This window comes from Stigmatopora nigra, chromosome 2 (assembly GCF_051989575.1).
Source record: "Stigmatopora nigra isolate UIUO_SnigA chromosome 2, RoL_Snig_1.1, whole genome shotgun sequence".
Taxonomy (NCBI): domain Eukaryota; kingdom Metazoa; phylum Chordata; class Actinopteri; order Syngnathiformes; family Syngnathidae; genus Stigmatopora; species Stigmatopora nigra.
Genome location: NC_135509.1, coordinates 14,370,031 through 14,514,209, shown reverse-complemented (window position 1 = coordinate 14,514,209; position 144,179 = coordinate 14,370,031). Strand labels below are relative to the sequence as shown.

Genomic DNA, 144,179 nt, shown 5'->3' with positions numbered 1-144,179 from the left:
CATTTTCATTGAGACATCCTGTATTTTGTTATGTCACATAACCAGTATTGGGTGTAATGCCTTACAAAGTGATATGTTCTAACATTAGAATTATGTCTAATCTAATTATAAAAACCCCACAGGAGGTCTGATTTCTTTCTGCAGAGGTTCTTACTCCAAGTAAACCTCTGAGGCACTCTAACTGAAACAACCTTGTTTATTTGGTCATATAATGAAGTAGCTGCGATTGGCAGGCCATCAATTTGGCCTAAAAAAACATTCATACATGTACTTTCAAGGACCATAAATATATGCATGATTTACACGTGTATTCTTAAGCACGTTGTTGCCAACAAAGATCAGCAGCTGCTATGTATGTTGATGTACTTTTCATCATTGCATAAACCGATAAAGTGATCCCTTTCTACTGCGCAATTCATATTTCACTGATTTGATGCATTGTAAGGTTTTAAAAAATATCTATAGAAAAAATGCTTCATGTTGAAGCGATGCTGAGTATGTCTCGCAGCATGGCAAACATGATTCATAGGCATGAGGCATGATTGGTTCCACTTTCTCACCCTACTGAATGATTAATCATAAAAAATGTCTCCACCGGTGTAGAACAAAAGCCACCCAGCCATCTTACCACCAAGCCTGAGATTTAAAAAGTGACGCCCGTCACCAAGTGTACTCGCACAGCTGTCAATGCGTTGACGCGACGGCAACAATTCTGTGTGCCGTTGATTTAATATGTACTCCTCCATCTTCTTGTCTTCCTGATCTTGATGTCAGCCGGTTTTGGCACAAGACTTTCTACTTCTGGTCTTAGTCTACCAAGTCTGGTTGGTAAGCTTGGAAATGTCTATCAGTCTGGAATTCCCTCAAAACATTGGCCTTGGTATTCTCACTCTGGCACAGTCTATTGACAAGCTGCCCCTGGTCGGTAAATGTTTGGAATTCCAATAGAATGATAGAAATGTCCATGACACTGTTTATATATATGTATACATTTGCAATGATGGCAATGAAGACCTCCCTTAAGCATCATATAAAAGAAGCCAATTCATAGAGGGAAGCAGTTGTTCCTCGTGTGTCAGCAGCTCTTCATTGAATAGGTAAAGAGAGCAGAGTAAAAGAAAAATGTCAAGCCTCTCTTCCAACATAGCATGATAATGGAGAATGGGGGAGGAGAAAAAAAAGAGGATGAGGTGTTTTATCCTCGACTCGTTGATGGAAAAAGCAGGCAGGCGAGTCCAGCAGTCAGAAATGAAGGAAGCTTCTTTTTTTAATCACATTCCCTTACAATCTCCCAAATGAGACAGTGTAGATGTTAGAGTTAAAGCTGCCGCGATAGGTAACCTCTTTTTAACACTGGGGTAAGGGTTAAACTTGGATTTAGGGGGCTGAGGGAATACATGCTTGATATGTGAGCGATGGTGCGCTGAGGTGCCTTTGTCAGTGCTATATGTGAAGTATTAATCAATATGATTCATCCGTGTCTGCATGTCATCAAGAAAAGAATCAGATAGCCCTTTATTGGGTCTCTGTAGCTCACGTTAGTTGGGGATAAACATTGAACTGTCGCATCAAGGCCACATTGACAGAAACGCGTCACAATACATACTGGAGTTTCCTGTATAATTATAAAGTGGGTTCAACACAGTTGCTACCACAGTTTGAACTTTAAATATTGTAACCTTCTGCTAAAGAAAAGAAAACAGTTTTTGTCGACTCTAGGGAGCCACTTTGTTTTAAATGTATCCATAAAGACTTTTTTGGGTGGCTTGTTTAGAACAATATTTCCACAACTGAATCAGGTTGAATGCAAACCAACAATTGAAGTATAAGTTAAGTGTGATATTTTTTTAAATTACTGTTGTTTTTTGCTATGGTACCAACTACTATTCAGGTATACATACATATTTCTATTTCAGATCTGCATAGAAATTATTTTGTGGAACTTATTTCAGTGTAATCATAAAAGAGATACATAAATGTAAAAGTTTGCAATTGTTTGTAGCTACACGAAATACATAGAAGCAATGTCCTGTGCCTTCCCTCCTATCTCCACTCTGCCATCTCCCCATTATGTTGTGAAGCTTCTGCCAGCCTTCCTTTCCATCCCTTATCACCTGTGGTGAAAATCTAGCAGGCTAATCCCATTGCCTGTGGAATTCCCAACTCCTCAATAACGATGTATATCCGAGGGATAGCATCAGAGCTGAGTCCTATCAGCCCACACACTCCCAATCCCATCAGTTTTGGCGTCCAAACACAAGGCAGGAAACATTTTGTATGTTGTACTCTGGCTTGTAGCCTGAGTTACGAAGCATACCGATAGGAATGATGTATAGCATTGTGGGATCTGATAAGGATTGGGTTTTTCTTATGAATTGGAAATGGTGGCAACGGTGAAGAGATGCTGACTGTTGACGTAGCCTGTCTCTTTCACATCATTGGTGTTTAACAGTTTGTTCCTGGGAGAGATGTTCTAAATATTTAAATATCCTGACAAAAAAATGCAGATTCTTGTGTTTTTCATCAATATTCCAAAAGGATCATGCACCAGTGATGGGCTGCTTTACTCCAGTGAACATTTTGCATTGTTGATGTGATTATTCAGCAAATTCATTTTGGTGCATCATTCTTATGTGACACCAGGACAAAGAAAGGAAAAATTAGGTATCCCAAATCACTCTTGTTTATTTAAGTTAAATGTTTTATGAGTGCTTTTAATGTGCCATAGCCTGTTTTAAGACCTGTTCTGCAGCACTCTATAAATCCTTTGGTCCTGTTATACCGACTTTATATCTTATTTCACTTGTGAGTTACTGACATGAAGGTAGAGTAATCCAATTCCTTGAGATACTGAATTCATAGCTGTACGAACATGAGGGAGTTGAGCAGGAAAATTATTTATTTTTTTGGGTACATCTATTATTTAGCTGTCAGCAAGGAGGAATATTGTGCTTCTTCAGAAGGTAGAGGCAACCATGTTCATCTGCGTATTAAAAAAAAAAGCAGACCCTCCCATGCATGTCACGTAAAAATTAGATGTTTTGTCGATTTTTGCATCTCCCACAGAACCCAAAGGATATGGTGCTGTACTGACAGTGTCGGGCATTATCACCTTGCCGTTTTCTTGTCCAACTCACTTTAAACTTGATATGAACTGATGCATAATAAAGGTAACTGACAAGGTTTTCATTCTCTTACACATGAGATCATGGTCATTAAAACAATGTAACTGAGTGAGTGAATTACCTTTAGAACTGAAGGAGAGCTCAAGGTGGCAGCCGACGAAGGTCAAAGAGAAAACACAGCCCTTCCAGCAACCTTGTGTCATCTAATTTCACAGAGGAAAGGACACTTAAACTATGTCTAAATCCATGGCTTTTCCAGTATCCAAACAGAATGATCTAGTTTGTGGTTGTATCACTGTTGTTCTCCTAAGGACTCTATGTACTCTTGAAGTAGATCTTACTAAGTTTACTGGTACGCTGGCGAATGAGCGCAGGACCCAATTGCTGTGAAGTGAAAAGCAAGGCACAGTAGTGGTTAACTAATTTAATTCACTTAGATGTATTAGGTTGGACATATTTCACTGTTTTTTTGCAGAGAACACATTTGAAATAGCAGTAGATAGGAGTTTAAGTAAAAATGCATGGAACATTATCTGTGGTTTTTCCTACACACAGGTTAAAAAAGGCTGAGTAGACATTTTTTGGGGTAGCCTTTGAATATTGATGTACTGGGACAAGCTGTGGTGCTGTGTTGTAACTTAACTGGCTTTCAACTCCAGGCTGCAGACCCTGAAACGAAAAACAGTGTCAGTGTGCTACTCAGTCAAACCAATGGCATATTCATTGCAAATAGAAATGAAAGTTACCACATGAAAAGCACCTAAGTGTGCCTCCATTACCCCAAACGACCATAGAAAGACTAGAGTGCATAAAAAATCCATATCAATAAATAATCATTTGAATTGACAAAATTTCAGACTATAATATGGGAACACAGAGAGCTCTAAATCACACCCTTTTAGAAAATTATAGAGGACAGACAACCAAAAATACAAAAACAATATAATTTGTGATTCATTCTGAAACATGATCCCAATTGTTAAGCGTAACTGCACAGAATGAAATTTTACCTCAGCAGGTGTCGTGGCAAGCACCTGACTAACCACACACCTGTTACAAAAAATAATGGCCAATTAGGAGATGGATTAGAAGATAACGCAGTAATGTCAGTATAATATCCTGCTTGGAATGTTAATGAACAAGAAATCATTCAATTATTCTTCAGTAACACCTTTATTATGCCAATTGTCTTACTTAGCATTCACTTCATTGTTTTTAATGTTGATTCAGTACTCCTAAAACAAGTTGGTGTTTCACTAGATATATATACATCCAATATTACTGCTTTCACCTGAATTTATTTCCTGGTATTTACTTCATTCTGGACAGTGTTGGAAACCAGAGGACAGAATAAAAAAGAAAAGAAATAGGATGCAATTTCCTGATTAGGATTTACATTACATTACATTTTAATCCGTGTTAAATTAGCACAACATGGTAAAATCAAAAGCATGGTGAGGGAAAAATAGCGCAATTTAATCGCCATGGTTACACCCGACTTGATGACCTTGACATGATTATGTCAGTTAATAGGAAAGATCTCCTCATTCACGGTCAGTCGGCATGCACAGTAGAGGACATTGGACATTTAATAGGGAATTTCCTGTTGTCCAACATGATGAGATGCAAGACAAGGAGGAATGATGAATTAGACTAATCACATGGAGGAAAAAAATAGTGGTTCTGAAATGAATCGGTTTCATCGCCATATTTATTCACATAGAAACACTGACGCCGTGTGTGCTTACTTATTTGATTCTAATCAGTCGATGATGCAAAATGACTAATCTACTAATGAAATTAGCTGCATTGCGGTCGTCTCATTGTGATTTCAAAGCCGAATCAAACTGCTGCTTGACAAAATGGACTTTTTAATGAGTTAAGCATGGCACATTTAATAGGGTGGTACCTTACAGTCGAGCGACTTCAATATCTCGTTAGATTTTACTAATCAGATGAAGAGAATAGCGGCAGGCTTTCTGTTATATTATTTCCATTTGCTTTTATTGCAAATGTTCAAATCGTTTGCCCTTTGGAAAATACAGGACAGCAACAATTCTAACGTTATACACTGAATATTGAAGCACACATATAGGCAGTGGTTAAATCAGGATTTGAGGTGAAAGTGATCAGATATTAACTGTAAGATTTGGTTTTTCAGCAGTTACATAAATATAAATGCTCGACTCTGATTTGTTGTACAGCGCTCACATATGAACCATGCAAACTGTGCAGGCGAAAATAATATGCAAGCAATAGCGGAACTTTCTATCCAGTCTATGGGTATCACTGCCAGTTTGAATTGAATTATTTGTTTATCTGAATAAGGAGGCAGAGCTCGGCTATGGGATGAAAAACTCGACTCTGAGGTGTCAGAGGTCGGCCCCAGGGGGGATTCGGCTCACTTTAACCTTTACAAGTATCTAGTTCCTTTAGGAACACCAGTTTCTCTACATTTTGTCCTTTGCTTAATTGTTACATAGTGTTTTTTTTCCGTAGCTTTGAGAGCAATTCCATTTTTCCCGTATTCAGCCAAACATCCACGTCTGTATAATGATAATTGACAAGAAAATAGCTACAAGCTTGAGAACAGAAGTATGTTTAGCTTTTGATAGTCAAGTATAAACACCAATTTAATTGATAGGATTGTAATGGGAAAAAAAACAACAACATACAAGCGTTTTAGTCCTCACTCATGGGCTATGATCATGGCACCAATGATTGCTCTTGCTCCTTTATTTTTTTTCCTCCCCACAATCCCATCAAATAAATGGATCTTGAATTTTAAGACTTTGGTCTAATTATATGTTTTGTGTGGGAGTCCTTAATTGCTTTTGTGACGTCTTTATAATGAGCCACTGAGAAATGCAGACTACTTCCTTCCTGTAGTGGGAAGTCTTGTAAATATATGTAAAGTTGCTTTTTTGGGTTTTTTTTTGCGCCGACTTGATTGCAACGAGCTTTTGTTTAGTTGGAATTATTATGGTACTGTAATATACAGCTGGGTTTTTATTTGACTTTTCAGATATGAAGCATTTGAGCAAGATTAACAACAATTTGGATCACAACAGATCTTTGCGCTGTTCTACACTTGAGGCACATTTAGAGAAAAAGCAGGTTTCATTCTCTTGCCAATTCCGAAACATCTAAAGAACTAATTTGTCTACGGCATGCGTAGTGTAATGAAGCTAACGGACAAGATCAGGAGGGTTTTTTTTTTTTACGTGTTGTTTTTTTTTTTTTTTTACAACTGGCCTCAGTCCCAGCTCAAGAATTTAATTATATCTCAAGTCTGAACATAGAGATGCACCCTGTCTCTAAAAGAAGGCATAAACAAATGACGTATATGTACAGTCAGATAGCCCCCCCGCCCCCACTCTTGCCTTTTGCTTCCCACTAACCAGATGGCAGTCAGATTTCAGACACAGGTTTCTGGAAGACAATCAAGTAACAAATTTGCGTTTTTAGGAATGAGGGTTTGGTTTAACTAGATATCAAATTACTGGTCTTTTAATGTACACACACACACACACACACACACACACACACACACACACACACACACATGCTACCACACGTGTATGTATTCAGGGTTGTCCCCTGAAAAAAAAGGAGAATATTAATACAGTAGTACATTGCTTTCCAAGACAATCAAAATCATTTTAAGGTTTTGAACTGGCCGTTGAGAAAAGCACTGATCTGATTTTAAATCCTTTCATCAATTCATTCATTTAATTTATTTTTAATTGGGCAGTAAACAACAATCAATAGCTACAGTTTAGTAAGTAAATGAAGCAAATACGGCACCACATTTTCAACCATTGCCAAGATGATTATTCCATAATTTTGTCATGAGTATTGCGTTTGTATTAGTCTGTTGTCCAGGTTGTAAAAAATCTTAGTTTATCTCCTCCGTGCTTTTGAATGTTTTGAGGAACTTTCTAAGGGCCTTCTAATGGATTGGAACGGGCACGATACCTCGTCATCCAGACACACCTCGCCTTCCACTGTGGGATAGATAACGGTCTGGCCATCTATCTTTTTGTGCCTCACCTTGGTGTCATGGCATTGCTGTGAATGTAGGCACCTGCTAGCCAGGAGACAACAGGAACAAAGCTCCAACATGGCTATAATCTCTCCCTGTTGTTAATTTCTGCCTGCTGCCGCCGTGGTGGAGGATGAAGCGATGGTGTAACTAAGCCCTCTTCACCTTATAAACGATCCATCACTGCTTGTGCAAGCGCTTTCTTTTTTTCCCCCCACAGCACCTCGAGAGTTGCATTGCTTTCTATTCCACAGTAGACTGCTTGTTTTTTTCCATTTTCGGCAACATCTTTGAAATCTCCCATTTAGTGTGGCAAACGCATGGGGATTTCTAACATCTGAAACAATCTTTACTATGTGAGAGAAGACAAATAATTAAAACAAAAGGCTCTTATAGTATCTGGAGTCGCACAACTGACCAAAACACACCATGATCAACAAAGTCAGACATCTCACGTAGAATGACAGACCTCTGTGTGGCATAAAGGTGATGAATAAAAGAGAATAGTTGAAATAGTTGTAAAAGAATTGAAACCCAGGCACTTTTATCTTATTTGGTACCTTGACTGCATGTCATATTATTTGTAGTAAATGATAATACTGATCCAAAATATTTTAGGGGTTTGTCCATTAGGATTGTAAGCATTCAACTACCAATTGAGGAAGAATAATATTTATGACCCCTGCTTACACAACAGGTTAAACATTTCGGCATGTCCAAATGGTGAGCCTTTGTTTGCTTGGATCAGATGTGCAATTAGCAGTGTTGACAGTTTAAACGAGGATTTTGGCAGGCCCTTTTTTTCATTCAACATCATGCAGGTCTGAGTTTTTGTTATGGCAACACCTTGAGGGAATAAAGCAATAGTCAGTAAGTATTACTACTCTCTGTGTGAAATTACCACGAGGTTCAGGATTGCCTCATAATTGGCTATTGTTGATGCCAAAATTTAATAATTTGTAGGGGTGCTGGAGTAGTAGGCAGGATAGACTGTGAATTAATTGCCAGCCAATCACAGGGCACAATGAGACGAATAATGCTCACGCTCAGACCTAAGGACAATTTAGAGTGTTCAGCCAAAGTACAGTGCTTGTTTTGTGGAGATGTGGGAGGAAACCACAATACTAGGAAACAATCCACACAGGCATGGGAAAAACAGAACAATTCTACACAGGAGGTTGGAAGCCATTGAGGATTAATTGATCACAGATCTGTGAAGTGGACACATCCACTGTACCACCCTGACGTCAAAAGTATGAAATAAAATTGTAAATATTGAACATTTCACACGTACAATTGTTGGTCTGTACCATTTCTGATCCAACTAAGAATTAAAAGTCAGTTTTAACAACTGAAGACAATTTTAATGGATGTTTGGCCAGGAGTGACATGAAAGGAGGGAGGGTAACTACTCTAATTTAGCAAGAGCTAGGATAGGTCAGTAATACGGAAGTGCTTCTGCTTAACAGCCTCACTCTTGTCCATAATTGACACCTGCTTCCCAGATCTTTCTGTGATTATATGGGAAAATGTCTCGACCTGTAATGAACTATAAAACTAATGACATCTGTGAGATTACTCAGTTTGAAAAAAAAAAAACTGTCATACATAAAAATCACTTCAAGCGTGATATTAAAATGTACACATTTACCTCTTTATGCTCAAGCTCTGTAAAAGTTGAGCTCTGCATTGATGGACACCCAAGCCCTAATGGTTCAAGAAGCAGACGGTTGCCGGCATTAGACATTAGTTCGTTTATGCAAGAGTTAACCTCCCGTGTAGCCCTGCGTTCAGATTTGCCTTCCTCACTTCAGAAACACGCCGCTTTCATGGCAATGCTCATGTCCTCCTCCCTTGGAATCTGTCTTCCTCTCAGTTGGTAATGCTTTTCTCAGGTCATTTACACTTTTGGGTCCCAATCATTCATCCCAAGACACCTACATTTTGTTGCAGGGCAGTGGTGCACATATTTAGGGGGAAAACACACCATCCTAATCAGTCATTCAGCTCCCTTTCCAACCGAGATGTTGCCTGCCAGGGGCCTTGTCTGTAGAGAGCTATTCCACAACATGCATCTTACGTGCCAATGATGTGTAGTCATTATCAGCAAGGTCGGCCAGGCCTGCTGCTGTCAATTCCGATGGAGAAATCAAACCTTGCTCCCTAATTGCGTCATGATGGTGAATGGTAATCGCCTCTCTGTGTAGCAGTACACGTGTTTGCTTTGCCACTTACTACTTACTTGCTTTCACTATCTGAAAAGACCCACTGGAGACATGAAGAGCATGATTATAAAGATAGATTTAATTGAAATTGGAACGTTACCTTGGAATGAACTGATAATGAACACACTGTGGCATCATGTTGCAGTCATTCTGATTTGAAGTTTACTAATAGCACATTTGATGACCAAACATCAACTCAACTGTAAAATTTAAAACAAATATTTCCTTGTTCCCAGTTGAGATCATGTTCAATCATTTCTTATTGGTCCTATTCACCTGCTAAGACATTAAGAATGGTAAAGCTGAGTGTCTTTAACAGCCGAAACAGTGTAAATGTGCCACATGGGAGTTTGATGAACTCTTGTTTTGGATGCTTTTTTTGAGTCATTTATAAAGAGATTGTAGCTGAAGAGAACAATGTGGCTTAGCGTTGTGTTAACAGTGATTCAACAGACAATTGTTCTTACTATGTACACATTTTTCAGCACTTACTGTCAAGCATATTTCATGAATTTAGAAGCAAATCATCAGGATGACTGCAGTGTCCTTTTAACTGACATCCCTATTTTCCACAATCATTCACACATCTCAACCAATCAATCAAGATGTCAACCCCCAGTAAATTCCTTCTTATTGCAGAATGAGATGCAACTAACACAATGCATTTCAAAAGTGCAAACAAATATGCAGTGTGCTAATATAGATTATGAGTGTGATCACAGAACAAAACTCACCAGGCAAGATGTCACTGAACACAATCAAAAAAGCAAAAGCCACCCAAAAAAATGACAGGTGTTCATGTAACAAATCATATTGTACATTGTTACTTGTTTACCACCACTGAAAATAGTTGCTGCATGTACTACACTCGTGACTGCATGTGTAGATGTTTATTGAAAGGAGGCAACATCAGTGTGAAAGGTTCTGCCCACATGCCAATAAAATGGCTGTTCTTAATGGAACACTCTCGATTGCTTCTAGGCATACATTCACAGCCTTCTTAATGTATATGTTAAGAGATAAATAGGTTGCCTGACTGACCTTTGCAGAGGGTGCTTAGATAGAAAAGGGAGCTTGGATATACTCCAAAGCAACCTTGTTCTCTACACACAACCACATTTAAAATGTAACATCTGCTTTGATGCACGAGTAAGAACAAAAACAACAGGCGCTCCCAACTTAAAAGATTTCTCTTGGGTTCAGCAACTCTGTTTCATCTCCCCACTATATGTTATGAATCGCTATATCTTTTGCAAGGTTGTTTTAGCTTACATGTGTCATGAGGGATGCTTGGTCACGACATGAAGGAATTAGCCCAAGCCAGCAGGTGCATGCATGATTACATATGAAAAGGGTTTTAAGCAGAACACATGGAAAGTAGGTCATAAAGATGAGACTTCACACAAGTCCTATTTATTCCTCACCCACTTCAAATGTCTAAATTCATTTTTCTCAAGTAATACTCTTAGGTCATTGCAACTATTTCAAGACTATCAAAAAATAAAACATGAAACAAAGACTGCAAAACCTCAATGTTAGTTTATTTCAAGGAGACATATTTTGCATTTTGAGCACAATTTAAAACAGTTGCCAGCCATGATAAAAAGCTATCTGAAATTTATTAGGAAAAATTTGAAAAGTATTTCAAAGAACTAATTTACTGTTTTCAAAGCAGTTTAATTTTTGCCATCTGAAGATGTTGTCTTAGAGCAGAATTACCCAAACTTTTTTTGCTCAAGATCTACTTTTCAGGGACCCAACCTCCAGGAATCTACCATTTTTTTTCCAAGCCACCAACAAAGCTTAGCAATTAGTCATGTTACTATACTTTTATCACTGCATGAACCAATACAATGACCCCTTGCTACTTCGCGCCTCACATTTTGCAGATTCAGTGCATTGGAGGAATTAAAAAAAAAGTATTCAGTAAGAAAAAGGAAAAAATATGCGTTGTTTCTTATTGAAGAGGTGCTAGAGAGTATGTGTCACGGCATGGCAAACATGACTCATAAGCATAAGGCGTGTGATTAGTTCTCTCACACCCCACTGAATGAATAACTGTTTCGAATTTTTCTCCATGGGTATGGATAAGAACCCACCGCTACCATTACAACACCAAGCCCAATATTTCAAATGTCAGACCCACTCAGTCCACTCGCACGCCTCTATCAATGAGTGGACGTCATTCCGTCATTCAGTAGGGGAGAAAGTGTCTCAAAAGCTTTGATTCCATACCCATTTTGAATTTTTAAAGTCTATTTCAAATATCTTCAGTTCATGTCAATGATAAAAATTTAAATTTGCAAGCAATTAGAATAATTAATTTGTCAAATAATCCTTTCAATTTAATCTGGAAGAGCTTCTGCATATAATGAAACCACCATCATTATTTAAATGTGTGCCTCTTCAAATCAGCTTCACCAAACAAATAAAATAATTTACAAAGTTCAAATTGCTCATACGTCATCTCCTTCCACTCTCTTTTTTCATTACAGGGTACATAAACTGACTTGCAATATTTTGGCATTTCTTTTTCCATAATCAACATAACAAGCCAAGATCATTTGCCTAATCGTTTCTCCAGCAAAAAAAAGAAATGCTGATCTGAAATCCAAAGCATGATACAGCAATCACCTCATATTTATTCTTTATTTTGGTTATGTTGATGTATCAATTTCCCCAAACAAGATGGGTGAGGCCTTTTATCATGCCTACCCCTTGAAATGTACTTGACAAATATTATTTGGTAGCAGTAATGAATTGGATTCCAGTCACAGCGTTAAATGTGTTTATCTTCACTTGTCACATTGTTTTCCAATTCAAAACAATTCTGTCTCATTTTAATGCAGAATATCTCTTTGGTTACTGTTTACCACTTTCCCACCTCTTTCTAAAATGGTAGATGTATAAACGGATTGATGAAAAAATCTACTACTGGCTTATTTCACCAAATGAAACAAATCACCCCTCTTGTCCCTATAAAGTATGTACAACAACAGATTCCATTTCATTTGTGCAGTGATACATGTGGCAATTTTGCAGCACTAGAAACGTATTTCCTCATATAAAGCTTTCCTAAACGTGACAATAAACCAGAAGAGTACATTTGGGAAAACCTTATAATAATTAACCCATTAGTCAGACTAAGATCTTCAGTGCATTTTTTGACAGCAGAATTGACTCTGGCCTTGTCCATGTCTCTTTTTGTCCTGATCAGGCATTCAAAACAACAACACTTGCATATTTGTACTCTGTGACACATCTGAAAACACAGTCATCAAAATAAATGCCAAGTTTGATGTTGTGCCTGAGGACACATCTGCCTTCATTACAATACATACAGTTTTTTTCTTTTTCTCCTGGATATAATACTTATGGACATATTTATGCCACATAGATTCAAAAAGCCCCTCCTGGCTTTTTGCGTGTTCAGAGAAAAAACATGATCACCAGTATAATATGCTCTTTGTCCGAACAAATAAGACACACTTCAATGAATCACTGTCTTACTAGTAATGTCTTTTTAGCCCCATTATTACCTGCAATACATTTTCTGCACACTTGCTTGTTAGTTACTGCATTCACTCATTCATTTTCCGTACCGCACATCTTGTATGGGTTGCAGACTACACCCTTAACTGGTCGCCAGTCATTCGTTGGGCACATAAAGACAGACAACCATTCGCACTCACAAACATTCACAACACCCAAAAGGAGAAGAAACAAGAAAAATCAAAGTCTGGCAGACTCCTGCCAACAATACAATTTTCTACATGTTACTTTTCCATCCTTGACCGCTAGTGTGCTAAACAAGGAACTCAATTAAAATCAACAATTCCCTCTTGTCGCATTGACGACAGAAAGTGACTCATCTTTAGCAACGGTGCCCACAAGTTAAAGGCATATTAGACGTTAAGTAAAACAGCACTTTCCTAAGTGCTTACAATTTCCTGCTTGTGGCAGTTCTTAATGCAGCAAGCATTCCCTAACATAGTGTGTTGCGTTCATTTATTATTGTGTGTCCTTGCTTTCTACTCAATATTTGGTTGGTTTTCCAATGTTTTTCAGGTACGGCGACATGGTCCCAAAAACAATTGTGGGGAAGATTTTCGGCTCCATATGCTCATTGAGTGGGGTGTTGGTCATCGCCTTGCCTGTGCCTGTCATCGTGTCCAACTTCAGCCGCATCTACCACCAAAGCCAAAGGGCGGAAAAACGGCGAGCTCAGAGGGTACTAAATCCCTGTCCACTCTCTTATCTCCTTGTGACTTTTCTGCTTTCTGTTCTTTCCTTAACCCCATGGAGCAGTGACACAAACAAAAGCTATCTTTTCGAATGTATATCTTGTTTTGTGTTCCTGTGCATATTGACTAAGAGTACATTTCAGTTGGGGCAAGGATGATCTTAAGAGCAATAATGTCAGCAGCTTTCCAATAAGAAATTTGTTAGGTATTTTTTTACCGAACCTGAAAGTGTTTCTCTAAGGCAGAGTATGTAGATCTCAATTATAGCCGTTCCTGGCTAAATTACGGGGTTGTCACTGGGATTCAGAGGCAATTAGTCAGACAGCAAAGGCTAAAACCGAGATCTGTTTGTTCAAACAGAAAACTCGACTCGCTAGAATCCGTGCGGCGAAGATTCGAGGCACTAATGCCTATATGCGCTACAAACAAAATGGGCTCCTGATCGACTCACTGGAGGAGGTAACGCGGGAGGGGGGGCAAGCGGCGGCTCAGGGGCTGACTGGCCGGGGGCCTCGCTGACGCTTGCATGCCGCTCGGCTCTGGGAAGGGGCAACGTCGGGTCGGGGATGGGGTGGTTTGGCGGGAGATCATACCACCACACTCACAGGGAAATGGGGAGGGGGCTGCTATCATCTCAGTGCTTTCGTTGTCCTCTCTTCTCTTGCATTGCAACTCTCGGCATTGACATGCTTGGTCAACAGTCTATCTCTGTCCATACATGAAGCGGGCCCGGCAGGCACACTCCTTGCCTTACAGTCACACTGACTCATGACCCAGCTCTGCATGTCTGTCCAACAGCGTTTGGAGGGGAAAGTGGGGGGAAGAACAAAATGGGCTTCCTGGATAGTGGGTCCCTTCTGGAGGCTGTCTGCTCAGCCTTACATCTCCTCTAAACTCTGTTTTTGATCCAATTTGTGTTATTTCTAGAACATTCCCTAGCTATAAGTGCAGACTAACACCTTCCATCCCAGAGCTGTGCAGAGCTTCATCCAAAGCGTGTGGTGTCGTTGTGCTAGTTTTCTGGTTCTGTGCTGTGTTTGATGCGGTGTGTTCGATCTGTGTCTCGGACGTGCCACTGCTGTTGCACGGAATCGCCCATTTGGATTTCTCCATGGTCTCTATTGATTTAAAAAAAAAAACTATAATAATTTTTAAAAAACGGTTGTGTCATGCATCTCTCGAACATCCTCATACTCGCCGGGTCGCAGTAGATTGGCTGCCGTGCTACAGATCAGCATTTGTGTACTCTCCACTACATTACTGAGCTAGCCGTTGCCTGACAGTCATTGCACCCAACAATTAGGCTCCAAATACTGCTCTTATGTTCCAACTCTTGTTTTGTTTTGTTTTATTTTGTTTGTTCCAAGGCCTCCAAGGAGGCAGGACAAGCCCTGGTTGGGAAATCGACCAACCCTCCATTTGAGAGCCAACACCATCACCTTCTGCACTGCTTGGAGAAGACTACGGTAAGTTTCCATTTTGTCCTGACTTCAAGAACAGTAAATAAAAATGGTTAGCTCTCTAGCTTTGGTTGATGGCAAAATATGAACTCAAAATGTTTTTTAAAAAAAGGCAGTTTAGCAATTTCGGCAAATTAAAACCTTTGTTCATTCAACTAGTGAACTGATTATGTTTGATAGGGCTGCAGGGGTGCTGGAACCTATTGTAGCTACTTACAGGAAGAAGGTGGACTACAATCTCGATGGGTTGCCAGCCAATCAGAGCAAATTATAACTTCTTAAAACTTCAAAATCCTTACTGTTCTAATAGCTTTAAAGTAATAAATACGAGCAAGTTTAAATGACTCTGAGAGATAAATTGTTCATGTAGAATGCAGTACTATTTTTCTTTAAAATGAAAAAATAATTCATATTTTTGGGCTAGAATAGATTAAATTGGCAGCTCACTTTAATGGGTTTGATTTAAAGTTGAATTTAGTTACAAAGATAAGTCAAGTTACCACCAAATTTCAACATTCCTGATTTTGTTTACAGAGTTTAATATAGATGACTAAAAAGCAGGTCGGCAACACAAGGCCGCATCACTCATGCAGACTGGATTAACAGTAGCGCACGCTTGTGATATGACTCGTCACACAAATAGAACTAAAGTGAGTTTTTTCATCCGTGTGCTAAATGTGGAATCTATTCATATGCGGCAGATAAAAATAGCCTGCAAAAGAGACCGGGGAATAGTGGTTCCTCCCCTCCTCCTCATCTTATCCCACCCCCTGACGTCAGCGACATGCCATGATAACATGGCTCCAGTCAGCCAGAAACATTATTCCCGGTAAACAAACCAGCACGCTTGATTTTACGCAATGTATAATTTAAAGGCTTAAGAGCCTTCTAAATGCGAGGATGCGACAAGTTTTACACTGGCGCAGCCCTGCGAGGCCATGCAGACAAGGCCCAGGCGGTAAATCACTGTTCTTCCTTATTAATGACCTCCACCAGCCCATTCCTCTGTGGCACTTCATGTAGGAACAGCTCTATAAAGGGTTCATGCCATTGTGATGCACACATATTGGCCTCAAGCGTCTGGTGGTGGCTTTTTAAGGCAGAATTTACACTGCTGCTCATTCCTATATACAGTAATGCCTATATCCTATTTTCCTGTCTGTCGGGTACCATTAGTGATGGGAAGTAACCAATGTATGTACAAATATACTTTTACTGGGCTAAAGTTCTGCCTAATCACCCTCTTGCTACTGCCACAATGTAATTTTCCAAATACGGGATGAATAAAATTATCCAATCCAATCCAATCCAAGCCTATTTAATGGCAGATTTTTTTTTTCAAAGCAGACTTTCACATTTTTCATGTTGGACTGATTTTCCGACTTGCGAAATTCTGTCTTCTCTGGCAATAGTAACACAAAATAGGCCCAAAAAAAAGAAACCAGAGATTGGTTCCTTCCAATAGAAAAATATTTTCTCGATTTTTTTCCCTTTGTTGTAACAGAAGGATACTTCTTTCACACCAGAAGAAAATAAAACAATTCCTTCTGGTTTAGGTCAAGGGTAGAGCTTGATGTAGGAATGTGCATCTTTTTTTCATATCTTGTAAATTAAAGTTAACAGCTATGTAACTATGCACCTCTTCTTTCCAAGAAAAAAAGGTTGTAAAAAAATTATAGAATAAGCCCAAGTGCTTACAGAGATTGAATATCTAACTGCTAGTGACCTGAAATTACAGGGAGGTTCCATTCGGCTTTATTTTATTATAATAAAGAAATTTCCCGTTATATCGTAATAGTCAACTTTCTCTTTATGGTGCAGTAGCAATACGCTTTTCTAATTTATAGTGTAGAACTAAAGGTTGCTTCTGTAGGAACCTTAGTTTCAAAGTTGAGAAAATACAGTTTTGGAAAATAGTTATTTAGATGCAAACCATATCGCATTAAATGCTACTCAGCACTATTTTTGTTTTTCATATCTGCGTGAACAAACAATTATGTTGCAAATCTTCATATTCAAAGTACATGCATATTGCATACATAAAAATCTGAATCGAGACAATCAAATATACATTTTCCTATTTACATAAGAATTTGAAAGAATAAATGGATGAGAAGACATTTTTTTTTCCAAAAATCATTTGCATCTTTTTATGACATGTGAAAGACGGCTGAAAAACAGTATACAACCTAATTGGCAAGGAGAAAAGGTTTTGTCAAAAGGTTGATTTTGCATTTTTTTGTCAGTTACACTTTTTCTTTTTCCTAACATTTCAAAAACTAAACTCAGCTATTTTCTGCAAAAGACCTATCCACCTTATTTTGTGCCCACTCAGAAAAACATTCAAGTTCAACAAGATAGTGCCAAACACTACTTTAGTGTGATATTGGATCATCTCAGAGTCGACAAACAACATTTTGTGCAAATAAAATGTCAAGCCCTCCAAAAAGTGTGAATTTGCAAATCAAAAACAGACTAAGTTTGATTTTGTACATGTTTAGTAAACATTTTTCAATCACACCAAAAGTCTGATTACACCCCCCACACCTCCATTAGTTCTCATATTTGAGATATGTACAATAGTGTGGTTTCTCATTAAAAAAAAAAAAAAAAAGGTTATTTGCAGGTGTCTCTGGCATCAAACAGCCGGGCCTGGTGGTGCCACACTGGTGCCCCCTGCTGACAATGTCTGCAACCTCGAGGCGAGCGTGACCTTCAAGTCATGCTCATTTGTCACAGACATGATGCTGTTGAAGGTTTGCGCAGATGGCGCTTAATGTGGACATCTGGCCCAATACATTTCTGCTACAGCAATGAATCATATTCCAATTATTAAACTATATGGCGTTAAATGCTGTTCACCTGTGGTGGGAGGTGCTGACAAATAGGCCTCTTTGGTTTTTGAACTTAAGCCGATTGTTCAGGTTGTCTGTACATTATATATTTATTTCCAAAAGCACTTATTCTTTGCTGTTGCAGGGTACTTGAGCATGTCCCTGCTGACTTAGAGCCAAAGGCAGAGTATACTATTTACTAGTGGCAGGTTATTTGAAGGTCATATACTGACAGACAGACTACCACACATATTCATTGACTGGGAATTAACCCCTCACTTTCAGAAATACCACTAATCTATCAGTAGCTATCTGCAGTGTCAGTATTAACTTAGCTTGGCCTCCTCAACAATTACATGTTCTCCCCACTCCTGTGTGGATTTTCTCTGGGTACTCTGGTTTCACCCGACACCTCCCTTAGTAATATATTTGAGAGATCTACAACAGTGAGGCATTACCAATACCAAACAATTCAAAACTGTGACCAGCTCCCATGGTTATTATTTGTACTATTTCATTTTATGTGTCTCAAACAAGTGTCTACTTCCATTTAAGTGCAGAGTTTGAGTACTTACTGAGTATGCCTCCGGTCACATGTTCATAAAGCAAAGGTATGAAAACCATGTCCTCAAAAGCTGCAGTCAGTCATGCTCTTTGTTCTGACCAATCAAGAACAAACTATCTAATCAATGAGGTTCCTGTTGAAACAAGATGCACCTGACTACAATCCACTGATTGCTCTTACAAAATACCAGATTGGGAAAAAGTGTCTTCCTGATGGGTTGGAACTAAAAGCCACGCCCGCTGATTTTAGTGGAATATTTGTAGAGGTACCCCTGATATTACTATTAGTGTTGTACTGGTAACTAGACAACTATCAAATAAGGCCACGAGATTGCACAAAAATTCTATTATCGGTGTCGACACGTACTAACAAACAACACAGAAATAGCATTCATCAAAACTGATATGGAACTGGATTTTGTGGCCCGCCTTGCACGCACTTATGTGTGATCAAGTGTCAGTACATGCCAAATCTAATAAATGTTTTCTTCATGAGCTGTCGTATCATTACATAATCGTCAATGGTATACGAATTACCGAAAGGTAACACAAAGTTGCATCGGAATTCAGAACAACATGAATTATGATTCTATTTCCATTAATTCATATTCTGCACACGGGTCGTGGGGGTGCTGGAGCCCCAATCGCATTGCTTCTTATTTTTAAAGCTCAAATGTGATGCAATTAAAATATTACTAAGAACAGAATATAAGCACATTCATCCTGTTAAGTCTTTGTCGTCTGAATTGATCACAGTGATTCCATTTTTTCCAGAATCACGAGTTTGTGGATGAACAGACATTCCAGGCTAACTGCATGGAGATTTCAGTGATCAAAAAGTCAGGCTCCCGCTCCTCCTCGCTGTCGTCCTCGCCGCATGGCCTGGGCTCGTGCTGTTCTCGGCGCCACAGGAAGAAGAACAGCTTCAGCTTGCCAAGCACAAACAACCAGGAGCTTAGCACCATCCAAATCCGAGAAAGGCCCATAGCCAACAGGTAGGGCCCGCTCATCATTATTTTCCTCATCCTTATTCATCAGGCTGCACAGTTGTGTTGGTGGACCATCGGGGTGAGATTGTCAAGTAGGCCCAACGGTTTTTGTTTTGTACGCAAAAATATAGTGGGAGGTCCATAGAAGTTTACTGTTGTTGATTTCTTACGTTCTTTTCTTACATACAAAGTGTTTTAAATCACATGGGCATTTTCTCTGAGTACAAAATCAGTTGCCGTTAATTGTCTAACAAAAAATCATTTGGTGGTTGATAACAACAAAATATGATTTTTAAAAATATAATAAAGAAAGAATTGTGTATAGAGTTTTCCTGCCTAACACTTAAAAGCGGTTTAATTAATTTAAGCACATTTTTCATCCTGCTATATTCGGAAATCTGAATATTGCTTGTTGTCATTGACTGTAACTCACAGCAAAGATTTGTAAAATGGCTTCTTTATATATGAAATGTATTCTGACACAGATTTTTTTCTTTCTGCATTGAAGTCTTGCCACCCAGTATATCACATTTGCTCCAGAGATCAATAGATTGTAATTCAATGCAACACCTTAAAAATAAATAATCTATATATAATTCAATTTCAACTCCACTGATAACAACATAAAGCAGATAACTCAATGTGTAAGAAATTAAAAAAAAGTCTTGCATGTCCTGATAACACATGAAGTTGGTAAGATAATTGGCTTTCACAGACGGCTTCTACTGATCCATTAGTTGTGCTGTGTGAACTCATTCATTAATGCCAGCATGTGAAGATAGCAAAGTAGATGTGAGAAGTTCCATTTTCACATGCAGGCAAAACCACACTCTGTGAATGACAAGTACTCTGTTCTCTGTACTCATCTTTTTTTGTACTTTTATTTATGCACCATTTGTCACATAAGTGTTCCCTCTTTACAGAATTAACCTGATTGGTACTAGAAATAGTGGTACATTCTTCAAAAGAGTGGAACATGTAGTATATATTTATATATATATTTATATATATAAAACACTTTTCACTCTTTAAAAATTACATTTTTATTTCATGGGTGGGTTTGTTGGCACACAATGCTTTGAGTCATGAAATATCGCAAATTAAGTTCCAGTTTTAGAATCAGCTAATGGAATAATGTCAAATTTAAGTAATATATTTAAGTAAGTTAATCCTTGAATTGATAAGGATTAAAACCACCAAATATCCCAGTTATGACAAATACATTAAACAAAAGGAGTTTTTGTCAAAAGCTGTAATGCCAAAAGACCATGACGTCATTTGTGAACTGTAACAGTTCTTCTTTTAGTCCACTTATGTCTATTTTCTGTTTTTCTTTTTTGGTCATTATGCAGCCGCTCCAGCCTGAACGCCAAATTGGACGAGACGGTGCCCTTGAAATGTGACGAGGCTTACGTCAGCCCTTGCATGGTTAGCCTCGCTGCCCCGGTGGCGACCTCGCCCGATGACGATGGCTTGTCCGGCACTGCCTCGGTGTACTCTCAGAGCAACATTGTGCGAGTGTCAGCCTTGTAGACGCCTGCCGGGACACCTCGCTCCCCACCGTCCTGCCATGCTCAAGGAGATGGGACCAGCGAGCATGAACCTGCCAACCCGGGAGGGATTATGAGATGATTTGTTTCTGGGCGATGATCTCATCTGATGTCAAACTCTCTCTGCATGTTTTTTTTAATTATTTTTTTTAAGCGTCAACGTGAATGACGTAAGCGAGACGTGACCAGCACATCTTGTCCCATTAAGCACAGCCGAGGGAATGCGTGGTGATCATCATTGCCTAAACAAATTGAAAAAATACTTTATTTTGGGATGTCTGTGAACGTTTTTTTTGTGTGTGTGTGTGTGTGTTTTGGCGGGCCTCTAATGACAAAGCACACCAGTTCATTGCCCTCCTTGCAAAAGCCACTTTTTTTGTGACGACAGTGGCACCATGACTAACGGGCACTCCAATCTTTGATTTTTAACGCTTCACATATGCTGTCTGTGAATGGACAGAAGACCGCTTTGGCTCCATACTCAGTTTTCTACATAGTGGAGTCATGTCTTGTTTATTTTGTTTAACTAAAAACAATACCACACTACAAATGAGGTTTTGCTAAAACATGTCATGCAGCACTAAGCTCTACTGACAAACAGCAGAAGAACAGAGCATATGTTTCTATAGTAATGCTTATTGCAGCATTTCCATACCGTAAACTCTAATCATTTGCCCCCAAAACAAATGCCGCAAAGTTTTGAAGTTTATAAACTCAAACGTATTGGGTTTTGAAAAGCTTCCAAGTTTTAATTACTACATGTACCTTTTGATTTCAGTGAAACAAGTTTATTTAGTCAACTGAAAGATTTGAAAATTTAAAAAAAATAATAAATGACAGCCAGAAGGGTCTTAGCAAACTTCTAAAGGGGGGATAACATGCTCTTTGGGGCATATTCCTAACCTGTACGCTATGTATACTCGTCAAGCAGAGGACCCAAACTCTGCAAATATTGATTAGCACCGCCTCTGTTGCAAGCACTTAATGAGGTTTCTTGAGGTTGATTAGAAGTTAGACAATCTAAAAGGTGTGGGATTATTATGAAATGTGCATAGAACCTATGCAATTGGTGTGGATATTTTTCCAACAAATTAGATGGTTTGCAGGTCGATACCTATTTTCTTGATGGAGGACTAGAATATTTGTTTTCAAAATCACTGCAATGTGTGCACGACTGCTGAAGTCTAATCTATATTGGTTCTCATTGCCATGTATTCATTTGTGAACAATGTTGGTACAATATGTAATAACATAGGCTTCTTATCTTGACCTTGCTCATCCAAAAATGATTACATGGTTTTGTAACATTCATCACCAGACTATAACCTTAATAAGATAAGGCACATGCAGTGATTTTGAAGTCATGGAAATATATTAATAATGGACATATGCAAGTAGGTATATTAGGTTGTGCTAAAATGATGCTGTTAAATTTAATTTAATTAACAAACAAACTAAAAAATTGATAATCAAAAAGTCATTATTTAAATTAATAGATCATTTTGTAAATCTGAGTTTACACTATTCAATCTTGTTTATTCTTTTTCCATCATGTGCACAAAAAGCGATTAAATATACACCTACGAGTATTTTTGGCTGCCATGTTTGTATGGGTTATTGCTCCATATGTTTTAAATTGATAGCAGTTGAAAGTTTAAATTAGGAAAACATGTAAAGGTTTGTTGATCAATTTGGCTTCAATAGCCTTCTATGGCCTTTTTCCTTAGATTTTTCTCTTCTAACATACAGTGAATTGTATCTGATTTAGTGGCCCAATATAAGATATTGAAAACAAATATACAGAACAAAAATTAAACAAGGGGTCAGGTCTAAGAAATGGAAATGCAATCATGAAGCATAAAGTCCCAAAGAATAAAACAAATTAAAAGCGCACAGCAAGCACAATTTGCTTTTTATTCAATAAACTATGCGAGCAAGTGACCTTTTTTTTGGCATTAAATCTTTAATCTCTCTATAGAATGACAAATTGGTACTGTTTTATGAATTTGAGTTTGCATGACTTGTGGTTACAGAACAAATAACATTTATAGCTCAAGGTACTGCAGTACTCTAAAAGTCTGATTTACTAATGTTAAGTGCTTTTCAATGACTTTAAATGTTGTTAGAGTTATGGTCTTACAGTGCGACTTGAACCAAGGATGCATTTTAAAAGATTTGTTCAAATCAAAACACAGGCAAAATGCGGAGATGAAAAGAAAGTAACAAAAAGCGCCAGTGACAAAAAGGTCAACAGGGATCTAATAAAAAGCTGAAAGTAACTGTGACAAAGAGCAAGGCACTACAAGAGAAGGGTTTAACTATAATAACAACACAAAAAACACTCAATATCTGCACAAGGCAAAGAATACTAGACACCGTAGAACAGGGGTCGGGAACCTTTTTAAAAGAGAGAGCCATAAACTACTCTTATTTTCTAATGTTATTTCTAAAGAGCCATTCTCAGAATTTAAAAGTAAAAATATATTAAAATGTGCACTTTAGTTTTTATTTTTTGGTCATTTCACCAATTTTTAATCACAAAAAGTCTCTGATTTCTTTTGACAACTTTGTTATGCTGTTGGTACTCTATCAGTATTACTGAAATGATGCATTCAGAAAAGTAATAAAAATTAAAATTATGATTAAAGTGCTGCTAAAGCTAGTCTCAACGCCACAATGTCAATGTGACAATCCTATTGGTGCATTCAGGACTCGACTCCCTCACTAGTGATTTCCATATTTTACCTCACAGATTAGTGGAAACCCATATGCACCCATGGAAAGAGCCAAATATGGCTCTCGAGCCATAGGTTCCCTACCCCTGCCGTAGAACAATCACTGAATCAAATACAAAACAAACTTTTATCTAGTCAGGAATATCAAGGACAAAGGCACGACATGACAAACTGGACTTACATTTATGCTACTGTTATTTTTTTTTCATGTGGTTTTCATATCGCAATGGTTCTGCTACTCCCCCTACTCCCTTAAAAAGGGATTATACTGTAACCTGGCACTGGCAAGTTATAGCACTACTGCATTCCATCCTTCCTGCTTCCACATTGGAGCGCCATTCCTCAGCACCACTCTTGTAAATTCACAGAAAGCCCATCCTGGAATGGAAATAAACAACACAGACTTGTGGATGTCCAGTTCCGATAGGCATCCCGATATCTTTTTTGTGGAAAATGTGCAAGTGAACTTGGGAAATCAATCCTCTTCACTGAATAAGGACACACATTGTAAAAAAATAAGCGACATTTACCTCTCGTGCGGTGACTTTGCAACCAGCTGGAATAAGTTGGTAAAAGTATCTTTTATGACTTGTCATGACTGGGTAGATTTCACTGTGTTTAAGGCCCATTTTGTACAGTTTTCATATTGTAAATATCTCCAGGACTTGATGGATTGGGACATTGAGTCCCTTTATTTCTAGCTTTAGTTTGGTTTGGACAGTGGTTGGCGTTCTATTTTTTGACTGTTGGCTGGTTGAAATAAGGATTTTTGCATGCTGTCATTGCAAAATTCTGTTCTATTAAAGTTTGTCTCTGCTTCCTGTAAGGTGGCTTGTCTGTAAAAGGGAACAACGCAACGAGGCCTGTGTGCGTGAATATTTGTGTGTGAACGTGCACGCACGTGTCTGTGTTCGGATGTAAAATTCTTCTAAAACACTTTTTGCTTTGAAAGAAAAACAAGACTATTGTCAATGATCAACTGTACGGAGTGTCCCCATTTGCCCCTGAAAAAAATTGACGTAATTTGAAATGTGAATATTTGTGAATGAACTGCACATAAAAGTTAAATAAAAATTGTTCCTACTTATATTTTTGGAAACAAAATTCAAAATGGTTATGTATTGTACTTTAACAATAAAAACTGAACTGTACGTCACAAATGCACCGTACTGGATTTGCGGGGGTTGAAATATTTAGAAATATTTCTATTAGTGGCACATTATAAAGATGCATATCGGGTATTTTTGACTCAAAGTTTCTGGAAAACATGTTAAATTAAAATACTTTATTCATTAAAAAACTCAAAAACACCAAAAAATATAGGTTTATGGACTCCTATTTTAAGCAATAAAAGAGCCCCCTGCTTTTTGTAGAAACATTGTAAAAATATTTATTGTCAACTAAAAAGGATGTACACTCCCCAGGAAAAATATACATGCATGAATATTTAATAGTAGTTAAAAATATTTGATTAAAAGTGGTGTTGATGATAAAGTTTATGCATGAAAAGTATTTTTTTTAATTATTTTTAAAAACACATCCAAAACCAAGCTGAGAGACGAAAATAAAAGAAGTCAATGAAGGTTAATGCATGCAAAAGCACATTATTATAACCAGTTATGGCAATAATGGCTCAAGTACTGAAGGACATGTCTGAACCTGAAGAGCCTAGCGGGTGGTCCCAACCAAGGGCTCTCTGGAGGTATATACTCCTGCAGAGCTTATTATCTGGCTCTTGGTAGTTTCAATTCCCCCATCCACCCGCATACACACACTCTCACACACACACATACACATACAATGCAACGTGCCGCATATTAGATCACATTTAATGGGCCTCCTACTCCAGAATGCTCCGGAACTAATTGAACTGGCATTTGATGGATGGCAAGGCAAACATTAACGGCAGAGTGCAGAGAATGTGAGCATGGTTTTAAGCTGATAAAACCCGGTGCGGAAGTGAGGGTTGACTGCGGCATACATTATTGGGTTACTCAATGATGTGATGCAGGCGATGGACACTGACATGATCTCCATTTCTTGCATTGTAGCACTCTGAAACATACAAGAAATACAAAAGTCTCAACAATGCATCTTTTATTTTTAAGGGAAAATATGAGTACTATCTGCAAAAAAATGATATAAATAAAAAAAAATAACTCAAACACATGAAAGTGTGAGCTGACATACTTCTGGTAAAAATATGTACTAATTCTATGATAAACTCAAATTTAATTTTTGAATAGAGAATTTGAGAGAAAAAGGAAGAAATAAAATGAATTACATCAAATGAAGCAAAATAGACTAATCATAATTGGTCAACATGTTAACAATTAAAAATAAAATATATAAGTCACCACTTAGTATTAGCCTTGTGTTAATAGCCCAGATGGAGGGAGGGGCGCACTAAGTAGAGTGTATCCTTTTTGTTTACTAGCTGGGTTAACAGTTAGACAAAGACCCAAAGGAAAGAAGCTTGTCTTCCTAATTTGAGGGAAAAGTCTCATCTCTTCAAATGGTTGGCAATTTTTTTAAGCATCTGGGTATTAAAAACATGAACGAGGCCATTAGAATTCTCCCCAGCTGCCTTGGTAGCAGTACACACTCTCTTAGGGAGTTCTTGTCCTTTATAGCAATATTTCCATCGAAACAAAGCATGGAGAAGGAGATGAATGAACACTAAAACATTCTCATTGCATGTTTACTTACCTGGAACTTAGCAACCATATCAATTTCATGTCAAGTTTCTGTCTTTCGTCGATTATAATGCCAAAAAACTTGAATTTGGAGTGCATCATCAAAGAACATAGAAGTTCATTTTTGAATGCCCCTTGTATTTCATCAGAAATGTGATTTGCACCCTAGTGACACATGATGGATGAACAGAAAGATGGATATGAATGAATGGATTGATAGATGGGTGGATGGATGAACAAAAGAAAAAATGGATGGAAAACAAATTGGTGGAAGGACAAATAGAAGCATGATTCCATTTTTAGATCTTTTTGTAGTCATCATGCATTTCTCCTGCCTGACAGTTCTTACAAAGGCAGGAAAGAAAACCTGACCCCCAAACACACACACACAGAAAAACAATACCGTCTGAACTAAAGAAATTTGAAATCCTAGTTTAAAAAAAAAGAAGGCAGGATGAATGCTACTGAGCGATTAAGGAAATAATGACTTGATAAACAAAGGTATGAAAGAAAAGACAGTGAAGAAAAGTTTAGGTGGATGAAAGAAATAAAGATAGAGATAGACAGATAGAAGGGAGACAGATGACCTGGGTCCTCCTGTTCCTGTGTACAATCCCATTGATGAGTATGGTGGTAACTAGTGGCAGCCATACCACGAGGAAGGGGATTATGATGTAACCTGCCCGTTTAGCCATTTTGCTCTCCTTTTTATGACTTTTTCTTTCCCTGCTGGCATTGGATGGCAGAATGCAAACCGCACCTTGTATGTTTGGCCTTTCCATTGCCAGTGGCGAGCCTTTTACCACTGGCGAAACAGGATTGGTCACATGCATCGAGGCGAAAACATGAAGACTTGCTACTTTCACTTCACAAGGTACTTTGTCATGTGTCACCCGCCAGGCGAATGGCTTTTCCATGTCGCGTTTGACCAACTGCTTACCTGGCTTTGGGGTTAGGTTTTTAACAGAGGCCCTTTTGTATCCATTAGGTAGTAATATTTGCTAGTTTTATCAGCTTTCTGAGTAGATAGCACCACAATAGATTCATGTGCGGCATCAGGATTGTTTTCGTTCAAGCTTTTTTCCATCCATGAGGAAAAAGACAATCATTGAATCATTTTCTGTACATTGCCATACAATGTCAGCTAAGAGAGTTAAATACTTTCCACAATTTGGTATATAAATACAATTATCGCAAGGTTCTGCGTGGTCCACATCAAAAACTGGCGCATAACATGCACGATGTGCATAAAAAGCAGTGTGTACCAATCGATATCAACTCATTAGAATGTTGGGTGTGTTTGTTATCAGGGCATGCATAGATTCTGATTGATAAAATCTAAGGGTGACAAAGTCAGACAGGACCACCATTCTGAGTTAAGAGAAATCAATTGTCATCAGATGGACGACAAGCTTTGTCTAGATTTGGATTAAATGGGCTGTTCATGATTATCAGTTTATTTATTTTCCATATCACTTATCTTCACACAGATGACAGGGGTGCTGGAGTCGAGCCCAATTCAACCATAGGCAATTGATTGCCAGCCTATTGTAGGGCACAATGAGATGAACAATGATTCCTACTCATCATCTAGAGACAATTTGGGGTGTTCAGTCAGCTTAGCATGCATGTTTTGGGGAGTAGAGAAGAAGGAAGGAAAGAAAACTACCTCCAAAACATGGGAGAGGCCAATTTTTCAAAAGGCAAACACATATAACATAGTGCTGTGTAACAAAAAAAAGCCTCAACGCATACCTTGTCAATGTTGTTGGGGCCAGTGGAACCGAATTTGAGTAGTCTTCCCTGCTGGATTTGGCTTCACTTTGTTGTACGTGGGCAGAATAAGACTTCTGGGATTGATATGGTGATTTGCCACCTTTTCGCATTTCTATGGAAGGGCCGAGCTACACCCAGATATCTCTCAGCACTAATGCGTGCCAATGTGGAGAGCTCCACGCTGCAGGCTAAGGAAAATGAGGCCACTTGAACTGGACAGAAGGAAAAATGTATCAGAGCTGGATGAATGGACAAGACAAAAAGCTACGTAGTAGAATAATTTTCAATTGTGCAATATTTTAGAATTCACTTAGTGAATTTGACTTTTTATACTTTAATATTAATATTTATGTTTGTTTTTTTTACTGGGAAAACGCACTTTGTGGAGTAGCACCAACAATTCCTTTATACGCATCTGTGTATGATGACAATAAAAACTTTGTATTTGATTTGATTTGAATGTGTGAATGGATGACCAAAAGGCTCAACCGATTATAAGAATGATGGTGGATAGATAAAATAACGAATAGTTTGATGAATAGAATAGAAGAAGGGAAGGATGGGTCAATTGATGATGGAGTTAGACTGATGAATGGATAGACAAATGGATAGGTTGATGGATGCTGAATAGGTAAATGAATGAACAGCTGGGAGGGCAACACATAGATAGATAAATGGATACATAGATACAATGGGAATGAGGAATGGATTTGAGACAGTGTTGGTTCCTGACAAGGGCGATTTGGGCGGAGTTTGAGAGGGTGCAAGTGATTGTCTAATAGCTCACCCCAGCCACTAAAGTGCTCAGGCAATCGATTTGAGGGGATCGGGAGTGATTCTTCACAAGCTGATTGGCCCGAGACACAAGGAGCAGGCAGATGGCAGGAGACATGAATTGGGAATCATAAAAAAAAAAACAGAAGGGAGGAACAGGAATTGAATCAAACCACATCATAAAATAAGACAGGGGAACAACAGGAATAAAGCCAATCTAGAACACATACAAAAACAAACCATGAGTCGTAGTGCTTTTAAGTGAATGGATAGATGGATGGGTGACAAATAATCGAAAATGTAATATTATGCAAGGAAAACAAAGAGAGAGAAAGAAAAGAGCAAGAATGGATAGACGGTTAAAATTATAAAATAAAGATAGATGCATAGGGAGTTGGACTGTCAAAACAGATAGGCAGACCAACCAACAACCTGACAGACATCAGAGAACAAAACTTAGCCATCTGGATGTCGCAGAAGTTGTGGTGAGTGCCGGCACTTGGCCAACTATCAAGCAAAAGAATGACAAGTATGGGACAGTCACATACGCATCGAAGCATGTCCACAGCCGCCAGGTTGAACACCTGAGCATTGGTCCACGTCTGCAGGCTCCTTTGCTTGAAAGATCGTCTGGACACTATTTTTCACTGATGCTGCTGTTATCTGGTTGGCGTAGTTTCAACATGTTAGGGCAGATTATGTGTGGCATGCAGAATTTATTTTCCTGTCTTGGCAAAGAGAAGCTTGGCATCATGCTCACCTGCTGCCTGGAAAATTTTACCATTGTGTCCGCGCCTATTCAATATCATCCCGATCATCCCATGGGATTTCATCGCGTTATCATCTATTAAATGCAAATGACAGTTAAAAGAACAAAAAAAAGTTTATTTAAAAGTAGTTCTATATAATCAATCTTAGGACTTTTGCCTTTTTCCAGCATTAAAAAAAAATATTACGCCATTATTCAAGCTTAATAAAAGGCTGCAGTGGTCCAGGGGGATCTCCTGCATATACAAATCAGGAATATTGCTTCTACAAGCGCAGTGTAGTTAACCTACGCTAAGTGCATACTGGATATATATTGACCTGAGGATTTGCTCTAGCCTATTAATTTTCTAGGAACACCTTTGGCTTCTTTATGGTTAAACACCTAACTTTTGGTTATAATACGTGAAATAACAATGTATATTCTATGAATATTTACAGGTAAAATATGTACCGTGATTACAAAATGAATCCTTCTGCTTCCGTGGTTAAATTAATTATCAAAATCAGGTAGGAAAATGTGTGTAAAATCTATTTTAAGTATTATTTTGTTGGCTAGTGAGACATCATGACTCAGTAATAGCTGCAAATATTAAATGGAAATGAATTAAGAATATTTATCTAATTAATTATAAATTATTAGAACACTTCTAGGTTTAATGGAGAAGTGTGTTTAAGTGACTGGCTCCATCTAATTGAGAAGTGTAGTTTGAATTTAGGATACTTGTGCGGGCCATAATCAATGGTATTTTCATCATTGACTGTGAGCCAATAGAAACTGGGCAGTTGGCCATAGTTTTAGAGGAATAGATGGATGAATATGGAGATTTATGTAAAGATCAATGAATAAATCATATAGGCAGAAGCAAGGCTAATAATGTAAAACATTAATGGATTATATACATTCAAAGAGATGAGTGTATGGAAAAATGCATGAATTTATGGTTGGATGGATATACAGTATAAATGATTGATGCAAAATGGGGAAGGATGCCCAAATGGACAGAGAGATGCACAGAAGGAAAGATGGGGGGCTGGACAGATGGTAGATTGTGGGTAGAAGGATGAATTGGTTTTAGAATGATTATTTCTAAGTAGAAACTAAACACTCTATTTCAAATACACACCTGGTCATCATAAAGTCGATTTTACTGTACTGCTGCACTTTCATTCACCCAATAAAAAGGATTTTTGCTGCACTCTTAATCGCAAAGCCAGCTAACAGCTGCCTATTCCATTTGGCCAGCCGAAGGTGAGAAGCTTGGCCAGATGGGGCTTGTTGAACGGATCGAAGTACTGAAGGAAAGCCAAGCTGGAGGATTAAGGCAAGACATTGCATAATCCTGTTTGCCGATAAAGTGTGAAATGCTCTTTGCTTTGGTCGCCAAGATTACCGACTCAACAGCAAATCTGGGATTACATCAATACAATTTATTATTTCTTCTTTACCATTCCAACATTTTATGCTGGACACATTAGTCACAAATGTCACGCGAAATAAGAAGAAGAATATGTAAGAATTGGCATTTTTGGGGCTTTTTATAACAGGCTATTTATTGAAGAAACAGAGTTGCCAATACACAGAATGAATAAACTCACAATGGGCTTCTGTGGGCCATAAAACACACCGATACAAAGACAATTTGGACAGCCCATTTCAACAAAGATGACGAGCACGAAGGCAGAAACCTAACACACACATACAAAAATAACACTAGATGAGTTTAATTTATGTCTTTATAATTTTATAAATTTTAATTTCAATGTTGACTGGCACCCAATTCCATTGTTGGTGATCAGAGTACAATAAGTAAGACATAGTAGGTGTCTTAGTTGCACTTGAGTAGAAGTCACAGGCCCAGGCAAACTAAGAAAAAGTGCAATTTATAGTGTACAAAATCTAATATTTACAAAAAAAAAGTTTTTGAAGGGGAATTTTTCAGTGTAATACACAGTTCTGGGCTATACATGTTAAAATACAGTATCTGTATAGAGAGAGAAATTTACTACGTACTTTAAATTAGTCATTCAATTCAATATCCATTAATTTCATTATATACATGTTTGCAAATCCATTAAAAAGTCAGTGAAGTAACAGTATATTTTAGTATATAAATGAATTCATCCAGAGGAGTTTACAACAAAGCCCACCAGAGAATTGCTCTGATGCAAGATGGCTACCAGTTAATTAAGCCACAGTCATGGTACCACTATTGGTATAATTATGTTCACACAAAAAAAAATCATCACCTAGCACTATTTATCTTCGTAAAGTCAAGATTTTTTGTTCATCTTAATGAGTGTTACTGTACCTAATGAAATGGCCCATTATAGCCATCACGGTTTGACAGAAACAATCACTGACCAGATGAACTGAGGAAAACAACACTCAGCCTGTCTTGGATTGCATGGGTGTGCAGCAGAAGGACTCTTCTTTCTTCCTTTGTCCTCCTTCTGCCTCTCAGCTGTCATTCTCCCTGTCCAGACCACTGAGGTGTTGAAGGCGTCTGTGGTGGTCTCTCAGCATTTCTGTTGTGAGGGTACCTGGGGAGGGGTTTGTCACAGAGGTAGCACCTTATTGGGTCTGTTCATCCTGTTGGAGCAGCTCCTCATGTTTAAGGGCTGCATGCTGATGCTGACCACGGGGGCGGACCCGCGGGGGATGTAGCGGCCGCAGGACAGCATCTCTAGGGTGGCGTCTCGAAACTGAGGGGACGATCAAAAGAATTATCATGCGGAAACCAGCCCAGTCGGTGGAATTGCACCTTAGCAGGAAAAGAGCACCTACACAAATTTACAGTGTTTAGGGCTCATCCAATTTGTATTTTTTGACATTGATAAATGCTTTTTATTATAAATTTTAGAGAAAAATATCACAACAAATGATAGATCCAGAGAAAATACCATCCAATTTTTCAAAAGTCAATTTCTATCCTATATACTAACTGTGACTCTTCCACTTTCTTGTAAAAACATAATGATAAAATCTGTATATATGTATATAAAACTAGTCTTACCTGCTGGTTGGACAGAAAGTAAATGATAGGGTTGTACACAGGGCTGGTCTTGGCGAAATACATAGGCATGGTGGCCAGTAGAGGGGGAATGTGAAGCTCTGGTTGTACCACCACCACCACAGACAGAGCAGTATAGGGCAGCCAGCAAATGAAGAAAGCCACAGTCATAGCCAGGACCATCTTGACAGCGTGGTCCATCTCCTTTTGCAAAGAATGGCCAACCTGCAGCTCCACACTTTTGTTCAACTGAGAAGAAAATAATGTGGTTCGTATGAACACTTTGAGGGACAGTGATTAAAACAGAGGACAGCTACTGAATAAGTACAGAAAGGGTTTTTTGTTGTTGTAAAATTATTAATCATTTTAAAGTATTAATCATCTACTTAAAGCAACATCCAAGACTATAAATTGTTCTTCTGTAAGTGTTTGTCTTATTATATTATATTACAACCAATTCTGGCTGTCCCCTTCGTAAAAATGAATAAATGAAAAAATAGTATACATGGTTAAAAAATAGGAATAGAATTATGTATAATATTCAATTATGGTGATCTAAAAATTGTAAATAGTATCCACTATTTAAAAAAAAGATACCCATTTTCACTTATCAGGAAATTTAAAAGTGATTCACTGCTAGATTTCCCAGTAATCATTGACAGGTAAATCAAGGACAATATCACAATAACAACGTCTATACTTAACAAACTGGAATAATGCAAAAGTATCGATTCTTCTTATTTAGACCGGCATGTAAGGTACCTTGCGCAAAGTCATGAGTACTTTGGAGTAGCAGTAGACAATGACAGTTACTGGAAATATGAAGCACACCAGCGTGTAGAGAATGAGATAGCTGTAGTTGCTCCATGACCGTTCTTCCCAGGCCAAAGAGCAAGACGTCTGTACACCCTCTGGCTGGTATCCGCTCCATCCAAACAAAGGCATCACGGCCCAGAATAAGCAGGAAAGCCAGACGAAAATGAGCCCCGTGGCGCTGCGTCTCATGCTCAGCTTGCGACGGATGCTTGGTTTGCACACCACATTGTAGCGCTCGTACGAAAGCAGGGTCAATGTACATAGCGACACCAGGCCTGGGGAGGGAATTAGACACCGAGTCTAGTAATATGCATTTATTCATTTTCTGTACCGTTTATACTCGCAAGGGTCACAGCCTCACAGGCGGTGCTGGAGCCTATTCCAGCAAACTATGAGCACCAGGCGGGGGAATTTGGTGGCAGCCAACTGCAGGGCACAATGAGATAAAGAACAATTCACCCTCACACTCATACCAAGGGGGGGGGGTTTAGAATGAGATGCCAGAGTACCCGGGGAAAACCCTCGCAAGCCTTGGGAGAACATGCAAACTCCACACAGGAATGTCGTTAGACTTTGCCTTTCCATCGTGATTACTCCTAAATCGAATCTGAAAATTGTTTTTCAATGCCAGGGGCATTGAGCAAAATTAAACAAAGTGTAGTCCCTGGGGGTGTGTTTAGAGTTTATTTAGACACTCTTTATGTTATATTCTGCTTTTTCTTGTCCCAGGTTAAGGTCTTTTGTACCATATTTGCATAAGTAAAGTTTTCAGTGCATACTCACCAAAGTAGTTGACGGCAAATCCCTGGAAGACACAGGCGGTTCTTCCGACAAAGAAAAACCCGTAGTAGTTGGTGACGGTGACCACAAGGGAGCCACAAAGGCCGATCATTAGGTCGGAAACGGCCAGGCTCAGAATGAACACGTTCATTGGGTGCAGCAGAGTGGGGTTCCTCAGGGACACGGTGATCACCAGACCGTTGTTGAACACAGTGAGCAGTGTGTTGATGAACATGAGGAAGGACAGGATGCTGTAGCCCACGCGTGGGAAGACAGTGGGTGCCTCGGCCTCCGAGCTCCACGCCGTGCTGTTGCTGTCCATGGTGTGAGTGGCCGCGTGGCAAGTGCGCTCAGTTACCCAAGCTGCTTTGTCTTATCATTTCTGATCTTCCATGCATTTGACTTTTATGCTCATGGTGACAAATTGGATTCTGAGAGGATTTGGGGAGGAGATTAATTCACATAAAACCTACAACTTTAATCCTAATTGAACAATGCAGTGACTACACCTGATTCGGAGGACTACCTTGTAGACCTAAAATGTGTTGCATGGACGCTCGGATTTGTTTACAAGTACAGTACTTGTGCGGTGTGATTTCATTTGATACTTCTGATTTGAACTGATATTTCTTTATAGGTCAAGGTGATTTGACCTCTGAACCTCTGAACACATGGCTGACTGTGCAGCATTTAAAGGACATTTTTAATTGTTATTTTGTCCTGTAACTCTTTTGTTACAACCTGCTGACACATTGTAACACTCTAAGATGGTCTGGTAACTTCCATTTATGTGTATGTAGATAAAAACTAACTTGCTAACATTTTCAAAAATACTGTAAAGCAGGAGTTCACATAATTGTTTATTTTGACATTTAACAAATCTGGGTGGACATATGACACCCATCTATTGAAATCAAATTTTTCCAGCGCTTTTCCCTTCACATAAATTAAGTGTTACAACAACACACACAGTTCAGAATCCAATAAATAATTCAAAATTAAAATATTTGTAACACATTTTTAACATATATTCGCAACAGCATTTTACACAAAGGTAAACATGAAAACAAATCTGTGAAATGAATTCAAAGGGTCTAATTATGGCAATTTAAATACAGAAAAAAAGCCACAAAATACAAACACCAAACTGTAAATAAGAAGCCAGGAACTTTAAGTATAGTACATTCTGGTGGATCAGTTTTGAATGAAAACAAGACTATAATTAAAAATGAGGTTAACAAACATGAGTTGTATCAAAGTTGTTATTTCAACACACTTGAATATAGTAGCCATAATGTAAAAATATTATGATCTTTCTTTATCAGCAGGGTTTCACAAACATAAACACACCACAGGCTTTGCCCACACTGCAGGCTGAAGCGACCCATTTTTTTTTTTTGTGGTCGCATATTTTGTTTTTATAGGAAAGTTAAGACAGGTCATTGTAGATCAGTACGAGGATGAAAACTCACTAAAATATTATGTCAAACGTATTATTCTAACAATAAAATTTCACTATCATTCGTAATTGTATTTTGGCTTTCATTTTGAAAAAAATGTCCTTTTGCGGTTTTGCATTTTTATTTATAATTTATTAGTACTAATAATGGCATGAATGGTTGTGTGCCTCCTTGTGCCCTGCAAATGGCTGGCAATCAATTCAGAGTATACACAAGAACTATCTGGGATACTCTGCAGAAGCCCTTTGGACCCTTGTGAAGATAAGCAGAAAAGAAGATGAATGTTTTGTTGTGAGGAAAAAGCACTCCCACAATCTTCCCATGAAGTACACATTTCTCTAACTACAATGAGATATCTCCTTAGCACTTGTGCGAGAAAGGTGTGCTTGGATTGAACTGGCCTGGGGCTGACTGTCCTTGTCCAAAAGGGGACTCATGCTGCAGGGGGGTTCGTCGTGGAAAGAAGGTGTGCTGGAAGTCGTAGTTGAGCAGGCAGCTGATGGACGCCATGTAAATATCAGCGAAACGAGAGAGTCGTCGAGAGAAGTACGTGGGGTTGTGGTAGGTGCGGAACAGACTCCCAAAATGACAGTTAAACAGCTCCTTGGTTTGAGGCCTGTGAACAAAACCATTATGTAGGCTCCATATAAGAAAGCACCTTGACTTTGGAATTTATTCCGTGGCAGAATGTCTTCATTGAAATCCATTACAGTGCCCCAAATTCTTCAATATTTAAAACTGTTGTATTTCAATTATATTGAACAACAATAAAGAGAGAATCTCCTTTACCTCATAGCTTCTCGCTCTCTTATCCACTCGTCCACCACAGACTGCGAGATGGGATCTCTGTGGACCTGTGTGATTAGTTTAGTGTGAGGTCATGACTCTTCCCAGCATACGCAAAAGGCCCATGCACACACGCATTAAATGTGTGATGTGTACAAAGTCAAGCGTGGTGTGTTCTGACCTGCATCTGCTCAATGAGGCCTGTCAGTGCCTGTATCCAGCTGATGGTGTGCACATATGTCTCTGTGTTCATGATCTTGATTTCCTTCCTCAGCTCAGGGATAATGGCTCCTGTCCTCCAGCCGTGCTTCAGGGTTAAATCCTAACGAGAAAAAAAAAAAAGAGTACGAACCATACATTGTCAATTCTAATTGTAATACTTCCATGATATAGTATTAATTTATTCTCAACATTCTGTTATCTTCATTTTGTAACATTTCTCTTGCTTCAAGTACGCGTGTCTTAATTCTGTCTCTGTGCATCAGACGTGTATAGATAGACCCCTAGTGGTGCTCAAGCATTTTGCCTATTGCCCCAGAGGGTTAGTTTGTCCTTTAAGCTTGAGGGCAACAAACCGATGGCCCACCTTCAAAAGATTATGGTATACAGCAGACCTGATTTTCATTCACAGCAAGTTGTCCTGGCCCTAGGGAAGCAAAGCAGCCCCAATCTACCACACTGCAAAAACCAAGCTTTATAAAGTTGGCATTTAATCAAATGACTTTTAAGCAAATATGAAGACAGTCAGTCCTGTGTTCTTTTGAGACAGCAATGGTTTTTGCCTGGTAACAAACACCCATGAATGTAATTTTTGGCCATTGTTATACTTTTCTATGTTCTTTCTTGTCTCGGGGGAACTTAAGTATTCACAGAAAACTTACAGTAATGATCCCCAATGCTATGAACTCTGTCCAACTAGGCTGCCTGCGAGCTACGGTACTTATGTTATGCACGGTGTACCAACACGGAGGATACTCTGTCTTCCTAAATAAGCGAGGTGACATGTTTGACAGCTGGCCGCTGGCCACCAGCGGCGAGGCATCGTGCCAAAGATGTTAACTCTGTCTCTCATTAACATCACTTAGAGCTGATCACACACTCGTTCACATATTAATAATACTGTTGTGGCTACAAAAACTAATGATGCCCACTTTCAACTCAAAGACAGTTGCTGGCCAATCTGCTTGGATGCAGGTTGTAATAAGCATCACTGACAAAAATGGCTAGAGATATCATGCACTATACATATGCCTCATTAAGGTGTGAAGTAGATCCCTATTTTTGCGCCACATAAATCTGACAATTTGTTACAATCTACAAGAGGGGTCTCAAACTCAGTTTTGTCTGGATGAACGTGGGCTACATTAAGATATAAAAGTACATGTAATACTGGTTTCTCAGTCTTTATATATCAAATTTGAAAATATATATGGTTCTTGAGGACATTATTGCCGTCATGCTCTCATCACTCTGCTACTTTCCATAAGTACTTCTCAGTATGTCTAGTTGATGAAGAGAAGAACCTGCTGCCCCTCAAACTGACTTTGGATAAAGCCTAATAAAATGGATATATATTGTAGTGATTTGCATGACAAGTCTGGTTGGTGTCAACATAAGCTCAAAGACTGGGGTGGTCTCTCTCTCACACCATACCTAAAATGGGGTATCGCTGTCATCTGCTGGCAGTTGTAAAGCATTAAAAATATTTCCACACTTAAAAAATTTACAGTGAAGCTGCGTCAGGGATTTTATATTGTGGGTGGGTGTGAATTGTATGCCTGCAATAAACGGGGTTACACTGTATTTTGACGACGACGCTGTAACTCAACTTTGTCATATCATGTTTGAGTGCTGCTTACTGCCAAGTCGCTGTAGATGTGATCACCAAAGTACAGCACTTTGGATCCTCGCCAGCCAGTTAGTCGCAGGAACTCATAGAGGTTTCCCTTTAGGTGATTAAAAACATAATTTATTCATTAAAAAAAGGCGGATTCATCCAGCTTCTCATATGACATATCATTCTTTTCAACTACTATTTTCCAACAGAGTTGGTAGGAGATGGTTGTGAAAGCTGGCAAACTTTCAAATGATAGGACCAATAGGTAAAGGGGAAAATACCAGTTACATTATCACAGATGTGCACACATTCAAAACATAACCGATGGCAAATTAAATAGATCATCATCATCATGCTAGGTTTTTTTTTAGGATGTGATGAATCAGTCCAACAGCAGTTTATAGCAACAGCTAAAAATGTAAGTTCAAATTGTGTTCAATTTATGAGTCTAGTTTTTACTACTAAACTAAAATATTGTCTTATTTACATGTTGTTGGCATAGCAAGTTGCTCAAGGCTTTAAAATCCCATACAGTTCTACTTAAATATGACTTTTAAAGACTAATCTGCAGGGTAACCAAGACAAATGTACTTTTTACATCCAGTTCGGTGCATGCCACTGAAAGTTGAAATTAGCAAAAATGAGCGGTTGACCCCTGGTATCACCTGTAAATACTTTTCAATTATTCTTTCAGTTAGCTTATTTCTAGGTCATGTTCACAAAACCTGCACTAACTTGGTTGGAGTACTTATGTTCACTTTTGAATCTTCATCATCACATGAAATGTATTAATTTATTTAAAAAAAAAACAGTCCCCATTAGAAGTCCACCAGATTTCACAACCATTTCATGTGAATCCAAGCACCTGTTTGTAGATCTTTCCCTTTTCCAACTTGTGAATTCTGTCCCAAAGTAGAGCACCTTTGTCAGTGACGCGTCTGAAAGGCCTGCAACCACAAAGATAACTCACCTTTAATAATGAAGCCATCCAGTTTTAGGGCAGACCTTCTGCTGTGAGGATAAAAAAAATCATTACACACATACAGAAAGACACTTACTTTCTCCTGTCATTGAAGAAACTGGGTTTGTCAGCCTGAACTATAACTACATCAAAAAGGTCCCTCCAGTCACTACCGACAATGTAGTTCATGCCTCGATCCCTAAGGAGTCCAGAAAAAGAGTTTCAACTTTTTATGCAGGGCAATGGATAATCGCATGGACATCCATAAAGTGATAAACATCAGCAGACATGGCCTGAAAAAATGTTCAACAAGATCATAAATACACAACCAAATGCCATCTTCAGAGACTTGCAATGATATTTTTTCTTGCTTTGTCACTAGTGCATCATTTTGAAACTAGCTGCTCAACAATAAATATAAAAAACTTGTTCAACAAGAGTAAAACTAACAAATCTAAAATCAGAACACATTCAAAGAATAATCTAGTTCCAACTTCTCACTAATTCCCTAAACTAGACATTAGTGAATGAATCACAATACACATTTTAAATGTGCAGGGATGAAGGATAAAACAAAGAATGTTTCATATTCTCTCTATAACTGGATTTTCACCTATGGTGGGTTTGTAAAGGTGCAATGAAAATCTGCTACATGTCACATTATAAGTACTATAAAATGAAATCAGTCTTTACTAGAGCTGAAAATACTGTAAATTTTACTGTAGCTATTTATACATTGCAGTAATAGCCAACAAGAGGTCCACATTACAATTCTGATGTTGTATTATAGGACAGATGGATATGTTTAACTGATTTTAGTTGATTTAGGTAGGTTACTACGCCACCAAGTGGCGATATGTGTAAACATGCATAACTCACACAAAGTCGAAAGGGCTGTTTGTGATGAGGAACATCTTCTTTCCGTGTTCAGACAACTTCTTTAACACAGCATGGCTCTGCTCACCATAGCAAATGTATTTTCCTGCAAACACAAACAAGATAATATAAAGATGTGTTTTTATTTTCATTTATTTGTATTGGTTGGGCTCACTTTGATAAGCAATGTTCTGTTCAAAAACGCACATTACCAATATCAGCCTCCACAGCACGATACATAATGCCCTTAACGTGAACATCTCTAATGGCTTCCTGGAAGGAAGGGGGATAAAAAAACAACAACTCAAACTTATGCAAGTAAAAACAAAGAAATAAAATGAAGAAAGACAGCCTTTCAAAGTTATGAGTTTTGTTAAAAGCTTTTTGGAAGTTGGGTTGTATCACAAAGATTTCTCAATAAAATTGAAAGAATACAGATTTGAGGGAGTGGCAGCAACACTCAATTTTCATGGATGTCTGGCCGATAAATTGATTCAACCAATAAATTCTGGGTTTTTTTTTGTGGGACTAGTATAAAACGTCATTTAATTTTGTTCCCTACTCCGGCTTCAACTTTCGTGGAAGTTTTGAGAATCTCCATAATTCTGATAGTTGGTTCTTTTGATATTTGCAGTTCAGAATATCCCAGATTTTGCTTCTATGCAAAAAAAAATCTTGTATTTTTGGACAATAACTATAAAGAGGTTATAGAATAACTTAAAAACCATCAACCATCCATCTATAGATCTTAGGGCTGACTTGCTTTGGTTTAGAATTAGAATCTGTCAAGATGGTGCCCTTGAAAAGTCATGATTATCACTATTGAAACACCATGGGTGTGTGTGAGCTCTTAATGACAGCGATCCATCAAAGATGATTGAGTGTCACACAGAATAAAGGGAACGCCATGACAGCCCCAATCAAAAGGACGAATGGCGTCGGTCTGTGAGTGCCAGGTTTTTTTTTTTCCTGAGCTGGCAGCACAGATGTCCAAAGGAATGATTACACGTTTATAATTAGCAACTAGTCCCAAATGTTAAAAATAGAGAGCAGTTGGATGCTCTGTATATCACACTCACATGTCACTAAACAACAAATGCGCAAATGAGACTTTTTGGAATGTGCGTATACACACGGGAGGATTCACATCTCGCCAAAAAATGATTCAAGAGCTGAGTCAACAAAGCGCTTGTTACGGACCCACGGCCAACAGCAGATAACAGTCAATAGAACCTGGGGCAGTACTTTTCGTTTTCTTAATTTGAGCGTTTATGTGCATAAAGAGTAAATTATACAAATAGAAAAAGTGTTTTGTTTGTTTTTTTAAAGAAATTGCTGGGTTTGCTGCTATTTGTGATTGTTTCATAAGAGAAATCACAAAAGTAGTGAATTATTTTGCACTGCAAGTCAAGTAGAGCAAATATTGACAATATTGGCTGGCCACCAATTCAGGGTATCTCACGCCTGAGGCCTTAAGTCAGCTGGGAATGGATCCGGCACCCCCTACAACCCTTGTGAGGGTAAGCAGTTCAAAAAAAATGAATGAATGAATATTACATGCAGGGATATAAAATAGGAAAACACCTTTAACTCAAGTTGCTTTCTTTTTTAAGTGGGCAAGTGTATACAGGGTATAACACAAGTTATTTCACCTTGACGTCTTTATACAGGTGCACAGGCTCGTAGTCAATGTTATGCTTCAAGAAGAAGTCGTTGACGCACGATAAGAGGGTCATCTCTGGCAGCGAGAAAATGTCCATGAACTGTTTCATGGAGTGACTGTGAGAACTCTGCAGGAGAAAGAAAAACATAAGCATAAGCTTTAGTACGTCAGAATTGGAAACTCTCTGTTCCAGCATCATCAGTGGGAAAATGAGGAGACAGTTTCAAACTGTTTGAGTCCCTAGGAGGTAGAAAATAAGTCCCATCTCACCTTGCCGTAGAAATCGCTCATAATATCAAGTGGGATGTGGCAGCCATCGTACATGGCGATGACCTCTTCGTCAGGGACTGGATTAAGACCCCTGGGGACAGGCATAACCAAACTTCAATACAAATAAAATAAGGCAGTAGGACTTTAAAAGGAATACTCAATAAATAATTTATTTTTATTAATTTATTCAAAACGGGACATTATTCCAAATTTCCAGTCTAGACGATGCACTAATGTTAACTGACCACATAAAAAATACTTTGGTAAAAATAAATTTGTATAACTTTAGGTTGAGTAAAATGTATTTTTTGTTGACATTAATATTAAATTAATTATATTTTATTAAGTCCCATTTGTCTCTTTTGTGATTCCGAGACAATTTACAATATTAAACACATCAATGCAAATTAGAAAATAAATATAATAAATATATATTTGAGTCAAGACATTAGTATGCTTTGGAATAAATGGAAGTAAAAAATGTGAGAATTCAAACATACTGCTGGTGCTCATGTTGGTGACATTACTCACACAAAATGTGCAATTGTGTTTTCACTAAAAATGGGGTTAAAAAAATGTGATTTCGGGAATTTCATTTTGTCAATAAAATGTGGTAACATGAAAAAAATATACTCTCCAGCACTCTTCAAGATTAAACTCGATTATTAGCAGTATTTGATTAATGGTCTACCACCGCAACATATACTCCAGCATTGCTGATACCTGTAAACAGTGCCTAGCTGGATGTAGTGGAACGCATCGATCTTCATCAGCAGTGCCTATCACAATACAATCAATGTTCACTCTATTTAGTCGTAGAAAACATGCAGTTTTTCTTCATCTAAAACAAAATAAAAGTGTAAAGTTCTTACCTTTTGAACATCATAGTGAAGGCCCCTCACAGCGAAATTAGGAATATACTCATAATCTCGCAGACCCTCTGGATACTGAAAGACATTGAAATTTTCATGATCTAAAATCAGTGAAATTTGTGATAAAATTCCAATTCAATTCTCATAGTTTGTATGAACCTTTCAGAATTTATTCTTTCAATATAAATGACTCCGCATGTGCAATATGGAGAATGAACTATTTAAAAAATGGTCTCCCTATGCTGCAGATCACTTTTTTTTGCATCCACATGTTGCATACATACTCTGTGCTTGTTGATGAGGATGTCTCTGGCTATGGTGAAAATAAGCGTGTGGAGGTGGCTGGAGTAAAAAGCCAGCGTGTAGTCATAGTCGAAGCCATAGATTTCGGTGTCCCGCAGGCTCATCTCGTTGTTTGCAAAGATGGTGTCCGGATTCACGGAGGCACTGGAGATGGACGGCATGACATCTGATACAAGACACATAGCAATTGTGTTACATATTTATAAAAATAAATGTTTAATAAAATACTACTGATTTCAATGTAGTTCTTTGGCACCAACACACCAAAAATCACATCATATCTCATTATTTGTATGAAGGATTTTTATTAGCGCACTTCAATGTAGTAATTTGTTCCAAAACAACAAGTAATGCCTTTCTTGCTTTGTCTGTAGTATGTCTAAATCAAATTTTAGGATGTGATGTCTTTGGATGAAAGTCTCTGCTGTAACATTTTAAGTACCCAGTCTATGCCTATGAGACTGATAAGGCACAAAATATCTATTTAAATACAAAGATAGCATTGGGTTCAGACTTTTCCAGTGCAAATGATATTATTGCACAATTGCTTTGTGCAAATAAAGGCATATCTGGGGATTATTTACTTTATCCACTAATGTAATGGAATAAACAAAACCAAGTATTTTCCAATCGTTGCACATGTGAAATAATATAGAGTCTTACATTTTGAATTTAAAAAAAGCAAGAAAAACTTATACAGCACAGATGGATGAATGTATGGACAGACAGACAAGGTCTACACATCTACCTGTCATGTTTGTTAATTTAAATATATAACTCGTTGATAATATATTAATACCTAAACCTCTAACCCTAACACTAACCCCAAATTAAAATCGATGCTAAAACAAGATGAATGAAAGGGTAAAAAAAAAACGTAATAATAATAATAATAATATATAATAATTTACAATGCTACTACCTTCTGTGTGTTTTTTGGTCTGGTTGTAAACAGACCACAGGCTCTCTGCGGTGCTGCTGCACGGAGAAGATGGGCAGCCGGTCCGAGCCGAGATAGACAGACGGGAAAGTAGTTCACGCCGTCCACGAGACACTGCCCCGAAATAATGCGATGCCTTCAGGACGTGGCGACCAAGTAGACTGGCTCTCCCTTGCGTCAGGAGACCTGACAAGGGCGCCATAATATTCTTCTTAGATTAGTGCAGCCCAGATAGAGTGGCTTGGAAACTCACAAGGGCGAATGACAGCGTAAACCGCGCCGTGACGTGCACAACCCCAATATGAAAGTAGATGTTTGATGCACGCAGTAAATCAACGAGGACAAGCGTTGTCACATATTGGCCATTTTGGGGCGGGAATATTCACTAAACACTGCGTTTACTTAATACGTAAGTACATTAAATGGATCTTATTTTAGATATTAAACCTGAAAAGGTAGGGTTTGTGTGTGCCTAACCCAACCCTTTAACCCTAGGGTTAGCGTTAGGGTTAGGGGTTATGGTTGGGGTTTGATTTAGGGTAAGTGTTAGGGCAGGGGTAGGGAACCTATGGCTCGGGAGCCATATGTGGCTCTTTTGATGGGTGTATATGGCTCTCTGCTAACCTTTGTGGCAAAATATGAGTATCGCTGGTGAGAGACCTAAGTCCTGAACGCACCAATGGGAGTGTCACGCTGGAACTGTGGCACCGACATTTCTTGTGCCTTTTTAATCATAATTTTCTACATTAGACTATTCTGCATGCATACTCTCATTAAAACTCATTGATTAGCAACAGCTCAAAATGTTCTAAAAAAAATCAGACACTTTTTTTATTTTCAAGGTGAAATGATTAATAAATCCACACATTTTCATGTATTTTTACTTTTAAATTCTTAGTATGACTCTCGGGGAATAATTCCTGTTCATAATCTTTGATGAGAACGACTTCTTGATGTTAATTGATATAGGTGACGGGTTAAATTAGAATATTTTCAGATAGCATTAGGGTTATCGTTACGGTTGGGGTTAGGGTTTCATTTGTGGTTAGGGGTCCAAAATTAATAATTGACGTGTTTGACAAGGGTAAATGAGTTATATATTTAAATTAATAAACATGACAGGTAGTTGGGCTAACCCTGTCTGTCTGTCTACCATTCCATCATTTTTCCATCCTGTATAAGCGTGTTGTGCTATATTTTGATTCAGAGTACGACTACATATTCTTTTGCCTGGTAAATAGTATTCATATGTTAAATATGATACATTCGAGTAATTAATTTTCTTCAAATATGAAAGGCATGCCTTGTTATTCTTAAAAGAAATGGCACAATTGCGTTATTTACTGTTTTTTCTTATTGTGCTTTTATTGCATTTAGGTTTTGCAACGTGTACCCATTTACGATTAAACACATGTTGCATAATAACATATACAAAGTTAGACGCAAATTAAGGGGGGTGTCGGCCAATGATGGCGAGCCACGATTTTAGGGTATCGACTTATGATGTGCACGCTGATTGGCCAGCGTTCCTCTGTCATCTCTGTTTCGATTGGGCCACAGTAGTGCGTGGTGCGTCCCCATTGGTCGAATGCTGCGCTTTTAGCTATGCAGCGTTTCCGAAGCAGTTCATTGTCAGTCTCTCGTGGAAAGGTAGGGGCGTGCAACCCTTCACTTTTTTTGTCTACATTGAAGGCAGTCAATATCTCATCTTAAAATGAAGCGGACGTGGGTCTTAGGACTTCTCGTCGGGTTGTTAGCCTTCGGTGAGTAAGCTCCATCACTATATTGTTTTAATAGAAATGTTCACATACTGGGATCTTTCTATGATTAGCCGCTTAGCTAGCAGTGGTTATGTGAAACGTATCCTTCTCATTTCTAGTGCAAAAGGTATAAATTGTCCGATTTCAGTTAGTGATTTTCACTCGTCATTCTCTGTCCATCATCGGTGTAACATAAGGTTGCCTTTGATTCTAACATTCCTGCTTTCTGAAAGTTTATCGTCAAATTTTGTCTTTGGACCTCACTGTACAGACTTACCTTTTTCCTTATTGCATGCATTTCATGACTTTTTTCTTTTATTTTCTGGCTTTGTTTCGTATTCGTGATCATCATTTGGTTGTTACCTAATACGCCCCCTCCTGTGCACTAGCCTTAACAACTAAGCATTTCAAAAATACACATGTAGCCAAGCATCTCTAAATTACATGTGACCAATTGACCATTGTGCTTCTATCCAAGCTGCTGTGAGGGCCGACGATGAAGTGGACGTGGACGGCACCGTTGACGAGGACCTGGGGAAAAGCAGGGATGGCTCCAAGACCGACGATGAGGTTGTACAAAGGTTGGTGATCTTTCTTTAAAAATTGTATACTCTACAGTGAATGGTCTATTTGCAAATTTTTAAGACATTTATATATGGCCTTTAAAGTTTAAAAAACACTTTGGATCAGTAATTGATGAATGCATCATTCATTTACACATTGGTGAGTTTATATCTTTGCCAGTTTCTTGAAGTGAGAAGAGAATTGTCCACTAGATGTCAGAAACGAATTACATGTTGACATTTGTTTCCTCATACATCAATATGATCCCAAATGAGATGTAATTTTATTAAGGTGCCATGGCTGCTGACAGGCATGCTTAGTCTACCTGTTAATTACTACTTAAATATACCATCATCCTGTGGGTAACAAAATGATTAAGTTTGGGTGATCACAAAATGACATCGATGTGGTTCAACTGCGCTTAAGCTGCAGCTTGATTGGCCTTTCTTCCGAGAGCAAATGTGGTGTAGGTACACTCGATAGTCTATTTGCATATTATAAGAAGTGACCTCACAGCTTACTGATGTGCAATGTCTCTTTTCCTGACGCTACTTAGGGAGGAGGAAGCCATTCAGCTGGATGGACTGAACGCAGCCCAGGTTAAGGAACTTCGAGAAAAGTCAGAGAAGCATGTCTTTCAAGCTGAAGTCAACCGCATGATGAAACTGATCATCAACTCTTTGTACAAGAATAAGGAGGTGAGCAAGCTTTGTACCCACCCACGTGCAGGTTCAGGTTTGATGCTAAAATGTGTACATTTGCCATTTCAGATCTTCCTCAGGGAGCTGATCTCCAATGCTTCTGATGCCCTGGATAAGATCCGTTTGTTGTCACTCACTAACGAGGAAGCGCTGGCCGCCAATGAAGAGCTGACCATCAAAATTAAAGTATGGCAATCCAGACTCTGATTAAATGTGAAAGGTCAAATGTGCTAACATGCGCTTTTTGTGTTCTCCAGTCTGACAAGGAGAAGAACATGCTCCATATCACGGACACAGGCATCGGCATGACCAAAGATGAGCTGGTCAGGAACCTGGGCACCATCGCCAAGTCTGGCACCAGCGAGTTCCTCAACAAGATGACGGATATGCAGTCGGAGGACCAGTCCACCTCAGAGCTGATCGGACAGTTTGGCGTAGGCTTCTACTCGGCCTTCCTGGTAGCCGACAAGGTCATCGTCACCACCAAGCACAATAACGGCACACAGCACATTTGGGAGTCTGACTCCAACCAGTTCTCCGTCATCGAAGATCCCCGTGGAGACACACTGGGCCGTGGCACCACAATCACGTAGGTTGAAATTATTTGGCCAAATTAGCCAAGTGGGAAGCTCAATGTGTTCTCTTCTACAGACTGGTGATGAAAGAGGAGGCATCCGACTACTTGGAGCTGGAGACCATTAAGAACCTCGTCAAGAAGTACTCGCAGTTCATTAACTTCCCCATTTATGTTTGGGCCAGCAAGGTAATAACATTATTTTTGTATTCTATTAAAGGCATTGCACACATGGTCATATTTTTTCTGGTTCTTCACACATAGCTAATCTTGGAGAGTTTGGCTAAACTTAGTTTGGTTAGGACTGCTTTATGGGTCAGCTATAGACACAAAATGGCTCTACAACGTTAATACACTTGATTTCTTTAAAACTAATAATGAATTATTGATTTTTCTGGTAAATTGGTTTACACTGAATTATGAAACTACAAGTTAAGTTGTTATGTCCTTCAGACTGAGACTGTCGAGGAACCTATTGATGACGCAGAGGAAACAGATGCAACAGAGGAACCAGAAAAGGAAGCTTCTGAAGATGAAGCTGAAGTTGAAGAGGAAGAAGAGGAAGACAAAGACAAACCAAAGACCAAAAAAGTAGATTTTACACTAGTCACTGTGCCAAATATTGAAAAGCTTTGAGTATTTTTTTTTTAATTTTCCCTCCTTTTTATCAGGTTGAGAAGACTGTATGGGACTGGGAACTTATGAATGACATCAAGCCCATCTGGCAGAGACCAGCAAAAGAGGTTGAGGATGACGAATACAACGCCTTCTACAAGACTTTTTCAAAAGTGAGTTGTGCACATTGACATGGTAGATACAGCCTGTTTGATGTTAAAATACATCTTTTTAAGAACCTCTTCCATAGTGGACATTGTGCTTGATGTGAGGGTTTATGCAATCATGTGAAATTGGCTGAGTGTTTGAATTTACAACTTTCCAACAGGACAGCGAAAACCCTCTAGCTCACATCCACTTCACGGCTGAGGGAGAAGTCACCTTTAAATCCATCCTGTTTGTGCCTACCGCTGCTCCCCGTGGCCTATTTGACGAGTACGGCTCAAAGAAAAACGACTTCATCAAGGTGAGAATAGATTAAAGAGCTGAAATATTTTACATCACAATTATGGCTGAACTCATTGCAATTATAAAAATGCTATCATCCTTAAATTGTATCACCTCACCACTTGTCAATGTGATAAACCATTTTCACCAAATTTTGTCTAAACTATTGGTTTATTTCAGCTTTTTGTTAGGAGGGTTTTCATCACTGACGACTTCAACGACATGATGCCTAAATATCTCAACTTTGTCAAGGGTGTGGTGAGTTATTTTTTACTCTGTGGTATTGTTTCTAACTATTTGCACTGCATTTATATATTTTACTCCACTCCCCCATATTAGGTCGATTCTGATGACCTTCCCCTTAATGTGTCCCGAGAGACTCTTCAGCAGCACAAGCTCCTCAAGGTGAACCCATTGAAAATGCTTGTATTTACAAATTATAAGCCCATTTTTGGGGCTGTCTATTTTTCTTATTTAATTTTTTCTGCCCCGCCATCAGGTGATCCGTAAGAAGCTGGTGCGCAAAACTCTAGACATGATCAAGAAGATTGCAGAGGAGCATTACAACGACAAGTTCTGGAAGGAGTTTGGTACCAACATTAAGCTGGGAGTCATTGAAGACCACTCCAACCGCACAAGGCTTGCCAAGCTGCTGCGCTTCAACACATCCCACAGCGACACAGTTGTGTCCAGCCTCGAACAGTATGTGGAGCGCATGAAGGAAAAGCAGGACAAGATTTATTTCATGGCCGGCACAAACAGAAAGGAGGTATATGGAGCGAGAGTATAATTATCCTCAGGGCAAAATGGCCATGTGCTGCTGACTCTATAACATTAGATCCGACTGCATCTCCCTTCCAGGCTGAGGCTTCCCCGTTTGTGGAGAGGCTACTGAAGAAGGGGTATGAGGTGATCTACCTGACGGAGCCCGTGGACGAATACTGCATCCAGGCCCTGCCAGAGTTTGACGGCAAGCGTTTCCAGAACGTGGCCAAAGAGGGCATCAAGTTTGATGAGAGCGAAAAGGCTAAGGAGAGGCGTGAGGCTCTGGAGAAGGAGTATGAGCCTCTGACCACCTGGCTCAAGGAGACGGCGCTCAAGGACAAGGTCAGTTGAAGTGAAAATATTTCACTTGGTGTGACCCTGCACATGCCTAACCTCATTTTAAGCAAGGTTCAAATATTGATCATTGAAGCACTTATTTTCCATTTAATTTTTTTTTTCAACCTTGTATTTTATATATGAAATAACAATTTTTAAATCATAGTGTAAATTATGTATAAGTACGCATTTGTATGGCACTATAAATGTCGCTTCATTTATATTTTAGTAAATTTGCAATGATCTTGACTGATACATTTGTTAAATATATGTGTAAGGTTTTTTTGTGCTCTTTTAAAAACTTTCATTACCGCTTACATTTTTTTGCCTCGATTTTGGGCCTCTGCAGATTGAGAAGGCACTTTTGTCCCAGCGACTGACCAACTCACCGTGTGCACTGGTGGCTAGTCAGTATGGCTGGTCAGGGAACATGGAAAGAATCATGAAGGCGCAGGCCTATCAAACAGGAAAAGATATTTCCACAAAGTGAGTTAACAAAAACTAATATGGTCAAATACACACACCCACATGAAAAAGTGGTCTAACTGACACCAACATTGCAGTTACTACGCCAGCCAGAAGAAAACATTAGAAATCAACCCAAAGCATCCCCTCATCAAGCAGATGCTGAAACGTGTCAATGTAAGTGCATCTTCGGCCTGAAAAATGAATGTACAGACAATTGCAATGGCACACAATTTTTGTGATGAAATTAAAACAATTCTACTGCTTCAGTATAACAGTACATTTCTGTCAACATAGGATGATGCAGAGGACCAGACGGCATCAGATCTGGCAACAGTCCTCTTTGAAACTGCCACTCTGCGGTCGGGCTATCAGCTGGCCGACACCAAGGCGTATGGCGACAGAATAGAACGTATGCTGAGACTCAGCATGAACATACCTTTGGAAGAGCAGGTCAGTTATAAAATGTCTAATAAAGGCATGTAATGTCAACAAAAGAGGCATTCGTATTTAAAATGTTCTCTTATTTGTATATATAGGTAGAGGAGGAGCCTGAGGAAGAACCTGAAGAAGAGACGGCGGAGGACTCTGACGATACTGAAGAATTTGAAGATAAATTAGAAGAGGACATCATGGACGATGAAGATGAAGCTGTAAGAATACACGACATTAGAGAAAGAGATCACGTTTTTCTGTTTTTCTTGACATTCCCTCAATGTTTCTTTGCAGGATGCTACAGAAAAAGATGAACTGTGAGAAGCCAGTTGAAGAGCAATTGGAACAACTGTGGGTGAACTGCAAATAGCGCCCTGCAGTTTTTCACATTCTCTATTGTCAGTCAGGGGTTTTATAAGGAGTGCTTTTGTTTTTTTTTGTTTTTTTACATTCCTCATGCCTGTAAATTTGTTAATATTTAACTGACCTGTTGATGGATAAATCCTGTTTCTTGATTGAATAAATGTTTCCTGGGAGAAGGATGGATGACTCCTTTGTATGACTTTGAGATGCCAATTATACCATTGAGCCTCACAAGAAATACTTTGAGACAGTGACAGTTTTGTAGTGTAGAGATCAAACCAAACTCTACATGCATGTTAATGCCAGATAAATAACCTGATCAGAAGAGTAGTTTTAATTAAATGCAAACATTTTTGTCTTGAAACTTGTTTACGAGACATAAATTGCACAAACCTTTGCAACTAAGTCAAATGACTGAAAAGGTATAAATGTTTACTTGGTAAAAGAACTTTTAAAAAATATCCTAAATTTTGCTTTTTCATATCAAACAATACTGTTTAGTGTTTATATTTCATACATGGGCATGAAAAAGTATCTCCATTTTAAGTTCTTTATCATTCTTTGCCCACTGAAATATAAACTATCAGGTCAATTTAAGAAAACTGTTTTTTTGTTAGTTTTTCATGCTTATTTACCAAGGAGGCAAAACTATTGTTTGGGTCATAACATCAATTAGCATATCCAAATTTTTAACAGTCCTTTTCATACATTTCCTTAATATAAGTAAGGGGTACATATAGGTGCTGGTTCAATCCCTGTATTCGTAGTGACAACCAATATTATCTTTGAGTGTTCAAATACAATAGATGTAACAATGGCTGCATTTCTTAGCCAGTCAACAGACTTCTAAAACCAAGAAAATGGTAGCAAAATTAGTATTTTGTTGATTCTTGGTGCTGTGTTGATAAATTTCTTGGATCACCACACATGCAATACACACATTCATATTTTTTGGCATTTTGTGCTTTGAGGAAGAGGAGTGTCTTTCCCCTGCTGTTTGTGCGCAACCATTGGATGAGAGGTTGCCATGGAAACCTGGGTCACATGCGTGGGTTTCCTGTATAGCCATCATCATCATCATCATCAGAAGACGACGACGATGCTCCTGCTAGTGATGAATCTCGTAGCCAAGAGGCATTTTCATGAGCAAAAAGCGCACATTTGACACGATATCCAAGGACTTTTCTTCTAATCCATTCTAGTTCACCCCCACCCTTGTCTTTATTCTCCTCATTTTCGCACGCGCGCACGCCCCAGGAATGAGTATAGAAATCCCCGCGGGCCTGACGGAGCTGTTGCAGAGCTTTACCGTGGAAGTGCTGAGGACCCAACCTGGGGATCTTCTCGACTTCGCCCTGCAGTACTTCACCCGCCTCAAGGACCGAGAACGGAGCCGTAGTCGCCGGGCGCCACTCGGCCGAGACGGGGATGAAGATGACGGGGAGCCGCCGCCACCGTCGCTCTCGAAGCACGGACAGGCAAGGACTCCTAGCGGAGTAGGAGGAGGAGGAGGAGGAGGAAAGGCAGTGAATTTTCTCGACGAGGCCATGCAGATCGACTCTGAGAACGGAGGAGAAGAAGATGACGATGAAGACGATGATGATTTTCAAGGTATATATACCTGCTTTTAGATAGATGTTACCGTATTGCATGGAATGCTGTACCACCAGGATGCTCTCAAATGATTCAGCCATTAACATGACTTCTGCTCCAACACCTCTTTTTTAGTAGGCCTCGCGTGATGTGGGCCTGCAGGCTCCATGCATGCATGGATGATGTTGGACAATGATGCAGAACACATACACAAAATGCTCAGATCTTTTTGCTAAAGGCTCGTGTATATGTTAGTGGAATTTGTATTTGCCTTGAGATTTTGGTTGCTTTGTCAGTTTAGTGTAGAATGGCATGATGGGGAGGATGTAGCATAGCAATCTTAGCTCATTGGACCATGCAACCTATTTGCTCTGCAAAAAAGGACACGTACAGAAATGACAATGTATGGAATAGATCTTTACTCATAATGTTTAATAGCCTATTTTTTAACTTAGTTTGTGTCAAAATTTGGGCTGTATTGTCTGGCTAACCTTTTCTTTAGGGGGTATTTTTATTTAAGTGCCTTTTTTAATTCGTGGAATCTGACTTTCTTGCTTTATAGCTAGTATGGAATTTTAAAAAAAATGTTTTAAATGTGGCTTAATTTTTGAAGGAGGCCCTTTTAGTTATTTGTTTTGTGTTTATTTCCACTACTTTACTATATATTTTTACATAGTTTATTTGATTTTATGTCAGTTCTCCCTAAGTATACAAATCATTCATAATGACTATTTTGCTCTAATTTGATCACGTAAAGCTCATAGTTTAATTTATATATATATTTCTTTATACAAATGAAGCTGCAGGAGAGCATCCTAATATGTATTAGAGACAGGTGTGAGTTATATATTAGTACATTTGCACAAACCACAGTCATAAATATACTGTTCAGATAATATCTCATTGAAACAGCTCAAATTTGCCTTATAAAGGCTTTTGTGCATGATGTTGTGTGTCATTGAAATGCAATTGAAAGAGGTCCACATATTTGAAAGCACGTTGTCCTCATTGAGGTTTCTCTGCTCTGCTGAATATTCCAAATGAGGCCAAGCTTAAAAAAAGCTCACTGTGGACGTCATTACAGTGCAAGGAAAGCCCCAGATTGACTTAAATATGCATTGTGTTTGATTTTTTGCAGCGCCCATCATAAACAGATTCATCAGAAGAGCATCAGGTGAGTTACAATGGCAAGTCTCTCCACCTTAGGTTTTTATACAATCATGACATTTTGAAATCCCAATATTTTGGTTTGTCTTCAGCTCAAACCTTTCCAAATCCTTCTTGCAAAGAAATATGAATACTCTTGTGGTTCCTCAAGAAGGAAGCTTAATTTGCTTCATAACCACATTGCATTATCCCATAAAATGATATATATTTTTTTTTCATTCTTGGCATTACAGTCAAGCTACATAACATGATTGTTTTTGGGATGCAAAAGTAAAAACAACAACAAAAACTGATCTAAAATATCTCAGGTTTTGTGCTAACCAACTTCTTATCCACCTTGCAAAGCTGCAGGCTTTAAAACATAAAGTAATCATTTCAACCTAAATAAATCATTCATCTATTCATTTTCTGCACCACTTATCCTCACAAATGTTGTGAGGGGTGCTGAAGCCAATCCCAGCCAACTATGGGATACCTTAAATTGGAGTAAAGTAAATATATTTCCGTTTTGTTGTCCAGTTTGTGCTGAAGCCTTCAATCCTGATGAAGATGATGAAGATAAAGAGCAAAGGGTAAGTGCCTATTTATTCATCAACTTACTATTTAGTTTATTATATCAATCCCTGCCTTTATTTTCTTGTTTGTGCAATGGGACAAACTAAAATGACATCACCTTATCCAGTCAAATGAGAGGAAAAAACATTTTTCCCCATCATCATTGTGATTTCATACTTTGATACATTGCTGTCTATTCCCTATTTTTATTTATCTAATTATTGTGGGGGCTTTGTGATTATTTTTTTTGGTATTAAGCATTTTATTGTGATCTTTTTTGTATTTTTTATTTTCATCCGATCAACATCCTAAATTGCTCAGTTTTAAAACTAGTATAACTTGCTTGTGTAGCTCTTTTAAATTTAATGGGGGGATACATTTTATTATTTTATTTATTCATTAATTAAAATGTATTCTCACCACAGTTTAATTAATTACCACATATATTAAATGCACAGGTTGCACATCCCAAAACAGACGAGCAGCGACAGAGACTACAGGAAGCGTGTCGAGACATTCTTCTTTTCAAGAATTTGGATTCTGTGAGTACATTTCAGGAAATTTGATTCAAAACACAGACATACAAGAGTGACAAATGACAAATTTGCATGGTAAAAAAAGTTACGAAAGTAGTGCCGACTAAAGGATTTAAAGTAACGGTCATTCAATGTAGATAGTCATTGCAGAATCTATTCATTCATTCATTCATCTTCCATACTGGCCATCCCCGAAAGGGTTGCGGGGGTTGCTGGAGCCTAACCCAGCTGTCTTCGGGCTAAAGGGAGACTACAGCCTAGACGGGTCGCCAGTCAGTCGTAGGACACACAAAGTGACAAACGACCATCCACACCGCCAGAATGTATTAGAAAATGCTTACCATCAGTTAATGTAAAACCTTTTTTTTATGTTTTTTTTATCCCCATATAGGAAGAAATGTCTCAAGTGTTGGACGCCATGTTTGAGAAGTTTTGCATAGACGGGGAACATGTGATTGACCAGGATGACGATGGGGACAACTTCTATGTGATTGAAAGGTAATATCACACGACCCCAATCATGGCTACACACAGGAATTTGATGTCTATTGCCATCAATGACCCTGAACCTGCAGCCAATCCTTCCATTTTAAATGAATACAATCTCCATCACCGTCGCTGGTACATTGTATAATCAAACATATTCGATATTCTCTTTCCCTGGACACTTGTATATGGCTTTGTCCTTGTCCCTTTTTAGGGGTACATTCAGCATTTCTGTCAAAGTGGACGGCGCCGACAAGCTGGTGGGTTGCTACGACAACCGTGGCAGCTTTGGAGAACTGGCACTAATGTACAACACGCCCAGAGCAGCTACCATCATCGCCACCTTGCCTGGAGCCCTCTGGTGCCTTGTGAGTTGCATTTTATACTTTGATTTAGAAGTTTAATACATTCCCTGACTAAACCTGTGAAAAGGTTTGGTTGTATTATCACTGGTGTGTCTGAAATTCCCTCAAATTTGGGCTTGTCTGCTATAAAAATAATTGAACAAGGATTTGTAAGTCAAAATAACACTTTATGGAAAATTGATACATTTTATTGCCCTGAATTTGACTTTAAAAGCATTGCAGTGTAGTCAGCATAGTCTTCAGGGAAATTAACAACTAAGTTAATTTATAGACTGAAAAAGATACTGCAAACACTTTTGACAACAACTAAAAATGTGTTTGTGTCAGGATCGTCTAACGTTTCGAAGGATCATTGTGAAGAACAATGCCAAAAAGAGGAAGATGTACGAGGCATTCATTGAAACTCTCCCACTTCTCACATCACTGGAGGTCTTTTCTTTTTGTTAAATTTTAGTATTAAGCCCGCTGACATTGAGAAGTATGACTTTTTGAAAAAATAATTGTCTATCCGCAGCTTTCCGAGAGGATGAAGGTGGTGGATGTGATATCTACTAGAGTGTACTGTGACACGCAAAAGATTATTGGACAGGTGAGATATGTTGCTTTTATTTTTATCCAAAAATTAGTTCATCACCATGTTGGGGGTTTCCATCAATTTGATAATTTTAACCGGCAATTAATTAAAATATCCAAATCATGGGGTACTGGAGCCTATCCAAGTGAACTTTGGGTGAACAGATCCCACTTGCCCATCTGTAGTACATTAAACATGTAATAAAAATTCTAAATATGATCATATTCTTTTGTTGATAGGGGGAATTGGCTGATTGTTTTTACATTGTGGAGTCTGGCCAAGTTAGGATCACGATAAAAAGGAGCAGGGTAAGTTTTGCTTTCTGAAGTAAAATTTGGAATCTTTTTAATATAATATTGTATTTCTATAATATTGTGACTTCATATTAACGTAATACAGCTTGAATTTCATTAAAAAATGAATTTTCAACATATAAACAAAAAAAAAAACACAATTTTATTGAGAATAACATTTATTTCTTGTCATAACAGTGACTAAAAATTATGATTTAGTATATATTATATATAATACTAGGCTACAGACATGCCAGTCATCCTTATGTTTAAACCTCCCCTGGACCTAACATTTTGAGGTTTGTTTTATTGTGTCATGCACTTTTGGCTTCCCAGACGAAAAACGGGCAGGACGAAGAGGAAGTGGAAATCGCCACGTGCTCCCGAGGCCAGTATTTCGGGGAGTTGGCGCTCGTCACAAACAAGCCAAGGGCTGCTTCCGCCTATGCTGTAGGGAGCGTCAAATGCCTGGGTAAATATCCAAGATATAGTCAAATAATAGGATGCCCTTATTATAACGTCAATTAAAATGCAAAATGCATAAACACTTAAATATTTGAAAGATAGCTTTCCCATTGAAATGAATGAAAATGGCATGACTAGTACTGTACTAAGTACAGTGAGTGTTGATTAGATGATGAAGGAAACTACTGCAACAAATCTACAAAAATATTCTAATGTTTCAAAGAGTAAAACGATTCAATGAAGTTGCACAGATGTGTGTTGTAATAGTCTACATTTGGTGCATTTTGTGTTCAAATACACTGCACTTACTGCACTGTGATCTTGATTATAAGTTTTTAGCCCACTATGGTGGTTCCCATTATTCGGTATTATGAAACTAGCAGAACAACTGAAAAATGTGGTTAGAATAAATAAATAACATGTATTTATTTGTTTTAGAAAAGCTGGTGTGAGTGGCAATAAACAGCCTCTTTTTTTAAAAGTATTGTTCACTATATACCAAACCGCTTCTTGTTTAAATTTGCTTCTACGGTGACAAAAATCAGGCAAAAAAAGAAAAACAGAAATTCATTTTATGGCCTATGATGTATTTATTTTTATACTTACTTATGAATGACATTTCTGTATCATTTCAATGTAGACATTTTTACTTAAGATCTGATTTGAGTAACAAAGCAAAATAAACCCAAAAGTGAAGTCATGATGTAGGGCTTTATATTTGTCATAACATATTTTCATCTTTCTGTCAGTGATGGATGTGAAAGCCTTTGAGCGTCTTCTGGGCCCATGCATGGACATCATGAAAAGGAACATTGCTAACTATGAGGAGCAACTTCTGATGCTGTTTGAGGGTCGCACGGAGATCGAGCAGCAGTGCGCGTGACCCTGCTCGTCAGACTGATGGGTATTCTGCATCCCCCTTGTATCCTCTAAAAAAAGAAAAAGAAAATTAAGAAAAAAACATTTCTTACAAGACGATCAAGGTGAGACTCTCGTGTTTGCAGTAAAGTAACGTATGCCAAAGCAGAGTTGCTCCAAGCTCCTTTTCTGTTCAATCGCCCTTTATGTGTAAACTTGACCTGTTTTTGTGTCCCATTTGTTTGAGCAGAGAAAGAAAGCGCTAGTTGGCAATTTTTGGGCTCAAACAGAATGTAGACTTGCTGGTATCTCGCCATTTTTCCTGGAGTACTTCCCTGTTAAATGGGCGTACCTGTTGGCCTACTACCTGAGATGGTGAAGCATTTTGCGGAATCAGGGGACACAGAGCTCAGGTGGGGCTTCCAATAAAAAAGTTACCACATGAAAAAAAGAAATTGAAAAGTAATACACGTGATTATGATAGGTTGTTTTACGTAGGTATGTCTTTGAACTCTTATAAAGATGACAGAGACTTAAAGCAATTTCTCAATTAGTATAGAAATACAGCAAACATCTTATGCAGCTAGTAAGTCATTCCATTTCTGGTTACCACACAGCTCACATTAAAGGTTTTATGTTAAAAAGTTAAGCCACACACACATATATTCATAAAATACAAACAGGACAATTCTAAGTAAAGGGCAACATTTGTTTTAGTGCAAATGGAATTTACCATGCTCCATTTTTGTTACTGTAATTGTCTTAATCCTATATTTTGTGTAGAGTATTTGTGTTTTTTTAATATACAGTCAACCATCATCTTATATTTACAGTATGTCCTGTTTTTCTTGACTGAAACCTTTACTGAGCATGAAGGTGATACAGTGATATCCATTTTGGTTACACTTTATTGCCAAAAAGTATGTTGATATTCACTAGCTGTGTATGATCTAAGGCAGTATTTCTACTAATTGCTTAAAGAAGCGTCCTTTATCTTTGAGTCTGATTAGCCTTATGTGACTCATTAACCCCATGATATAATCTTTTTATCACCATTCAAAAAATAAACATGATTAAAGTATCATATAAAAGTTGGACAGAGGGGGCTTTCTCACTCACCAAGTAATACACCCCCCCTTTCTCCTGCCTCTGCTTACAACCATTCTTTTGCTTAAGCAAACAAACAAAACCTTACAGATATTAGATAGTTTTTTTTAAGGACCTACCAACTCAGTGTTGTACAATTGAATAGTGAGTAAAGTTGCCCCACTATGGATATGATCACATATGGTAATAATGAATTTATTTGTTGTTTTTCAGTAAAATATAGGTAATACTCTTTTGTGTGTGCGTGTGTGTGTGTCAGTGAAGCATATTTGACAAGTATGCTTATGTCTACCTCGACCAACAACAAAAAAGTTTTTTAGGGATAGTTTTCAACAGGCAAGCCAATGAATCTAGATTGACTTAGTTAAGTCGTCAGGACATTGTTAGCTCAATATCAATTTAAGTAATTTGAAAAGAATCCTTTTTCCCCCCCATTACTTTTTCAGATACGTGTTTTTTTAAACATAAACCTGTGACACAAACCAATAATGATGACTGTATGTTTCACTTTTCATGTCAATAAAACCACTTTTGTAATTATTTGTGTATATTTGCCACCCAAGGACATTTGTTGACCAAATTTAAGAAAATTACTCTCAAAAAAATATTAAGAAATATTGATTCACAAAATTGTACTAAAATGAGCATAATTGTTACCCTTGTTGGAGCATGAATACAAAATAAAACTAATAACATTCTAGAGACAACATCCTAATAAACCTTCCAAAAATTGAATTGTATATTTTTGTCAAATATTTTATTTTTTTCTGTATATTATATAGTATTATATAGTATTTTTTCTGTGTATATATATATATATATATACACATAGATATAGTTAAAGGCATTGTTCATGTTTTTGCCAATCAGCTGTTTGTGGGCAGTACCAGGCGTGGACTTTCATCCAATCAGACGACGGTCAACAAAGTACAGCCTGCCCTTAATGTTTTTCTGAACATGAACATCCAATAGAATCACTGTATTAAAGACATGGAACATGCAGTTATCCAATCGAATGCCTTCGTTTCAGAACCTCCCCAAGCCCTCCAGTGAATACCAGAGTTTCTTGATGGCGACAGGTCTGGTAAGTGAGCGTTTTGATACTTTTTTTTCTCGCCCCTTGAAAAAATAAAGGTTAAAAGTGATTTTATTCGCAAGAAAAGCGTACAGTGTGTATTTTTATCACTATAGTCATAGATTAGCAAGGTTGTCAACCCGTTTTTGACCGTCGAACGGCAGGTTGACCGTCGATTTTCTTCTCTCCCCCTCTATCGCTCGTGTTGTTTTTGTCTCTGTCAGCGATCCAGATGTGGCCACTCCAGTCATTCAAATGTGTTGGATCGTCTTGAAATGTGGATACATGGTCATCGCGATGTCATTCATTAAAAACTGGGACTGAGAGAGGTTGCGTCATGCCTCAACTTGTTGACATTCTTTTGTTTACAGCGAAAATGCAGAAAAAATGAAAGACAACCCTACTTTTCTTCTGTACCATGATTTTGAAATGACCTTTTTGACAACAAAAATCAGTGATTATATTAATCAATACGTTATTAAAAGCGCGATAGGCGACTATTTAAACGGCACTTTGGCAGCTGTTTTTCGACAGGGCTGCGCAGTTGGGAATGAATGAGCTCTGTTACGCATGCGCGGAACCCTTACAAGTTTATAAACACGGCCTTCAATGCACACGGTCACGTGGCCATCCCTATCGCTTCACAGTGGCGACTAAGAGACAAAGAAATCCCCCCTCTGCATCACATTTATTGACGATCACACAATGACATCCAATTCAATCAAATGCTACGTTTGTGGTTCTATTGTTTAGATTATTACATTGCATTCCATGACATACTATTGCATATAGACTAGAGCGTCCACCCATAGGCCATAACATTAGGTACGCCTACACAAAGGGCTCAATACAAGGGCCTCACAGAAAAGAAAAGGTCCATGAAGTCCTAATCTTAAATGTTCGATTATGAAGTTTTATGTTTTCGATAATGCATTACACTCAAGTCAAGACACAAGTGATTTCTCTGATATATATATAATATATATATATATATTTTTTTTTTCCACCCAAAACCAGGTAATCTGATGATGCTGATGACAGGAGTTTTTGAGTGAGCACCCCCAATGTCCACAACTTAAGAGGATTCAACACACCATTGAGAAAATGGACGAGATGTACGATCCGCTTAAGTGCAATGAAGACCTGGCACCCTCACCTGGATGCAACATGGACTATGGTAACGGATACTTAAAATCAGATTTGTGCGTGCGACAAGTCGTGAGAAAAAAAAAAATATATGGGTTTGGCCACCTCAAATGCAAAATATATACATATGTTGTCCATACAGATGACATGCCAGAGCTGCAGGAAGTGGAAGAGGATCAGCGGTCCCCTGGCTTGTTCCAGGTGGGTGCCGGTGTGTCGCACCAGGAGGCAAGCGGCTCCGCCAACACCAACTGGCTCGCTGAGCTCGCAAACATTGCCACCAGTCCTCAGAGCCCGCTGCTCAAAGATTCCCCTTATAAGAGGTTTGCATTGTGTTCCTTTTATTTATTTAGTTTTTAGTCAAAAAACAGAATTTTAGTTAACACGGTTTATATGAAGCTTATGACATTATTCAATTCGGGGAGGTAGGATCATAAGGTGAAATTGTCGTATGGCAACCAATAGAAATTAGTGTGTGAGTGACTAGCACAGTCATACGCACACACACCGATGGAGATATAAAATTGTCTCTCATGAAACTCATAAATCAAGCACCTTGTGTCAAAAGACCCCGCTGTAATTAAATTTACTCAAAAGGGTTTGGCTTTTTTTGGCTCTCATCAGAATATACGTGTCCAGTTTACATAATTAGACATACACGATGATGTTTGAAGTCAGAAGTGGATAATCAGTTGGACTTCATGCCTTTGTTGTGGTCTTTTGTCCATTTGCAGATCCTCTCCAGTTCACATCTTTGGCAACAGCAACAGTTTACATTCCTACGCCCGTCCTCCTCTGGCCAGTAGTGCACCCAACCCCTCAAGAGGACACCTCCGGGAACGTAGGCGTGTCAGGGTAACAGATAATTCACACTTACCTAACTCCTCTTTAAAAAAAAAAAAGCCAAAGGGATTCATTCACGCCTTTTATCATTGTTGCCTTGCTGCAGGCCTGCAGTGAGTCCGAGTCTGGAGTTTTTTCCATGTCGTCGTCTTTTTCTGATGATGAAGACATGGCATGGTCCCATTCATGGCCCTCCACAGCCTGGCACTGCTTTCTGAAAGGTTAGTGATTTGTCACTCCCACCATACACCACAATACAAAAAGACACATCTTTCTTAAATAGTGACAGTGCCAAGGTAGCAAGCATCACATGACCCTACGCAGCAAAATAATTTATTCACTTTAAGTTTCGTATTCTGCTCATTATTTATCCATTTTCATCTGCCACATTAGTTTATCAATGGACTGTTTGTGCCATGTTCTATTTCTCTTTAAACAGTTTAATCATTTATTGATGTATGTGTGATTTTTTTTTCTCAATCTCTGTCATTCTAGGAACTCGCCTCCGTTTTCATCGCGGCCCAAACGTGGAGTGGCAGGAGGCTGATGAACTCGGAGATTCTGATGACGATTCTGATGATGATAGCATAATGCCATCCTGCTCTTCCTCAATTAAGGTTGTATGTACTCATGGCCAAAACCTCACTTTGTGTATTCCACTATATTTCTTTTCTGCAGGGCGACCACAAAGTGGCAGCAATCTACAGGCTAATTGAATTCATAAGGACAACCGTTTTCTATAGAAATTGTCATTTTATTATTGTTTTATCCATTAGTATGCTGCCAACTGCCCATATTAATTTGTATAACTTTCAAGGTTCTATTCATCTTTTGTCATGTTGTTTTTAGTCACAGTCTTAGTTAGGTTTGTCATATTTTCATAAGGGTGTGGCTTTTCTTTTTGAATTTTATAATGACATTTTTCTAACCTGTTATCTTTTTCCCACAACCCCAGCGGTTTGGCTCTCAGGGGCTAAAGCTCGTAAGTCACGAGGAGACACTGTCTTACGGCCAAGCAGTTCTGAAGCTGACCTTTGACCCTGGCTCACCTGATAACGGTCTCTTAACTGCCGAATGCCGTTTGGACCACCCTTTTTTTGTACAAAGTAAAGGTATGGGAAACTAATGGCTGATCTACCATTGGAGCTAAATTATCAAATGTGTGTTTTAATTATAATATTTTTCTGTGTGTGCTGACAGGTTGGGCCTCCTTTTATCCCAGCCTTACTGTGGTGCATCATGGAATTCCTTGCTACGAGATGCAGCTGGGCGATACGTGTCTGCCACCAAACCACCCAGATGCCATTAAATGTGACGATTCGGTTGTTTTTGATACATTTAGAAGGTACGTATCACCTACACACCAGTATTATTACGATATGTTGTGTACATAGGTCTAATCTAGTCCCAGGCAATATTTAAAAAAAAAAACACAATAAAAGATAACCATACCATGATAATTGATGGTGACTGGAGAATCACTTCGACCATTTGGTAAGTGCACTGAAAAGGAAGAAACTGCGTTTACCACAAACAATAGTTTTCATTAAAAGCCATATCAATTAATCAGCAAAAAGTCAAAACCCATAAATTGGTGAAATAATAATAATAAATGAATAATAAAAAAATATGTACTGTAGTATCTTTTTCATCTATGTCAGTGTCAGTTGTAAAAGGTAATTAATTGTCTTTGTCATTTCAATGTACTACCTTATAGATGCCACGAGGTGACACTAAAGCTGCGTATTGCAATGAATACAATGGCAATTTCAGTCACCATTATCACATTTTACAGTGGTATCACTTTATTTAAGTATGAATCGCTTTCACACACAGGGCCTGTTGAGTGATATAGCCGCCTGATGATTATAATAGTAAATAATAAAAGTTGGGTAGGATGTTTGAAATTTTACAAAAGTCAAAATTTGGCTCAACTATGACTCCCATTTGATAGCTACAGATGGCCAATGCAAAATTGTGTATTTGTGTCACAGTTATGACTTCACCCCGCTGGACTCGTCTGCCGTGTATGTGCTGAGCAGCATGGCTCGCCAGCGCCGGACCTCCCTCTCCAGCTGTGGCGGTGCTAGTCCGGACCGCGACAAATTGTGGCACTCGGGCTCCCTGCAGTCGGCGGGCGGCAAGTCGAGCAGGAGCCAATCCTCTGGGGGTAATGGTGGTGCTACACCCACAAAATGCAAGCGGCCAATGAACGCCTTCATGCTGTTTGCCAAAAAGTACCGAGTGGAGTACACGCAGATGTATCCGGGAAAAGACAACAGGTACACACTTTTATTTCCACTGATTCCATGTAATGAATAACTCAAAGCCTTCAGTCATTAATTAAGTTTACTAGTGCATCTTAATTTTTAGTTTTTTTTTTAAACATGATTTTAACATGGTACTATGGATGTGTATTAATGAATTAAGTACAATTATTTGAAAGAAAAACGACAAAACCTTTATTAACAGAGGATTTGTAATGGTGCAATACAACAACATTTTATTATTCCAAGCTGTGATTAGTAGTGGTTCACTAATGATGGTCAGTACATAAAAAATGCCATTTTCAACACTGTGTGAATTTTATTCTATATATACATGTTTATAGCTGGGATTGCAGACACTAACTTATGTGAAAATCTTGGCCCTGATTTCTCTCTAGAGCCATTAGTGTCATCCTGGGTGACAAGTGGAAGAAGATGAAGAGCGAGGAACGGCGCTTGTATACCACGGAGGCCAAAGCTTTGGCCGAAGAGCAGAAGCGTCTTAATCCTGACTGCTGGAAGCGCAAAAGGACCAACTCGGTAAGCATGGCCAAACAAAGGCCACCTTGATTTTGGAATGACCCGACAGAATTGTTCTCAGAGTTGGGAGTATATAACTTTTTTATGTTATGACTAAAAATTGAAATCATGGAATCAATGTTCCCTCCAATTTTCCGTTGGTCTGGGCAGAAAGACAACCTCCCTGAGTGCACTGATTACCAGTGTGTGCGACATCAACATGGCTCGTTATGGGCACATCAGTATCACACCTGCCATAAGCAGGTGCATGTCAATGTTCCCTCTAATTTTTCATGTAAAACATTCTGTAAAACACAAAAACAAGAGTGGACAGAGCTACTGCCACACCTGCCGCGTAAACGGCGCCATCATTGGGGTAAAAAATAGTTGGGATTTTATTTACTGCGCGGCATATGATTGCTGCTGTGCAGAGAAGACGAGAGTAGTGCGCAGCTTAGAGGGAACATTGCATGGAATGCATTGAACTCTCAAATAACAGTCCTACTGTTATGCACTATGCATGCAAGTGCATGCAAGAGTTTGACATTATGTCTTCTCACTTCAACAGGGTTCCCAACAGTCTTAAAAGGATCAATCCACGAAGACCTGCCGCTTGATGCCTTGTTTTCGTGATGATGCCGTCTTCACCGGCTTTTGTAACCAGAAGGAGAACAAGGATGAACTATAAAAAGCCAGCGTGCCGTGTAGTCACTAACTAAATGCATATATTTTCTTACTCTATCTCTCTCTCTCTCTCTAATGCAAAGGAGGTTGTATTCCTCTTTTGGCAGGAATAATCTCATTTTATTTCATACGCAAATTAGCCTGTGGTGCTACGTATGCTTGAGTATAGCAAAAGACAACACGTCTATTTATAATTGTCTACAAGAGGATCTATGGAGACATTTCTCATTCAACTGTTGATGATATTTTTCAGTATATTGCACAGAAATGGTAACCTTTTGATAATGTTTGATAAATTTCATCAAATCTCCCTGGAATCTGTAGCCGACTTTGTCTTAATAGACTTCCGCCATATGTTGATCCGTGATCAGTTTACACTTAAGTCACAGAGCACTTCAGGCATTTTCGCTGTCAGTGTTCATTCCTATTGCACTTTATATCTTGATATAAATATGTAACCATGAACTATACAGCCTTTTTATTCCAATGGAAATTTGTTTGTGTTTTATGCCGCGGTTTGGTAAACCAACCAGCCACTTTCTTGCTTTCAGGTCGCCAAAATGTTCATAATGTACAGGTTTCACAACCCTACATTGCACAGAATATCCTTGTGTATCATATTATAAATATTTTTTTTAAACTTGGATTGACTAGTGTGTGTTTTGTGCTCCCTGGAGTTGCTTTCATTGTCTTTTAGTCATTTTTGTTAGACATTTGGACCATTAGACACACTGCAGTGGGCAAATTATTTTTAAAAAGAATAATAATCCAGGAAAGCTTGGTGCTTTGAAGGCAATTGCACTTTGAAAGTGTTTTTTTTTCTTTTCAACTTGATGGCTTCAAGTGATAACTACTCAAGCTTTTAGGTGAAATCACCAAAAATGGAATATGTTTTTATTGGACATGTTTCCACATTATTTTTATAGGCAGATGAATAGCTGGAGGCTGTGATTCAAGCTAACGAATTATTTCCTTTCATATTTGTTGCCGTTATTGATGTGTTCTGACAATTAAAGTTTATTATAGGATTTGTCTGAAATGACAATACAAAAATGATCCTTTTCATTTATACATTTATTGTGTTCAGACTAAATAGGCAACCACAAGCTTCTGAAATTTAGTTTTTAAAAAAAAAAAGAAAGATACTCAGTATTTCTGCTAGTTTTTGCTTCATTTATTATTATTATGTAAACAATACTTGCTGGGGGGTTAGTCATTTCTAAAAAAATCCACCCAAATCTCTTGTTGTAGCCAAAATTATCCAGCAACTTCTCTTACAAATGCATCGTATAGTTCAGTAAAAAGTTCAGTTTGACTATGATCTGATCATTTTTGCAGTTGACAAATATAACTCCAGTTCACATTGCTAGAGGCAGAGGGCACAAGCACTTCAATTTTCGCATCAGTAAAGGATAACTTGAAATAAAACGAGGGCACTTGACAAGATTATGTGGCTTGGGAAATGATGATATGAATGCCACCCATCAGTCATTAACTTTGTCCCCAATCAAAAGTTGCAAACTGCTCAGCAGTTTCTGTCAAAGAGACCCCCTCCTGCTGCTATGAAAATGGCAACACACCATTTTGCCAGGGTTAAAAAAAGTCATAGCTGCGTACGCCTCATAAAAAAACAATGATCAACACCCCGCAAGCCTTTCATGCACAGGAATCTAATTATAGCTCATATCGGAAACACAGTGCTCCCAAATCATCCCGTTTGAATATTTGATGGAGTATTTGAAGTACTACTGCAAAGCTTTATGCTTCTAAATGGGCTTCCACTTTTGAATGGGGAACTGGAAACTTGGTTAGTAGCAATCTAAATTGGAGATGTAGCTGATTGAAGATCGGCACATGCAAAAACGTGATCGTGCATCCCTAATCTAAATTCATTCACTTTATCCTCTCTGATTAGAATATACTCACATTGCACTTCATTTGAGTCAATTTCTTCTTCTTTTTCCTTCAATATAAGTGACACAGTATGTAAAAAAAAGTAAATTGGTTAAAATTCATCATAAAACATGTAGATCTTGCCGAATACATACTGTAAATGAGGCGACTAAAAGCTTTTCTAAAAATATTCCGTTTTTTTTAGCCAGCCAGTTAACATCTTTACAAGCAAAAAAATCATTGGTTAGATAAATGAAATAATACAATTACAAATAAAATAAAAAAGTTTTAGGAGTGGAAAAAAATCTTTATAGCACAATAAATTAATTTCTGTGAAAAGATTATACAAGTATAGGCCTAGTTAATATTGCGACGTATGCGTATACTGTCTTTTGAGCCAACAGCAGTCTTCTGTGAAAGAACTGAAAGGACGGCAACAGATTTTCTTAGTAATTATTCATGATCAGACAGCCCAGATATGTCCAACCGTCACTTTTACCTCCAGAATAATAAAAAAAAAAGTTTTTAAAATGCAAAGTTTTGAAAAGTGAAAACACAGTCTTCAACCCTGGAAGTATTATTATACTTAAACTTATGACACTCTGCTCAATATAAATAGAATTACTACCATACATTGAAGAGTTACTATTCATCAACGTAACTTTTAGTCCATGTTTGACGTTTTGTATCATATGTCGACATCTTAAAATGATTTGTTTTGGTGGATCATTTAATGATGTAAGAACACTTGGTCGCTTATCTGAAAATTGTGCCAGGGACTCAAGTCCAAAGCGAGTGTGAGGCTAACTAGGCTCCCTTTCCCAATTAGGCTTTACGCAAATACAGTATGCTGCAAACTATATTTAGCATGAGTGTTGTGCCCTTCTCATTAGTGATGCTGTAATGAGACTATTTTGATGGCAATAAAGCAAGTTGGCATTAAGACTGAATTCATTTATTGAAATGTTCACACACACCGTGTGTAAAACGAAGAATTCATCTGACTTGACCTTTACGTTCATTAAAAAAAATCCCGCAGACGTGATCACTGCAGGGAGACAAATGGCTGAAATGATTGGTTCATCTTGCTTTGGCACAAAGTCTCCTGCCCTCTATTCCTGTAAGAAGACCAAATGAATTGGAGAAAATAAAACACTCAATCTTTTTCAATGCTGCTTTCCCTCATTCTACATTTCTGTGAAAAAAAAGTACTTAACTTTGCTTACACATCATTAAGATGTGAAAAATCGGATATAATTTTCCATGCTTTTCGTCAGGATTAAAAGATTAACATTCGATTCACTGCCTTTTCTTTTCTTTTTTTTAAACTCCAAAATATTTCTTTCCAGGAAATAGGAGGAAGTGTTTTCATCTTAGGCGATTGATGAATAATTTGCAAAGATCACATCTACCCACAATGGAGCTGACCAAATGTTTTAATTTGTGTGGAGAAAAAAAAACACTATGAACATGATCAAATTTGAATATGTAAACGGAGTGGATCCCAAAGCAGACGCTCTCGCACTTGGTTAGCGAAAGGCCAGGCCCCAGGAGGGAAGGACGGAGGCCTTACCAGAATATACCATCATTTCTTGTGTATAGTACCCACACGTGTGTTACATACAGCCCAAAATATCTATTTAATAACAGATTTTCCTTGTACGATATGTATGATTTACCAATAGGTAGAGAGAAGTTGTTTTACCATTCTAACAGTTCTTTCTGAGAATACTTGGCCCTTGTTTAAAGCTTGAAAGAAACCAGTAAAACAGTATAGAGATAACTTTGAAAAATCAATGGAGAAAATGCGGCCCAGCAGTTTGAGTGGTTAGTGCCTCGGCCTCATAGATCTGGTTCAAATCCAGGTTGATCCACCTGGGTGGAGTTTGAATGTTCTAACCAGGCCTGTGTGGATTTTCTCTGGGTACTCCGGTTTCCTCACACATTACAAAGGCATGTATGGTAGGCTGATTGGACACTCTAAATTGCCCCTAGAGATCGGGTGTCCCCCGCCTCAGGCCTGGAGTAAGCTGTCATATGCTCCAGCACCCCCCGTGAACCTAGTGAGGATAAAGCAGTTCAGAAAATGAACAAATGAATGAATGGAGAAAATCTACCTCAGACTTTAGCATAAGATAAGTGATTTAAATTAATAGACAAATGGCTTTATCTATACAGATTTTATCCATGAAATTGGGGTCCCACTTGATTTTTATTACTTTTCACTTATGGTACCCTCGAGATTCCTCAGATAGGTAGTAATGCTATGTGATTTTCTCAAGGTACGATACCTCACTGTACTTTAAGAAGGCAATTTTGTTGAGTCGAAAGTAAAGAAGCATTCCTTGGTTTACGAGGCTAACTTTTCCAAATAATCCCCAACCAATTTTCTCCCTGTAAAGAAATGGGAGGATAGAAAAAGGGATGGGTAAAAGAAACAATAAAATCAGGTGATCCAGAGAGATCATAGGTGCTCTCTCCTAAATAACAAGCTGCACCCCAATCAAGACTTCCCAATTAGAGGCAATTAAGCAGTAATTGAGTGTCAGACAGCAGCTGGTCTCTTTCTCACTTCCTTTACCCCTTGTCATCCTTCCATGTCTGATATGTATTTATTTATTGGTCAAACCACGACGTCTGCAGGAGCCTGGAAAGAAAAGGAAATTAAGAAGCAAATTTGAATTTGGTAGGTGTATTCTTGCATAAGCATTTAATTTTAGAACACATTTATATGTTGTTGTTTTTTTTTTTATAGCTGACTTAAAATTGTTCTTCCTGGTTCGTCCTTAGTCATTCATAGACAAATGACAATTCAATTTGATAGGTATAGTATTTTAGTGATATATATGTATTGATTCTCATTTGCCAATTTTTTATTTTTCTTTCAATTTTTCTCAGGGCTGATTAATTACATTAATAAATTGTGGAATTATTGTTGCCTGTATGTTCCAAGTTGGCCAGTAGAAGGCATGTCCAGTGGTGCATTACAACACAAAAGAACTTTAAAAATTTAACAGAATGAAAGTTTTGCATTGTGTAGTAATGGACAAAAATGTCAAAAAAGCAATTATTTCCAGTAAACAGACACAATTTATTTTCAGCAGAAATTTCTGGATGCCAGAAGTGAGATCAGCCAATCAAATGTAAGTATTTCAGTTCATCCACTATCACTCTTGATGTCCGATACACCCAAAATTCTCTAGGCTATTGTGATATCAATGTTGATTGATTTCTTTAGACAGAACTATAAATGAAAAGGAGAATGTTGTGTATGTTGTCCTATTTATGGTGCTGTTGTTAGGTCAAACGTGCCCTACTTTCATTTCATGCGACTATCTGATTTTACCTGAAAGAAAAATGGTTTAAAACTTTAACGTCAAGCCCTGTGTCAACAAGTACTATATTCAGTGTTCACTCCACACTTGTATTGTGTTTGTCATGCTTCCAGTGTTATATTTCTCTACCATCTGTATCTCAACCTTAATGGGATGGCATGTGAACATGGTAAAAATGTCCTGAAATCACTCAAACTTCCTTCTTTCCCCCTGGCTTGAGCAGACGGCAAAGCTGATGGAATAAACCCCCGCTGATAGAATTTACACTTTGGCATGACAGCTTGATAACACAGAAACGAGAGCGGAATGAAAGCGTTCCTGTGAGCGTCTGGCCTGCTTCGCTTTGGTTTATGTTACTTTGCATACGTGCCGAATGCACACAGGCAGAAATGGGCAAGGCTGGCTCGATTATTATATCAAAGTGTGGGACATGTTTAATCAACTGCTTACCAAGCTGCTTGATTAAAAGGTTGAAGATGAAAATACAACAGTTCTAATTCATCTTTCAGCCTCATTTGGCAACAAATAATAACTTCTTACATTGGAGAAAAAAATCTACATTGGAAAGGAAGATGAAACTGTAAGTGTTTAGAAATTCTGCGAAGATAAATTACCTTTAGTGGATGCTGCTGAAAAGCCAAGATTTCCTCTACTGTAGGCAATATACATGTGACCTGAATCTGGACCTATAAGCTTTGTTCATTTTGTGACTGATGAGGTTAATTAATTTCATTACTGGAATCATAACTAAACACAGATGTTCTCAAGTCATCATTCCACATTAAATGAAAGCAAATACAATTAAGATGATACAGCCCCCCCTCCCCCAAAACAACAACAAAAATCTTAGAACATTATTATTCTTTAAGAAAAATAGCAATCTGCTCAATTTAACTGTATCAAAACCCAATGATTATCGTGCTTTAAAGAAAAATTTAACATTTTGTTCTTTCTGGTGTTTGTGGTATGGTCAACATGAGGCAATCAGATTGGCATTCAGAAGACCAGTAAACTACAGAACTATTTGTATTGTTTCTGTCCTGGGAATGAGAAATATTATCCAGTGAGCATGTGTTGCTTTTGTTTTTCAAAATTCTATATATACTTCATCATTGATTATATATTTTTTTGCGTGTCTACGGCATTGTGTGTATGCATGGGACCTCATGCACATGTCACACTGAAGCTTAGATGCCTTTGCAATAAGAATTTTAGACACACATCAAAATTGATCATCATGCAATGCAATGTCAATGTAACCTTAGCGTAATATAAACCCATAAACATCATCTCAAATAAGGCTTCCAAAAGGTGCTGTTTATTGCTTTAATGTTCCATTGTTATTGTTTTTTTACCACACAAACAGTCAATTGATCAGCAAGCTGTCCAGAATCATGAAAATGAGCCTGATTATTTGGGTTTTGGAAGAGAAACGTGAATTAAATCAGAGAAACTTGTAAAAAAGTACTTAAAATAATTATACAAAGATTCACATGGATCCGTATCTATTGAAATTCTACAATAAATTTCATCAGGATATAGTTAGTGGAAAACTGTAACTTGTTGACCTTTTTATGCCACAATATTCATTATTAAATTAAATGAGTGTCAGTGTATCATAGTGACAGGGAACATGATTCCATAAAAATTCTAACAGATTCCAAACAGAATCACTTTCACATGGTGCTCGATTGAAAAATCATCTAAAAAAATTCTAAAAATCTAAAAAATGAAAGCTCAAGAGTTTGTTTGCTACCTGGCATCTGACACACATAAAGTAGAGAACAAAGAGTGGTTGGACCTACTTAAAACCTCTTCGGCTATCACTTTGATCGCAAGAACGTTGCAAAGAGGAAGCAAGCTCCGATTCGGATCTGAGGTGCTTATCTTTTTAATGAATCAAGGAGACGTTGCTGAAAAGCTTCCGGCCTGCTGCTCCCATAATCCTGCCTGTGCGCGAGAGACACATACTCTGCCAATCACAACAAGCTTGTCCACAATGACAAGCTCCTTCCACGTTAAGCATGTCACATAGCAATCGTGTTCATCGTGATTGAGTCATTCTGGCAAGTCAATGTAAGGGTCCTGTCCACATTGCTACGCTTTGCTGTACAGGGTTGCCTCGAGAAACCTTCATCTCATTCTTTTCTGAGCTGCTTTATCCTCACTAGGGTCGACTTCGGGCCAGAGGCATGGGGACACTATGAATAGGTGGCCAGCCAATAGCAGGGCACAAGGAGACAAACACTGAAAGATTTTTTTAGTTAGCCAATGGAAATATTGTTGTTTTTGTATATATATCACGTCATGTGATGCAAAAAGCACAAAAGTACACAAAGAGGCAGATTGATACCTAATCCAACATCACAAATTTTGATTTAGAAGAAATATTCAGGGAAAATCTTGGATCTTGGTGTTCATTAAGTATTAATCAGAAGTGATGGAATCCCAACAAAAAATACCAACGCAAGGCAAAATGTGATAGATAAAATGGAGTGAATCAAATCTGTTTTGTCCAAGAACTCTCACAGATAACATCACTCAACCTCCAGTCTTCCCTTACATTATTGCTCAACTTTTTGATGGTATTGTGCTTCTCTTCCTGTCAAGCTCTAATATTTTCTGTCGTGGTGATTAAATAGCTTCCCGTGGGCGGGTGATTTAAATTTACGGTTCCATTTGTCAAGGAAATGCTGCAGCATGGACTGAAAAGAAGAATGATTATCGATTGAGACAAATTATTCTGTTCTTAAAATCCAGATGGACAGGCTAGTGCCAATACAATAGAATTAGAATTTGTAATTACATTCATCCTTGTCATTACAAAACAGCAATTCTACATCCAATGAGGGCTTTAAATTGAAGGCCATTACAATTATAGAGAGAACAAGAGCAATGGGTAACCAAAAATATAAGACAGTCCTGTTATACTTAGAATTGGTTTGAAAAGTAGTTCGAAAAACATGTTATTAGTATTTGAAATACACTTCTAAATACGATTAAATATTTTACAGCATATTAACAACTTGTGTCACATTACGCTCTTTGTACAGGTCTCCCCAAAGCAATGACATTCAACATTAAATTGAATCTGGTTGTAGTCAAAGAGTAAAAATAACACACACACACACATTTAATAGACTTCATTTCAAATTAGCTAATTTTCATTTTAAACATGGATCATTATGTAAAACAAACCCATTTTTGTTTAATTCAGCCCTAAAAATATGAACAAAAGAAGTGTGTGACACAAATCCAAAGGGAAAAAAACACAAAAACAGTCAAAAATGGATCCAGGCTGAAAATATGTGTGAAGGAAGTGCCATGCCAAGAAAGTGAAATGTTAAGGAGGGTATAAATATGGCAAAGCAGCCATTAATTAGCACCTCCCACCCACAGGTATGAGGCATACATGGCGCCCAAAGTGAGAGAACACACGGCTGCCGTATCAGATCTGCTTGTTATCACCTGTAGATATTTGTGGAGCTCAGCATGCAACATGATGACAGTGGCATAACAGCTTGTATTTTACTGCCCACTATTCAATTCTAAGTGAAGCAAATGCAGTTCAAAGAAAGCAAGCGTCAAATGTACTCTACATAAATACACATGGAAGATGGGTGTACTGTCACCATCACCTTCAAAGATGTGGGTTGGAATTTTAATACAACAATGCAGATGCAATCTAGTATTTGCTTTAGTGGAAGCTTTGAATTCTTGTGTGATGTTGTTACTATGCAAAAAATTGCAGAAGTGTGATTATTATAGAACACTACAGACATAGTAAAGTTAAAAATACAGGGTGTCCTACGACGTTTGGACTTTTTGTTGTGTTGACAGAGACCTTTATGTCACAAATGTCTATAAATCTAAATAGAACTTTCAGTTCACAATGCAAAAACTTGAATTTAGCAATTTTACGACTATTTTTCACATAATATAACATCACTAAAATATCAATCTATTTGTTTTTAATTTCCTTGCATTTAATTTTTGTTACACCTAATATTTTGACGTCAATTGTGGCCATAACTGTGAAATCTGACTTACACAAACAAATTGACAATTAATTAACCAATGTTTGTAAAAGAAGAAATACTTTTACAGCAACGATTAAAAGACACAGGATAGTGTAAACAAATGCTTGAGGGTCAAGTTAATAAGGATGTGTTCCTTCTGCCTGATAAATTTAGGATAATAAACAAATTGTTGGCTTTTTACGTCATTCATTTATTGGGGGGGGGGGGGTGTGACTGCATGTATTAACGACATTAACAATAGAATACTGTGGCGGTAAGAAGGATGAAGTAGCAGATTTGCTCATGAAAGAAGATCTTCTTAGTATACAGCGTGTGCTCAAGCCAAATATAATGGCTAAGGTTCCTCTGGGAAAGTAAAAGAGACGGGAAAGCTTAAAAAAGACTCAATATGGACCCTGCACTGTTATCTGATTCCCTCTTTACTGCTATTATCACCATCAAATGCACTTTTCTGCTTTTAGTAGGAAGGCAAGCATTTTTTTGGTTGAATTAAAGAAATACATCTGCTTTACTTTGGAAATTTATCAAATTAACCATTTTTTTCATATTATCTGAAAACAGAAACAAAACCAGAACCTCAATCATAACCAAAATAAATTTCTAAATCAATCTGTAAGTATTATACATGATATTTTGGGATATCCAGGCTGTCACATTGTGCTTATGAGAAAAAGAAGCACTTCACTCATTTAGGGGACAAATGCAATGCACTGTTTGGATGAATGCAAGGACTTGAGATAAGTAAGGAAACAAGGGGAAGCTGTCTGAGTAATCCAGGCGGGAATAAAGATAATAGGAAAAGAAAAATGGAAGGTAGGGAGAGAGATTAGAGTCCACTCTCTAAGCGGTCATGCGCTACTTTCTTTTGGTCTGAGGTGCCTTGGGAACATTTTGTGGACATGAGCGACGACAGATCTCCTTTTTCCATCACAAACAGTTTGTTGTTCCTTGGTCAAGAATGAGCGACGGGCGGTGGATTGCGGCGTTTTTGCATAGTGCCATTTATTTATTCACTGCAAATTTAATCAATAGCAATGGCACAGTCTGTGATGTTTAACTGTGAATCAGTTCGAAACACTCACCAGGGTCTCTGTAGGTATAGTGGAGTTTGCCCAACCAATCTAAATATGAACTTTAAGAAAGTGTTTAACCATCTCCCATGGAGAGTCTTTTTGGGTGTGGTGCAGAAGGATGGGATACTGGATGCCTTTGTATAGACTAGTCAGTTTGATCACAAAAAAAAATCATATTTGTTTACAATGAGGCTTGGCCCAACGCTGTCCTTGATCACCGATTGTGGTCATGAACTGTATGGATAGACTCTCTAGGCGCACCCGAGGCAGTTTGGGGATCCGGTTTGGTGGTACTGCATGCCTGATGGACGAGTTCAAGTAGTTGAAGATCTTCTTCCCGAGTGATGGATGAATGAAGCATGATATTGATAATGTGGACCCTTTCTCGGTCTGTTGTGGTAAATAAGAGAGCAGAGGTGGATATTATTTCATTAAAATTCCATGGAATAAATAATCTGTACTTGCAGTAAAATTTAGTTTATCTGAAATCACTACAAGTCTGAAAATTTTTACTAAAAGATGAGTCTCCTCCAACACCATCCCCAGTATGTGGGCTGTGGCCTTTTGATGCAAGTTGCTCAGCAATGTATCAACAGTGCACACAGGAAGAGATGGAGGTACGGCTTTTAAATGGCTTGTAGCAACACGGCATGCTGAGGACAGAATTAATGACGGTAAGCACAGTGCACCTGCGGCACAGGAGCACAAGCACAATACACAGTGTACCTCATGAAAAATGAGGCTCAGAGAACCTTGCTCACAGTTGTCGGGTCTGGCGAGACCAGCACTTACAGTGCTGCACATCTTGGCAAAATGATTATTTTCCCTTATTTCCTGGATGCAATATAAAGTGTAACCATTGATACTCTACGTGACTTCTATAGATTTATATTTTGTGTATATAATTACTGAAACTAAATAAGGATTGCACACTACCATTCAACAGGCATTCGTTATAAATATTAATAACAAGAGCTTATTTCCCTTAGCGTGTCAATGTGTGGATGCCTGGCATCGGCCTGCTGTGTGGACGCGTGCTTTGCTAAAAGATTGCCATTTACAAGTGAATGGAGTGCCTTTTAAGCATCAGTAAGCTATGTTACATCATGAATGTGATTTTATAATCAAGCAGTACAGTTGCGAAGAGCTGCAATCACTATAGTAAAAACAAAAAAAGGTCCAATAGATTGCTCTTTGTAAGTGTCAATTAATCATTGCCAAGCCTTGCGTTTGGTACTTCTTCAATTTCACATTATGACATGATGAGTTTCATGTGATAAGATACAGGGTTTATCGTGTTGAGTTTCATATTATAAATTGGTTCTTTTCAAGTTTTAATGTGATTAGATTCAGGGGTTCACTCGAAATGTATCACAGAAATGTGAAACTTATGGTAATAGTGGAGTATATATTGGGAAAAATTACTTAAACACAATTTCTAAGAAAAAGGAGTAGACGAGAGATATCCAACATTAACAAACATACACCATTGGAAGAACACAGCAAATGTTAACATTAAGGAATACAACCAGAGTATCGTTTTTTAAAGTGTACTTAATGTTAATGAAGGCATTACACCAACTAAGACAAGCTTTTAGGTATACTATTGGACAAAGAAGCACATTTAAAGTTTTAAAATCCGTGTACACTTGACTGTTTTCACCTTTCGACTCTCTCTTCATTTCCATCTCCAGTCGCGGCAATTATAATCAAGAGATAATGGTAATGAAGAAAATCATTATCGCGTCCTTTTGACGTTGTCACTTGTAGATAATACAATTATTTTGAGGAATTGCGTACGGTCTGAAAATAAAGCTGCTTAGCAAGAAATGAAAGAAAAACATGCACAATTCTAACCTTGAATAATTACACTTCAGATGAAAAATAGCCACATAATATATAATTACAAGATGTTTCAAGTTAGATTGTTTTTAATGATGATGATTTGATTGCTATTGCTATTTTTGTTTGACACTACTATCAACTCCTAGTTCCAATCCCAATGCAGGCCTGCATGCAGCCAACGTTATGGAATCAGATGTTATTAGAAGGGGCGGTCCAAGTGGGGCGAATGGTTAGCACGTCAGCCTTACAGCTCTGGGGTCCTGTGTTCAAATCCCCTGGTCTGCATGGGTTTTCTCCAAGTACTCCGGTTTCCTCCCACATTACAAAGGCATGCATGGTAGGCTGATTGGACACTCTAAATTGCCCCTTGGTATGAGTGTGAGTGTGCATGGTTGTCCGTCTCCTCGTGCCCTGCGATTGGCTGGCCACCGATTCAGGGTGTCCCCCGCCTCACATCCTAAAAGCATGCATGATAGGCTACTTCAACACTAAATTGTTCCTATGAGTTTGAATGGTTATTCGTCTTCCACTGCCATGCGATTGGCTGGCAGCCATTTAAGTTCTTTCCCACCTACTGCCCATAGTTAGTTGGGATAGGCTACAGCACCCCCACGACTCTTGAGAGGATAAGTGGATCGGTGAATGAATGAGTCTAATTAGTGTAAAAAGGACCCCCAAAAGTCCTTTAATGTAAAAGTGTCTATGTGCAGGTTTGTGTGTTTTATTAAATGACGAGCAATGTAAAAAGCAGAGGAGCATCTGCACCAGGGCATCACCGGCTCCTCCAGAATCACAAGCTGAATGTTAATGTTGTAAGGTTCACCTCCGTCCTTTGTCTTTTCTCAAAGATACAAGGGCAACACTGCATTAATCTCGCCCCCCCCCCCCCCCCCCCCCAAGCCCACACACAAACGCCTCCTTACCTCCTGTCTCTTTCCGTCGTCATGGCCGCCAAAGCTTTCCTTCCATCATGCGCCATGTAATTAAAAAAGCCTGTGTAGCTTGAGCCACAATATTCTAGTGACACTTAATCTTTAAAGCTCACACTTTTAGCAGCACTTTAATTGGATTTAGATGATGACAATTTACAACACACACACTTCAATTATGCGCAACTCAACACGAGACATGCATTAATTTCATTAAAAGTGCTCATTCATTAAAAGCCATATGCAGGTGACCAACAATGTTACTGCATTCAGAATCGGCCTGCCGCAAACTGCATTATCATAGCATTGTTGCTTTTCAATCCGAAAATACAGAGGCTAACTAAACTCTACACTAAGGTTGTTAATGGACATGTTAACATATATGTGGAGTCTGGAATCTATATGTATTGCACACCATAAATTAAATAAGTAATCTAGTCTTCAAATTTAAAAGTTTCAAATTGCACCAGATAAAGTTATTGCATGATTAACTTAAAATTTTGGTCAATCAGGTTAACACAGTCAAGGTGGTTGGGGAGTGGTTTCATAGTTTTTATTCCTTGCTGGATCCTTAGTGGAAATAATAGCTAGCACAAAAAAAATAACATGCATACACCTGCACACAGTTTCTTATGCCAACTCTCTGAGGAAAATAAGTGAAAATGAGATTCAAAACAAAATGCACCCACCTTTTCAAAAATCAGTGTTGATTTGAAAGCAAGAAGAAAATAAAATGTCTAATGAACACCCCTAATAAGCACATGGTCTAAATGGGAGCTTTGTCATCAGGAAGCTCAGTTAAGTATATTTTAACATTCTTGACGATTTAGCAGTGACTTGGCACACTTACAATGATTAACATGTATTTTCTACTTTTACATGATAACATTACTGCAAGTAGAACATGCATTTTTACCAGTATATTATGAACACACTGATCTGTACTTGTGACTATTTTTGTATAACCTATTTTATGTTCTGTGTCGTGTTGCTGCACAGCTGTAACAAAAGACACATTATTTATTCATTAATTGCTAACGAGGTACTTCCTAAGATCATTTCTGTACGTTGCCATTGAAAGTCTGCTGTTGGACCTCTAATGGTTGCTGGAGATGTCAAAGGCACCGCGCCAAATCATACCAGAAGCAGGCAGGTGTCAGGTGACCAATGAGATCAATACGCTTTCATTGTTTTTCTAGGCTCAACGCTAGAGTCCATCTTTAGGAACTAATGTGCTCCAATCAATACACACAACAGCTGCAGTGGATAAAAGGAATTGCTAGGTGCTGTGAAAAGACATCAGAGCATTTAGACAACATCCTTAAAAATCCATGTAGAACGCGCTTCGGGGCTTATAGTGCTTTGCAACCCTCCGGGTCTATGCGGTTTGAAAAAAAGGCAGAAGCGTTTTTGGAATGAGGGCCACATAACGTACTTTTATTTTTTAGCAGACTAAACAAGTCAAATTGATTTTTCCAACTCATGTGTGAGGTAAATGGCTACAAATTGATATACAATAACTTATACCAGACAATGTAATTTGCTCTGGTCATTGTTGAAAAGACCAGCACACAAAAAGAATGAGGAGACTTCTTCAGCTTGATGGCATCCAGTGCACAAGGACGGAGTTCTGCCTAACATGAGCTTTTAAAGTAAGCTCATTCTGATAGGGCATTCTGCCAAGAGTTCCCAGCAGACCCTCACGAAATATTTGGGCTGTCCATCATCGTTCTCGGCCATTGGTGCTAACTCAACAACAGGTGATGAGACCTATAGTTGACAGCTGCATCCTCAAACTGTCAACTAGGGTATCCTGGTACCAAGTGCAAATCTGGACACCCCTAATGCATTCAACATGGTGTTAATTGTGGAGTGCAGAAGTTCCACTTAGTCATTTGCCACCAGACCTCACTCACCATCATCACCCACGTAGGCGTTCCCCCCAACAGAGTGACAGAGCCCCCCCGAAGAGGATTGAACAAAGCACCAATCCAGGAAGTAATTAGGTAGTATACTTGACTTTTCTCACTGTGAGCAACTTCAGATTGGGAGAGTGTTCCCAGCATCAAAGCTGCGTCATTATTATATCTAATCTGAATTTTTCAAACCTGATCCTTCCAATCAATCATTCAATCAAAACCCTTTATTGTCATCATACACAGCTGCGTATAACAAAATTGGTCGTACTACTCCACAAAGTGTGTTTTCCCAGTAAAAACACAAATAGTAATATAAAAATATAAAAAGTCACTTCCTGGCAAGGCAAATTCTAAAATATCGCACAATCTAAGATATTGCACATTGTTATTGCACACGCCGGAAGTTATTGCACAGAAGGGATTGTGTGTCGTGCTAATGCAAGTTCAGAGTCTTGATAGGCTGTGGGGGGAAAAAAAACTGTCCCTTCCAGAGTTTCATACCAGAGAGGTGACAATAGCTATCTTCATCCACCTTCCAAAGCTGGGGATCAGAGCTGCAAGATCGCCCAGTTTTTCTTCACACCGCGACAATTGGTGATCCTATGTGAGCAGAACACAAAGGAACATCATTACTTGTTTTTGTGCTGCAGGCTAAATGCAGTGTTAGTCGTTCAACTGTGAATAATGTTCCAAAAATAATGTACCTTCCAGAGTAGTAGTCATGGGCCTCAAGCTGCATATCAAGGATATAGAAGAAAATGGTGAAATGGCTTTTATTTGGTCATTTCTGCTGACGCCTTGTGAATTTTGCAGTGCTTTACGAGTAATGTACAAAAGAACAGTAAGCAATAATTGTAAAGGTGAGCGGAGCTTTTTCAAGGGCTGCAATAGATCAGTGTGGGATGGGGCGAGTGGGCTCAGAAGAAAAGATAGAGTACGGCCAGGGAATGATAATGGAAAGTGGTATATGGACCTCAGAGGAGAGATATTGAAAAGAAGATTGAAGCCGCCGAAGAATCCAAGAGAATTGTAGGCTTCGTGGTGCGGTGCATAGAAGCTTGGAACAAAAATATTAATAAAAAGAGGAGGTGTTGTGCACAGATGTAAAAGGTCTTTTGATTCCATATTACTTAATCTCTGGATAAAAAGGAGAGTTTTCTCCCTTTGGTCTTAGTTTACATCCTTATATGTGTGTCTTATGCAGCTTTTACGTTTGGATTCAAAATGTTTGACGACGTTGGTAGCAAAAAATACACACAGCTATTTTCAAATGTAGGGAATTATATGCAGAAAAGGTAATAAGGCAAATAGGCAAGTTACATGTCACTTTTTTTAGGATATTGTAACCCAGTGTTAAAAATAACCACTACAATAAAATAGGATTCACACATGAATTGTTTTTTGTTAAAAGCCCTCAATTCAGGTACACTACAAGTGAAGACTCAATTAGAAACCTATTAGTCACTTGCAGAAAAGAGGCCCAATTCCTGCTTGTAGACAGTTGAGGATTCAGAACATGCTTAGCCTAACAGTACCCATAAAATCCATCAGTTTTTGTATGCTATAGCTTCTCTTATACTTTGTGTGTGTTGAGTTGCATGGTCAAGGAAATAATTAAACTTATACATCTCAATGTAATTTGATAATTGTTTATTTAAAAGTCTAAGCACTGATTTGTACCACCACCAAACAAACATAGGAAGGAAAAGTAATAAAGTCAACTGGAATAGATAAATATAGATACAAAACTTGATGAATTTTCTTGAAGTGTGTTAGTAGCAGTGCGTTATATTCAAAACTTTGCAGTGCAAGACAAGCTTTTGAAAACATCAAACATTGAAGGTCCCAAATTCTCCACACTTTGATGTGGAATTTAGTCGTGACGCAAGCTGTCAAGCCCGCGAGCCTTTGAGACAATGACGTCAGCAAAATGAAAGTCATCTTTTTAAAGTGGGTCATATTCAAAAAGGCAAGCGTTGCAGCTGTAGCGTACTAACTAATATCAGGGTTTCATTTCTCAATAATATACTTTGGTGCATTCTGTGGGGAATAGGAGGATAGAATGAGATTAATGCCTGAGAATTGATTCACATAATAGTTTCTCATCACTCTCATCTAAATGTCGACTAAACTTTACAGAATTGCACTTTATCTAATAATCCATTTGTTCATTTTTGACATTACAAGTCCTCATTCGAGCCATATGTTCGGTTTGGTGTTTTTACTCCTTAGCAGAAGTACAGAGATATACAGTAAAAGACAGAAGTCAAAACATAAATATCACACAAAAATAATTATAAAGAAAAAGCTTGGAATGACAACGCTTAAATGCCCAATTATGTACTATACACTTTGTCTTATCCTGACATGTTTTATGGAAAAAGTCTGCTTACTGTAAAAGCAGAGAAAAAAATCATTTTGTCGTATAACAGGCTCCATTTTATGCAGCCAATGATTCCTACATATAATATTAATGGCCAGTAATGCAGTTACTTACAAATTCTAAATATTTTCATACTAGGGTTTAAAAAAAATGCCGTATGAACTACGACGGAAGACATCTTCATTCATAACAATTTTGTTGTCGTGTCTACAAATATCAGCCAACTTCTCTTATTTATAAAGAGCACTTTTGCATATCTTTGGGGATTTATATTGGATTAAATCCAAATGGCAACTCTTTCATCAAAAGATGAACACATTTCTGTTTCATGATGAATAAATAATATTATCCCATTCAGGCTTGTTTTATGTGTTGTTGTTGTCGTTGTTGTTGACAAATAGCCCAAAATGGGCATACCTTAAGACAAGGTTTTCATTCATCATCCATTCTGTTCATCCTCAAGAGCATCTTCCATTTTACTGTGTAAAGAAGCTAAAACAAACACTATATAGTAAGTTTCCAGCCCATCTGCACACAAAAAAAGACATTCAACCTCACTCCACGCCTATGGACACTTTAGAGCAGGGGTACCTATGGCTCGGGAGCCACATGTGGCTCTTTTGATAGTAGCAACTGGCTCACCGCTAACCTGTGAGCTAAAGTACGGAAACCACTGGTGACAGGGCTGAGATACTATGTATAGAGCTGCATTAATCTTTTTTTTTTTTTTTTGCATTAGACTTCTGGAATGCATACTCATTAATTAGCAACTGAATAAGAATGTTGTCAAGAGTTTTTTCTTCTTTAAAAGTTGTAAAATTACCCAAAAAAGGCACCGAATTACATGTATTATGACTTTTAAATTCGGAGTATGGCTCCCAAGGAATAACATTAGAAAATATGAATTGTTTGTGGCTTTGTCAAAAAGGTTTCCGACCCCTGCTTTAGAGTGTTCAATTAAGATGGAATGTTTTCATTTTGGATGTGAGAGGAAACCCACGCAAGAACAGGTGAAACATAAGAAAGGAAGGCCAGCATCTGGTATTAATCTTTTTAATCTCAGAATTACTATTGCATATGGCCTATGGCACACACATTAAAGTAGAATTACATAAGGAAGGTTAATTGGGATGGGGTTCAATCCCTTTTTATTTGATGTTTTAGCTCATCTAAATAATTGCATAGGATTTATTATTAAAAAAAACTACAAAAGAATTCTGATGCCACTGCATAGCAATAGTTATATTCCCCCTCACCTAATACAGAGACAAAAAAATGACAGGATTAAAATATTGTTAGCTTCTCTCATCTCGCCTCCGGCTCACGTGATATGAGTGCTGCATTGTGTGGCAGAGAGAACAATAAGGGTGACAAACAACACCATGACTAGTGTAATGTGAGCATTTCAGCATTTGAGACATGAAGCTGCTTCCCCAAAAAGAGGAGCAAGATTGAACTTTTGATTCAAATTCAATAGCAAAGGATCTAACCAACCTTGTATCAATTTCTAGGCTAAATGCCTATCTCCATAAATTGCATTTTTCATTTTTGCAAGGCTAATATTACCTGAATTTCTTTGACTGTAGGGCACGCTTAAAAGTCGAAAATTTCCTCCAGTATGATCAGGGGAGCTAATAATGTGAAGCACCTTATGTGTGCACCTAATTTAAATATCTGTAAATGTCTCTGTGTGAACTCCATGAACTCTCCACTTGACTGACTGGGTGCATTCCATACCGACATGCTGCCAATATATATGTATATATATACCTATATGTCCTCCTGTGTGGAGTTTGCAGGTTCCCCTGGGCCTGCGTGCGTTTTCACTGGGTACTCCGGTTTTCTTACACATTTCAAAAACACGCATGGTAGGCTGTTTGCAGACTCTAAATTGCCCCTAGGTATAAATGTGAGCATAAATGGTTGTTCATCTGCTCCGGAAGTCAGTTGGGATTGAATCCAGCACCCCCTGTTACCCTTGTGAGGACAAGCGTTTCAAAAAAAAATGAATGCATGAATAACAATATGTTATACTTCTCTTGCAGTAGCAAACGATATTTATACTGAATTGTTATTTTGAAAGCCAATTCTGCATAGCAACAATCTCCCACTTTGTTTTCTATCAAAAATCCCAAATTTGTGACATTTGGTGACATTTGGATTCGGACATATGGTCATTTTTACGTAATTGAATAGGTTTACAAATGTAAAATGGGGTGGATTATATAGGTAAAACAACAATAAAACATAAGTTATTTTAGGTGGAAAAAGCTCAAAGCTCTTCACCATTCACACGATGAGACAAGAAGGATGGAAGTAATCTTTTTTATGAAAATCTCAAGAGTAAGTGCTTTCATTTCACGTATTATGATGGCTATCTGATGAGCCACCAAGTGCAGACTGTATTGATGTGCTCTCACTCTGTCCAGTAAGCATTCCTTCTTTTTATCATCTTCTTTTCTGGCCGCATTGTGCTCACAAGATGGCTTGATAGAGACATGTATTATTCATCCATGTGTCCTTTCTGTCATTGTGAATGCATGCGTTGGGCGCAAAGGGGCACGAAGCCCGACTACAATCAATCAATCGGGGTCAGACATGCAACACAATAGGATATGTTAATTGGACTTCAGTGGATGCAGATGAAAAATTCACATGGTGCGTGTGGACCTTAAATCCATGTGGATTCATTTGTAGGAAATAACAACCTGTGCTACACATGACTTCTTTTGGCGGTGATTTAATTCTTCTATTTATGCTGTGAGCAACCACAGAGATCTAATCAACATTCTACAAACTGTTACAAAAAATCAAGGGGGGGGGCACATTAATCGAGGACGAGCTCTGACACACAAAATGTGAGTAAGTGACATCCTCGTAACCAGATCCAGAATCATACCAAACTGTGATTTTAAGGCACTTTAATACCATTTTAAACTCATCTTAAAAATTACTTGAGAAAATGAACCTCCAAACTGAATTTTGCAATATAAACATTTGCAAAACAGTTCAATTTAGAATCACACGTCTGAAAGAAACAGCTAGAATTGTCAGTATGATTCATGATAAACATTATAACAAAATATAACTAATTCCCAATAAACTACTGGCAGCTTTGTTTGCCAAAATTGTACTGTTAAAAATGAAAAAGTAAATAGGAAAATGGTAAATAGTTTACTGTCAAATGACTAACAATGAATGACATTCAACCAAAATATCAAAAACAATCCCTTATGTGTCTTTTATGGTCTATATCTTGTATGGGGCCAGTCCTAGAAAGCTTAAAATATTAATATTTTTCAATAATTGAGACCAAAAACATTCAGCCAACAACTTTCAGGTCATGACACAGTTAACATTGACCAGGACTGACGGTTTTACTAATAAAAGAAAAATCCCAAACCGCAAAAAAAACATAAATAAAGAAAAGCAGATTTCTGTATAATTTAGTACTGTTTTCATACTTTTTCACCCATGTTATGAGCAATGACCGCTACGTTTCCACTAATATATTTTTTTTGTTTGTTAGATCACAAAGGATCAAATGAGATTTGTGCTTTGAAAACCCATCACCTACTAATTCTAAATGTATTGGTTTTTTTTTCATTGATCAAACTCCTCTTATGAATTTGCTGTTCAGCTCCTTATTAGAAAACAGCAAGTGCTGCAAAAAGTACACACGACTTAATCACCAAACTTTTTGAATATGCACGTTCAAAAGTTTTAGGGTCAAATGAAGTTCACCTGCAGGCTGTAAACTGAGTTGATAAAGCTTCTGTTTTTAATCTCATTAGACTTCCGTACCTAATAAGGTTTAATCATATATTGACAGGGCTTTTTTGCTCACAACATCAGTGATAAAATGTCAGGAGTTATTTGTGTCAGATGGTATTAATGTTTTCCTCACAGCTGCTGATTAACACACGACTGCATTGAATTAAATATAAGCCTGGCATTATTTATTAAGCACGTTCTGAAAGCTATTACACAGCGCCAAAGTTTTCACCCCAAAAATTGGTATGCTTAATCTTCCCAACACTAAAGCCAGAACTTGATCGAAAATTCAATGATGAGGGTTAGCCTGCCTTTGCACAAAGGTAGTTATGATTTTCCAAAAAAGGGCAGCACTGCAAAACTGGGCCTTTTAAACCCCTCTTGTGTTCCCTATTTATCCCAAAGTCAATTTTGTGGTTAATGGCTTCATTACTGCCGTTGTGCTTCAGAGGGTCTTTGCTGATAAAAGTCACGTAGGAGTTGAGCTCTTAAGCCTTGAAATGCATATCTCTCTCTTCTTCTCTAATTCTGGATAGCAACTGGGAATGTCACCATTGACTCTCTTTGTTCACACATGGTGGTGTGTAGAGAAATTTCTCTGTAGAAAAAAACTGCGTTTCCTCAGAAGCTCTTTTCAGAGTTGCAAAAAGAGTTTCTGCAAAAAAGGTCCAGCCTGACATAATGACACAGGATTAATATGGGCCCTTTAAATCTTTGAAAATACTTGTATTATACTGTCGTGTTTTTGAGGTTTGAAAAATGCTAGAATTATGTGCACATTCCTTGAAAATACTGCAACATGTCAGACACACAATATTATTCAGCACCCTGTCTAAAAATAGGAATTCTCAAATGAAGGAAAGGCAAACAAAATTGCTTCATCACTGCTACAAGTTTGTTCTGAAGTTGCTTCCTGTTGATGTGACCCAAATAGGAACGACATTAAGGCAGCCATGGGCAAACTATGGCCCGCGGGCCACCTACGGCCCGTTAGGCTTATTGATCCGGCCCGGCGACGTTGTCCAAATAATGTATTTTTTTGTCTGGGAGTAGCTGTGTCCACTCTTATTTGTTTTTTTGTGTTTCACAGCCCCTCTTTATCTTTTTTTAAAAAACATTTTAATATTTCTTAATACATTCCTTTTTACTTTACTTTGTACTTTATACTTTAACGATGAATGATAAGTATGTTAATAATTCAGTCCTTTCTGTTTATGTTTCATATGTACTGTTAACGGATGCAGTTTTTTATATGTTATCATATCTTGTGCTGACCCGGCCCATCTGTCACATTTTTAAAGTCAATGTGGCCCCCATGCCAAAAAGTTAGCTCACCCCTGCACTAAAGAATATGTACAGACATTAAAATTGTGTATACCAATATTTTGAAGTGGGTCAAAATAACGCCCCATTTTGTGTTGTGCAACTTGTCAGTGTGGCTTTCATCTTGAGCTCATGTAATATTCACCACAAGGCTGATCTGTAAGTGAGCGAAATAATCCTCTCTTTTGTTCCATGTATGATTAATCTTTTTGATTCTCTGCCTATGCTATGGCGCTTGGTAAAATGGCAGACTATTACTGGACTTTAATAACAAGCTGCCTAGAAATCAAGTTAAAAAGCACTAAGTTGGTGAGGACAAACAAATGGTCAACACAGTGGTATGGTGCATTTGCAGACTATTTGTTACAAACTGCCATCTAATCCACAGTATTAGTGAGCAGCCTTACTGCTCCGTATTGATTTTCAACTAGATCCCAAGAAGAGAGATGAACTTAATATTGCCTTCTGCCAGGAGAGCCAATGAGGCGTAAGCATATTTATGTCAGCTGCAAACACACAGAAAGATTTATACTCAAGAATGAGGGAAGATGGAGTTTAAATCAATAACTTCAACATGTATCTCTATTTACTTCTCTGGTAAACTGAACTGTACTTCTAGTAGAGGTCAAGTGTTTTTGAAGGGGGTCCTTTTAAATGACAACCATCTTTGAGGTGTTTTTGTTTTTTTAGGGACTTTAAAAAACACGAATTTCATTAACATCTAAAGTAAAGTTAACTAAATGCTCACATAGTCTAGGAAAAATACTGATTCAAATCCTGTATTAGATTACTTGTGAAAATTAATGTTTTGTAAATTTTACACACGTAGCACTAATAAAGCAGAGGGTTGTGAGAAGAAGGGGAGCGAGCGTAAAATTTACCATCCAAAAAATTGCAAACTGGATCAGCATTAACAACATCTGCCACTGACTTATAGAGCACCAATGGAAACTGATGGTCAAAAACAAAGGAGCAGTAAACAGTAGATTTTCTGCCAGAAAAATAACAGGAAAGCACAGCCCCCAGATCTTTGAAAGTAAATGGGAGTTGTTTATACTTAATTATTAGAAAGAAAATAGATGCAACAATCCTAAACACTGTACAGTATTCTACTTTTTAAAAAGTAGATAGTATACCTCCGCAATTGAGTGCAACACAACGTAGTATTCTAAAATTTTGCACACTAACATTCTTCCAATAATCTAATAAACAGCAATTGTATTCTAAACATAAACCATGTAATGTGTTTATAAAGAAACTACCCTCCTAGATAACTTCTGTTCTTAAAATACATATTGTTTGTTACTCATATGTAGATGAAAATATTGTCCATCTTTCAATCCTCACCATCTTGTTTTGTTTCTGAAGGAGCCTGTCAGGAAAAGGAAAGTATGTTGTAAGCAAAGTGATGCAAACCAAGCAAAAGCTGTTACTTTGAACAGTGAATGTGCACTGAACGCTTGCCTGCAGGACGCAGGAGAGACTCCAGAAATAACGACAACATTTTCATCAAACACTGTTTCAGGGGCACATGAGGAGGTCAGTTTATTTGCGGAAATGAAATGGCAGCATCACAGCTTCCAGTGCTGGAAATGAATGCAAAAAATAATAAGGATTATTGCTCCTCACACAGATACAGCAGCAGTCTTGTGTAAAAATATGCCACAAAGAATATATGAACACAACTGCAAAAAAATATTTTTGCTTTAAGAATTGTGTTCCCTTGCGTTAGTGCAGATTTAAAGCAATCATATAATTGTTTTTGTGTGAATTTAGAGTCTGGGATCCTGCATTGAAGTACAACTTTTGCCACAAAATGCTGGTAAGCTCTGAGATGTATTGAATGACAAAATATTGAAGTATGTTTAATGTTTTTAAATGTGTATGTGGCTAAAATTTGTTTAAAATGCTCTCTTAAATGATATCACAATAAACGGTAAGATGCACTTAGTATAGTCCAGGGATAGGGATCCTATGGCTCGGGAGCCATATGTGGCTCTTTCCATTGCCCTCCACTAACCTGTGAAGTAAAATATTGAAACTGGGACACTCCTTCTCCCACCTCTTCAATCATAATTTGTTTTTTTACTACTCTTCTGCATGCACAATATCCTTGATACTGGTTTATTAGCAACAGCATAACATTGAGATTTTTTTGTACTTTAAAAAGTGGTGAAATGACCAAAAAAATCACACATTTGCATGCATTTTTACCTTTCAATTCTGAGAACGGCTCTCAAGACATAACATTAGAAAATATGAATTGTTTATGCTCTCTCTCTGTCTAAAAGGTTCCCGACCTCTGGTATAGTCCTACACTGAAGATACAACAACACTAAATTCCAATTTGCCCCATGCACTATAAAAACACAAACACTTAAAAGCTGCAATTATCCCCCATTTTTCATTAGAATGCAATCATGCATCTCTCCATGTTCTTAACAAAATCTGTTCCTTCTTTTTCAGGGAGCGGTGTCCCGTTCCACTGCAGTACACTTTGGATTTGGACAAGCTTGACACATCATTAAACATCTCTCGACACCAGAACTGAGTTAAGAGTAAATATCAGCTGTGAGGGCAGACTAAGCAGCCTTTGCCGCTCTCCTGCGGTGCTCCATTTGCATTTGGCATAAATAAGGGTGGAATATTATTACTCTGTCAGGCTTGGAAGGCTGAATAGAATGAAAATGGACTAGATGTTTAGTACTAGTTGCATAGTAACTTGGTATAGGACATTTGTCAGTGGAGATGGGCAGGTCTATGCATGCAAGTGATGAGAAAATTTTGCATAAGGCTTCTATGATGGTAGATTGAACCTGTAGGCCTAATTCTATGTGAAATTAAATCTTATAAGGTTTGATTGTCTTCTCATGGACAATGTTGCATTAATATGCGCCAATTGTGGATAACACGGAAGCCTGAGATATTTCGATACACTTTAATCAAGGGATTGATTGGAGCCCAAAGTCCGGGAATACCTTCTGAGATGTTCCACTTTAATCATAATTATGGAAACTAATGGTTGTGTGAATAATCTCCAACATTTGCATAATATCTCATTGTTTGAATAAAGGTAAGGATCATCTGAGTTTTTTTTTTTTTTTTAGAACCTTCAATCATTTCTTGGATGTAGAAAATTCCTAAATCAAGGCAAGGTCCTTTTACATTTTCTGGATCATGACTGTAAGACTTAGCCTATGTTTTTTTTTTTTTCATCAGGGAAAATGGGCCAGGCATTGAGGATGCTGAGGGATATTCAGGTGAGCCGATATCTTGATTATATACTATATATACTGATTTGTGTAGTGTGCGTGCATGTGTGAGTCCCACAATCATATATGCAAATACCATGGTTAACAGGTTGCAACATGAGGGATAATTTTTTTTTTAACGAACTTATTCTATTTAAAGGATACAATAACATATGTGAAAAGATGACAATTTTAATGGCATAATGTTGCAATTCCATAGGTTAGTGTTGTAGTAAAAAAAGAAGAGTACGTAAAACTTTTCAAAGTAAAACAATAAATGTTTGTCATTTAAAAGAATAGAAAAATCTTGTTTTTTTTAAGAGACCAAGGACACAATAGTATAGAATTTTTTTGTTTGTCACAATGTATGAACAAAACTTTTTAAAAAACTAAATATTACTTGAAACACATCCAAATTGGAGTAAATAATGCATACTGTTTTGAAAGAAGATGTAATTTGAAATTTTAATTTTACGAGAAGAAAAAAAGGATTACATAATTTCATTATCATCATTTATTTTTGCTACGCACATTTCATATATGTTCTGTGTTTCATGGTGGTGACTGCCCCCAACCCAAAAGAAAGACAAAAAACAAACAAACCAAAAAAAAAAAAAAACACCTGGTGATGGATCAAAACTTAAAAATAACTTGAAAGTCAGGACACTCATAATCGTGATAGAATTCTTGATAACATCAAATGACTAATTACGTGACTTGGCTTCAATTCAATAGCTGCTACCCCGGCAACCAATTGTAAAAATTAAATAAAAATGTCTCCGTTTTGAGAGCGTGACCAGCATTGACTGACATTACTTTGTGTTGCGGCATGTGGGTTCTTGTGCCAGTGTTTGACGGTCAGCAGAGGCAATGTCAAGCAAAAGCTTCCATAGATTAGTACTGAATAATTGACTTTTCTATATTATGGTATACACCAGTACACACATGTTTTATTACAATTCATTTTAGTTTTAATTAAACCCAATTTAAGAAATGTTGACTCATACAAATATATTTTGTATTGCTTATCTACACAAGGCTCGCACGGGGTGCTAGAGCATTATCCCAGTCAATGATGGGCCACAGATGGGGGACATCCTGAATTGGTTGCCAGCCAATCGCAGGGTACAAGGACGTGGACAACCATTCAGACTTTCAGCAAATACCTGGGGACAATTTAGAGTGTTCAATTGGCCTATCATGCATGTGACCTGGAGAAAACCCACGTAGGCCCAGGGAGAACATGCAAACTCAAACACAGAAAGGTCAGAACCCTCGATCTCCTAACTGTGAGGCGAACATGCTAACCACCCCTTTACTGGCCCGCCATCACAATTATAAATTCATGAAAAAATTGGAAAATATTACCCTCAATTTATAATCAATAATAGTTTCACTTTTTGAACTGAACAAATGAAAATGCAATATCCTAATGTATTAAGAAGATGCACCTGTGCTGCACTTTGTCCAATAGTGTACAAAGATAATGAACTACTGTGTGGACATTTTCATTTCACCAACATAATGCCTCTGCTTGGCATTTTATTATAAATGGGAAAATGTGCACCACCTGCTACACTGAAGCTAGTGCCAACAGACAACAAACACACAGCCTGCTTCTAGGAATGTGTAGGCAGAAAAATTCCCAAGAATTTGTAGATTGTGTTGCGCACGAGGGCGCATGTGTGTGTGTGTGTCAAAAACTGGCTATATCTCAATGTGTTGCAGGATCACCAGAGGGGCCAATTGAAAGTATTAGTGTGTTTTAAAGAGAGAGCATGGCCAAGGTGCATTGTAAAAGATGGTAATAGACCATCAGTGAAGCGCAAAGTCTTGAGCTTCAGTGTGAAATTACTCCAACACTTAACAGGACTTCTATAGCCACTGGTAAAATGGGGAGAATAACGAATGATGATAATGTAACAATGCTCAACTGTACTGTACTTATTATCTGGAGGTATTCAATGCCAGGTTTTTATCTAATATTTAAAACAATATTTTTAGTGCACTGTGACCGAATGATGACCATTGCAGGGTGCAGTCTGCTATTTTCCCCAAAAAGCCAACTATTTTCCTCACCATTTGAACCCTGTGACTTTTATAACACAGTGGCTTCTTCATGGATGTTTTGCAGAAAAGCTTAATGTTTTCATTTTGACCCAACACTCAAAATATGTAATTGCCATTGGATGACAACCCCACGTGAGGATTGTAGAGTTAATTTTGTCCGCTACAAGCATAAGGCTAAAGTTTAAAAGTGCGTATTATAGTGCAGAAATCACGGTATGTAAATCGATGTTGGTATGATTTCGTGACATCGAGAATGAAAGAAGGCAAGAGCGCAGTTGTTGTTGTGTGTTATGTAGCATGTCGACAAACTACAAGAAAGAGTAGGAGTGACTTTATCGGCCTTCAGAAATGACACCTAGTTGTTTTTCAGACAGATGGTCTGCTCTGATCTATTCCTCCATTTGGCTTTTTTTTCCCTCTACCGATTTGGGGGTGCATGTCATGCTGCACTGGCAGGAGTCCGGTGCTTGCCATCTGCTTGTCAACTTTGGCACCCGCAAAAATTCTTGTGCTTATTTTGCCATTACTCTGGAGAGATTAACCTCAAATTCTCTCTATCCATTTAATACTTGCACAGTTTATTGAAGTATTTTGGTTGCTCTTAGTTGAACATTTGTCATGCAATTTGGGGAGTTTGCTTTACAGTGGTAATTCTGTCACAAGGTTTTCTTGTCTATTGTACATTATTTTTTTCCATACACTTGAGTGTTGTTGTATGCAATATTTGAGGACTTACATGCCAGTTTCCATTAAGCTATAAATGGTATTATTATTAAACAAGTGGTAAACAGAGATGAAGTCATTAGAATATGCACACATTCAGCTATTCAGGTTCAAAAGATTGTGAAAATTTACTATCAAGCACTAATCTCATTGGAGTGAAATTGCCTTAGGATACTTGTGAATTGCAGCCAAGCTCATTCAAATGTTTTTGAAAAGACTTGTTGCTTCTTTTCTTCTTCTGTTTTCTACAATCTTCTTCTTTTTTTCTGGTTGAAAGAGCTTGAAGCCTTTTCCAGTTTTTCCAACAAAGACATTGCAGTTAGGCATATTGACATTCTTTGAAACGTTATCAACAAATACACCATCCATTCACATAGAAATTTGTTTGATTAAATTATTTAAATTAGTTCATGCTTAAACACACCAAACAGTTTTGCCTTTTTTGCAATTAAATATTCCTGCAAGTGGGAAACAAATTGCACAGGGATTCGCTCTATCATACTGTAACGGTAGTATGTGGATTTCTGTCTGAAGCTCCAGCAAGAAAATTCAATCCTTACTATTTATTCAGAAAGGCCAAAGAAATAGGAGTCACTTTCTCGAGTGGAACCACAATGTAATCAGCTTGTTTAATGGTGCAAGCCGCCGCTAAACAGTGTCATTGGTGATGCTGCACGAATCTCAACAGCATCCAGAAGACCCAAAAGGGTTGGACATTTCTGTTCTTTTATTTCAAAGCTGTCAATGTTCTTACAACAAGTTGATTCTGTTACCAGCAACAGTATACAGAGAGTGCACCAAGAGCTAAATAGCACTATATTTAGCCCGCATATAATTGGCATCTATTCCCCCTTCCTCCGGTTCGAACTGTGATGGTGACATGAAAATACAGGTCACTCTATGCCGATCCAAGGTTAACGAATAGCGTAATAGGCTCAAATGAAAGCACTTGTTGCACACTCACAGAATAACAAGATTCGTCATTACATTTGACAAGTAATTTTTTTCAGCTGTATTTATTTGTTGATTATTAAATGAAATGAATTAGAAGCATATTTTGCATTGAATTATCATAATTTGTCCATAAATCTTTAATGGTACCGCCAAAACACTTTTAAAATGATTAAAGTAGACAATGTTTGTATGAAATATGTATGTAGGTAGGCAAAAAAAGAAAAAAAGATAGTACAATTATTTATTAAGCAATTAAAATGAAAAAGAAATGCAAAGACACTTTCCAATGGTGTGGAATTGCAAGTGGCAGCTTAGTAAACATGGGTAAACACGCATGTAAACACACAACAAAAATTATTCCAGCAAGACTTGTGAGCGGATGTGCCAGAAGAAGCATGTCTCTCGGACACATTTTACGATAATTATAAGTACCTCTATTTGAGGAGCCTCTACTTCAGGACAGAGAATGACTGTTTTTGCCACCTATCCTACAGTACATGTCAGCGGCACTGTGATGGCTCCCAGCTGGTGGTGCAAACCACAGAGACAAAGGTTCTGATCTTTGCGCAGACTTCCCCTAATGAAGAGCTAGAAGATGAGTAAGATGGTCATCACCTGTCCCATTAGCACCATAGACCACCAACGGTAGTCACATCGCTGACAAGGTGCATGCAGGGGGACTCTGTCAGTGCTGGCTTAATTGCACTGTCTGTATGGTATGTCTCTATACAGTATAGTGGGGAAAGGGCACAGAAGGCATATGAGAGCAGGTAGACAAAAAACGAAAACAACATGAAAAAGATGTCATTACATTAGCCAAGGAAAGATGCTGAAGTGTGTTGCTATTTATGAATATGACTTCATTCACTAAATAGTTTTTTTGCATTTTGCAGTAAATATTTTCAACAAGAGAGAAAATAATTAGCTGTCAGTTGAAGTATTTGGTTGAGACCTACCTGGGAGTTAACATTATAACGTCAAAATATTACATGCCTGATTTTGCATTATTGTTTTAATTCTGTGGACTACTTGACAACTGAATTTGCCTGGATGATGACTACAGTATTTTCCTCCAAACCAAGCCACATAGTTGTTTATTAAACCTTTGGTTTTTATTCAATATAAACAAATGTCATTGCAAAAAGATTGCTTGAGACCACAAATGTACAATTATCACCACTGTTCTTTTGCATATACGAATGCAGATTGATGGATGATTCTCTATTGATTTACATAGAGTCATTATCCACTCTACCGCATATAAAATTAGATCTGAATGAAACTAGTTTTTACTCATGAGTTGACCTCATTCCCCAGGTTTGTCACAATGAACAGCTGCACATTTTCCAGGAAAAAGAATTCCCAAAGGACAGTACGAAGAGGTTCTGAAATGAAACATCTAACGTTGAACCCCCTGATGACCGAGCACCCAGAGGGAGGAACGCACTGTACATCGTTCACATCCACAGTGTGTGTATTCTCACCGTGCTACGTGAGTGTCTTGTCCCCAGCATGCTTTCTTGTGTTCCCACGCCTTGTCTGACATTGCTAACACAAACAGATGTTGCGGCTATGACGGGAAGTAGACCACTTCTGAGCTGTGTTCAACCTCGGACACTGAGAATATGCGAGGAGGTTACAGTTTAGCAGTGATGGGCTAAACATTGAGTATTTATCTGATAAATGGCCAATATTTCTTCAATGGAATTGTTATTCATTTCTACGACGCAATTTATTGCTTTTATTTGATAGGATTTTTCTTGGTTACACCGCATCTTGTTTCGATTGTTAGTCATTGGTCTGTGTCGCTATGTTGATTAAATCTGCCCAGATCCGTTACAATCAGTGCCGCCAGATTAAGTATTAATAATGTCTTTTGGGGTGCACGCACATCCACCTACCTGCACGCAAAAGCACAAGAGTGCAGGTCTGTACTTGTGTGTGTATATGTGTTTGTGTGTTGTGATTCATAAGGGCTACATTTACAGAGAGTAACCTCAGGGGTCACGGTTAAATAGCCGACTTCATCCGCCCCTGCTTGATGGCTCTCTCACTTCACTGACCTGTAGTGGTGTTCAAATTGTAACTCATTGCACAATATAAAGTTCATTTGACCATAGTGAAGAGAAAGTACTCTGGAGAACTACAAAAACTAAAGTGTATGTGAGTAAAACTCAGTCAGAGGCTTCTTTCTTTATACTGTTTGGAATTAATTGAATTCATACGGAAAATAAACATGCCTTTTAGTAACTATATATATAATTATATAATATTAGTAAACAGATTCGATATATTTCTATTCAATATTTTGGTTCCTCAGTAGCAGTTTCAAGTGGCTTACATGGATACAGTGGTACCTCTACTTAAGAATGTCTCTGCATACAAAATATTCAAGTTATCAACGCCGCAGAGGGAAAATTTTGTATCAGGATACGAAGGAGATTCAAGTGACGAAATGCAAAACTAAAAACCACCAAACACATGGAAGCAGATTGGGTTCAGTGAGATAGGGAAATTTGGGAGCTGCTTGTCATTAAAAGAGCAGCAGTAGAGAAACAGGCCAGATTTGAACCTTACATAACACTTTGGTTAAGCGGAGGTAATAGAGCACAGGCATTTGATTACTGTGATTAATTGTTGTTATTATTATGCAAAGGCAAAAAAAGTTCAATTAGACCTGAGGTGCTTGCCATTTGAGCTTTTGCTCCCATTTTTAACTATCGATGCTTTTTATATATTTGGGTCTTTTCTTTGATAACACTCTTGTCATGAACTATGATGGTAACGTTAAAATTGCTAAATCTCTTTTCCATTACCCATTTAACATCATCATATTTTTCAGTAATGCCTCTCACTTTAATACTTAGCATTGTGAAGAGAATGTGTGTACGATCGCCGAGGAAGAGGAACCTAAAAAAAAAGCCTGTGTATCCATTATAATCAACATATGAGTAATGGCTGTGGGAATACAATAATGACTAATGAAGTAGATTGCACAAGTGAGTCAAGTGCACTTATACAAGCTCTCTGCCTAGAAATTCTCAAAAGATGAGATTTAGATTTGGAGGCATTATCAGGCTTTAAATGATATTTTAATGCTTGCAATAATAAACCAATCAAATTCACCACAGTGGCGCTGGATGTTTTTTGGACATCTCCAAGCACTATAAAGATAATAACGGTTACATGTTCTACAATATAACCTTTCAAGTTATGTTGGATTAAAAGCAGTGTCCCATTATTTTTATATTATTCTGGTGTAAATTCAACATAATTACATCATTGTAGTATTGGCAGGCTTGTGATACCATCTGTCCTCTGTTCGTTCTCCCCAAGACAAATACACACACACACGCACACACACACACACACACACACACACACACACACACACACACACACACACACACACACACACACACACACACACACACACACACACACACACACACACACACACACACACACACACACACACTTCTGCTCTATGGTGGAATACAAATGGAGAGGGAATTGCATTATGTTCCAATAGCTGACCATATCCAGTAAACTGTATGGAAACCATGTTACCACACACTTTGAATCAATTAAATCACACATTTTGAAGTATTCTAATGTGTAATTTAAACAAGAATTTTTTCAACCAATGTCTTTTTGGCAAATGAGAATTTGCCAGCTCTTTGGCAACACAATGTAAAACAACATATTCTTTCTAAAATTACAAGAAAAAATGTAGTAATGACTCCAAAACTTAAAACAACTGCTTCTCACACACAATGTGGCAACAGATGGAAATAAGACATGTTTACAATTAGTCACAAAAGCCTAATCAGTGATTTTTTGGCTACTATATTGGTATTTCCGTTTGTAAAATATTCTATAAGCACCGCCTGGCATTCACGATAATGGTGGACACAAAAAACTCTTGTTTGTGGCTTGGTGGGCCTACAAGTGCAAAGATGACTGGGCTGCTACATTGCCGCTCCTTGTTTCACACTTGTTGGATAAGGCTGGATGGACATTACACTGAACACACACACACACACACCAGGCTGCTGATGTGAGCAGTTCTTTGTTGTGGGGCAACAGTGTTGGTGCCACTCTGGAACCAATTTTCCTGGCTGTTAGCCCATTTGTGTCTGCACTGAAAGGCGATTCGAGGTGCTTTTTGATGAGGCCCTGACTCAGACCCTTGAACTACACATGGTGGCACAGGAATAAGTCAGATTTTTTTTAAACCCAAAGCCATCACCACCCTTAGAGGAGAGACATTTAAGATAGTAACAATGTAAAAATACTTTGTCGTAATTCTTATTCAGTTTAACAGGACAATATACCTTATTTTTTGGACTGTAAGTCATACTTTTTTTTATAGTTTGACTCCTATTTGCCACGGCAAACGTTAAAAATTGTTACTTTAACCTGGTTTCTTATGCGACACACTCCAGTGGGACTCGTATATTGTTTTTGCCTCTTCATTGTGTATTTGTGTAGGTTAGTGCGATTTATAATCAGAAAAATATGTTTTGTTCCTTGTATATGTGACAACCTATGGAGAAGTGATTGATTTGTTTGCACTGAAACCATCTCCCACTCAACCATACCAACTGTCATTCAAGTGCCATTTTTTCAACTTAGAAGAATTTAAGCTTTTTTTCTGGGTAGTATTTGTTTTGCCTTCCAAAACTACTTGTTTGAAAATATATACACAAAAAACATGGTGGATAGACTTATCGCTGCCCGAAGAGAAGAAATACTTGCACAGTATTGTAAGCACAGTACAGACATACAGAACCTCAAACAAACAGTTTCAATCATATTAATCCCTGCTCTCACTGTTCATTCCCAGGTAAACATTTTTTTTAATCTGAATTATCAATCATTTTCTTTACTATTATTCAAACTTTATTGGAGGGATACTTAGAGAAGATATACTGCATTAAATATCTTGTTCAAAGTCAGGCTACTTGCAAATTATGGAGCTGTGTGGAGGATGAAAGAGGCTATATGAACATCTCTTCTGTGATTTAAGATGCATTTCATCTTCTGGCACCACACATCAGTCACTAGATGGGTTTTATGTAGAAGGAGGAAGAGATGTGAATGCTTTTTTTCCCTCCTCTTCTTTTTCCTCATGCTGAAAATGGAGCCTTCGCTGACCACGCATGAATCCAGAGCAACGCTGGCACCCCTGCGGTAAAATGTGGGTGAGGAATACACTGCCAGCTATTTAGCTATTTTTTTTCTCACTAGAATAATGACCTTTAAGTAACAATTTAAATGCCAATTACTCCAATAGGTGGGAACTAAGAGATCTGTGATTGTACATTTCCACTTAGTGGCATGTGTCTTCAGTGCTATCACCTTTTGCCTTCATATAAAAATGAGTTACATCAATCTTCTTTTATTGGTTTTATATCACTACTTCAGCAAATACAAGCAGTCAGGTTTAATCAGCCTTGTATTATTCATAATAAATAAAATATTGATTTTGAAGACCAGTCATTAACTGTTCTGTAAACTGTCCTATTGCCCAGACCAAATTATGGCCTTGAATCTTTGGCTGTAAAGTACCCATAGCCCCTCATTTTCTTCTCCTTATCGGAGTTATGAACGTCGAATTTTTGCTGCTCTGACAGTATCTTATATTTAACCAGTGGAGTTGGCAAACTATGGTACAAATAGTAGCTAATATGTTTAGAGAATTGTTTATGAATACATTGACCAATCTAAAATTGGTCATTTGTTGCCAGGAAAGACATCAGTGTATTGTCAGCATAATTGTGGAGGTGTACGTGACTTTTCAGGGAGTTTGTAATTTAAATCATAACTTGATGACTGTTAATCCAAACTTACAAACAATTCTATCCTATCGGGAAATAAGAACCAATATCCAGCACACCTGCCTGCATCTCTTCACTGGTTAACATGCATCTCTTATATTCATGTCAAATTTTGCATCGTTTTTCTTTGTATGCTTCTATCATTTGCTTTTGTGACAATGCAGATTTGTTCATATCCACGTCGATACATCTATTATCTAAGTAGTTACAGCATTCCTCTGATTCAGTTGGCCTGGGAGAATAGAATGACATCACACTGCACGACAACATTTTGGAGATGAAGCCACTTGATTAGTAAAGACCTTACTTAGCCACAGGGGCAATGTAGAGCATATCACAGGGGCACTAAATGCTGGTCCAAAGCGCAAGCTGCTGCAAGGAGATAAAGGGCAATGTGCAGGTTATTCTGCAGGCCCCCCAGCTGTCCAAAAATGTGTGTTTTTTAGGTTCCTGGGCTAGATTCGGAAAGGGTCATCCTGATGCGACACATCTGCATCCCTCTGAGTGGAATGCAATACACAAACATACTCGAGCGCACACGTATACAACACCTTGACTTCAACACTTGTAAACACACATAGAAAGGTGATAAGCACACAAATGCGCACACTTGACAAGTGACAGCCATGTGCAAGATATTCATGTCTGCTGAGTGGAAGAAAGAAAAACAACGGCTGGTGGATATCAGTCAATGGAGAGGGGCGACAGGGAGAAATAGCAGAATTAAATATTAAGGGCCATGAATAATTAAAGAGCATTTTTCTATTTAATAGTGAAGCATTATCACCAGTATTTAAAATAAAACAGGGTAAATGCAGAGCCACAATCAGATCAAATGTAAGCATGTTTTTACTTCCTATTTGCCTGTTAAACAATGTAGCCAGAGTTATTATCTTGCAAAATAGTGTGTGCTGCAGAATTATTTTTCCACTATATTCTCTGAAAAGCATTAAGTGGCCTGCAAACATTGTGAATGCGGTTTGCTGAGTTTGCTCAAAGTCCTTTAAAAAGCTGATCTAACCACACTCCACTATACTTTGATCAATGGTAGGATACAACATCACTTTTTTTAAAAACGCATTAAAATTGTGATATACTAATTCCAATACAAGCGATGCATTATTTTGCAACTAAGGCAAAACATTTAAGTGTGAGCATTAATGAACTGGGTGTTGACCAATTGCAGAGAAGACATATATTTTTTAATTTGTTTATTTTGTTTAATTATTTGTGTGAATCTTTGCTGGTCTTAATCCCTCAAGAAATCAGGGTCTGTGATTTGTACGATGCTCTAGCCAGCATTCGGTATGCATGATCAAAGAGCAACTGTGTGTTGGCTGTAAAAGTCATTAAGGATGGGAGGTTGTCTTTTCAATGCCTCAGAGTGATATGATGTTTTTTTCTCTCCACCCACTGCTTGTTTTGTTTGACAAGCAGAGAAAATGGAGCCAGAAAGTCCACAATGTAAACAACGGCATCTGAAACCCAGAAACATTCTCTGCTTAGCTTTTTTGATCAAATTAAATGGTGTTTTGTCATGTCTAATCATTGCCAATCTCAGAAAAGGAGCTAAATTGCTTTACATAGAGCCATTTTTTGTGGTATTTTTTTCATATTTCATGATATTAGCTGCATTTTTTATTCAAAATAGATCCAGGTGATATGTAGAAGTCTGTACTAATCCTACTCAATAAGTCTTACAGTTTTCATTATCTATCCCAAGTGACTTTCGGGTCAATGGGGAACCATCTCTGCCTGGTCACCAACCAATCCCAGTTGAAGGTCTCACCGTATTTGTAATATGGAGCTGTTGACACTAGCTGCTTCTTGTAGTTTATTATACCAGCCCTGGAGGCTGTTGCTCAATAATTGCATTTGACAAATGAGCCTGGACAACAGAATGGCGGGTGGTCAATTTAATTGAAAGCATCAATCTGAGTCTCAATTTTCTATTTTAAGACATCATCTGTTTCTTGCAGCAATGAGCGAATAATGTTAATTTGACCATTTTTGTTACTGATTATAATGTCTATATTTTCTAGACTATAAAGCTGATCCTTTTACTATCTGTGTATTCAGCAGAGATGTTGTTTATGTTTTATTTTTTTCCGCCTTTGGTGCAGGTAATAGTAGGCATTCCGCTGCTTGGTTGGTTATAATAAAAAGACCCTGTTTCAACAAAATGTGCCATACATGGCATGAATTGTACAACATGTTTCAGAGAGACATTAATTGATTTTTCTCAAACTGGAATTGTGTGACAATTGGTTTAAAAATAGTATTTGCTGGGGTTCAATTTTGCAAGGATACCTCAATGTCAATTAGTGAGTTTAATGTTTAACCATATAGCTCCCAAATGAAATAATATGAAACAAGATATGATAAGGGTGCACAATAGTGACATCTGAAACATGTTCTATACAGATTTTAAAAAAAGCTAAAAAGAAATGCTCAAATAAAGCACTCATAAAAAACAACTTCATTTCAGTCAAGGCAGTATTTGGACTTTGTTACTTTATTTACTGCAGGCTTTAGTTCAATTGCATCCAATTGGAAAAGAAAGATAAAAGAAGACTTTTTCCTCAAATCACAAATGCCACAGTAAGGATACAACACTTGGCCAGATTGAATGAGAACAAAAAGGAAATACCTCTCCTGGGGGAAAGCGCAAGGGGTTAAACCCATTACAGAGACCAATCAGGGATGGGGGAGCACTGCAAACCTCCGCAGTGAGAGAGAGACTGAGAGAGCGAGAGCGTGTGTAGCGGAGATAGAGATACCAGGAGTACAATGTGGTTTACACTCCCATACAGACAGTCGAATGAGAAATAAGAAGAGCATTCACACACTCGGGTGCTGAGATGCATGAGAGACTGACAGAGGTGAAGCCTTCCGCAGACCCTCTTGTGGTCTTCTGCCAGACTTGAAGAGAAACTGTTGGATTACTGCAACCGACCTAGATTGTCACCACAGCCGAGACAGGACGACAACGTGGAGTCATTGGATTTACCCAGCATGGTGAGATTGACTGCATTTGGAGCAAGAAGTCACAAGTCCTCAATTTGCAAGTATTGGAATAGCAATTGAATTGAATTGCAGATGTTGTGTGTGTGTTCACATCATGGAACTTCTGTAGTCTGTCAATGCAAGCATAAGACTGTTGTTTTTGAGAAATTTGCATGCAGGATTAATGCAGAAAAAAACATTGGACAAAAAAAAACAAAAGCAAAATAACATCTTGAAAGAAAATAAAAGGAGAAATCAATTTTTATAAAATATTGGAATGGCTTTTATTGACATGAACTGGCTATTTGGGAATGGTCTATTCAGATCTGTCACAGGTTGTAGTCTGTTTTCTTTTTTGCCCCAAAGTCTTCATGATATAAGCAGTTCTAGAAGCACACACTAGAACAAATTTTCCTTCCGGGTGGAGATTATATGGATCATATGGAGTTTTGTGGGAGGAGCCATCCATGTCGGCTTGACAAGTTTTCTGAGGAATCACGGTGTGCTTGTAAGGCTCTTAGCTGGTCTGCTGTCCTACATCATGACAAATTGCATAAGCGTTTCTTCACCGAGGCTGTAAAAATGTCACAGAATAATGTCACTACTGCACTTTTCTGTGGGATGATTTACAAAAAAAATGACATCAAATTGGTCCTTGGTAAATCTTGGGAAGATTTGAATTATTGGATACACAACGGGCACTAGATGACACGCAGAAACACAGTAAGACATCAGAGGTTCGCTGCAATGCAAATGAGATCTTCTTTGCCTCTCTTGTATTTCTTTTCACCAACGCATCCCGCTTTTGTACCGCTCTTCTCCTCATTAATTCACTTCTCTCTTTTTCCCCTCAGGTCATCAGAGGTAGCGATGTTGAAGGACAGAAAGAAAAATCCTTTTCCTTCTGAACTCTAGGATGACCTTCCTTCACAACAATATCTTCAGCTTTTCAGTTGGCGGATGAATTCTGTTATCATAAATGTCATGGTGGTCACACGCCATGCCGATTGGACACTCCACTAATCTGCTCCACTTTCCCAATCTCCCGTCATTGAGGGTTCAAGCATGTTGAGGGGCCGACGGGAGAACAGCGCTCGATACGCTGGTTTAATGCCTCTGGAATCCAGTGTGTGGATAAAAGGGGCGAACGACCAAGGCCTGCTCCATTAGTACTCTCAGGGGAAAGTATGGACCAGGACAACTGGCCAGAAGCGCTGACCTCGTAAGCACTGATGACGGACATGGTGGAGGTTTGATCAATCCGATTGACCCACAGACTGAGTGAAACCCTCTCGGAATATGAGGTTGTGGAAATGTCTCAGGATCCCGACATGAGCAAGTGGAGTATGTTTGTTCGTGTGTCTATCCTGGGCAGGAATATCACGTAATACCACTATAAGAAGTGGTGTTTCTGACAGCATCAATCTTTTTTCCTAGCCACTCCAAGATAGGTCTAACAAAGGACTTCCGATTATCCTTTAGATGAAAACTCTGCACACCTGCAGATGATCAGGTGCATCCCTGCTAAGGAAAAGCCAGCTACGTTTGGTCGTGATGCCCAATCAGACAGTTCCCGCACAGACTCGCTGGCCTGATTCCACCAGCCTGTTACTCAGTTAGTCCTGGAGGCAAGGGTAAATATATAACCGGATCCCGATTCTAGGATATTTCCATGTCACTTGAAGCTTCATTCCCATTTATTTCTCCAGGGATACCTCATGCAGTTTTAATATCGTATGGGTGTTAATTCAATCTTAACAATAAATTTCCACAAGCTCCCATCCATTTTAATTACAAGTATCTTCTTTTATATTCATATTATTTTAACGTCAGTCACTCGTAAGACAAATTGTACAACTCACTCGATGACAGGAAATAATCTGACCTGCAATGTACACCTTCGATAGCTCAGTTGGTAGAGCGGAGGACTGTAGTGGCTCATTGTTGAAATCCTTAGGTCGCTGGTTCAAATCCGGCTCGAAGGACATTTTCACCAATTTGGTTATACACAGATGTTTACAATGACATTAAAGGCTTTTGATTTTATTTGATTTTAGTTATTCAATATAGACATTTAATATAGGAACTATTCTGATCCACTCACTCCATTTCTAACCATAAAAATGTGGTCTCAGTGTCATCTTTCTTGACCTGAGCTGCAATCAATTATACATGGATATATCAACTCAACATTGACACAAAGTGTAAAATATAGTGCGTATATATAAAAATCTTTAAAGGCATAATTACGCTTAGCCAGATCGGACAAAAGAGTTATTCCTTTTGTGTTAACTTGGTTAAAAAAGAGGCATAACTCACAGATTTCTTGCTTTACTTACATCAGACAGCATAAGCACGCGATAAAAATATAGAAATGTCTGTGTCATCCTTCTGCATTGGGCAATATTTCATAACCTATATTGAGCTAGGGTGCATTATCCATCCATCCATCATTCGTAATGTGCATCCTCGTAAGGGTCATCATATCTGTCAACCGGAATAAATGCCTGATGACCGTTATTTTATTGACAAATTGAATCATACAATTATTAGAGGTGAATAGCGAAGGCATGATGTCCATTTACTAATGAAGTAATATCCAATTTCACAAATGACGAAGTAAAAAGTTAAGTACAGTACTGAAATGTTGGTAGTTTAGCGTGAATTGTGAAACGATTTACTCTAACATAAAATTATGTGGTGGACTGGATATGGACTTCTGCCTGAAGTTGATATCTATGTCTTAATAAAACAACTGACATAATTATCAGCCAATCAGTGCTGTGAGTTTAAATTTAAATCTAAATTGTTAAATTAGTTCCAGTCAGCCAGACATTAATGAGAATCCAGCTCATTGCAGAGGTAGGCAAAAAAGCTCAAAAAGATTCTGACATGTTGAGATAGATATCAAAAGGGATTAACTATGTAAATAACAAAACAATGTGGAAAACATTGTACTGCAAGGTCACCTCTATATGACCTTTTTGAGTGTTAATAGTTGTTAATTATTATTTGATATTTAGATGTCTAGCACGTCCATGTTCTGAGTTTAAATCTTGTGGAGTTTGCATGTTTTCCCTATGCTTGGGTTTTGTCTGACTACTCCATTATCCTCACTTATTCTAAGAATTTATATGCTGTGCTTAAAGAAGCCTTTTGCTTGTTCTTAGACGTGAATGGCTGGCAACCAGGCTGGGTGTACATTATGTGTGTCACTCACAAGGTTATACAAGATGCGAACAGCAATATTTGATTCACCGTTTAAAGTTCACCATCTACATCGCTGATTTAAAGTTATTGTTTCCATTTAAAGCAGTATACTTTATTTCTCTACAGTGCGTATGAGAAAGGACAGAAACAACTGTCAACACACATTAAAATGATTTATCAAATACTGGGAACACAGTAAAACATATGAGCCCACAGATACTGTAAAATATTCATGATATCGTTTTCTAGGAATTTTAAGCGGTTTGTGTTTTTCAACCACATTTACAATGCCATTTTAAGTATAGTTTAATACTAGATTGACAGTTTATGACAGGGATACACAGCAGACCCAAGATAAAATATAAATGAAATCCTGAGATATAGACAAACCTGAAATACATTTTGTCTAAGTTGTTACCTTTCTCAATTTCTTTATATACCATTATCCATTTTAAAAACAAGTCTTAATTAAGTGTTTCTTCTATCAAGCTCTTCTAGTTGTGTTAGATTGCTGAATCTTTTTTTCAATGGTGTACGATGGACAAGCATAGACATCATGTCTTTTTGTTTTCTGTCTAAAACATCACAGGATAATGCATATCATCCCCTGCCCTAAGGAAGAAGCCACCATGAGCAACGTCACAGTTACCGACAACACCGAGCCCCTCACCCGCACCGTGAGCCCTGCGCCCCCCAGCCCCTACAGCTATCCCGTTAGCTTCCAAGTGTCAGTTACGGGATTCCTCATGCTTGAAATTGTCCTGGGCCTGAGCTCCAACCTCACCGTACTGGCGCTCTACTGCATGAAGTCCAACCTCATCACCTCTGTCAGCAACATGGTGACCATGAACCTCCACGTTGTGGACGTGCTGGTGTGTCTTTGCTGCATCCCCCTCACCATCGTGGTGGTCCTGCTCTCCCTGGAAGGGGAAACGGCCTTGGTGTGCTGCTTCCACGAGGCATGCGTGTCCTTCGCTAGTGTCGCCACAGCCGCCAACGTCCTCGCCATCACCCTGGACCGCTACGATATCTCAGTCAAGCCGGCCAACCGCGTGCTGACCATGCGCCGGGCTCTGGCGCTCATGGCGGGCATTTGGGTGTTGTCATTCGTCAGCTTCTTGGTGCCCTTTATTGAGGTGGGATTCTTTGCGCAGGGCCACGTTGAACTCAACCAGACCCTCGTGGACAGCGTTATCCACTCCAACCAATACTACACGGAACTTGGCCTCTATTACCACTTGTTGGCTCAGATTCCAATTTTCTTCTTCACCGCTGTGGTCATGCTTATTACATACTCCAAAATCTTGCAGGCCCTTAACATTCGCATCGGTACACGCTTCCACGCCTCTCAGAAGAAGAAGGCACGCAGAAAAAAGCGCCCATCCATGACGGCCATGACACCACAGCAAGAGGCCACGGACGCATCTCAGAGCAGCGGTAGTCGCAACGCCACCACTTTGGGCATGCGGACATCTGTGTCGGTGATCATCGCCTTGCGCAGGGCTGTCAAACGCCACCGAGAACGGAGAGAACGTCAGAAACGAGTCTTCAGGATGTCCCTCCTGATTGTATCCACCTTCTTGCTGTGCTGGACACCCATCACAGTGCTCAATACAGTCATCCTCAGCCTGGGGCCTAGCGATTTGATGGTCAAATTGAGACTGGGCTTTCTAGTCATGGCATATGGGACTACCATTTTTCACCCACTACTTTATGCCTTCACCAGGCAGAAGTTCCAGAAAGTCTTGAAGAGCAAGATGAAGAAGAGAGTGGTATCCATCATTGAGGCCGATCCCACCCCCAACAATGCCATTATCCACAATTCCTGGATCGACCCAAAGAGGAATAAAAAAGTGACATTTGAGGACAAGGACGCTCAACAGAAATGTCTGTCTTCGGAGAATGTGGAGTAAAAAAATGACAACAAGTCACCATTTAAAAAGGGAAATGATTCATCCAAAGCTGTCTCTTATTTGTAAATAACATGTGCAATAGGATTTACAACAACAATAAAAATAATTTATTACTATTTATAGAAAACTGAGGTAGGTTTCATAGATGGAACATACTGTACAGTGAACCGTACTTTAGGTATTGCATGGTTTTTCGTAATTTACAGCACATTGTGTTTATACATGATATGTGTGAAATTTAAAGAGGGAAATACTGTAGAGGATGATGTAGTATATACTGTATGTAACTTTATAGTAATAAATTTGCTCTCCGTTCACCTAAAGTTGTAAAACATTTCCTTTTGCCTCCCCAACCTCCAAGTCAAGTGTTTGTGACTCTTTAACAGCCGTGAGATTACACTAATCCATCACTGTGCCGCAACACCCCACGCCTCAAGAGAACATTGACCTTTGTGTCCTCTGAGGGAGAGCTGGTCCTCACACTATATTGAAGGTATAAAGACATTGAATGTTTTGTGATGAGAGAGGACAACTATATTTAGTTCATAAATAACTGTTCTTTATTAAACACTTAATTATCTGTCAAACAGACTCAATTGCCACATTAAAAAAGCATTTTTTTTTGTAGAGGTGATGACAGAGAAATGGAAAAAGCAGCTTAGTGACAACAAACTTCATCAACTCAGATGAAAAAGAGAACTGTGGTGTGAGGAAAAAGTATGAGAACCCTTTAAACATGTTTTTCATTGCTGCATAAATTGAGTCTAAATATAGCGCCGATGCTTAGAAAAAAAAATCACAAAAAACCAAAACCTCATAATAAATCATAAAACCAGATATGTTTTCATATTTCCTATTGACCCTGCCAGTCTTTTTAGGAATATTGCTGGACTGCAATAATTTTGCAGCAAAATTTATTCTGATTGTGATGTATTTTTAATCTTAAATGACAGGAAATGTTGGGTCATGCTGACTACTGCCAAAGGACAGTCAATCACGTTGAAAAAAAACCTTACAAATTTATGTTAAAGTCACTACTGGCAGATGTGGTTGCCAGAATTATGCTGTTAAAAAATGGGAAAATTGCCAAATTAACAGGAAACCATTATAAAAAGTATAAAGAACCATATTTTCTGAAATTAATTGTATTTTCTTGTATAGATTTATATACTAGATATCTGTTGTTTTATATCAAAAGACTAAAAAGTAGATATATGTAACTGATGGTGGTGGCAACACAATCCTTCTTTTTCATTCATTTGAATACACTATATGACCCTTTCTAGGTTAAATGAAAATTAATTTCCCAATACTTTTGTACACCTTATGAGCCTACAAACTGTAGAATGACTTGGAATATGGCAGTAGTGTTCAGACCCTGGTTAAACTGAGCCCTGCTCCCATTCCATCTGTGCAAAGCAGCGCAGTATAAACATTAGAGCTAATGAATGTTCACCCACTAATAGCACAGAGGGGAACAGTTAAAAGTGTTTGTGTTTTTACCATAATACTACTCCTAACAACCCCAATCACATAGCTGCCATAACCTCATCTCCTAGGCCTACTAAATTATTACCATAGCAATGTAGAACACACATACCAACAATAGAAGAGGATTCTGACGTCTAAAAGCCAGAAAAATGTATGGTCTTTAAATGTTTCAAAAGATTATCCTATAGTGGTAAAGGTGGTTGTATGAACCCAAAGATTTGTGTGTTTAATTGTCCAGAACAAGATAATCCACCATGTACCCTTTACTGTTTTGCACATTGATGCAAAAGTATGTGTTTACCAGTACAACCAGTGGTTCGCGGATTTCCTTTTATGGTATACATAAGAACCCACGCACACTGTTCGGTTGTATTTCACTTTTTATTACAATACACTTTCATAAAAAACTGAAATGTACTGTTACACACTCTCTAAAAACAGGCACGTAGGTCATTTTCCAATATTTTTAAATTGTGTTTCACCTATAAAAGAGTTTTAAATGATAGTGTGTACTGGTTGAAAGGAAATTTGTGTAGTTTTTTTCTTCATCTGGTTTATAAGTGAAGTTGTTATACAAACGATAGGTTTTGAAATTAGTCTATCTATACATGTGTTTTCGGGTGGTTCAGTGCAATACTTTTGACCTGTTTCCCTCTTTATCTCTTTTCCCTGCCAGCCTCATATTAAATATTCACTACCAGCCAACTGATTTGAAAGCCTTTCTAATGCAATAGAATTGAAAAATTTCTAAACTTTTGACAGAATGTGTATAGCACTAGTTTTGAAGCCTTCGGCATGTGTTTGAATACCTAACTAATTCCGACATTAGGTACGTGCTGTGGGCGAGGACACCATTTTTTAAAATTTTACTCATAATGTATGGCTCCCTCACATTGACACTTATAATTATCCTGCTTTGAAATAATAACAATGATCAGTAATGTTGGATGAGATGCTTTATTTGTTTGAATTGGCGGTTTTGGTAACCTTATATTTCCCTCTATAAACCCAGACACAGAATCCCAGAATCAATAACACTAATTTATTCATACATCTGCCTGCAAATGATTGTGAGTTGTAAAAACCTTCTGTCTTGACCAGGTTTTAATATCAAATTTGCGTACAACGTTGCAGTGGGGCTTTTGCGTCTCAATATACACCCCCCTTGAGGACTTCAATACAAGGGCCAAAGAGGACACACTTTTGAAGAGGATGACATCCACATACACTGCAGTATACAGGACATGTCGGTAATGAGCTTATTACACCTTTCCTCTTGATACGCAGGAAAATTGAATAGCTCTTTAGATTGTCAGTGGGTGGGGATGTTGGGACTCACGGATACAGAAACTCATCGAATGCATGTGTCTGTGTGAGAGACAGATAGAGAGAGACAGACAGACAGACAATTAGAGAGAGGGCGAGAGAGAGATTTTGTACTAAAACAGTTGGGTTTTCAGAAAAATATAGTACTTTTATTTGCATTCTTACATATGTTACGTAGCCTACTGGAATTTGTACATTTAGATTTTATGTAGGCTGCAAAAGAGGCATAACTGCGTATTTGATATGTCAGCTGAGAATAAGAGGTTAACTTTTCAGCTGAGTGCTGAAGTCTTATTATTTTATTTTTTGTAATTAATTATTTTTAAATTCTTTTTTTATTCACTGTATTTGATAATATGTCATTTTTTAAATCTCATGTGGGTGTTTCAGTTGCAGTGGCACATTGACTTACAAAATTAATTAGTTTCAGAAGTGGTTTTATAACTTGGATTTTTTTTGTTAGAAAAGAACCATTTTACATGGAAAAGCTATAAATCATTTAAACTGTTCTAAGTTCCCCAATGCTGCGAATGAGACCCTTTGAGAATTATGAAATGAAACCAATTTTGTATGAAATATGTGCAAAATACAAAAAAGATAAGATAATAAGAAATCAGAAATGACAAGGAATGAGCGTAACAGGGACGTCAATGAAGCAGTACAATCAATAACACAAAAAAGCGTCAAAATGAAGCACCCTTCAGTTCCTTGACTTTGTTGTGTCCTTTTTTCACATCCAGCATTCAGCCTGAAGACCTCCTCTCCCATCTATTATGTCTTTCCCACTTTCGGTCAAAGGCTCAATGACTCCAAACCAAGATGCCATCTCTTCTGTCCCCGGTGCAGACACATCATAAAAGCCAAGCAAAATCACATTACTTGCTCCATGTGCCATTTCTATTACATTAACCAAGCCAACACTGACCTGTAATGCTGCTATTGGGAAGAAAAGAGCATAGCTGATTGTAGCTCCACGACCAAGTTGTGGTCAGCTTTCGAGGCCAAATAAAAATATATCATTATGACCCGATTAATGTAAAGCAATGATTCTCAAGTGTGCTATTAAGTGCCACTAGTGGTACACAACTAAATAAAACTCATGCCTGACATATATGCATGCTGCACCAGACTGCAAAAATCTGCTAAAGACTAATTAGGGTCTATTTTTATTTATGGCATGTTTATTGCCGTATTTTTTTAAGTGTACTGTTGATTGACATCCACTCCAAAGGAGCAAAAAAGAAATCCAAGGCTCATATTAGAAAACCAACCAACTATGACCACTGTCTTTATGTAAATCAAATGCTTTAAAGGGGGAAAAAGCAATTTCAAGTAGCAACCATACACCTTCATACGATGGTTTTGTCAAGAAACGACCCTGTATGCCACGCCTCATATACTGCTAGACCAATGGCAGGTAAGGCTATTGTTACCATGACAACCAAAGGCAGAGCAGATTTTTTTTCCCCCATTAACCTGTTCTTCTTTAGTTTCATGGACAGAATGGTAAATCTGAATATTTTTAAGCGCTGAAACAGTTTCATTGTGCCACAAAAGAGTTTAAAATACTTTTTTATTCTGCATATTGGGGCTTTTATTTCAAAAAAAAATGCATCTCTACTAAAATATTTAAGAGAACAGACAGAAAGAGCAAACATGCCGATAAATAACTGCATAATGTAAACACGTACTAAAGATACATGCTACCTGAGTATTTGTCTTATTGCAAATCATAATGATTTTAATCACCAAGGAGACCTCTCGGTAGTAAAGGATGACCCAGCTAGCCAATAAAACAAGACAACATGTCACCACAACCCCTGAAAGTCGGACAGGGAGTAAATCCCGACAAAAACATGTTCAAGTGAAACAACTAAACAAGTAGAAACTACCATACAGGAGTATTGAATGTGAATCTCCATTGAAAGAAGCGAAGCAAAGGGAGAAAGTTGGGCCAAAAGGTCTTCTACTTAAAACCGTAGACCCTAGAGACAAGAGAAACATTTTACTACTACACTTTAATAATAAAAACTTTTAAATATAGCCAAAAACAATAATAGCAATGTAAATTACAAATGTTTTATCAGACTTCAACCTCTTAATATTTGTGCGTATACAAAGCAAAACCTTTAACAGCATTGCTTTATTCATGTTGTTGTTTATTCGCAGGGTTCTTCGAATTCTATCTGGCAGGATTCCTGTTTAAGAAACACTCATACGCTCATTTCAGCCATTTTATAGCAACTATTTGACATTAACTGCTGTGCAAGCTCTGTGACAGCGGCGAGCAATCAAAGTGTATTCACTGTCAATGCAGTCATGGCTGAAAAGCAATTGATGGGACTATGAACCGTTTGCTCCTTGACACTCGTGAAAGATGAGTAGATATCTGCCTCTTTCATGCACGTGTACAAGCCAATCCCAAAATATGATTTGATTGAAAGAGGATGAGCTCATCAATTCCCCCGATCCTCAGTGTTAATGCATGTTCTGATTATGATGTTGAATACGCTCAAAGGCGAGCTGTGTTTGGTAGCCGAGTCTTCAGCTGAGACATACCTGACTTAATCCCCTGATTAATGCTGCTACTATTATTTGCAGCATAATTATAAAAACCAACAGTAAACACAGTGCATCAACGTGCAACTCTTTGTCATCTGAAGCAGTTCACAATCATGTTTTCATTTTTAAAACTGACAAAAAGATCACATTTCTCATACTTCCCAGAGTGCAATTTAGAGTGTCCGATCAGCCTACCATGCATGTCTTTGGAATGTGGGGAGAAACCGGAGTAGCCGGGGTAAAACCCACGCAGGCCTGGTGAGAACATGCAAACTCCACACAGGTGGACCGACCTGGATTTGAACCCTCCTGTGAAGATGAATTTGAAATAGGATTTAATAACAAGACATTAAGGTGACCTGTTGGACGACTGGTTAGCACTTCGGCCTCACAGTTTCAGGGTCAAGGGTTTGATCCCAGGTCAGTCCAAACTGTGCAGAGTTTGCATGTTCTCCCCAGGCTTGTGTGGGTCTGCCTAAATTGTGAGCATGATTGGTCGTTCGTCTCCTTGTGCCCGGCGATTGGCTAGCCACTATTTCAGGGTGTCCCCTGCCTGGTGGCTGCAGCAGCAATTCATGAATTAATTTACTGCTTTTCCATAACCTTCTTTCGAATAGATAGCTCTCTCTAGTGTTCATCCGGGTTTATTACAAAATATTCCACACAGACATTTGACATTTCTTTGGAGTTGGATATAAAACATATGATGAACTAAAATTAGAATTTCATTATTAAAAAATTGGGCCATTGACTGGTCTTCTTTTTTACTGCCTTGTATGTTTTGGAAGAGTACAATTTAAAAAAAAATCATCTAAATGCAATCACAATCACAGCAACAAATAGTTACGTTTAAATCTTGCCACAGCAGCTATACTAGTCTGAGACTTATAGACCTCCTGGTGTGGTTTCTTCCTCCAGGTTTTACCACGTTATAGCATAAAATTCAACTCTACAGCATGCCTAACTTTGGAGGCACAGCATCTCATAGGCAATCCTCAACCTAACCATAATCCTGTGCTCCTAAATGAAAGGATAGTGATTATGACATTTGGTGTTTTGGTAACAAGATCAAAGATTCCTGACTTTGGGACCAAAAGGTTACAAAAAATTAAATGGCCCGCTTTGCATCCTCATCCACCTATTCTAGTATTGACAGCATTTGTTGAATGCATTGTCAGAAAAGATTGAGGCGTTGGAGAAGAGTGACAGACAATCAAAAATAGCAATCATAACATATATTTAGAGGTCATGTTGCAATCTTTAGTGACAGAACACACAAAAATATTTGATTTCATAATAGCTGCATGCATGACCAGGTTCACAAATTAGAACAGGAGTTACCCAGGTGTAGTTTTGAGGGTTTTGAAAAGCAGAATATGGGCATTTTGAGAATTTGGGGGCTGTTATTGTTGTTTACACTCTGGGTTACTGCCAATATTCTAATAATGGAGAGGTTTAAGCTGCTTGGGTAAAAACTGTGGTGGAAAACCATCTTAAACTGACTCAGGTGGGTGCCCAAAAGTGTTTAAACCCATATGGTGGCTTATTTACAACCAATGACGGGTGTCTGTGACTCAGTACACTTGGAAACTGAATAGGGGGAAAAATCATTGAAGTTAGTTCCTAAAGGGAAGGTCAAGTTCAGATGAATTTTGATGTAAGCAATTAAAAGTATACTTTTGATATGAAACATTTGATTGGAAAGGAAAGTGATTGTTAGAATTAGTTGAAATTGCACTTGAAAAAGAAATTTAAGGTTAATAGTAGTAAGATTTCTTTTAAATTGCAGTAGTTGATTCATTGACATATTCTGTGAATTCACTTTAAAAAAAACACCTTAACCCACACACAGACAAAAAAAACTACCTTAAAATAAATGTGAAAAAAACATTGCAAATGTAGTTATGTTCCTTCTCAGAAAAAAATGGGGTTGTTAAATTAAGTAAGACTTGTGTACTTCTTCCTTGTATCCACTACGTGCCACTGTTAACCACCACACTCATGGCACCAAAATGTATACATTGTAACAGAAAAAGAGGATTTGAATTGAATATAAAAACATTGGCAACATTCACAGACCATGGTGCAAATTAAACAGGATTATTTCTTTAAAACCAATTATAGTGAAGAAGTGCTGCTTAACATCACCGTGGAGCATACAAATCATTTTGTATTATGTTCAATAAGTACATCATTGTGTATTAAATCACAACGAGTTGCCTCACTTTTCATATGACCAAGCTTACACAAGAATAAAAAACATTTTTAAAAGTTTTTTTTAATACATTGTTGTTGCCCGATCACCCTTTCCGGCCCTGCATCATTATAGTTTTCTATAATTTCAATATTTAATTCAGTGCACCATGTTGGATTCTTATCAGCCCTGATATTGGGGAAAAGGAAAGTTAAAAAAGCATTTTAAAAAAGGAAACATTCCAAAAGACTTTAGACCTATATACTTTTAAAACAATGTAGTAAACGAGCGGCGACCCGTCGGCTTAGTGGTTCGTGCTCGGCCTCACAGTGGGGGACCTGGGTTCAAATTCAGGTCGGTTCACCTGAGTGGAGTTTGTATGTTCTCCCCGGGCCTGCGTGGGTTTTCCTCCCACATTGCAAAGACATGCATGGTAGGCTGATTGGACAGTATGGTGCTAGGTATGGTGAATGGCATTTTGTCTCTTTGTGCCCTGCGATTGGCTAGCCACCAATTCAAGGTGTCGCCCGCCTCTGGCCCCCAGTCAGCTGGGATAGGCTCCAGCACCCCCTGTGAGCCAATTGAGGATAAAGCGGTTAAGAAAATGAGATGAGATAATAAACGAGAACTGATGGTAACCCGAATATGAAGTTTGGTGCTGCCATCTAGCGACAAAATAGACCTCTATTCATCTTTATTTATTTATATTGCTAAATCGTGGGTGTATGTGTGTGTGTGTCTTCTATATATCTATTATATGTAGCCATCTACACATACCTAAATTTATCTTGATGTATAATTCACTCTATTTATGGCCCATGTGATTGGATCCAAACATTGTATCGAGGCACACTCATCTACATCCGCCACTGATAATATTAATGTCGCCCCGAAGGAGGCCATAGCCGAGGTGATGAGATGAGATGAGATGAAATGAGACGATACACTTTATTGATCCCCAAGGGGGAAATACATCTGTCAGAGGCGGGAGGCAACAAAAATGAAATGAAGCAGACACCTCATTGGGGTATAGCCAAAATAAAGCAGAAAAGGACAGCACAAACCGAGAGGCTATGTCAAGAGTCACAATATTAAGGAACACTTGCACAAGCTAATGTCGAGCATTAGCCACTATATTAGAGGGATACAACAATTTGAAATATATGTATATAGAAGTATTATTTTCATCCAAGTTGTGTGTTATTTTAATTATGTAAAACCATACAATTATATCAGAAAAGTCAGTATAAAGCACTTGTACACATTATCAGGTTAACCTTAAAAAATAAACACCTATGCAAAACCTCAATTTTTAACAATCAATCTTTTTTGATACAGGGCTCAGATTATATTATGAGAGTAAAGTGAATAAGGTGTCCAGTGAGTAGATATCTTTTATGCGCATTTGAATGAAAGAAGACTGGGGCAAACCATGAATACCCCCAAAAAAATTCACATCAAATAAATAAAAGATTGTCTTATTTATTGTCATATCTGCAATGTTTTGTTAACAATAATTTAGCTGACACTAAACCATGCTTTATTTTCATATGAAACCCTGCAGTATATTATATCAACACACACTCGTATGCTGTATATAAATCCACACACAATCCTATAAGAATATAAAGGAGACACAATTGCATTGTGCATGTTTACATCAATATACGTATGAATCCTAATGCTATATACAAATAAAAACGGTATATAGGTACATACATAAACATACCTGTCAACTGGTACGTTCTCGCCGTAATTGGTACAACTGAAAGCCCATTTTTATATTGGTACGCTGTACACATGAAAATGGTACGCTAAACGGTGATTTTGAGAAAAAAAAATAAATTAAGGCACTTTCTAGCCATTTTTCACCATCCGCCATTGTTTCTTTCCGGAAACGCATGTCTGCCAAGTGATATATGTACCGGCGCCTCTGATTGGCTAAAAAAAAAAGATCATGATAAACATTTCGTTTTGTAACACTTTCACCATGTGATTTCCGTTTCCTGTTCCATACCTGTCAAAATATTATTGAATGCACCAGGTATTGGAACAATTTTTGTAGGAAGCTGTTGTAGTGGAACTTTGAAAGCAATAAACACATAAACATACATTTTCTACTTGTTGTTCGTGATTTTTTACAAAAAAGTAAAGTGGTAAGATTTTCCATGTATTTATACATATATGTAAGGGCGAAAACAAAATTTGGTAAGATCACAAATGGTTCGAGGTTGACAGGTATGCATAAATATTTTAATGGTTGTTGGAAGGTAAACTATATGAACACGTAAACATTATTCAGCGACAACATTATGATCACATGTACAGCATAATGAAACCCAGTGCAAGTGCCATATTACATACGGGGTGGGCCTTTACATAGGTAATAATGTTCAGTTTTCATGGGTCTTGTCAGAGAGGTACTAATATAACAATGTTTATGATTCTCTGCATTATTATTGCAGTAGTTGGCCTGTGTGTACACAAACAGCACCAGACCAAGAGGTGTAGGTCTAAAATTTTGAACATTAGTATGTGTATACCTTTTGTAAAGACATGTTTAAATTAATAAATAGTCTGATGTGTCACATTAGTCTGTATGGACTACATACAGTACCATTTTGCAAGTATACATATATATTCAGATATCCATGGTGTAAATTTATTACACCTACTATAACCTTGGGAAAATTCTGTTTACATAAAATACAAGTTGTATTTTTTTAAATGACAACCCAACTAAACATCATACTTGTTTGTGGGAATGAAATGGTACTATACTAAAAACATGCAGTGTTTCTAACAGACCAAATGCTGCCATGGTACATAAAAAAAGGACTGTGCCTTGTGTTGCAAAATAATTGTCATGCAAGACAGCGTGCAACAAGGTATGAAAGGTATTTGAATTCTATTACAAAGAGATATCACTGATTTATGGGTGTGTGTGTGGGTGTGTGTGTGTGGGTGGCTTGTTCTTTGCAACCTATTAGCTTTTTTTGTTTTGTTTATATTTAACTGTTATAAATAATGTTTATTAATTGCAAATTGCATTTACTTTTTTGGAAAAATAACCCGCACGTGCTTACTATTATAGGATTTATTCATTCATTTTCAATACTATTTATCCTAGTTAGGTTCACAGGGCGCCTATCCCGTCAGAGTTCAGGCGAAAGGGTGACTGACTATACCCTAAACTGGTCACCAGTCAGTCATAGGAAATACACAGACACAGAAAACCAGTCACTCACAATCACACCGTCAGTGAGCGCAAATCGATCCCGTGCTGGCCACACTGAAGTCAGGCAAATGAAACCTGACTAAGGCTAAGATGAGTATATTTTTATAATTTATATTTTTAAATCATGTGGAAGATTTTCTGCTGATTTATGGAACAATAAATTAAATTCTTCACTGGGCCTGATGTAGCATGGCATCAACACACTTATTAATTCTCATTGGTGGGGGTTAAGAAAAAAAACCTCAGAATATATGCATTCTCTATTATTCCTATTCAAAGGTCAGGCTGAGCATAAGTCCCACACCTCTAGATCTAGTTTGCATTTATCATCTCACAGCTGCCAAGGTGCGGCATGAAAAATGAGGCAGATGTAATAAACATTGTGTAAAAAAAAAGATATATATATGTATATGCAGTACAGCCAAATGAAGGAAATCAGGCTGGTAAGATATACATTGGAAATTTCTGGTAAGACATTTCTGTTTTCCTTCTACGCTTTCACTAAAAAATAATAAACATAACATTACATGAACGTATCTGTTAAAACCATGCGACTCACATGTCTTATTTTGTAAGGCTTTATGCTTATGACAAATCAAAAATATAGATTTGCTTGGAGAAAAATTAGCCACCTTAAATTCCCATAATAATTTTGCAGAAAAATATTTTCTAAACAATTGAAAATCTCCCAGTTTATAAATTTAAAAGAATATTTCCACAAATTTACAAGACATGTACAAGCTGTTTATTTGTGCATTACAATATCCAAAAGGCCGTGAGAAGAAAGTTCTTGGGCATGCAGAATCAAAACAAACTCCTACAAAACGTTTAGAAATATGCATATCTTTTAACCGTGTTCATGTACAAAGGACAGAAAAGGCTGCTGCCCGTAGGCTGGCGTTCAAGAAATACTTGTATAAATGTAAAACAGGCCCATGTCGAAAAAACGTAACCCTGGTGGAGGAGGGGCGAAAAGAAACAAATTTTGAATCAGAATCAGGCAAAGCAAATTAATGGGATGTATGCCTTTACCCCCATCTTACCACCTACCATGGCCTATCATCTATCTCTGGATGGTGGTGGGGTTGTCATGTCGACTGGACCACAAGTTACTATGACGACAGCTCACTGGGAAGCACTTGCTTGGGAGGTTATTGCCTCCTTGGGGCGGGAGGAATGGCAGTTAAGGAATACGTATTCCTACACACACGTATATATATATATATATATATATATATATATATATATATATATATATATATATATATATATATATATATATATATATATATATATATATATATATATATATATATATATATATATATATATATATATATATATATATATATATATATATATATATATATATATATATATATATATATATATATATATATATATATATATATATATATATATATATATATATATATATATATATATATATATATATATATATATATATATATATATATATATATATATATATATATATATATATATATATATATATATATATATATATATATATATATATATATATATATATATATATATATATATATATATATATATATATATATATATATATATATATATATATATATATATATATATATATATATATATATATATATATATACACTATGATACATACATACTAAGAAAAGTAAAGTATCTTTGAGAGCACTAAGACTTTTGTACAACACCTGATGTTTTGTATATTAAATGTTCAATAGCAATTTTTGCAAACGTTTTGTAATTTAAAATATATTTCCTGTAGAGTATAATAAATAAATATACATATGTACGTATATATTTATATATTTATAGACTTAAAAGTATGAAATACTTGACTGGAGGTCAATAAAGAGCATATTTTTCGCACTTTTTACACTGGAAATCAAAATGTCTCCTGTCCACGTAAGGGGGTGTTCCCTGTGGGCTGAAAAGGAGGGTAGGGGTGAAAAATAAGAAACGTCAAATGGGTGTTCACAGTTTGCCCAGCATTTCGTCATATAAATGTCACCAAGACAAGTTTGGAATTGTGCCCGAGGTATGTGTCTGTGTGTGTGGGTCCTTAATTGCCCCATTAGCACTAACAGGGTAAATTGGTGGAAGGGCTAAGTATATATTACAATGAAAACAACAATAACCCCTAGCATTCAGGCACCCGAGGGCACAGACAAAAAGGGCTGTCATGCAACAGTAAATATAGACTTACTAAATACATAAACACATTGACATTGCAAGAGATATTCTGTCCTCACCTTTATCGACAATATTGAAATAAACTGTCAAAGCAACACCCAATTTAGGGATGTGTGATTAAAATCCTCAAAATGTATCATCAGGTTTAAATGGAAACTTATAATCATATTTTCTAATGATTATAGCTTATGGTAAGAGACTTATATACTCCTTGCACATAACAGGCACACGTTGGATACTTAATTGTTTTCTCTGGTCATGTTCATAATATTGATTGATGCTTTGTGATAATACTTGATGTTATTACTTGATTTCCATGATAAGTGACGAGAAAATCACATATTTTAAAATACTGCGCTTGTTCCGAGGCCTCCATTTTGACTTGCGCTTACCAAATATGGTTGGGTGAATTGAATGGATGACTACAGTATAACATCAGTAGAAACCAAGAGATGAAAAAGATGCATACATATATATGGATAATATATACATGCATGCACACCCATTCGTAAATGCTTTGATAATTTAGGTGCGTCAGTGACAACCAAGAAAAACAAGAGGTGGGGGAAAAAGCTCATCATATGGACATAAAAACAAGTGGCTTGATTTATGATTACAATACAAACAAACACGTGCCAGACATACAATCACTTTGAGCTTTTTTCAAATCATATAACAATTATTGGATGAACAATAAACGTGGGTCAAGACACACTGAGCAAATTTTTAATTGGCCAACAGATCAATTCCCTAAATACTTAATGGGTTCATAATAAATGAAAGGAAAAAAAAGAACATCAGATTGTGAGTCAAGAGTAAAAAAATTAATATTCATGTATATGACTCATTGTGTGCGATGACAGTAACCTTATTTCTTTCTGCTTTGGTGCTACAACATTGTTATCTATTTGATTTTTTTTATATAATTGCTAAAAATGTGTTTATTTAGGAGAACAAAGCTTTACAAATTTATTTGTAATGCAATTTTCAGCAGATGCACATTGGCCATATTGCAAACTGCGTGTTTAAATTCACAATAGTATTATCATAACAATGGAGCCGATGTGCAAGGATGGCCAAAAGAAGACAAAAAAGGTCATTTTGTCATGAATGACATATGGCTGGACCTATACTCTCAAAACCACACTTTTTAAAATAAAATCTTGACAATTCAAAGCAAAAATATATCAAATGTAAAGTAGACAATGATCCTCACATTCCACGATGACAAAAGAAAACCGTGCAGGTTATGTCCTTTAACATCAGAGTATGTATAAAATATAATAAAGCATGTGAGTATAATTAGAAAATATAGTATTATTTGGTATATAGTATTTTTTCAAGTATTTGCATGCATGATTCATAAGCACGATAAAGTGACTCATAATCACATAGAAATAAAACACTTGCAAAAGAATTAAAATACAAAACAAAAGCCCATTTCATCACTTGCAATTTCTTTAATTTTTAAAAGAATTATATATTGGTGCGGTAATATATTACGACCCCCTTTCCCGTCCAAATCCAGGGGCATCCGAGCCTATCACAGTAGCCACACCGTAATAAGAAACATAAATACGAATCGGTAATATGAGCAATTGTCGGGACTTTTTCCCCAACATTTCCCCTCATCCTTGTTGTCTCCCTTGTCGCCCCCTCCTTGGGCTCTTTTCTCTCCCCCCCTGAACCTCCCCTGCCCTCCCCTCCCTCTCTCTCGCGGAATCCTATTGATCCAAAGCGTCTAATTAGCGGCGTCTGCGCAATTACGCGCATGCGCAGCAGGCGCCATCTCAGCCATTTTTTGAAGGAAACTAATTAGCAGGAATAAAGAGCCAAGTGTTTTCCCCCCACACCGTGATCAGAACTCATTCTACCTCTGGAGCTCGCACAGAACCCCTCCGTCCTGCCCCCCTACCCCCTCCACCACCACCACCATACGCCCACCCACCCAGCCTGCAACCCCCGTCTTGTATGTTTACTCCAGCCTGCCTTGCCTCGCTCGCCTGCCTGCATGTAGCTTTAATTACACTGTTTGCTAAACAACTTGGAAAGGCGGCTGCGCTCCGCTCCACTGTCCTCTTGTCCTCTGTCCTCCGTCCTCCGATCCTCCGATTCTTCGTCCGTCCTTCGCCTGCACCGGATCGTGCAAAAACAACGGGGGGAATGCGTGCTTGTTTATTCGGACTACCACCACCACTACTACTACTACAACGAAACCATTAAGATCGCGGAGACTGGCGCTGGAGCTGCAGCAGAAATGTAAGTGCACCGTTTGTTGAGGGTGGGAGGGGGTGTTTTGTGTCTCTCAATGTGCATGAAATGAAGGTTTAGTCGCTTTAGTCAACTGTTATGTTTTTTTATTAATTTATTTAGCGGTGGAAACAAAAGCCAAAAGAGTTGTAACGTGTAGTGTGTGACTTGACAACAACCACACTACTCTAAAAGTAGCCCCATCACTACCAATAACTGCATCTTCTGCGCAGGGCTCTGCAGGCATTGCTGCACCTTGCAAAACTCACGTTTTGTGCATGTGTGTGTTTTTGTGTTCGTGTGTGTGTGTGTGTGCGCGCGTGCGTGCGTTACCTGTAAAAACTCCGATATGTCCACCTACGCCAGAAACCGTATAACTGGATTTGTCCAAATCTGGTGTAAATGTCCTTGCTAGAAATAAGATCAAATACTTAAAAACCCAAGTAGAGACAAAGTACTGCCCTGCTTGCTTTTTCTTTGACCCTCAGACGTACACACTCGTAGTATCTCACCCATTCACAAATTCATTCACTCACTCATACACTGACTGACTCACGCACTGACTCATTCACTCACTCATGCACTGACTGACTGACTCACTCATTCACTCACACACTGACTCACTCACTCACAATACTTTCAAGTCGTCTACTGTTATGTCGGATTTATAGCCTATGTACCCATGCACGACTTTCAAAAATCCAAACGCAAACCGAATGCAGTGGTGATTTTCATAGTCTTTATATTTCCACATGATGAATATGAGTACTTTATGTACACAGTTGGTCTTTTCTGTATTCTGTATATACACAGTCAAAATATAAACATAGACAATCATATCATAAACTAAATGTTATTGTGAATTTCAGGTACTTTGATTAGATTTTGCGTGGTTGGTAAAACAATGTGCTATCGTTGTAGTTTAATCTCTGACACACATATGGTTATATTAATTTTACATAAATACAAACAGATTTTAAATATACACAACATATTCTGGCAACGTCTATGTCCTATGATAGAATGTGATTGGTTTGCTCAAAAAATTCTTGCATACACACTAGTATTCTTTTTCCTTCACTTACATAATACACACACACGCATTGTGATAGATTGGCAAAAAAGTGTTGTTGTTTTTTTATATATTTAACTAAATTCTAATTAGATACTGATATATTTCCAAAACCCAAAAACATAGTTGTCTGCCATCACAGAAACTGAGTAATCTTTCATTTCAGGGCCTGAATATAGATCTATACTTGAATATGGTTGGTTTGCGCTTATAAGACAATACAACACTATAAGAACATGCGGATCTGCCGTATCCACACACATCAAATTTCAAAATCCAAATCAGCCTGTCATCATAGAAAAAAAAAGTAATGTTGAATACCAGATTGAGAAAATAAATACTGTGTACACATTACAGACAAGCACAACACTAATGGACCTCACACCCCTTTCACCATCAGGCATATCCTGTTAAAATAAAAACAAGCTTAATGTAGAGGTCAATTTCTGGTCCTTTGCTTGGTTTACATAACTAACACACACACACACATACACTCACACACACCTAAGTGTACCCATCAAGTAATATAATTCACAAATGGCATGTGATGGTTTCTTTTTGAGTATTCCCATACGCTAGCTTGTTTGACATATGATGCGGGATATATACACACTGGTATCCTACACACACTAGCATCCTACACATACACACATACACTCGCAAATGTTAAATGCCGGTTTCCCATATTTGTGATCAATAGCCATCCAGGAATGCTTGTATAAATAGTTGCATCTCTGATGGTTTTAGGCTATCGACCGTAGTGTAAATGAAAATCTTTATCAGATTAGAGACTATTCTCTGCTGTTCCAAGCTGCTGCCAGGCCTCAAAAGACCTCGTAGTGGTATCCCGCAGAAAACTTAAAGACCACTGCAGTGGGCAGGGGTCTGTGGCCTGTGACACAAACACAGTGCATTAAAGCGCTATCAGAGCGTGAATGTGGGCCATATATCTCTAAGCTGCAGAGAGTGGTGGGGGTGGAGGGACACCCACTCTGGCTCTCGTGAGAGGAGGGGTTGGTCGGTTTGGGCCAGAAGGTGGAAGGTGATTTAAGGTTGCTTCTTGATTTTGAGAAGAAAAAAAATTGTAATTGAATAATGAGACAGCAAGTGATGGCTCTATCTCATTCTTCTGGTATTTATAGAGGAGGAGACATTCTTCTTTTTAGGATATACTTGTGCACCATTGTTGTTTGTTGTCAGATGATTCTATAAAACCAAAAGAGCATTTAGAATGTATGTAATTTCAATTGGTGTTATTGCTCTAGATTAGTCAGATGGACCCAGTCACATGCCATAAATATAAAGTCAATGTTGGCACCCACAATAATGCATCATGCAGTTGCTGTATTTTGGACTACATCCAAACACAAATGCGCTGGGTATAATCTATCGTACTCTCTCTTGGGTTTGTTTTGTTTGTTTTGGTTTAATTACAGCTCCCTCGCTCCATTTTTAAACGTGTGTGGCCAAACATGCAGGAAGATAGAATGATTTTACAACAGCTCTTTTATCCGCTTTTTATCTGTGTGACAATTTAGCCGAAGCCCTTTAGCTCCAAAGCATTCAGTTCTTTATTTAATCCGATCCCCCGAGGAATATTATAGACCTCCTGCGTAGCCTTTACCCGCATTCCTCCACCTAGTTTGGCGCTTACTCTATTGATTTTCCCATTAAGGGCTAACGCTAACCCCTGACTAACTGGCCCGTGTGTTGCACAGCCTGAAAGCTCTATTGAACATATGCTATTCAAGGTTTTTAATCAATGGGCTCACTGTTATGTAATATAATTTACCTGACTCATTTATTTTATTTTTTCCCCGCTTTCTTCCTTTTGTGTCTCCATCTTCCTCTCTCTCTCTTGTATGCAGGTGGGGTGGTGATGCTCGGCAATTGTAGCCTCCGCTATGGACATCGGTGAGGGAGGAGGAGGGGATGGAGGGGGAGGAGAGGACAGAGATGCGGACTTCGGTCCCCAAGCTTTATCTCGCTCTCCTCTGGCCTTGGTTTGCATCCCTAAGCAGGGGCCAGCCTCTCACAGCTCAAACGGGGACCCTGCCAAAGAGTATCCGAGCTCGCATGGGGAGCAGGGTGAGGGGGGTGCAGACGGGTCCCAAGATGAAGGAGAAATCCAGGTAGGGGGGCGGAAGAACCGACATCGTGAAGAGGATAGAATGAGTCAAAAGCGGTGGATGAAGGAGATTCCGTCTGGGCAAAATATGGAGGGACACGCGAGCATGGTATTGAAGTCGGAAACAGGGGTTCTCCCAAAAGCCCTTAGCAGCAGCAGAGAAGGAGAGGAGGAGGAGGTCATTTCAAACCAAAGCCAAACAAAATCCAAATGTTCTTTATTACCTCAACAGAGCCAGCAAAGCGCTTCTTCCAGCATGGCAAAGGCCCGTGGCATGCTCGACAGCAAAACAGCCGCCTCTCCAAAGTCCTCTCCGACTCCTCCCACCTCTCCAAAAGCTTCCCCTCTTCCTTCCACCTCTCCAAAGCACTTCACCTGTCCACCTGACTCTTTTGCCCTGCAGAGTGACATGGAGGCAAAAGACATAACAGGAGCTCAGGGCTGGATTTCTGGGTTTCCTCAGAGCTTTAAATCCCAGCAGTCGTGTCTGGCTTTTCCATTGGCAGGTATGGAGGGGGTCAATGCGCCTGCTGAGGACGACGGGGCAACAGGGGTTTCTCACTTTTCCATTTCCAGTGGAAATGGTTCCAAAGCTCCCGAACCAAATGACAGCCAGCTTGAGATGGACGGCCAGAGAGAAAACGAAGGAGAACAGAAAGAAGCCGTCCCCAAAAACCTTAACCAAGAGCTCTCCCCAAATTCACTGACGAGTCACATGACTGTCATGCACTCCCGAAATTCTTGCAAGACGCTGAAATGCCCCAAGTGTAACTGGCACTACAAGTCTCAGCATACGCTGCAACTCCACATGAAAGAGAAACATCCCGAGACGGGCAGCCAATGCGTGTGCGCGGCCTCTAGTGGAAAATGCATTTGTGGCACATCTACGCGAGGTGCGTGTAGCTACTGCACTTCAGGGAAACCCCATCCCCGCTTGGCACGGGGCGAAACCTATGCCTGTGGCTACAAGCCCTACCGCTGTGAAGTGTGTGACTACGCTACCTCGTCGAAAGGCAACCTCAGCATACACATGCAGTCAGATAAACACCTTAATAATGTTCAAAATGGGGGACACGCCAATGGCCAAATCCACACTTCTCACGTTAATAACAACAATAGTTGTTCTCCTAACGGTGCAACAATAGACGAGCAGACATACAAGCACTCGCTTCCGATTCCCACATCTACCGCTCAGCCCACCAAGCTCACACCACCTGCTCACTCTCCTTCGCATGGCAAGCGATGGCGATGTGACGTCTGCGACTATGAGACAAGTATCGCCCGTAACCTACGCATACACACTACCAGTGAGAAACACACGCATAACATGTTGAGGCTGCAGCGGGGTTACTATCTCTCCCACTGCAGGAGCCTTGCCCCCCATCTGAAACACCTACAAAACGCAGGTAAGATGTGCTATCCTTTTCATTAAATTGAGCAAATGCTTAACAGTCCTTTCAATGTGTTAGGTGGAGAGCTGTCCTTGAACATGAGACTGACCACTCAACAAGTCACCGAACAGCCTGTCACCCTTGGCTCAACTTTGACTCCTTCCCCATCACCTTCACCCTCTCCCCCACCAGTTCTTTCTTTGTCCCCCACCGGGCCTTTGTCGCAGGGTGTGTTCCAATGCCTTGTCTGTTCCTGCTTTTCTTCTGACAGTCTGGAGTCCATGGAGCAGCACCTAAACACCCCTCGCTCCTTGCCCCAGTCTGAATGGTGCTCTCTGGTAACTGGTGGCTGTCACTGCAGGCTGTGCGGCTACACCACACCGCTGAGGGCTAACTTCTCCTTGCACTGCCAGACTGACAGACACAGAAGCCGCTACCAGCTTACAGCTCATGTTCAAGAAGGGGGCAACCGGGGTCAGGAAGGTGCCGCCTTGATAGCTAAGGGGAACCCTGTCCAGCTAAGGTGCAACTTGTGTGAATATGCGACAAGCAGTATGGAGAAGCTACAAGGACATTCCCAGAGTTCCCACCATGAGTCAAGCGTCCGGGTTTACAGAGTAAGCAGTGACTCTGAAAAGCTGTTTTCAGACCAAATTCAGGCACTCTCTAACCAAGTGTTTTTCTCCTCCTCCCAAGTTCCTGCAGCAGTATGATGGTGAAGTTGATGGTGGCACATGTGTATTCCATTGTCTCCTATGCAACCACTCCTCTTCCTCTAAGATTCAAGTTTTAAAACACAGCCAAACCCAGACCCATCAGCAGAGGGAAGGTCTGCTACAGCTCCAGCCAATGGGTGGAGAAGAGCTGGCAGCAATATTTACCATCAGAAACAAAACAATTGGCGTTACTGGTAAGAATATGAACTATAGAGATATATTTGTAGTTCAGCTGCATAACCCATTGACACGAGAAACAAGGCCTGGTGATTAAGATAGAAAGCAAGAAAATGAATAATGGCTTTTGCTGCGCTATTGATCAACTAAATTTATCAATCAATACACATCCTTGTTATATCCCCATCGCCCCTGTCGAGAGCTAACTACCACTTGCTAATCAATGAACCAATACAAATTCTCGGGACGTTGAGGCCTGTTCTGAGTGAAATCTGGTAGATGACTCACAGGTTTATGGTTCAATGTGTTTTATAAGCCTTCTGGAGTTTTAATATTTACAGAACACTTCTACAATACATCATATTTTGAATCAAAACGTAGATATAAGTTGTGTTCCAAGTCATAACTAGCTCTATTGTGTGGACAGTCTAATGAAGAATCAATAAGTGATCAATAGGATATCAAGAGAGCTGACTAGAATGAAGCATGGTCCCCTTCAATAAAAGGGGGCAGCTAGAAAATAGTATTGCATTTGATTAAGATCTTAAATCATAGTCTTAAATGGGGCAGCTAGAAAATAGTATTGCATTTGATTAGTGCTGGCTCAAAATCCCTTAGTAACCATAACGTAATAACTATTACATTATATTATTATCTTAGGAGAACCTAATGAGGAGGACATGGAAAATTCCAGCGAGGTAACCGCCGGTCCTTCAGACCAAACCAAAGATCACTTGGAGGTTAAACAGAGTGATAAGGAGACAGGTATGGCTGCTTATGAAAAATGTATGCATGTAAATTTCTCTTTGCACGATTGAATTATTGCAATACACCGTATTTGATTTTGTCACGTCAGAAAAAGTGACAGGTGAGGTGGACAAGAAGGAGTCACTCAAGCGGCAAGCAGCTGAAAGTGGGGAATTTACAACCAAACGACTCCGAACACACCAGCAAAGTGAGAACCAGCAGGTGAGCAGTTGAGACCCACACAGAAAATAAACTAAATGTTAACCCTTTTCCCTCACCTCTTGCTCTTCTATCCTATTCAGACTGTCCAGTGCCCTTTGTGTCAAGATAAAATGCCATATGGACACCTTCGACCACATGTCACGCATGTGCACAGTGTGGCGCAGGACTGTGTAGACAAGCTCATCGCCACAGTAAGTGGATGCAATGTGTGCATTTGTTTTGTTTGGGCTTAAGTTTGATTTATTGAATAAGGCACAGCACATATTAATGAAAATATTCATATTCATGTTAATGAACATATACATGTATGACAAGTTTGGCAGGTTTAGCATGAGAAAAAGAGTAGCCGAAGAGATGAGAGGGCGTTACGGGGAGATTAGAAGGCCCCAAAGAGCCACCCATTTTTGAGGAGCTCCCCACAATCATCGATGATGCACACACACATACACAAGCTGTGTGTGTGGACCCTTGCTTGCTAGAGTGTTTATCTCCAGGAGTGAGGGAGAGGCCAGTGTTTCTATAATGCATGTTTAAGTAGCCTTCTATTAACAAAAGTGGAGTAAAAAAAACAGTGGAATGGGGCCTTCTTTTTACTTTGACTCTCAGCTAACAAAGACCGGTCATCTATCCACATCACCATCCTCCATCTTCCTGGCCCGTATGCTAAGTGGTCTTTGTCTCCTGCTCTCTTTGCCTCCACTTCACGTACTGCTTTTCACCCTTTCTCCCCTCTGCTGTACCCTAACGCCCCCGAATAGCCTCCCCCCGGCTACTAGCCTTCGTATTCTGTAATCTCTGTCCCTGCTCCTCCCTTGCCGTCTCTCATTTTCTGAGGTTCGACCCCTCCCGTGCTGGCTCTCGCCGAGGCCATTTTTTTTTTGTTCATTGCCCCTTACTCCCGCCCTTCCTCGTCCCGGTCTCTCTTTTTCATATTCTTCACCCCTGGGCACTCGCCAACCCCCCTTCCAAATACACCCACACCTACCACCACCACCCTCCAGCCTGCTCGTGCACCTCCCTCACTCACTCTGATAGTAATTGAGGTTCATTAATTCAGACTGAGGTGATGATGGCCATTATGTACCTTGCTTTCCAATTACGCTCTCTAGATTAAGCCTGACCTTCAGTTTTCTGTGTGTGTGTGTGGGTGTGTGGTGGTCTTGTCTCTGTTCTTATGAAGCTGTTACACAGAGAGAACTCCTGTCATGTAAATTTCGTCTTTAGCCTTCCACCTTTTCCTTGGCGCTGCATTGGCTCTTGAATCTGTGAAGATGAAGATTTTCTATATGAAGAGTGATTTTAAATAAAATTCATTATTCAGCTCAGTTAAGTTTTATTAACCCCCTCGGGGTACGTAGGAAGGCGCCATTGGTGCTGAAGGGCAGAGTCACATATCTCAACCATGTACACCTATTATCAAGTTGATGTGCCTTGCTGCATATAGCTCTGCACAGACAGGGGGAAGATAAAACAATATACTTAGAGATTCACTCTTGAATGTTTCATGATATTAGGACAGGGAGTGTAGTCTTCTCGTGTTTATATACGTCTGGCAATTTGTCTGCTATTAAGCTGTACAATTAAACGTGCTTTATTCATAACGTGGGCTGAAGAAAAATGTCTTGCTTCCTTTTCTGTCTCTCTCAATTGCTGATGCCATCCCATTCTTGAACTGATATCTTCAGAGAAAGAAACTGACATTTTCTATCTTTCAGGTTACACCGTCCATGGAGCAAGTTCAACCTCAGCTGGAGAATGAACTACCGTCTGACTTGTGCATGGATGAGGCAAAAAGTCAAAATATGAAAACTGACCTGACTGATCATTCTCAGACAGCAGACTCCCTTACCTCAGATGATTCACCAAAAAACAAAAGTAGGTTTATGAAATGGAAATTCATATTTGGACTGAATTATTGTTTGGAATCAAACATTTATATTCACTAATGTGTATTTCGAAGGCATTTCAGTGGAGTACACCAAGGGAAATACAGCCGCACCCAAAGATGTCACAGCGCTACTCACCCCACCCCTGGAAGACAACGCCACTCAGCCTTCCAATGGAAGATTGGCTCCTCAATCCCTGACTCACACCCCCCCTTCCTCCCCAACTGCCGACCCCCCTCCTCTTTCTGATCGCCATGGTTACAGGTTTCGTTGCAGCAGGTGCAGCCTGGCGTTCCCCACTCAGGAGAAGCTCCAGCTTCACTGGCAATATCATGCCATGAGGGCAGCAACAGAATGCCCCCTTTGCTCCAGACAGTGTCGTAGTCAGGAGGCTCTTCAGAGGCACATGCAGAATACACACTCACAACCAGACAACGCAGAAAATTCAGCTTCACTCTTTCATATGTCACAAAACATGGAACACAGTAAGATACCAGTTCAACAAGACCCGAGTCTATCCCCTCAAGCTGGCCAAGAAGCTTGTGAAGGTGAGGATGAAGAGATAGAAGGGGTGCAGCAAGAAGAAGACACATTTAAAGGAAAGGGGAAAAAAGACGACTGTCTACCTACAAAGAAAGACCTGCCTGATGAAACTGGTAAAGAGGATGAGGAATTAGCTGTGCCGGAAAAAAGCCTAAATGATGAAATCCCATCAGAAATTAGATCAATTTCACCCATCAAAAAAAGCTCTAACCCAACAATGGACCGGTATTTGGATCCATCGAGGCCATACAAGTGCACCATATGTTCTGAGTCATTTACCCAGAAAACAATTCTTTTGGTTCACTACAATTCAGTGTCCCATCTCCACAGAGCCAGACGAGCCTTGCAAGATTCCAACACAGGTGTTCCTGCCACAGAGACCATCCGTGGCCAAGATCCTCGACCCTACAGGTGCAAACTATGTGGTGTGGGCTACAGCCAGAGCTCCACTTTGGACATACATCTACGCTCAGTTCTTCACCAAACAAGAGCTCGTGCTGCACAAAACCCAGGGATACAAACACCAGTGTCTAATATACATGCTCCAGTATCTGCTACCACAACTAATCTAATGTCTGGTATTACTAATAAGGAGATGTGTAAAACTTTTCTTTGCACTGACAAGCCAGATGTAGCTAGTTCTTCATCGGGATCAGTTGCTGAGCTCCAAACGACCATCGCAACTGAAGGTCAACAGGCTAAAAAGAGAGTGGCAGAATTGTTAGCGTCAAGAAACCAGTTACTACTAATGCAACAGCAGCAGTTAGCTCAGGCGCAGGCCCAAGCCCAGTTGCAACACACAGCATTGCTCCAGGCCCAAGTAATGCAGCATCTTTCTTTCGGACCGGAGAATCTCTTTCAGCACTTCTCCTTGGCACCAGACAACTTGTTGTCTCTGCAGCAACAAATTCTACCCTTTTACTTTCCCGGCGACATGAAACTCAACACAGAAATGGCAATAAAGAGCTTGGAACATAACCAATCAGAGGCAACCAAGTCATCCTTGAGTGAACAGAATAAAGGTGAGGCTAAAACAGAGAACAACCCTCAAACAGAAGAACAATTTATTCAGAATCAAATTTCATTCTCAGATGTTAGCCCCCCAAAAAATACAATAACTTTTGGCACAAGCGTTGAACACGGCAGTGGGTCCTTGAGCAGCCCAAAAGAAAAACAATACAAAAAAAAACTTGAAAATGAAAAAGAAGAAATGTCGATGCCTGTTGTGAAAAATGAGCATCCAACAGAGGAAAAGGATTCTTCCACAGTTAGCGTCTCGAAATTACAGTGCCCTCCACCAAGAGTGCCATATGCTGCAGTAAATGGAGAAGCTCTTAGGACCTTGTTGCAGAGTTATGGCCATGAATTGGCATTACAGTATATACAAAGTAGACATAGGCACCAGCAGCAGCTTGCAACCCAAATGTTAAATTTGACAAACGAGTCCTCTGACATTCACAAGACGGGATTTTATTTAGGGAGAAAAAAAGAGCTAATTGGAGCAGATGAAGAAAAAGTGGAAAGCTACAACAAAGATGTCAAGAATGAAGTTGAAGAGAGAGAAAGCCTTCCTGGTAAACAAAATCAGGACAACTGTGAAGGTGCTAATGAATTTTCAAGCAAAAAGAAAGGATGCTGTGGGAGAGGAGAAAAGTGTAAAGATTGTGGGAAGTTCTTTTCAGATGCCATGATTTTAAAAAGTCACGAGGAATACATTCACAGACAAGTGCTTCCAACTGCGGCGTTAGAGAGGTTTTCCAGAGAATACAGACTACAATATGATCAATTATTCCCATTGAAAGAGAATAAATCACGAGAGGATTCATCTCAGAGTACAGTCGCATCCCCAGATATTTCATCAGAACAAGAACCTCAAGCTGAAACAGATAAGCCCCAAGTTAAAACATCACCCCTATCCTCGTTTTCGGATCCTGAAACAAAGACATGTGCGACAATTGAAGACCTAACAAATGCCTCTTTACTTTCTCCAGCCCTAGCTTCTTCTCTCCTTCAAACAATTCCACAAAAAGAGCTACCACTGACAGTCACATCGCCTCCTGTCGCTTCTCAACATGCACCCGCAGCTAACACCAAAAATCCTCCCTTCCCCAAAATTCCTGGACTTCCTCTTCCTCAGCTTCCTATTACCCCAATCACTTTACCGAAACTTCCCATGCCTCCAATTCCTTTTCCGATGGAGCTGCCCCTCATGCCACCAGTTATGTTACAGTCTGTGGGACTCCAACCCCCAACTTGGTTAGACTCAAGTGTAAACCCAGATTTGACAAAATTCTATCAGTCTCAACTGCTTGGGCAACAGGCACTTATTAATCCAGCAGTAATTTCTCAACCATCCCAGCTAAGCCCGACAATACTCACTCAGTCTACTCAAGTCAATACTTCCTTGCTGAGTCAACAAGCACAGAGCAACAGCAATCTGACAGGGCGGGAGCCTCAGGTCAGCCCAACATTACAGGAGCAACAGCAGGGTAAAAGGACACGTACTCGAATCTCTGAGGACCAGCTGGCTATCTTGAAAAAATACTTTGATATCAATAGCTTACCCAGTGAAGAGGAGCTAATCAAGATATCTAGTCTGTCTGGTCTACCTCACAAAGTCATAAAACATTGGTTTCGCAATACACTTTTCAAAGAGCGCCAACGTGACAAAGACTCGCCATATAATTTTAATAACCCACCGACGACAGCCCTTGATGAATTAAGAGAGGAAGTCACACAGAATCCATCTCTGACATTGTCCCCATCTTCAATGTCCCCTGCACCAACCGACACTTCGCCTCAAATTCTGTTGACTGACACCCAAAGAAGCAATACCCAAAGGGGAAGGCGCTCCTCTCGAACCCGCTTTACAGAGAAACAGCTAGAGATGCTGCAGGAGGTCTTTGAAGCAACTCCCTATCCTAGAGAGGAGGAATATGACAGGCTGTCTGCCCTGTTGGCACTCCCAAACAGAGTTATTGTAGTATGGTTCCAAAATGCCAGGCAAAGAGCCCGTAAGAGCCAGGACAGAGGAACCGATGATGGAATTGAGGGGATGAGCCCACTGGACATTCTTAAAAAGAGAGACGGATACTCCAATAATGACGATACTGAGGATAACAGGAATGAAGGGCAAAATGACTCTCATAATGAAAATTCCATGGATCTGACATATGAATATTATACCCATCCAGACTCTCCCACCCTTGATTCTTCCACCGTTTACTCTGATAGCGAGCATTTGATGGAGAATGAGGAAACACTACCTAATGTCAAGAAACAAAATAAAACTGCTACTCCTCAGACAAACCAAACTGTAAAAAAGGAAATACCTGTTATTGATACTGAAAGCAAGGAAACAGTGTGGGCTTTACAAAATGCGCCCTCCCCAAAGGCTGAAAAACTAGTCCAACCTCATGAAGAAGGTTCAGCAGAACAATCCCAGTCTCAATCTTCTTCTCTCTCGCAAATCACTTTATCAAACAACTCGTCATCAGTGTGTGAACCGAGCCAGGAGAATAGTCAGAGTTCCTCCCCAAATACATCTTTTGAAAAACCTCCAGCTACATCACCCGGCCTCCCCTTGTCTTCTGAGTCTGAAAAGAACCAGACTCCAAAGCCTGATGCATCCTTCCATGCATCCACTGAGACCCAGCCACTAAATGGAATCCCAGCACCAAACCTTTTTCAGTGCAATCTATGCCCAATGTCCCTGTCGTCCTTGCAGATGTGGCAGGAACATCAGACAAGACACCTACTTGCAGCGCAGTCACAGGTCCAACTCCTTCATTCTGGATTTACAGACAGAACCTTGTCATACATGATGATCCACTCCAACCACTCCCTAATGGCAAGCCAAATGCTCTCAGGTGCTATGACACAGTTGCACCCGAATGCCACAAATCCCATGATTTCTCACTTAGGTAGCACGCATGTTAAGAACTCACTAGGTGACCTGTCTGAGACTTCCTTGAAGCCGAACTCGAATCTAATGTCGGATAACAGTTTTGATGCCCAGAGGTTTAGCAGAGATGTCGAGGAAGAACATAGAAGGGATAAACGCCAGAGAACCACTATCACCCCAGAACAGCTCGAAGTGTTGTATCAGCGTTACAGCTTGGACTCCAACCCCACCAGAGGAGTCCTGGAAGGCATTGCGCAGGATGTAGGCCTCACAAGAAGAGTGGTTCAGGTAAGAGGGAAAAAACTAAATATGATCAAGAAAATACAATGTTTTGTTATCCTGCATTTTTAACTTGTTCTTCTAATGCACAGGTCTGGTTTCAAAACACACGTGCAAGAGAAAGAAAAGGGCAGTTCAGATCAATGGGACCGGGCTCTAGTTTCAATATGGTGTTGAACCATCTCCGCTGCCCATTCTGCAGGGCTCTCTTTAAGGTTAAAAGTGCTCTGGATGCCCACATGAGATCACGCCACTGGGCGGAAGCTGAAAGAGCAGGCTACAACTTATTAATGAATAATGGATCCAGCGGGAGCAATGGAATGGCTATGTCTGCCATCATTGACAAACCAGGCCCATCGGTATCCTTTGTCCCAGACACTAGCATTACCATCAGCAACAAAGGACAAACAGTGAAGGCACCAGTTATGTTTCTCTCTACAACTAATGATCTCAACAATCAAGCCAAGTATGATGACTTTGAAGAAGATGACGAGGGTGAAGAGGGTTCAAGTATGGCTGACCAAGGGTCTCTGAGTGCTGAGGAATCGGGCGGCCCAAGTTCAGATTGGGGTGAAACTCTGCAGCCTCACCAACATCAGCAGCAACGCCAAAGGACACAGATGAGCCACTTCCAAGTACTCCAGCTTCGAGACTTCTACAAGAGTCACCGTACACCAAATCGACATGAGTGTGAGGCACTAGGCCGAGAATTGGGACTACCTCACCGTGTGGTGCAGGTAAATGTTTTTGTTACATGATGTATGTAGTTGATCAAAAATACTTTTTCTCCCCCTATTGAACCCTGCGATTTTTGTCCTCTGCGGATTTTTACAGCGAATGTGCTCCATGCCTTAAATGTGGTCACGTTTGGCTCATAGTCCAGTCCGGACTAGTACAATACATAGGCTTGTGCACTTAATATACTGAAAATGAGAGAAAATGGAAACAAATGTTGACAAATATGTATGTTTTCAGGTTTGGTTCCAGAATGCCAGAGCCAAGGAGAAGAGGGCAAGAACTCTGAGTTCTGACTCTGCCGAAAGAGAGCAGGCCGAATTGACAGCCGGCGCAGGGGAGAGAGATCGGGCCTAATAGAGGGCCCATTTGCATTCTTCTTTGCCTACTGTCAACCTCTTATATGAAACTTCACTTTGCTGCCAAACCTGTTTCCTGAGCACCCCAAAGATGCAGAGCCTTCATGGCCCAAAGAGAACCCTCATCAGCTGAAAGTAAGGCCAAACCAAGCCCTTGCAACCACTTTTCTCTTTTTATATTGCTCTCTCGTATGCGCTATTTCTTTCTTTGTTGCCCCTATTGCAATGTCTCAGACACCTTTCTACAACCAAACTTCACCTTGAACAAACACCCCCTTCCTCCTCCTACCAACAAGAACAACAACACATAGGCCAAAGAGCATTCTCCAAGTACTTATGTGACCTCACTGCCTGGTTAGACCTGTAGTCTACCTCCCGGTCACCCTGATAGACTCAAAGTGGCCCCCTTCAACCAGACAGTGCTAGAGGACTAGCAGTGTAGCATGTAGTGCTGGTCTTCAAAAGGCTTGAACGGGAACTTTCAAAGAGATTTTAGTGTAAATAGAGTGGTCCAAAAGATAAACTTGAAGAAAGAAAAACAAAAACAAAACAAAGCCGAAAATGATGGAAGTTGAGGCGGAAACCAAGTAATATCCCAAAATAGACGGTGGTATTTCCATTGAGCTTTTGTAAAGACTGACTCAGATCCCAAAGCTCGTAACCAAAATTTTACACGTCTGTCGTTTCATCGTGTTTGTTTTCATGAACAAACTTCAGAGCTGACGTCTGTACATTTGAAGTGTGAGACCTGCATCTGGCACAGCAAAAGATGGAAGCAATGGACTGATTGATACAGTGCCAAAGTGCAGCTCCACCCACCATAAGCCAATGATGAGTCTTCTGTTGTATACGGACACCTTCTATGTTCCTTTTGTGGATAATAGCCCAAATAGCACAGAGCAGAAAGGCAAGTTTGTCCTGGGAAGGAGGACAAACTATTTTTATAGCATTCAACCATAATATTGTATATGATAACTTTAACCAAACTCCAAATTTACATTGTGTGTGTGTCTAGTAATAGTTTCTTATTATAAATCTTATGAATTGAGCTCAACTGTCTTGCTTCGGTATAATTGCTTCAGTGTCATGATTATGAAAAGATTGTGACAGCTTTGATATGTTCAGGTAAGGGTCAATTGCCTTTCTGTTCTTTGAGATATACCAATGGCTTACCAATGTGTTATGAATATAAAGCTTTCTACGCTCAGGTCGGCTCAAAATGGCTCTACGTCCAATGTGAACTTTATATGTTCTGTCTCGAAAGCGGAAGAAGGCACATTTTTTTGGTTGGGGCAAAGTATTACAACCACAAAAAAAAGAACATCTGTGTGTATGATAGATCTGAGCTTTTCACCTCAAATAGATTGTTACAAAAAAACCTTATTGAATCGAATTTGTTTAATAGCGTGAGGGGTAAATGTACAGTACTTAGCTTTCGTATGGTTGACTCAAGACTTCATTGGATGTTTGAAACGCAGCTCCTGTTTTAACACACCCAACAAGGAGATTGTGCACAAAGCAAAGGAAAAACTTGATGATGGATGTTATTTTTGTAAACTTAATTTATTTTCCCTTTCCTCTCTTTTTGTTTGAATGGTTTTATTTCACTGTATTTGCAACCACTCCCGATTTAAGTGTAATAATACTACTAATAATAATATAACAATAATTGCTAAACAATAGTTAATGCTTTAAGACAAAAATCCAAAGACGTGATAATACTTTAACCGTAAGACCTAGAAGAAGAAAAAAAGTGCTTCTGTGTACTTGATGATGTTTTACTGTTTTTAAAGAAGGTAGGAGTCCCAATTTCTAAGCTACTGTTTTCTGCCTCTCATAAGCACACTGGAGTACTCTGTAACCAAAACCCCAAACTAGAGCCATGGCAGTTTGTAATATAGCGGTTAAAGAGTTATACTTTTCTGAGAAATGTTTTATTTGTTTTTATTTGGATTCTTTTTAACCATAGTGTTAAACTCCAGCCCTTAAGGATGTCCAGTTTGCTGCTAATGTACTGTAGTTTCTATTGTTACTGTAGAAAGATGCATGCTCTGATCGCTTTACCACTAGGCTTTAATGACTACAAACTGTAATAAGGATACCTGCGATACTGTTGATGAACTGCTCAATGTATTCAGTACTTTGGGCTAAATTCCATCATGTTGGCTTTTCAGTCATTTATTCGGAAAAGACAATAACATAACTATTTGGTTTTTAAACACGAAACATCTAGCTACCGGTAAATGGGTTCGATATGTTTACTTGTCAAACATGAGAACCTGTATCGCAGTATTTGATGGAGTTCAGCCCCAGATTTGCAAGGTATTATTTTTGTTCTCTGCTTAGATGTCCCTGTTCCATTTCCCCGGTGGAAAAAAAAACTGCTTTCCAAAGGATGTGGGCTGAACAATGCCGTCTTGTTTTGTTCTCAATTTACTAACAAATGTTTACGACAAAACCAATGAGCTTTCTTCTGTACAGAAATGTGCATTCCAAAAACCACAAAGACAATTTTTTTGTACACCCTGATTTTTATTTCATCGCTCTGTCTTGACCTTTGTAAGATGTACATATTTGGGGGTCTTCTGCTGTGAAGGGACTTCTCATTGTAGGTAAAATGGACTCTTTTCCCCCCTTTCCTTGGATATGTTGTTGCCATAGTGATGACCAAAAAGATACCTGTGATGTGCACCTGTCCTAATGTCTTGCTTCAGTGGTTAAGTGTGTCTCTATAATATTCCCAACCCCCCTCTCCTTTTCCCTACTGGTGTTTCTCTTTACCTTACCGCTTCCATATTCCACTGAGCTAAATAAAGTCTGCTTTGGTGCATGCTCTGGTCTCATCCCTTTTGGTCTGATGCTCGCTCTATGTTGCGCTTTCTTTGCTCTGCAGGGGTGTCAATATTTTGATTCATAAATCTTCATATTCCAGGTGGTATTTTGTATGGTGCTGTGCTTGCATGGCTGGCAGGCGGCTTTTGGTGTGCAATGGTGTGTGTGTAACACGGCAAAGTGTTGGAAGCAAAGCGCTTTGGAGAATGGAGCTTTGACCTCTCGGGTCACTTCATTAATTACATCTGTGACATTCAGCCAGATGAGTTTCCTTTGTGACTAAATGATATGAGGAATATTAACGACTTTGGATGAATTACACTGCCGCTCCTGCTGATGATGATAATGTGTTTTACGACTCTAGGAGAGAGGGGAAGGAAAATTGCCCACTACAGCACATTTAGGGCACGCCGATTTTTAATATGCAAGATTTTCAAGACTAGGAGATTACAGTTTTAATCACTGGGGTTATTATTTTTTTTGATTAGAAGACAGGGCGCACATTTGTTACGAGTCGGAGGCACAAATTCTTGACTGACGTTGAAACCGTTTTTTCATTGAAAAACTTTCAATGCACCAACAATGGCAAAGCAAACACAAGACGAGGGTTTAGGACTTGCATCTGATGATAGCCATCTTAGAAAGTCATCCTGATAAAGTGATCCCCCACCATTTTTTCTTATCCCTGTCCTCCCCCCTCTTAATCAAATGAGCACTGTGCAGCTGGTGGGGTTGCAGCAAGAAAAAAAAAGGCTATGAGTGTGTGGAGGGGGACGGGGGGTTTTGAGGGCTGGCGTGAAATTATTGCCTGCTGGTGTGTATATGTCGCTGGGGGAAGCAAGGGATAGGGGGCTGGGCTGTGTTGTGCGTCTGTAGTGGGGGCTCATTTAGATTTAGATTGGTTATGTGAGGAGGGAGCTGAAAGGCCAGCTCATGTTTATGCATGAAGCCCAAAGCATTCTGCTGTGGTGGAAGCCTGAATTAAAGAGACAGACCTGAAATACAATCCCAGTTTTTTTCCCTCTTTTTTTCTTTGCCACGGCTTTGCTTTTTTCGGAAGGGCTGCGGGCTTAAGTCACACTCTACCTTTGTCCACAAGAAGACGCTTCAAAGTGTGTCTTTTTTGTGATCACTTACAGGGATCGTAGATACATACAGATGTGTTATGATTTTGATATAGAAATGTATGAATTTTTGGAGCCACAATCCAAGTTAATGGCAGGTCCTTCAGTTGTTCCCACATAGCATTCAGTCATGCAACCAAAGCCATCAGTAAATGTCTCAGAAGGAGAGTTTGTTCAGCACTTCATCAGGTATAAAGTGGTTTTTATTTGGAAATGTGCTCCCTATCCATCTTTTAAATGACTTTTTAATGGTAGCCGCGCCATCCTAATCAATCATGTGACAGCGCAGTCTGCACACGCAAATACACTATTTATATATCCCACATTCTCCTGCAAATGCTCTCTGCTTTGGGACTGTTAATAAATGAGACAATATGTGCAACGGTTTTTTTGGGATTTAATTAAGTTTGGGTGAGATTTTTACACAGTGCCATATGGTGCAACGATGCACCCTATATGAGATACAGTGTAAATTGATGAATGAAATCAACATTTCTACCTTTTACAAAGATAATCTGCCTGATCGCATGTTCTTATGCCATCCAGGGAACTTGTTAATTAAGCACTGTTTGTGGGTGTGCTTAATTTCTCCTTGCTTTTCCATTTCTTTTCAGGTTTAATGGTGTTTATTGTTTCTTCTAGCAAACTATTGTATATTAATACTACCTCCATTCTACAACAGGGCTTCCTCACTCTTTACAACATAATTCTATTCTTAAGGCAATGACAGAATCGGAATTTGTAACCCGGAATCAGAATGAATAACCGAGCTTGTGTGAGAAAGCATAAGTCATAATTTCAGTAAATGTACGTTTCAAAACAAACTTCTAGGCCAAAAGTATAAAAAAAATCATATAAGTATCTGAGTATGCTGGGTAAAAAATTGTGCTTTCAATTATTTAGTAAATCAGCAAAATGCGTTAACCTTTTTCCCATTTGTTGGTACTGTATTTTATTGGTTTTAGTAATATTTTTCTAATTGATAATTTTTTTAATCAGTGTTTTAGCCTATTACACTTACATATGAGCAGAATTTGGTATTAGTAATTTACCACATAGCCATCTAGTAACAGACAGTTCTAGATAATTTGGGCTAGGCGTAGTTTTCTAAATACATGCATTAATGTTGAACATCAGACACAGGTAAACTTCACTGTCATATGACAACAATGCACGCCAGAGTACTCAATGTCATTTCCTTTTTTCTTCTTCACTGCAACACAATAACTTTTGACAAGCAGGTTGTGAAGGACAAAATAAATTAAATTTTAAAATGGGAGCACAGCAAAGTCTGACAGCTGCTGAATTTTATACTTTTGAACCACGAGGCCAAGTTACAGCCACTACCAAGTTGAAAATGATGCTTGCATATCGCACAAAACATATA

At 38.6% G+C, this 144,179-nt stretch overlaps 9 protein-coding genes and 1 non-coding gene across 14 annotated transcripts in view; 7 read left to right on the top strand and 3 right to left on the bottom strand.

The window, feature by feature from the left end:
* The window catches only part of LOC144211700 (uncharacterized), a 99,345-nt gene extending 80,704 nt beyond the window's left edge, over positions 1–18,641 (bottom strand). The window contains exons 1-3 of one of the 2 annotated variants that reach the window (XM_077739125.1): positions 18,509–18,641; positions 3,769–3,794; positions 3,247–3,328 (exon numbers count right to left, since the gene is read on the bottom strand). The gene's annotated coding sequence lies outside the window, so the exon portion shown is untranslated. Of the gene's footprint in view, positions 1–3,246; positions 3,329–3,768; positions 3,795–4,135; positions 4,176–18,508 lie in introns of those variants that run through there. The other variant, XM_077739133.1, reaches the window with a different exon arrangement.
* Positions 1–21,509, top strand: part of LOC144211685 (A-type voltage-gated potassium channel KCND2-like) — a 42,347-nt gene extending 20,838 nt beyond the window's left edge. The window contains exons 3-7 of one of the 2 annotated variants that reach the window (XM_077739104.1): positions 13,464–13,626; positions 14,000–14,098; positions 15,007–15,105; positions 19,272–19,492; positions 20,839–21,509. In XM_077739104.1, the coding sequence (XP_077595230.1) occupies positions 13,464–13,626; positions 14,000–14,098; positions 15,007–15,105; positions 19,272–19,492; positions 20,839–21,019 (763 nt within the window). In that variant the 3' untranslated portion in view covers positions 21,020–21,509. The remainder of the gene's footprint in view (positions 1–13,463; positions 13,627–13,999; positions 14,099–15,006; positions 15,106–19,271; positions 19,493–20,838) is intronic. The other variant, XM_077739112.1, reaches the window with a different exon arrangement.
* A 10,515-nt stretch (positions 21,510–32,024) lies between these two features.
* Positions 32,025–34,714, bottom strand: LOC144190247 (pinopsin-like). The gene is made up of 4 exons (XM_077710822.1): positions 34,396–34,714; positions 33,559–33,887; positions 32,800–33,045; positions 32,025–32,488 (listed from the first exon to the last, which is right to left on the bottom strand). The coding sequence occupies exons 1-4, from the start codon at positions 34,712–34,714 to the stop codon at positions 32,342–32,344; spliced, it is 1,041 nt and encodes a 346-aa protein (XP_077566948.1). The 3' UTR covers positions 32,025–32,341.
* A 716-nt stretch (positions 34,715–35,430) lies between these two features.
* On the bottom strand, positions 35,431–44,644 carry LOC144215542 (5'-nucleotidase domain-containing protein 3-like). Its single transcript, XM_077744561.1, has 14 exons — positions 44,343–44,644; positions 43,402–43,586; positions 43,118–43,192; positions 42,969–43,024; positions 42,246–42,336; positions 41,965–42,102; positions 40,525–40,585; positions 40,316–40,418; positions 39,534–39,635; positions 39,341–39,422; positions 38,498–38,584; positions 36,820–36,960; positions 36,642–36,706; positions 35,431–36,468 (listed from the first exon to the last, which is right to left on the bottom strand). Exons 1-14 carry the CDS (start codon positions 44,560–44,562, stop codon positions 36,213–36,215), a joined length of 1,662 nt encoding a protein of 553 aa, XP_077600687.1. The 5' UTR covers positions 44,563–44,644; the 3' UTR covers positions 35,431–36,212.
* Positions 44,645–45,976: 1,332 nt separating this feature from the next.
* On the top strand, positions 45,977–51,564 carry LOC144210197 (endoplasmin-like). The gene is made up of 18 exons (XM_077736709.1): positions 45,977–46,123; positions 46,599–46,701; positions 47,241–47,382; positions 47,455–47,571; positions 47,643–47,974; positions 48,037–48,148; positions 48,413–48,550; positions 48,631–48,747; positions 48,903–49,040; positions 49,202–49,279; positions 49,361–49,426; positions 49,521–49,790; positions 49,883–50,128; positions 50,472–50,608; positions 50,686–50,764; positions 50,885–51,040; positions 51,127–51,240; positions 51,317–51,564. The coding sequence occupies exons 1-18, from the start codon at positions 46,075–46,077 to the stop codon at positions 51,341–51,343; spliced, it is 2,421 nt and encodes an 806-aa protein (XP_077592835.1). The 5' UTR covers positions 45,977–46,074; the 3' UTR covers positions 51,344–51,564.
* Positions 51,565–52,473: 909 nt separating this feature from the next.
* On the top strand, positions 52,474–59,357 carry LOC144210205 (cAMP-dependent protein kinase type II-beta regulatory subunit-like). The gene is made up of 11 exons (XM_077736723.1): positions 52,474–52,996; positions 54,117–54,152; positions 54,665–54,717; positions 55,159–55,242; positions 55,628–55,734; positions 55,937–56,090; positions 56,415–56,516; positions 56,602–56,676; positions 56,901–56,969; positions 57,291–57,426; positions 58,169–59,357. Exons 1-11 carry the CDS (start codon positions 52,645–52,647, stop codon positions 58,300–58,302), a joined length of 1,302 nt encoding a protein of 433 aa, XP_077592849.1. The 5' UTR covers positions 52,474–52,644; the 3' UTR covers positions 58,303–59,357.
* Positions 59,358–60,408: 1,051 nt separating this feature from the next.
* Positions 60,409–66,564, top strand: LOC144215873 (HMG box-containing protein 1-like). The gene is made up of 11 exons (XM_077745067.1): positions 60,409–60,468; positions 61,477–61,636; positions 61,748–61,928; positions 62,340–62,460; positions 62,555–62,669; positions 62,944–63,065; positions 63,404–63,560; positions 63,649–63,793; positions 64,443–64,730; positions 65,114–65,255; positions 65,803–66,564. The coding sequence occupies exons 2-11, from the start codon at positions 61,564–61,566 to the stop codon at positions 65,818–65,820; spliced, it is 1,362 nt and encodes a 453-aa protein (XP_077601193.1). The 5' UTR covers positions 60,409–60,468; positions 61,477–61,563; the 3' UTR covers positions 65,821–66,564.
* Positions 66,565–70,349: 3,785 nt separating this feature from the next.
* On the top strand, positions 70,350–110,169 carry LOC144193396 (G-protein coupled receptor 22-like). 3 transcript variants are annotated; one of them, XM_077712259.1, is made up of 8 exons: positions 70,350–70,497; positions 70,913–70,954; positions 90,209–90,254; positions 90,899–90,990; positions 91,652–91,692; positions 96,748–96,922; positions 105,134–105,913; positions 108,079–110,169. In XM_077712259.1, exon 8 carries the CDS (start codon positions 108,083–108,085, stop codon positions 109,400–109,402), a length of 1,320 nt encoding a protein of 439 aa, XP_077568385.1. In that variant the 5' UTR covers positions 70,350–70,497; positions 70,913–70,954; positions 90,209–90,254; positions 90,899–90,990; positions 91,652–91,692; positions 96,748–96,922; positions 105,134–105,913; positions 108,079–108,082; the 3' UTR covers positions 109,403–110,169. The 3 variants fall into 3 exon arrangements, with proteins under 3 accessions (XP_077568385.1, XP_077568386.1, XP_077568387.1); XM_077712260.1 differs by lacking the exons at positions 70,350–70,497; positions 70,913–70,954; positions 90,209–90,254; ... (1 more) ...; positions 91,652–91,692; positions 96,748–96,922 and adding an exon at positions 104,027–104,291; XM_077712261.1 differs by lacking the exons at positions 70,350–70,497; positions 70,913–70,954; positions 90,209–90,254; ... (1 more) ...; positions 91,652–91,692; positions 96,748–96,922 and adding an exon at positions 104,027–104,341.
* On the top strand, positions 106,177–106,264 carry trnay-gua (transfer RNA tyrosine (anticodon GUA)). Its single transcript is given in 2 exon segments — positions 106,177–106,213; positions 106,229–106,264. It is a non-coding gene; the product is annotated as a tRNA-Tyr (tRNA).
* Positions 110,170–124,353: 14,184 nt separating the features above from the next.
* Positions 124,354–141,666, top strand: LOC144182187 (zinc finger homeobox protein 3-like). The gene is made up of 11 exons (XM_077710240.1): positions 124,354–124,686; positions 127,618–129,283; positions 129,347–129,885; positions 129,965–130,178; positions 130,822–130,926; positions 131,018–131,130; positions 131,211–131,321; positions 132,846–133,005; positions 133,091–137,751; positions 137,835–138,479; positions 138,718–141,666. Exons 2-11 carry the CDS (start codon positions 127,654–127,656, stop codon positions 138,832–138,834), a joined length of 8,295 nt encoding a protein of 2,764 aa, XP_077566366.1. The 5' UTR covers positions 124,354–124,686; positions 127,618–127,653; the 3' UTR covers positions 138,835–141,666.
* Positions 141,667–144,179: the final 2,513 nt, after the last annotated feature.

What these genes read in the sequence shown, in the direction of transcription:
- LOC144190247 (XM_077710822.1), bottom strand. Translation starts at nt 34,714, where the DNA reads ATGGACAGCAACAGCACGGCGTGGAGCTCGGAGGCCGAGGCACCCACT. An exon ending in ATTTGCCGTCAACTACTTTG is followed by an intron (nt 33,888 to 34,395) that starts GTGAGTATGCAC and finishes TTCCCTCCCCAG; the next exon opens with GCCTGGTGTCGCTATGTACA. An exon ending in ACTTTCTGTCCAACCAGCAG is followed by an intron (nt 32,489 to 32,799) that starts GTAAGACTAGTT and finishes TCGTCCCCTCAG; the next exon opens with TTTCGAGACGCCACCCTAGA.
- LOC144215542 (XM_077744561.1), bottom strand. Translation starts at nt 44,562, where the DNA reads ATGGCGCCCTTGTCAGGTCTCCTGACGCAAGGGAGAGCCAGTCTACTT. An exon ending in TCCTCATCAACAAGCACAGA is followed by an intron (nt 43,193 to 43,401) that starts GTATGTATGCAA and finishes AATGTCTTTCAG; the next exon opens with TATCCAGAGGGTCTGCGAGA. An exon ending in AGGGAAAGATCTACAAACAG is followed by an intron (nt 38,585 to 39,340) that starts GTGCTTGGATTC and finishes AATCACCTAAAG; the next exon opens with GGAAACCTCTATGAGTTCCT.
- LOC144210197 (XM_077736709.1), top strand. Translation starts at nt 46,075, where the DNA reads ATGAAGCGGACGTGGGTCTTAGGACTTCTCGTCGGGTTGTTAGCCTTC. An exon ending in CGTCGGGTTGTTAGCCTTCG is followed by an intron (nt 46,124 to 46,598) that starts GTGAGTAAGCTC and finishes CTTCTATCCAAG; the next exon opens with CTGCTGTGAGGGCCGACGAT. An exon ending in CCGGCACAAACAGAAAGGAG is followed by an intron (nt 49,791 to 49,882) that starts GTATATGGAGCG and finishes TCTCCCTTCCAG; the next exon opens with GCTGAGGCTTCCCCGTTTGT.
- LOC144210205 (XM_077736723.1), top strand. Translation starts at nt 52,645, where the DNA reads ATGAGTATAGAAATCCCCGCGGGCCTGACGGAGCTGTTGCAGAGCTTT. An exon ending in CACTTCTCACATCACTGGAG is followed by an intron (nt 56,517 to 56,601) that starts GTCTTTTCTTTT and finishes GTCTATCCGCAG; the next exon opens with CTTTCCGAGAGGATGAAGGT. An exon ending in CGCAAAAGATTATTGGACAG is followed by an intron (nt 56,677 to 56,900) that starts GTGAGATATGTT and finishes TTTTGTTGATAG; the next exon opens with GGGGAATTGGCTGATTGTTT.
- LOC144215873 (XM_077745067.1), top strand. Translation starts at nt 61,564, where the DNA reads ATGGACGAGATGTACGATCCGCTTAAGTGCAATGAAGACCTGGCACCC. An exon ending in TTTTTTTGTACAAAGTAAAG is followed by an intron (nt 63,561 to 63,648) that starts GTATGGGAAACT and finishes GTGTGCTGACAG; the next exon opens with GTTGGGCCTCCTTTTATCCC. An exon ending in GTTTTTGATACATTTAGAAG is followed by an intron (nt 63,794 to 64,442) that starts GTACGTATCACC and finishes TTTGTGTCACAG; the next exon opens with TTATGACTTCACCCCGCTGG.
- LOC144193396 (XM_077712259.1), top strand. Translation starts at nt 108,083, where the DNA reads ATGCATATCATCCCCTGCCCTAAGGAAGAAGCCACCATGAGCAACGTC.
- LOC144182187 (XM_077710240.1), top strand. Translation starts at nt 127,654, where the DNA reads ATGGACATCGGTGAGGGAGGAGGAGGGGATGGAGGGGGAGGAGAGGAC. An exon ending in CAAGCGTCCGGGTTTACAGA is followed by an intron (nt 129,886 to 129,964) that starts GTAAGCAGTGAC and finishes CCTCCTCCCAAG; the next exon opens with TTCCTGCAGCAGTATGATGG. An exon ending in TGATTCACCAAAAAACAAAA is followed by an intron (nt 133,006 to 133,090) that starts GTAGGTTTATGA and finishes TGTATTTCGAAG; the next exon opens with GCATTTCAGTGGAGTACACC.